General features: G+C 47.8%; 1 protein-coding gene across 2 annotated transcripts; it reads right to left on the minus strand.

Annotated features, from left to right (window-relative positions):
* Nucleotides 1–24,438: 24,438 nt before the first annotated feature.
* LOC140410481 (glutathione S-transferase A4-like) lies at nucleotides 24,439–64,154 on the minus strand. 2 transcript variants are annotated; one of them, XM_072498610.1, is made up of 7 exons: nucleotides 64,077–64,154; nucleotides 60,922–61,019; nucleotides 50,793–50,844; nucleotides 49,330–49,462; nucleotides 40,679–40,820; nucleotides 28,372–28,500; nucleotides 24,439–25,124 (listed from the first exon to the last, which is right to left on the minus strand). In XM_072498610.1, the coding sequence occupies exons 2-7, from the start codon at nucleotides 61,003–61,005 to the stop codon at nucleotides 25,002–25,004; spliced, it is 663 nt and encodes a 220-aa protein (XP_072354711.1). In that variant the 5' UTR covers nucleotides 61,006–61,019; nucleotides 64,077–64,154; the 3' UTR covers nucleotides 24,439–25,001. The 2 variants fall into 2 exon arrangements, with proteins under 2 accessions (XP_072354711.1, XP_072354712.1); XM_072498611.1 differs by lacking the exon at nucleotides 64,077–64,154 and adding an exon at nucleotides 61,642–61,761.
* Between the last annotated feature and the right edge of the window lie 80,025 nt (nucleotides 64,155–144,179).

Here is a 144,179-nt window from a genome sequence, read left to right on the forward strand (position 1 = left end):
TGGGTTTCACCCCCACAACCCAAAGATGTGCAGGTTAGGTGGATTGGCCACACAAAATTGCCCCTTAATTGTAAAAAATAAATAAATGGGTGCTCTACTTTATAGAAAAAAAGATTACTGTTCTTTTCTGCAGACTGTAATGGATGGATGATGCATCAGAAAAGCCATCAGATCTTCTTGCATGCATGCTAATTCTGTGCTCAAAAAGATGAGTTGGTGTGTTACAGTTCACTCAGGGAGTCCGTGTTGCTGTGGTAACATGAACTTTTTTTTCGCTGCTTATTGTATGGATAGTGATGGGCAAGGTTCCAACTTTTGTTCTTCTAAGTAATGTCACAGTGTGTGCTTCTTTAGATTTAGATTTATTGCCATGTGTACGAGGTACAGTGAAAAGTATTGTTCTACGTACAGTCCAGGCAGATCGTACCATGAAAAACGCAGAACATGTAATAAATATATAATGTAAATCCATAGGCTGATGGTGAAGCATACAGTGTATAGTTCTTCACAGTGGAGAGATCAGTTCAGTGTACAAGAGGGTCGTTCAACTGTCAGGTAACGGTGGGGAAGAAGCTGTTTTTGAATCTGTTCGTGCTTGTTCTCAGACTTTTGTATCTTCTGCCGGATGGAAGAGGTTGGATGAGAGAATAACCCGGGTGGGAGGGGCCTTTGATTATGCTGTCCGCTTTCCCAAGACAGCGGGAGGAGTAGACAGAGTCAATGGATGGGAGGCAGGTTTGTGTGATGGGCAGGCTGTGTTCACGACTCTCTGTAGTTTCTTATGGTCTTGGGTCGAGCAGTTGCCATACCAAGCTGTGATGCAGCCAGATAGGATGCTTTCTCTGGTGTATCTGTAAAAATTGGTAAGAGTGAATGTGGACATGCCAAATTTCCTTAGTTTCCTGAGGAAGTATAGGCGCTGTTGTGGTTTCTTGCTCGTAGCGTCGACGTGGGTGGACCAGGATAGATTATTGGTGATGTGCATACCCAGCAATTCAAAGCTGTCAACCATCTCCACCTCTGCACCAGTGATGCAGACAGGGGTGTGTACGGCACTTCGCTTCCTGAAGTCAATGACCAGCTCTTTAGTTTTGCTGACATTGAGGGAGAGATTGTTGTTATTACACATGCCACTAGGTTCTCTATCTCCCTCCTGTACTCTGACTCATTGTTGTTTGAGATCCGACCTACTACCAATGTGTCATCATCAAACTTGTAGATGGAGATGGAGCCAAACTTTGCCACACAGTCGTGTGCATATAAGGAGTATAGAAGGGGGCTGAGTATGCAGCCTTGAGTGGCCCCGGTATTGAGGACTATCGTGGAGGAGGTGTTGTTGTTTATCCTTACTGATTGTGGTCTATGGGTCAGGAAGTTCAGGATCCAGTTGCAGAGGCAGGAGCCAAGTCCTAAGTTTTGGAGCTTTGATATGAACTTGGATTGGATTTGTTTATTGTCACGTGTACCGAGGTACAGTGGAAAGTATTTTTCTGCGAGCAGCTCAACAGATCATTAAGTACATGGGAAGAAAAGGAAATAAAAGAAAATACATAACAGGGCAACACAAGATATACAATGTAACTACATAAGCACTGGCATTGGATGAAACATACAGGGTGTAGTGTTAATGAGGTCAGTCCATAAGAGGGTCATTTAGGAGTCCGGTGACAGTGGGGAAGAAGCTGTTTTTGAGTCTGTTCGTGCGTGTTCTCAGACTTTTGTATCTCCTGCCCGATGGAAGAAGTTGGAAGAGTGAGTAAGCCGGGTGGGAGGGATCTTTGATTATGCTGCCCGCTTTCCCCAGGCAGCGGGAGGTGTAGATGGAGTCAATGGATGGGAGGCAGGTTTGTGTGATGCACTGGGCAGTGTTCACGACTCTCTGAAGTTTCTTGCGGTCCTGGGCCGAGCAGTTGCCACACCAGGCTGTGATGCAACCCGATAGGATGCTTTCTATGGTGCATCTGTAAAAGTTGGTAAGGGTTAATGTGGACATGCCGAATTTCCTTAGTTTCCTGAGGAAGTATAGGTGCTGTTGTGCTTTCTTGGTGGTAGCGTCGACGTGGATGGACCAGGTCAGATTTTTGGAGATGTGCACCCCTAGGAATTTGAAACTACTAACCATCTCCACCTCGGCCCCGTTGATGCTGACAGGGGTGTGTACAGTACTTTGCTTCCTGAAGTCAATGACCAGCTCTTTAGTTTTGCTGGCATTGAGGGAGAGGTTGGCTGGGATTGTGGTGTTGAAGGCAGAGCTGGAGTCAATAAATACGAGTCTGACATAGGAGTCCTTGTTGTTGAGATGCTCCATGGATGAGTGTAGGGCCAGGGAGATAGCGTCTGCTGTGGACCGGTAGTGAAATGAAACGAAAAATGAAATGAAAATCGCTTATTGTCACAAGTAGGCTTCAATGAAGTTACTGTGAAAAGCCCCTAGTCACCACATTCCGGCACCAGTTCAGGGAGGCTGGTACGGGAATTGAACCGTGCTGCTGGCCTGCCTTGGTCTGCTTTAAAAGCCAGCGATTTAGCCCAGTGAGCTAAACCAGCCCCTTTGACATGTGACCAGTGACGTGATGTGTCTCATGACCAGCCTCTCAAAGCACTTCATAATGATAGATGTCAATGCCACTGGAGGGTAATCGATGAGGCATGTTGCCTGGCACCGATATGCTAGTGATCTTCTTGAAGCTGGTGAGAACCTCGGAATGGAGCAGGGAGAGGGTGAAGATGTCCGCGAACACACTCATGAGTTCGTCCGTGCAGGATCTGAGTGCTCTCTGTCAGGACCCGTTGCTTTCTGCAGGTTCACTTTCAAGAAGGCCGATCTGACTTTGGAGGCTGTGACGGTAGGCATGGGTGTGTCTGAGGGTGGTAGGCAGTTGGGGCTTCTCGATGCATAGCAGCTGAAATTAGGGAATGCAAGGTACAAATTTGAGTTAAAGCTGTGTTGTGTACCTGCGATGCTCATTGGAACTGTTGGCTTATGGAGAATTAAAAATGAACATTGTTGCTATTAATAATTTGTCTGTGCAGCATTCAATATTTATGTAGCTGGCACAACTTTTGAGCCCCTTTAGGTTATCATCATCAGGAAGTTATTTATAGTTACCAACATTTAAGACTGTTCTTCCAGTGAAACCATTTTTCTTGAACTTGTTAAATACCCCATTCATCTCAATAAATTGGCCAACTGAAAATTGAGTTGTTTAATGCTGAATAAAATATATTTTTTGTAAAAAGCGATTTAGTTTTTTCAGGTTAATGCATACCATGCCCAAGATAGCTAGATACCCAACAGTCTGCCTCAGCCCTAGCCTCAGATCATTACTTCCTACAGCACCAGCATGATAATTTCAATTCCCCATACTGGCATCCAGCAACCTCACTTGATGAAATTTTCAATTAGGGCTACATTAGGGGCAGTTTTGTGCCAATAGAAACTATACTGAGACTGCCAAAACTCATTTTGTGTCTGATCGCTTACAGACAAAAGAGTCTTTTGTATCATCAGTCTGGTCTAGAACTGAATTGAATTCCATTGTTATTTGTTACCATGTTATTTTGTTACTCACAGGTTCATCCAAGGCATTCCAGAGGGAATTAGATTCTTCATGTAAAAGGAAGAATATACAGGCTACAGGCAGAAGGTGGGGGAGGAGCACTAGACAAATTTGTCCTTCACAGAGCCAGCGCCATCAAGGTGGACCAAATGGCCTTTTCCATGCCATCGCCATTCTGTGATTCCTTTTGAAGATAAAGCTGATAAATGAATAATTTATTTACTTGTGCTGTTTGCCTAAATACTCTTTTTCCTTCAATAACAGGAACTGTTCAAATTGTGATTGCAGTAATGGGAATGCAATATCAGAAAGTTAACAGCCGCTCCTGTCACAAGGTATCAGATAATGCTTGTAACCCTGCTTAAGACGTTGATTAATGTGCAACACTTCAAGCGAAAATATAATTAGTTCTACCATACTAAAGTAGCAAATGGCAAGGCAGTGCTTAACATAATACAAACTGGAGGATAACTTGGACAGGTTAGCGAATGGGTGGGCAGTTGACAGATGGAAGTTAAATGTGGAGAAGAGTGAGGTAAATTCACTTTTGAGGATGGGGGCAGCATGGTGACGCAGTGGGTTAGCCCTGATGCCTCACGGCGCCGAGGTCCCAGGTTTCATCCCGGCTGTGGTCACTGTCCGTGTGGAGTTTGCACGTTATCCCCGTGTTTGCGTGGGTTTCGCCCCCACAACCCAAAGATGTGCAGGCTAGGTGGATTGGTCACGCTAAATGCTCTTAAAAAGAGCAACTTGTAAACTCACTCCCAGTGAGTGCTCCCAGTGAGCCAGAGAAGACAGAGCCAGGAGTGAGACACAGCTAAGAGTGAGTTTGGGAATTTGAATCTAGGTGGGAATTGAATTAAATCAGTAAGGCAGCTCCTTTTAAATTTCAGGAGTTTAAATTAATTTAAATTAAGCTAGTGTTGTGCAGTGTGGGTTAACAAGGGCTGCCCCACCCACTCACATAACTGGTTGGCAGTTAAGTGTCAGTCACTTAAATCTACCTTGATCTAAAAGCAGGTGGGGGAGGGGAGTCAATTCAGGACAGTTTAAAAAGAGCAACTTGTAAACTCACTCCCAGTGAGTTCTCCCAGTGAGCCAGAGAAGACAGAGCCAGGAGTGAGACACAGCTCAGAGTGAGTTTGGGAATTTGAATCTAGGTGGGAATTCGAAGCTGGGTTGGGAGGAGGTGCTTTTTATCCCTGGTAAGTGACTGGTAAGTAGTGTTTCTGTTTTTTTGTTTCTTTTCATTGGTATATTTATTTATTTTGTTCTTCGTTGTTTATTTATTTATTTAAATTTTGGGGGGGTAAATTGTAATTGTTGAAGTTAACCGAAGGTTTAAGACATGGCAGGAGATCTCAGACCCATGTCATGCTCCTCGTGTGCGATGTGTCCTCAGGGACACGTCCACTGTCCCTGGCTCCTTCACGTGCAAGAAGTGTGTCCAGTTGCAGCTCCTGTTAGACCGCTTGACGGCTCTGGAGCTGCGGATGGACTCACATTGGAGCATCCGCGATGCTGAGTACGTTGTGGATAGCACGTTTAGCGAGTTGGTCACACCGCAGGTGAAAGGTACTGAGGGAGATAGAAAATAGGTGACCAAAAGACAGAGCAAGAGTAGGAAGGCAGTGCAGGTGTCCTCTGCGGTCATCTCCCTGCAAAACAGATATACCGCTTTGGATACTGTTGAGGGAGATGGCTCACCAGGGGAAGGCAGCAGCAGCCAGGTTCCTGGCACCGTGGCTGGCTCTGCTGCGCAGCTGGGCAGGAAGAAGAATGGCAGGGCTATAGTGATAGGGGACTCAATTGTAAGGGGAATAGACAGGCGGTTCTGCGGACGCAATCGAGACTCCAGGATGGTATGTTGCCTCCCTGGTGCAAGGGTCAAGGATGTCTCGGAGCGGCTGCAGGACATTCTGGGGGGGGGGAGGGTGAACAGCCAGCTGTCGTGGTGTACATAGGCACCAACGATATAGGTAAAAACTGGACGAGGTCCAACAAGCTAAATTTAGGGAGCTAGGAGTTAAACTAAAAAGTAGGACCTCAAAGGTAGTAATCTCAGGATTGCTACCAGTGCCACGAGCTAGTCAGAGTAGGAATGTCAGGATAGAGAGGATGAATGTGTGGCTCGAGAGATGGTGCAAGAGGGAGGGATTCAAATTCCTGGGACATTGGAACCGGTTCTGGGGGAGGTGGGGCCAGTACAAACCAGACGGTCTGCACCTAGGCAGGACTGGAACCAATGTCCTAGGGGGGGTATTTGCTAGAGCTGTTGGGGAGAGTTTAAACTAATGTGGCAGGGGGATGGGAACCGATGCAGGAAGTTGGAAGGTAGTAAAACAGGGACAGAAATAAAAGGCAGTAAGGGGGAAAGTGTAAGGCAGAGAAGCCATAGTCAAAAATCAAAAAGGGCGACAGTACAAGGTACAGTGACTGAGGGGAGCTCAGTGAATAGGACCAGGAATACTAAAAGAAATAAAACGGGAAGTGAAAACATTAATGGTAAGCGACGCGGCAGGTTGTTACATGAAGATATGGGTTCAACGACAAGGAAAATTAGGAGAAAGGTTAAGAGGAAATATAACTTAGGAGAGGTTACTGATTGAGGTGTTAAGATTCAGAACAGAGGTAAAAAAGCCAACAGAAGTGTACTTTACCTGAATGCTCGTAGTATTCGGAATAAGGTAAATGAGTTGATGGCGCAAATCATCGTGAATGACTATGATTTAGTGGCCGTTACTGAAACATGGTTAAAGGATGGTCACGACTGGGAGTTAAATATCTGAGGGTATCAAACTTTTCGGAAGGACAGAGTGGATGGTAAGGGAGGTGGTGTAGCTCTGTTATTTAAGGATGACATCCGGGCAACAGTAAGGGATGACATTGGTGCTATGGAGGATAAGGTTGAATCCATTTGGGTGGAAATCAGGAATAGTAAGGCGAAAAAGTCACTGATAGGAGTAATCTATAGGCCACCAAATAGTAACATTATGGTGGGGCAGGCAATAAACAAAGAAATAACAGATGCATGTAGAAATGGTACAGCAGTTATCATGGGGGATTTAAATCTACATGTTGATTGGTTTAACCAGGTCAGTCAAGGCAGCCTTGAGGAGGGGTTTATAGAATGTATCCGCGATAGTTTCCTAGAACAGTATGTAATGGAACCTACGAGGGAACAAGCGGTCCTAGATCTGGTCCTGTGTAATGAGACAGGATTGATTAATGATCTCATAGTTAGGGATCCTCTCGGAAGGAGCGATCACAATATGGTGGAATTTAAAATACAGATGAAGGGTGAGAAGGTAAAATCAAGCACTAGTGTTTTGTGCTTAAAATAAGGAGATTACAATGGGATGAGAGAAGAACTAGCTAAGGTAGACTGGGAGCAAAGACTTTATAGTGAAACAGTTGAGGAACAGTGGAGAACCTTCCAAGTGATTTTTCACAGTGCTCAGCAAAGGTTTATACCAACAAAAAGGAAGGGCGGTAAAAAGAGGGAAAGTCGACCGTGGATATCTAAGGATATAAGGGAGAGTATCAACTTGAAGGAAAAAACATACAAAGTAGCAAAGATCAGTGGGACTGGGAAATCTTTAAAGGGCAACAGAAAGCTACTAAAAAAGCTATAAAGAAGAGTAAGATAGATTATATGAGAGTAAACTTGCTCAGAATATAAAAACAGATAGTAAAGGTTTCTACAAATACATAAAACATAAAAGAGTGGCTAAGGTAAATATTGGTCCTTTAGAGGATGAGAAGGGAGATTTAATAATGGGAGATGAGGAAATGGCTGAGGAACTGAACAGGTTTTTTGGGTCGGTCTTCACAGTGGAAGACACAAATAACATGCCAGTGACTGATGGAAATGAGGCTATGACAGGTGAGGACCTTGAGAGGATTGTTATCACCAAGGAGGTAGTGATGGGCAAGTTAATGGGGCTAAAGGTAGACACGTCTCCTGGACCTGATGGAATGCATCCCAGAGTGCTAAAAGAGATGGCTAGGGAAATTGCAAATGCACTAGTGATAATTTACCAAAATTCACTAGACTCTGGGGTGGTCCCGGCGGATTGGAAATTAGCAAACGTGACACCACTGTTTAAAAAAGGAGGTAGGCAGAAAGCAGGTAATTATAGGCCAGTGAGCTTAACTTCGGTAGTAGGGAAGATGCTGGAATCTATCATCAAGGAAGAAATAGCGAGGCATCTGGATGGAAATTGTCCCATTGGGCAGATGCAGCATGGGTTCATAAAGGGCAGGTCGTGCCTAACTAATTTAGTGGAATTTTTTGAGGGCATTAACAGTGCGGTAGATAACGTGGAGCCAATGGATGTGGTATATCTGGATTTCCAGAAAGCCTTTGAAAAGGTGACACACAAAAGGTTGTTGCATAAGATAAAGATGCATGGCATTAAGGGGAAAGTAGTAGCATGGATAGAGGATTGGTTAATTAATAGAAAGCAAAGAGTGGGGATTAATGGGTGTTTCTCTGGTTGGCAATCGGTAGCTAGTGGTGTCCCTCAGGGATCAGTGTTGGGCCCACAACTGTTCACAATTTACATAGATGATTTGGAGTTGGGGACCAAGGGCAATGTGTCCAAGTTTGCAGACGACACTAAGATAAGTGGTAAAGCAAAAAGTGCAGAGGATACTGGAAGTCTGCAGAGGGATTTGGATAGGCTACGTGAATGGGCTAGGGTCTGGCAGATGGAATACAATGCTGACAAATGTGAGGTTATCCATTTTGGCAGGAATAACAGCAAAAGGGATTATTATTTAAATGATAAAATATTAAAACATGCTGCTGTGCAGAGAGACCTGGGTGTGCTAGTGCATGAGTTGCAAAATGTTGGTTTACAGGTGCAACAGGTGATTAAAAAGGCAAATGGAATTTTGTCCTTCATTGCTAGAGGGATGGAGTTTAAGACTAGGGAGGTTCTGCTGCAATTGTATAAGGTGTTAGTGAGGCCACACCTGGAGTATTGTGTTCAGTTTTGGTCTCCTTACTTGAGAAAGGACGTACTGGCACTGGAGGGTGTGCAGAGGAGATTCACTAGGTTAATCCCAGAGCTGAAGGGGTTGGATTACGAGGAGAGGTTGAGTAGACTGGGACTGTACTCGTTGGAATTTAGAAGGATGAGGGGGGATCTTATAGAAACATATAAGATTATGAAGGGAATAGATAGGATAGATGCGGGCAGGTTGTTTCCACTGGTGGGTGAAAGCAGAACTAGGGAGCATAGCCTCAAAATAAGGGGAAGTAGATTTAGGACTGAGTTTAGGAGGAACTTCTTCACCCAAAGGGTTGTGAATCTATGGAATTCCTTGCCCAGTGAAGCAGTAGAGGCTCCTTCATTAAATGTTTTTAAGATAAAGATAGATAGTTTTTTGAAGAATAAAGGGATTAAGGGTTATGGTGTTGGGGCCGGAAAGTGGAGCTGAGTCCACAAAAGATCAGCCATGATCTCATTGAATGGTGGAGCAGGCTCGATGGGCCAGATGGCCTACTCCTGCTCCTAGTTCTTATGTTCTAAATTGCCCCTTAATTGGAAAAAATGAATCGGGTACTCTAAATTTATTTTTAAAAACTTTTGAGGGGAGGGGGGGGGATGGGCAAGAAAACAATGGGATTCCAACTCCCATTGGGCGGCAGGATGGCACAATGGTTGGCACTGCTGTCTCATAGTGCCAGGGTTCAATTCCAACCTTGGGGTCTGTATGATGTTTGAACTTTCTCCCTGTGTCTGTGTGGGTTTCCTCCTGGTGCTCCGGTTTCCTCCCACAGTCTAAAGATGTGCTGGTTAGGCCAATTAGTCATGCAAAAATTACACCTTAGTATCAAAAATGTTAGTTGGGGTTATGGGGATAGGGAGGGTTTGGGCCTGAGGGCAGACGTGATGGGCCAAATGGCCTCTTTTTGCACTGTAACTCAAAAAGCAAGGTGCTGGCAGTTATGAAAGAATTGAGACGCTGGGATACAAATTGTTAATTCCATGAACATGCGAGTGCAACCACTAAAAACTAATGAAAAAAAGTTGAGCAGAACTTGGAATTATAATGATACAATTAGAGTATCATGCGCAGTTTTGTACATTCCTTCCAGAAAGGGGTAAAGTAATAAAAATCCAATAGCATATATCAGTGGTGGGCAGCCTGCGGCTGGGGACCACATGTGGCCTATCTGGGTTTTGAGTGCGGCCCACAAGACATTGTGTTGACTGTTGCCCATGTGAACAGTTGCCACGTTCCACTGATTTCCATTATGACTGAAGTGATACGCACGTAAAGCAAGGGCAGGTGAAGTGAGCTAATTGCTGACTGCACACAGCACTGATTGTGAGAGTTGTGCGCTCCCTCATGCATCCACAGCATAAATATTTATTTTGCTTTTACCAATAGAAACTGCTGATAGTTCTGTTAGTATATAAATGGTCAAGAATCTTCAGTAACTCATTAGGAAATATTTGAGGTGTATTAAATGTATTTAATCTTATTCCTGGGGTCATGGTTAGTGAACAAGCCTGATTTCAATCTTGCAGTTCACTGAGATGAAGGGGGGCCACTCATGTGGCCCACCCAGCAGCCTAGGTTGCCCATCACTGGCATATGTTCTACAGGCTAATGTCAGGGATGGGAAAGTATAGTTGTGAGGGTAGTTATGAGATATGCGACGATGTTAATTGGAGCCAAGCAGGTTAAGAGTAGGTTCTATGGAGATTTTAAAAATTATAATGAGCTTTGGTTAAATAAGCAAAGGCGGGCTGCTAGGTGGCGCAGTGGTTAGCACTGCTATCGTACGGCGCCAAGATCCCAGGTTCAATCCCGGCCCTGGGTCACTGTCCGTGTGGAGTTTGCACAGTCTCCCTGTGTCTGTGTGGGTTTCGCCCCCACAACCCAAAAGTGTACAGGATAGGTGGATTGGCCACACTAAACTGCCCCTTAATTGGAAAAAAATAATTGGGTACTCTAAATTTTTTTAAAAATAAGCAAAGACCATCCCGTCTGATTAGGATGTCTGTGATAGGAAATCACAATTTAGATGGGGTGTTCTTGCCAAGGGCCAGTGTGGACTCGATGGGCCGAAGAGCCTCCTTCTGCACTGTACATTCTACGATCTTTGGATTGTGGGGGTGAGACCCACGTGGACATAGAACATAGAACATACAGTGCAGAAGGAGTCCATTCGGCCCTTCAAGTCTGCACCGACCCACGTAAGCCCTCACTTCCACCCTATCCCCGTAACCCAATAAGCCCTCCTAACCATTTTGGTCTCCAAGGGCAATTTATCATGGCCAATCCACCCAACCTGCACGTCTTTGGGCTGTGGGAGGAAACCCTCGCAGACACGGGGACAACGTGCAGACTCCGCACAGACAGTGACCCAGCGGGGAATCGAACCTAGGACCCTGGTGCTGTGAAGCCACAGTGCTATCCACTTGTGCTACCGTGCTCCCTGACACGGGGAGAATGTGCAAACTCCACAACGGACAGTGACCCGGGGCAGTGCTAACCACTCCACCACCGTGCCTCCCGGAATTTAGATTCTTGAGACGTTTTATGCATACACCTAATTTATCAGTAGTTTTGGGCGGGAATCCCCCCCCCCCCCCCCCCCCCCCCCAGCCTCGAGGTCAATAAACCTTTCCATTGTCCGTGGCGATCTTGCGGCAGGAGGGGAAGAAGAATCCAGCATTTTGTTTTTAGTAGTGTTTTGTCACTTGTTGGCTATGATATATTGGGCAATAAATGCTGGCCTAGCCTTTGATGCACCCGTCCTGTGAATAAATGGAAAAACATCCTTTGGCTCTTGAAAGTCCACGGTCAAAACGTGCTCTCATTGTCCTTTAATGATCATTGCATGTTGCCAATTTACATTCATCATTGTGAGGAAAACCCCAAATCTATTCTGAATCCAAATTGTAGATCTGTTTAATGAACCAACATTTTGTTCGGATTGTTCCTTTTTTGTAAAAAAAAACGTATGTTGATGGAAAATGTAATCTGTTGAAAAATAAAATATTGGAAAAATTAACTTTCAGACATTGAGCACTGTCAGGGAACAAAAAACCTGGTTCAGGCAACTGCATCAAATTTGACCTTTGAGACTTGTTCGGCCTGTTCCCCGTAGGGCTGCCACACCCACAGTACTCTCAGCTCCCGGATTACACACTGCAGGAGTTCACGTGTCCATTTACCTTTAGTTTAGTGGTTGCTGTGCTGGTTGTAGCAATTATACTGGCGTTGGATCATATTTCCATGCATCCAAGATGTGGCGATTTATGATTTAGTGACGAAAGTGTATGGATTTCGTACCAGCCTTATGTTGTTATAATTTCCCAGGTTCATTTAAGCCACTAAATGTAACCAAGAAAATATTTACTTCCAATGCAAGTGGCTTTCTGCTTCTGGAAAGCCAGAGGCCGATAATTGTGCTTCCGAGATTACCATTGCACTTGTGAAAAATAAACTTGTTATCTGTTTGATGATAAACCACCTCCTGTTCTTCCCTTTCTGTGCTGTATTAATCGGCTCAATAGATCAGCTGGAATAAACACACTCAAGTTTATACTGTATCTTCTTCAAACAAAACTGACACCCAAAGGAGTTACCTGCCTTTGCTCTTTATCTTTCCTTGAGTCAGGAAGACAGATGTTGCTGGGGAACACCACTGAGCCTATATATTTTAGTCAAGCCATGTTGCCAGCATAGTAAGTTAACAATACTCGCGTCCTTTTCCAGAACGTATCAAAATCAATTTCAGTCGACCAGAAAAACTGCTGAATTGTTATTGAGAATCCAGCAGGCTTACGAATGTTCTTCAGGGGAATGAACCGTCCACCTTTACTGGCCTAGTCTTCAGTCCAAGAGTATGCTGCTGACTCAATGTCCGAATGCCAACTAGCAATGGGTAATAAAAGCCACCTTCCGAGTGTCACCCACATCTGAAGAATATTCATTTAAAGCACCAGATTGGAGCACAGTATTAGTGCTAGCCATTTCTCTGTCCTTTATATAGATAAAATACTTGGATCTGGAATGATTTATATTGCTGTTACATTAACAATTTGAGACCAGATTAATACCAGTTTTAAAATTAATTTCTTCTTCACAAGTGAATATGCCTAGTTTTCCTTTTAGCCTCCAAAGATGACGATTTGAGTGCACTTTTCACTCTGCAAGCTTGCTGAAGACAGTCGCTAAATGAGGTTTTCCTGTCTGGTATCAGGGAAAAGCAAACTGTGATGAAGCAACATCAACCAGAAATATTAACTTTGTGTTTCTCTTCACAGATGCTGTCGGACCTGCTGAGTACATAGAACATAGAACATAGAACAATACAGCGCAGTACAGGCCCTTCGGCCCACGATGTTGCACCGAAACAAAAGCCATCTAACCTACACTATGCCATTATCATCCATATGTTTATCCAATAAACTTTTAAATGCCCTCAATGTTGGCGAGTTCACTACTGTAGCAGGTAGGGCATTCCACGGCCTCACTACTCTTTGCGTAAAGAACCTACCTCTGACCTCTGTCCTATATCTATTACCCCTCAGTTTAAAGTTATGTCCCCTCGTGCCAGCCATATCCATCCGCGGGAGAAGGCTCTCACTGTCCACCCTATCCAACCCCCTGATCATTTTGTATGCCTCTATTAAGTCTCCCCTTAACCTTCTTCTCTCCAACGAAAACAACCTCAAGTCCATCAGCCTTTCCTCATAAGATTTTCCCTCCATACCAGGCAACATCCTGGTAAATCTCCTCTGCACCCGCTCCAAAGCCTCCACGTCCTTCCTATAATGCGGTGACCAGAACTGTACGCAATACTCCAAATGCGGCCGTACCAGAGTTCTGTACAGCTGCAACATGACCTCCCGACTCCGGAACTCAATCCCTCTACCAATAAAGGCCAACACTCCATAGGCCTTCTTCACAACCCTATCAACCTGGGTGGCAACTTTCAGGGATCTATGTACATGGACACCTAGATCCCTCTGCTCATCCACACTTTCAAGAACTTTACCATTAGCCAAATATTCCGCATTCCTGTTATTCCTTCCAAAGTGAATCACCTCACACTTCTCTACATTAAACTCCATTTGCCACCTCTCAGCCCAGCTCTGCAGCTTATCTATATCCCTCTGTAACCTGCTACATCCTCCCACACTATCGACAACACCACCGACTTTAGTATCGTCTGCAAATTTACTCACCCACCCTTCTGCGCCTTCCTCTAGGTCATTGATAAAAATGACAAACAGCAACGGCCCTAAAACAGATCCTTGTGGTACTCCACTTGTGACTGTACTCCATTCTGAACATTTCCCATCAACCACCACCCTCTGTCTTCTTTCAGCTAGCCAATTTCTGATCCACATCTCTAAATCACCCTCAATCCCCAGCCTCCGTATTTTTTGCAATAGCCTACCGTGGGGAACCTTATCAAACGCTTTGCTGAAATCCATATACACCACATCAACTGCTCTACCCTCGTCTACCTGTTCAGTCACCTTCTCAAAGAACTCAATAAGGTTTGTGAGGCATGACCTACCCCCCAAGTCACGTCTAATGGCATCATAATTGCCCTTCCCCCAGCTATAACTCTTGCCCTGCGGTGTATACTTATCCCTTTCCATCATTAACGTAAACGTCACCGAATTGTGGTCACTGTCCCCAAAGTGCTCTCCTACCTCCAAATCCAACACCTGGCCTGGTTCATTACCCAAAACCAAATCCAACGTGGCCTCGCCTCTTGTTGGCCTGTCAACATATTGTTTCAGGAAACCCTCCTGCACACACTGTACAAAAAACGACCCATCTATTGTACTCGAACTACATCTTTTCCAGTCAATATTTGGAAAGTTAAAGTCTCCCATAATAACTACCCTGTTACTTTCGCTCATATCCAGAATCATCTTTGCCATCCTTTCCTCTACATCCCTAGAACTATTAGGAGGCCTATAAAAAACTCCCAACAGGGTGACCTCTCCTTTCCTGTTTCTAACTTCAGCCCATACTACCTCGGAAGAAGAGTCCCCATCTAGCATCCTCTCCGCCACCGTAATACTGCTCTTGACTAGCAGCGCCACACCTCCCCCTCTTTTGCCTCCTTCTCTGAGCTTACTAAAACACCTAAACCCCGGAACCTGCAACATCCATTCCTGTCCCTGCTCTATCCATGTCTCCGAAATGGCCACAACATCGAAGTCCCAGGTACCAACCCATGCTGCCAGTTCCCCTACCTTGTTTCGTATACTCCTGGCATTGAAGTAGACACACTTCAAACCATCTACCTGAACACTGGCCCCCTCCTGCGACGTCAAATCTGTGCTCCTGACCTCTATACTCTCATTCTCCCTTACCCTAAAACTACAATCCAGGTTCCCATGCCCCTGCTGCATTAGTTTAAACCCCCCCAAAGAGCACTAACAAATCTCCCCCCCAGGATATTTGTGCCCCTCAGGTTCAGATGTAGACCATCCTGTCTGTAGAGGTCCCACCTTCCCCAGAAAGAGCCCCAGTTATCCAAAAATCTGAATCCCTCCCGCCTGCACCATCCCTGTAGCCACGTGTTTAAATGCTCTCTCTCCCTATTCCTCATCTCACTATCACGTGGCACGGGCAACAACCCAGAGATAACAACTCTGTTTGTTCTAGTTCTGAGCTTCCATCCTAGCTCCCTGAAAGCCTGCCTGACATCCTTGTCCCCTTTCCTACCTATGTCGTTAGTGCCAATGTGGACCACGACTTGGGGCTGCTCCCCCTCCCCTCTAAGGACCCGGAAAACACGATCCGAGACATCACGTACCCTTGCACCTGGGAGGCAACATACCAAACGTGAGTCTCTCACGCTCCCACAAAATCTCCTATCTGTGCCCCTGACTATCGAGTCCCCAATTACTAATGCTCTGCTCCTCTCCCCCCTTCCCTTCTGAGCAACAGGGACAGACTCCGTGCCAGAGGCCCGTACCCCATGGCTTACCCCTGGTAAGTCGTCCCCCCCACAAGTATCCAAAGCGGTATACTTGTTTCTCAGGGGAACGACCGCAGGGGATCCCTGCACTGACTGCTTCTTCCCAGTCCCTCTTACAGTTACCCACCTATCTCCAATCTTTGGTGTAACTAATTCCCTGAAGCTGCTATCTATGACCCCCTCTGCCTCCCGAATGATCCGAAGTTCTTCCAACTCCAGCTCCAGTTCCCTAACTCGGTCTTGGAGGAGCTGGAGATGGCAGCACTTCCTGCAGGTAAAATCAGCAGGGACACTAACTGCATCCCTCACCTCAAACATCCTGCAGGAGGAACATTGCACTCCCTTCCCTGCCATTCCTCTAACTTTCTACCAAGATCTGGCTAACAACTAAATTACATTTTTATAAAAAATAATATAATAAAATATGGTGAGGGTCTTCCCAGACGTCCGCGGGTGGACTTCCTGTTCCCGCCTAAAAAACTAATTAAAAAAAAAAAATTCTCAGCTCCTGCTGAAATTGACTAACCAGCCAGCTCCACTCCCGCCGAAATCGACTGGCCTGCCCCTGCAAAGACAAGTGCTTTTAAAGGTTGACTTACCTCTCAGCAACCTCCTTCCGCAATGCTCCCGCTGAAACTGACTCACCAGCTGTTCTCACGCCGAAATCGACTGGCCTGCCCCTGCAAAGACAAGTGCTTTTAAAGGTTGACTTACCTCTCAGCAACCTCCTTCCGCAATGCTCCCGCTGAAACTGACTCACCAGCTGTTCTCACGCCGAAATCGACTGGCCTGCCCCTGCAAAGACAAGTGCTTTTAAAGGTTGACTTACCTCCCAGGAACCTCCTTCCGCAATGCTCCCGCTGAAACTGACTCACCAGCTGTTCTCACGCTGAAATCGACTGGCCTGCCCCTGCAAAGACAAGTGCTTTTAAAGGTTGACTTACCTCCCAGCAACCTCCTTCCGCAATGCTCCCGCTGAAACTGACTCACCAGCTGTTCTCCGGCCGAAATCGACTCAATTCCAACATTTTGTGATTTTATATATAAGTGAGTCGTGCACCATTTATACTGGACTATGATACTGAGTACGAATGGTCGCTCTGTTAGAGGACAATTCAGAATTGTGTTGCAGTGTAACACTAACCATTTTGCATCTATTCAGCACCAGCCTGGGCATCCTAACTCAAACCTTGGCACACCCATATTTCAGCTGCAGCTTTGCAATGTGCCACGTGTGAATAAAGTGATGATGTTTGTGTATTGCACCACTTACCTTTGTTTTCGGATTACGGCTTTGTTCTCGTGGTATTACAGCAGTGAGAGGGGCAGCACGATGGCACAGTGGTTAGCACAGCTGCCTCACAGCACCGAGGATCCCGGCTCTGGGTCACTGTCCATGTGGAGTTTGCACATTCTCCCTGTGTTTGCATGGGTTTCGCCCCACAACCCAAAGATGTGCGGGTTAGGTGGATTGGTCAAGCTAAATTGCCCCTTAATTGGAAAAAATGAATTTGGTACTCTAAATTCATTTTAAAAAAATTACAGCAGTGAGGGACCTGAGGTAAAGTTTACATAATTCCGAACCGTCTCATGGAAAACAGGAACTCTGAATACAGCTACCATGCAATGTTTGTGAGCCGCTCCTTGAGTTGCATGACCTTCTCAGTATTTTAATGCACAAAGTATATTTCAGCAGTTGTTTGATATGGAGCTGAAGTATTTGCACTGCTGGTGAAAAGCACTTTTGGTGCTTGCTCTTAAGATGACAGCTGTTCTTGTAATAACTCTGTTGGGTGTTTATCTCGGTTTATGTCTGGGAAATGCATTTAAATCACATTGTCAGTAGTGCCTTGCATGTGGAATGTGCAGCACAAAGGATGTTCCCAAGGTGAGATATAATACTACGTCAGACACTAATTATAAGAACTGGGGTGTGGCTTTTCTTTTCCCCAACACAGTAATCTTTTTCTTTCAGGGTAATTGTATTGTCAAGTACAAATTTGTGCCATGTTAATTCATGAGATTATAGAAGTGGATTGGGGAGTAGCATTTGTATCACTCCCACTAAAGTTAAAAATGAGATACAAATTACATATTTCATTTTTATTTTGACAAGTAAAATTGTAAGTAGATTATTTACAAAGTACTTCTTAGCAACTTCTTAAAATTTAGAGGAGTTTAAAGAATTAGGATGCTTTCTAGTTACATAATTAGGTGATGAAAACTAAGTGATGGAGGTTATGGACCTTAGGTTTTCAGTTCTGCTCCAGGCACCTTTGTGAATTGTGCATCATGAATAGGTGCAAAATGAGGAAGGCAGTAAGTTTGGAGAAATTGATGGCCAAGCTGTAACCAGTATGCATATTTAAACTGGGAACTACCGAGGAAAGAAGTGTTCTAATAAAAATGGATATGCCATTCATTTTATAATAGTGTGTTGTTAAATAATTGTGGAAATTATAATTTAGAATCATAAAATTGTAGTGTTGAAGGAAGCCATTCGGCCCTTTGAGTCTGCACTGACCCTCTGAAAGAGCACCCTACCTAGGCCTACTCCCCCACCCTATCTCCAGAACCCCACCTATTCTGCACATCTTTGGACACTAAGGGGCAATTTAGCATATCCAACCCACCTAAGCTACACATCTTTGGATGGGGAGCAGGAACTGTAGGAATTCTATGGTTCTATCATGTCCCTGTGACGTTTCCGGCACCGGAATCGCGCCACGCCGGTTGGCGGGCCACCCCCTGCGATTCTCCAGCCCGGATGGGCCGAAGTCCCGCTGCTAAAATGCCTATCCCGCCGGCGTAGATTAAACCACCTACCTTACCAGCGGGACAAGGCGGCGCGGGCGGGCTCCGGGGTCCTGGAGGGGGCGCGTGGGGCGATCTGGCCCCAGAGGGTGCTGTGGGGGCACTCTTTTCCTTCCGCCTTCGCCACGGTCTCCACCATAGCGGAGGCGGAAGAGACTCCCTCCACTGCGCATGCGTGGGAATGCCGTCAGCGGCCGCTAACGCTCCCGCGCATGCGCCGCCCGGAGATGTCATTTACGCGCCAGCTGGCGGGGCACCAAAGGCCTTTTCCGCCTTTGGGGAAGGAAATTAGTCCGGCGCGGGCCTAGCCCTTTAAGGTTGGGGCTCGGCCCCCCAAGATGCGGAGCATTCCGCACCTTTGGGGCGGCGCGATGCCCGACTGATTTGTGCCATTTTGGGCGCCAGTCAGCGGACATCGCGCCGATACCGGAGAATTTCGCCCCAGGATACCGGGACTGGGATTCTCCTCGGCATTCTGGCTGCGGGAGCCGTCCTGGTGGGGGGGTGAGGGGAGCCGACTCCGGGGGGGGCCTCCACGGTGGCCAGGCCCGCGATCAGGGGCAACTGGTCGGCGGGCGCACTAATTCCGGGCTGGTGCCTATATTCCTCTGCTCCGGCCCTTTGTAGGGCTCTACCATGTTGCCCGCAGGCCGGTGCGGAGACGGCTGTGGCGCGCATGCGCAGACCCGCCCCGGTCAGGGCGGGCCAGCTTTCGGTGCCGGAGCAGCGCACAGCACTCTGGCACCGTTCTAGTCCCCGAGGACGGGGAGAATGACTGGGCCTGCAGGCCCGTTGACGTCGGCGTCACTAGCGCCGGTTTTGACGCTGGCCTCAACACTTGGTTGGGAATTCGGAGAATCCCGGCCCATATGTTTTATTATCTGTTTTGTGAATGTGTCCTCAGCCCTTCAAACATAGAGGGCAATTCTCTACAATCTAGTCTGAAACTGGGACCATGTGAAGAATGAGGGAAAATTCAGATGGTGAGGCTTACACTGAGTTGACTGGGATTTCCCTCTATATTCTCCCCCACCAGGCTTCCTGCTGCCTGATTCTTTCCTTCTCCTCACCACATGAAAGGGCCTCTGTTCCTCACCATTTTGTAGTGTTATCTTGCTCTGTACGACTGATTTCTTCCTATCGTGACTTTGTTTTTCCTCCCCTTTCCCAGTCTTTTTGCACCGACATCTGTGATGCTTCCGGTGCCCTCTGTCACTTTAAATATTCAGTTTCACCATCCTAGAATCATAGAATCATAGAAGTTTACAGCATGGAAACAGGCCCTTCGGCCCAACCTGTCCATGCCGCCCAGTTTTTACCATTAAGCTAGTCCCAGTTGCCCGCACTTGGCCCATAACCCTCTATACCCATCTTACCCATGTAACTATCTAAATGTTTTTTAAAAGACACAATTGTACCCGCCTCTACTACTACCTCTGGCAGCCCATTCCAGACACTCACTACCCTCTGAGTGAAGAAATTGCCCCTCTGGGCCCTTCTGAATCTCTCCCCTCTCACCTTAAACCTATGCCCTCTAGTTTTAGACTCCCCTACCTTTGGGAAATAATCCTAACTCTCTCCTTTCCATCATGGGCGTACAATCTCTCTCTACATATCCATCTTCTTTCAGGATTGTCTGAGGGTTCGTCACTTCCATGAATGGATGCCCAACCTGTCCACATCCACCACCTTGTTTGACTGAACTTGTTCTTACATTGAACGACTTCTCTTTTAATGCCATTCACTTCCACCAAATTATGATGTTTCTATAGGATACCGTGAGGATCCTAGCTATGCCCTCCTATTTGTGAAGGAGAAATATTCTTTGTTCCAGTCCTTTCCTTCACCTCACTGTATTGGTGCAGTTTCCTAACGTGGAAAATGTAATCAACTTTGCTTCCAATTCCATCCTTCCTTCACATTCACCTGGTCCATTTCTGACTCTTCCCTACCTTTGGGTCTCAAATTGTGAGGATAGACTATCATCCAATATTTACTACAAACCCACTGACTCCAACAACCACCTTGACTACACTTCCTCACATCCTGCTTCCGAGCGACTCTAAGCCATTCTCCTTGTTTGTCCATCATTGCCACATCTGTTCTTACAATGGAACCTCATCTGTTCTTACAATGGAGCCTTCCATACTAGCTCCTTTTCATTTTCCACACTTCCGCTCTCACACCTTCAATGCCCTCCCAGAACAATAAGCTTCACCTCCTCCACCCCTCCAGCCTCTGCCTCCAACGGATCATTCTTTGACATCACTATTACAATATTGCCACCAAACACATCTTCCCTGCCTCTCCCCTTTCAGCAAGAAGTCTTACAACACCAGGTTAAAGTCCAACAGGTTTGTTTCAAATCACGAGCTTTCGGAGCATTGCTCCTTCCTCAGGTGAATTGAGAGGTAGGTTCCAAGTCAAAGATGCAAGACGATACTTTGAATGCGAGCATTTGCAGGTAATTAAGTCTTTACGGAGCCAGAGGGGTAACCCCAGGTTAAAGAGGTGTGAATTGTCTCAAGCCAGGACAGTTGGTAGGATTTCGTAAGCCCAGGCTAGATGGTGGGGGGTGAATGTAATGCAACATGAATCCAAGGTCCCGGTTGAGACCGTACTCATGTGTGCGAAACTTGGCTATAAGTTTCTGCTCTGCAATTCTGTGTTGTCGCACGTCCTAAAGGTCGCCTTGGAAAACGCTTACCCGAAGATCAGAGGCTGAATGCCCTCGACTGCTGAAGTGTTCCCCAACTGGAAGGGAACATTCCTGCCTGGCGATTGTAGCGTGATGTCCGTTCATCCATTTGCATGGTCTCACCAATGTACCAAGCTTTGGGACATCATTTCCTGCAGCGTATGAGGTAGACAATGTTGGCCGAGTCGCACGAGTATGTACTGCGTACCTGGTGGGTGGTGTTTTCACGTGTAATGGTGGTACCCATGTCGATGATCTGGCACGTCTTGCAGAGATTGCCATGGCAGTGTTGTGTGGTGTTGTGGTCGCTGTTCTGAAGGCTGGGTAGTTTGCTGCAAACAATGGTTTGTTTGAGGTTGTTTGAGTAGTGGGGGTGTGGGGATGACCTTGGCAAGATGTTAGTCTTCATCAATGACCTGTTGAAGGCTGTGAAGAAGATGTCGTAGTTTCTCTGCTCCGGGGAAGTACTGGGCGACGAAGGGTACTCTGTCGGTTGTGTCCCGTGTTTGTCTTCTGAGGCGGTCGGTGCATTTTTTTGCTGTGGCGCATTGGAACTGTCGATCGATGAGTCGAGCACCATAACCCGTTCGTACGAGGGCATCTTTCAGCGTCTGTAGATGTCTGTTACGCTCCTCCTCGTCTAAGCAGATCCTGTGTATATGGAGCGCTTGTCCATAGGGGATGGCTTCTTTAATGTGTTTAGGGTGGAAGCTAGAGAAGTGGAGCATCGTGAGGTTATCCGTGGGCTTGCGGTAAAGCAAAGTGCTCAGGTGACCGTCTTTGATGGAGATGAGTGTGTCCAAGGATGCAACTGATTTTGGAGAGTAGTCCATGGTGAGTCTGATGGTTGGATGGAACTTATTGATGTCATCGTCTATTCGTTTCAGTGATTCTTCGCCATGGGTCCAACGGAAAAAAATGTCATTGATGTGACTGGTGTATAACGTCGGTTGAAGGTCCCATATGGTGAGGAGGTCTTGTTCAAACTTATGGCTGAAAATGTTGGCATATTGAGGTGCGAATTTGGTCCCCATGGCTGTTCAGTGTGTCTAGATGAAAAACTTGTTGTCGAAGGTGAAGATGTTGTGATCCAGAATGAAGCGGATGAGTTGCAGAATTGCGTCTGGAGATTGGCAGTTGTCAGTGTTGAGTACCCTTACAGCATTCGAAAAAAACTGCTCTCTCTGTAAGAAATGATAGCTTTAAGAATATCATAGGATCAGCCAGCATAGAATTGTGATTGCCTAACAGAAGGCAGAATTCTCTTTCTGTCTCCAAACATGGTCTCTTTGCAGCCAAGGACTGGACTGAAACGGGGATAACAGCCAAGGAGTATGGTGTACTCAAGGATCCTATGTTGAGGTTTCCCAGTACATGCTCAATGCTGCCATTCTGGAGATGATGGGATGTAGGCTTGTACTGAGAGAAGGGTCAGGGACAAATGGCATGAGATAAGCTGAAAAATAACTTTCAGCTAATTCTCAGATGGGAATAAAACAAACTATTGACACGGCGTAAACCACCAGCCCCATGACTGGGAGAACGTTCAATCTTTAACAAATGGAGGACAGCACGTCTTAGCATTTCAGTTAGCTCGGGAAGACAGGGAACATTAAAAAAAAAGGTTGTAAACAGAAAAGAGCTCCAGCTGCAGAAATCGGCTTCAACTGTCTGTTTGTCCTCTGGGACCAGTAAACCGGTCATGGTTCATGTGTTTCCTGGCTATTTAAGCTTATATCTCGTACTTAAATTGTTGCTTCTCAAAAACTATTCAACAAACTAATTGAAAATCATCTGAGCTGACGAGCTGGACTTTTTTGGATAATGTGAGACTCTGGACCTCAAATCTTACAATTGGTGGCAAGATGTGGGATATCACAATCATCATGACTACAACCGATGGGAATTATGACTGCATTGTGTGTAGACTTCCTGCGGAGGCCCAGGAATGCAAGCTTAAGCTAAGGAAGGTTCAAGATGAGTTAGCATACAGGGAGCGCAGCTAAGACGGATAAGAAAAAGAAACTTGAAGTTGAACCTGGCATGGAAGCTGGCTATCAGCTTTAGTGTCAAGGAAAATTCAACGAGAAAATTTGAATGAAAGCAAATGGAGTAAAAGTATAGCTACTGTTTATTTTGTCTGAGGACTGCCTTTGAAGGTGTGCATGATTGATTATAGCGCTGCTCATGGTCTGTGTCTCTTCTTTAATCTCAGTAGTATACTGGCATGTTCTGGTTTAAGTTCATTACTTCCATGGCTTTGTTTCTGTAAGAAGCTCCAGTCCTGTTTTAGTTTTGAAGCAGTACTTTTAAATCATGTTAAAGTATGAAAGTGTGAATGTGAGTTTGTCCATTTCCAATTTAAGGCTGTCACCAAGATTTTGAAACATATAAAATTGAATTACATTTTAAGTTAAGGATGTTAGTGTGGATTTATTTTTACCAAAGTTTACTTCTGCAACTTTGGAAGGTATCAAAGAAGTTGTTTCGCAAAAGATAAGCTCCTGCCTTGGGTTTATGTTTGCTGGAATGTCTGACAGAAATCTAATTTGAACTTCTCAAAACTTCTCTGCTTCAACTGAACTTGAGATTTAAAATAAAATTATTGCTTTGTACAGTGCAAATTAAAGATCTATGATCTTACTGACAGTGTTTCCAAATGAGGTTAAGTAGAGTGCAGCATGATGGCACAGTGGTCAGCACTGCTGCCTCATGGTGCTGAGGTCCCAGGTTCAATCCCAGCCCTGGGCCACTGTCCGTGTGGAGTTTGCACATTCTCCCCATGTTTGCGTGGGTTTCACCCCCACAACCCAAAGATGTGCAGGCTAGGTGGATTGGCCACGCTATAATTGCCCCTTAATTGGAAAAAATGAATTGGGTACTCTAAATTTATATTTAAAAAAAATAGTGAGCATCACATGCAGTGGTTAGCACTGCTGCCTGCCTCATGGCGCCGACGATCCAGGTTTGATCCTGGTCTCGGGTCACTGTCCGTGTGAAGTTTGCACATTCTCCCCACAATTCAAAACGATGTGCAGGGTAGGTGAATTGGCCATGCTAAATTGCCCCTTAATTGGAAAAAAAAAAGAATTGGGTACTCTATTTATAAAAAATATTTGAAAAACAATAAACATCACCGGCACCGCTTACCTGCCCTGCAATGATCACTAGCATAGGTAGGCACAGTGACGGAAAATGTAAGGTTCGGACCCAAAATGATTCCAATCTGCAATTACTTTTTAAGGGCATAAAATTCTGCATGAATGTGCCATTGAGTCCTGACCTACAATCAAAAATTGAATGGCGCTCATAAGAGTCAGACCCCTGAAAATACGATCCTGGAATAAATACAAAGGCATAAGCGACTCGCAGGACTGAACATGATCTTGTATTGATGAGCTTTGTAAGTTTATTCTAGACAATGGATTCCCCCCACAAAAACATAAGAGAAAATGCAATTTTCCAGAATACACCTAGAGATACTGTACTTTCTTCAGTAATTTTCCAAACAAAAAGGGAAGTAGAGAATTAGCAAAGCATCCAAAATAATTTGCATTAGTGTCAGAAAATGATATTGAACATTGCTAAACAATAGAAATTACAATGAAACATCAAGCATTCAAATTACAATGAAACATCAAGCATTCAAACAGTTTCAGAATCATTTTTCCATACAACCTGCAGTTAACGTTTTCTAGGACATGTATTTCTAAATTACTATCATTAATGAATTAAACATAACATTTTTATTCAGGTAATCAAAAATATTTATCATCTGGTCATATAGATTGACACTTGGAAAGTTAAAATTATGACGGTTCCACCTATATTTAGTTATGCATTATTATGAAGTGCATTCGACAGCTAGGAACCTCTTTTAATATAACACCATTTTTAAGTCTACTTTTGACAACATTTGAGATTTGCAACTCCTTTCATGACATCCCGCTCAAAACTTGAGAACTTCTCTTACAATCTGAACGTATTGATCATCCGGTGGAGGCTTTCTGGGACTACCAGGTTGCAGGAACGTCTGAATTCTTGGGATAGTGCTGATCTTTAGCTTGAATTTCTGGAATGAATTGTTGGAACACGCTCCATTAGGCAAGATTATTAGCACAAACGGATCAGGGCACATTGTTGGCACAGCCCAAATAAGCATTTCAATTAGAATGCCACTGCTTTGTCAACAAGCGAAAGGGTTGAAGCCAAAAGTAAAATCACATGGAGAGCAGTTGAATCTTGCAAAGAGAATATTGTTTCAATGCGCACAATGTTATCTCAGTTATATCGGTCAAAGATATTCTATCAAATGATAAAACAATTCTAATGTCCTTTCCTCCAACATTCAAATTTTAAACTTCATCACTGAATTCTCTCCAGTATTAAAAAAACTCTTATTGGCGACCATGGCAAATAAGCAATCAGTTATGCATGTGTGGGTACTGACTGGCCAAGATCCTGCAAATGTCTCTGGTAGAGCCCTGGAAGGAGCCGGAGGCCAAGAATTTGAAGGTGGTGATGACTTTGACAACCCGCAGGTCGCATATGGCCACCAAGTCCAGCTAGCAACAGAGCTTCTTCCAACAGTCTGGAAACGTCTGCCCTCAGCTCAGATGACACCCTCGAGCTTCTTGATAGAATGTTTTTAAACATCTCCAGGAAGCTTAACTACCAGGTATGGCCTCCTGCGAGCCTCGCCTCTCTGCTGCTTCCTTCTCTTATAAAAGGAGCAACAGGTCTGTTGCTGCTGCCGGTCAATTTGATTCTCATCTGAAGTCCAGAGCTCCAAATTGTAGTTAAGACCATCAAACTTTCAAAGTGGAGTTGAGACCACAAGTATTGTGAACAAATCCTTTCCCACAATCTCAGATAAGATGTGAGTACTCAGTACATATTGACACATTTCCCAGATATGGTTTCACCCCACTGAAGTCACTGAGTTCCCTTTGCAAGTTCCAGGAAACTGGGAAATAAGTGGACCAAGTTCAAGTTGACAACCAATGTCAACGTCACACTGATTATCATAGAATTTACGGAGGTGGCACAGTGGTGCAGTGGTTAGCACTGCTGCCTCACGCACCGAGGATCCCAGTTAGCCCCTGGTCATTGTCCATGTGGAGTTTGCACATTCTCCCCAGTGTTTGTGTGGATCTCACTGCCACAACCCAAAGATGTGCAGTCTCGGTGGATTGGCCGTGCTAAATTGCCCCTTAATTGGAAAAGAATTACAAAGAACAAAGAAAAGTACAGCACAGGAACAGGCCCTTCGGCCCTCCAAGCCCGTGCCGACCATGCTGCCCGACATCTTCTACACTTCCTGGGTCCGTATCCCTCTATTCCCATCCTATTCATGTATTTGTCAAGATGCCCCTTAAATGTCACTATTGTCCCTGCTTCCACCACCTCCTCCGGCAGCGAGTTCCAGGCACCCACTACCCTCTGTGTAAAAAAAACTTGCCTCGTACATCTACTCTAAACCTTACCCCTCGCACCTTAAACCTATGCCCCCTAGTAATTGATCCCTCTACCCTAGGGAAAAGCCTCTGACTATCCACTCAGTCTATGCCCCTCATAATTTTGTAGACCTCTATCAGGTCGCCCCTCAACCTCCGTTGTTCCAGTAAGAACAAACCGCATTTATTCAACCCCTCCTCATAGCTAATGCCCTCCATACCAGGCAACATTCTGGTAAATCTCTTCTGGTAAATCACTACCACATCCTTCTGGTAGTGTGGTGACCAGAATTGAACACTATACTCCAAGTGTGGCCTAACTAAGGTTCTAATTGGGTATTCTAAATTTGTAAAAAGAAAATCATAGTATCTACGGCATGGAGACAGGCCCTATGGCCCAAACTGGTCCATGCCAAACAAAAAGCCCATCTAAGCTAACCCTATTTGTCTACATTTGGCCCATATCCCTCTAAATCGTTCCTATCCATGTATCTGTCCAAATGTCTTTTTAAATATTGTCAATGTCCCTGCCTCAACCACTTCCACTGGCAGCTCATTCTACAAAAGTACTACTTTTGTAGAATGAGCTGCCAGGGGAAGTGGTTGAGGCAGGGACATTGCTCCTCAGATTCCCATTAATTCTTTCCCCTCTCAACCTAAACCCATGCCCTCCTGGGTGCATTCACCCTATCCATCCCTCATGATCTTATACATCTCTATAAGATCACCCCTCAGTCTCCTACGCTATTTCACTTTTAAAAGCTTTCCACTTGCCGGTGGTCCCTTTGCCCTCAAACAAGCGTCTCAAAACAACCCTTGCAAGCTCCTGTCTAATTCCATCAAAATTCGCCTTGCCCCAATTTCGAACTTGCACCTGTGGACCCTTTCCATAACCATTTAAAAATAAATAGAACTATGGTCACTGGTCCCAAAGTGGTCCCCCACTGTCACCTCAGTCACTTGCCCTGCCCTATTTCCCAAGGGTAGGTCAAGTCTTGCCCTTTCCCGAGTAGGACCCTCCACATACTGCCTGAGGAAACTTTCCTGAACACTCAAAAAATTCCACCCCATCTAAATCCTGAACACTATGTCAGTCCCAGTCTATGTTAGGAAAATTAAAACCCCTACTATGACAACCCTGTTACTCCTGAAAGTCTCCCCAATCTCCCTGCATATTGTTCTTCGAATTTCCATTGACTATTTGGAGGCCTATAGTACAACCCCAATAAGGTCACCATCCCCTTCTTATTTCTTAGTTCCACCTCCCCTTCTCATTTCTTTGTTCCACGATTAATTGAATGATTAATATCCACTGCAAAGAAATGCGCAAGTTGGCAGGTTGGAGCTGGGTTCCCCACTGCTGCCAATTTGGTCAGTTTAACCCTTTCACCCATTCCCAAACCTGTGCTCTCCTGCAGCTTAAAATCCAGTCCTTTGTATCTAAATGAGGCAGGAGCTGACCTCCCAGTCTCAAATCTCATTCTTACTTTGCTCAGATAGATCCCTACCAAAGGTGTGCCAAACGCAAGGATGTGTCTTCAAACCCCTCCTAATGAGAGGTTCAGTGACGCTTCCAGAAACAGTACAGAATTCCAAGAGATACATGCTCACTCATCCCGTTCTGACCAAAGAGGCCATTTCATAACATAAGCAATCTCAGGAAATCAAGACATCATTTCAAAAATATTAATTCTATGGAACAACCATATGAATCTGAAATAATTTTATATTAGTCTAAATATCACAAAAGGTTTTACAGTCCTGTCTGTATCTTAACCTTTTTCATGCATTCATTTTTTTCTTTCATGTCCTTTCAGCTTCGTCACACAATATAAACTTTCTGATTTAATATACAAACCCTACCTGCAGCTGAGGGAACTCAGACAGAATGAGGGGTACATTTTCTTCAATCATCAAGATAACCTCTAGCAAGTGAAGATCAGCAACACTGAGCTGGTTACCAACCAAATATCCACTTTGTTGACTTAGGACCTGCAAGAGAAAAAAATCTCGCATTAGAGGTGCAAATAACACAGATGTCAAGAGGACAATTATTTAATGCCATTAAAAATTAAAATGTGAGACAGCCGAGCAGCCTGCTCAGTTCAATTAATTTGTGGCTTTTGGCTGCAGAACAGAATTTGGAATGACAGTGGCAGAAAGCGAAGACACTTTCCCAAACATTCCATCAGTTTTTATTGCAAAATGGAATGTTATACACACATTCCCGGGATGCTTGAAGAGACTGTGAAACATATATTCCTCCCATGATGCTGAAGTAGAGAGCAAGGCTGCCAGCATATGCACCTTAAGAGACCCAGGAAGGTTGAACGACTGGTTTAACTGCCACATCAGGCAACCCCTTCTGCACAATTCCAAATGTCTGACAGGGTCAAGATAACATTTGGCTGTGATCTCTGGTGTAATCTCTGGAACAATGATTATGTTGCTGGATGAGGAATCCATAAGACATAGAAGCAGAAACAGGCCACTCGGCCCATTGAGTCTGCTCTGCCATTCAATTAAATCATGACTGATCTGGTATGATAATCCTCAACTACATTCTCCCGTTTTACCCCCCCCCCCCCCCCCATAACCCTGGATTCCCTTTTACTGATTAAAAATCTGTCTATCTCAGCTTTGAACATTTTTTTTTTTTAAAATAAATATTTTATTGAAAATTTTTGGTCAACCAACACAGTACATTGTGCATCCTTTACACAACATTATAACAATACAGATAATAATGACCTTTTTTATTTAAACAAGAAAAAAAAAAACAACAAATAAATAAATATTAAATAACAAAAATAAAAACTAGCCCTAATTGGCAACTGCCTTGTCTCAGGCCACCCCCCCCCACCTCCCCCCCCCCCCCCCCATCCAAGTCCTGGGCTGCTGCTGCTGCCTTCTTTTTCCCCCATCTATCTTTCCGCAAGATATTCGACGAACGGTTGCCACCGCCTGGTGAACCCTTGAGCCGACCCCCTTAGGACGAACTTAATCCGCTCTAACTTTATGAACCCCGCCATATCATTTATCCAGGTCTCCACCCCCGGGGGCTTGGCTTCTTTCCACATTAGCAATATCCTGCGCCGGGCTACTAGGGACGCAAAGGCCAAAACATCGGCCTCTCTCGCCTCCTGCACTCCCGACTCTTGTGCAACCCCAAATATAGCCAACCCCCAGCTTGGTTCGACCCGGACTCCTACTACTTTCGAAAGCACCTTTGTCACCCCCATCCAAAACCCCTGTAGTGCCGGGCATGACCAAAACATATGGGTATGATTCGCTGGGCTTCTCGAGCACCCCGCACACCTATCCTCCACCCCAAAAAATTTACTGAGCCGTGTTCCAGTCATATGTGCCCTGTGTAATACCTTAAACTGAATCAGGCTTAGCCTGGCGCACGAGGACGACGAGTTTACCCTGTTTAGGGCATCTGCCCACAGCCCCTCCTCGATCTCCTCCCCTAGCTCTTCTTCCCATTTCCCTTTTAGTTCGTCCACCATAGTCTCCCCTTCGTCCCTCATTTCCCTATATATATCCGACACCTTACCATCCCCCACCCATTTCTTTGAGATGACTCTGTCCTGCACCTCTTGTGTCGGGAGCTGCGGGAATTCCCTCACCTGTTGCCTCGCAAAAGCCCTCAATTGCATGTACCTGAATGCATTCCCTTGGGGCAACCCATATTTCTCGGTCAGCGCTCCCAGACTCGCGAACTTCCCATCCACAAATAGATCTTTCAATTGCGTTATTCCTGCTCTTTGCCACATTCCATATCCCCCATCCATTCCCCCCGGGGCAAACCTATGGTTGTTTCTTATCGGGGACCCCCCCCAATGCTCCGGTCTTTCCCCTATGTCGTCTCCACTGTCCCCAAATCTTCAGTGTAGCTACCACCACCGGACTCGTGGTATAGTTCCTTGGTGAGAACGGCAATGGGGCTGTCACCATAGCCTGCAGGCTGGTCCCCCTACAGGACGCCCTCTCTAATCTCTTCCACGCCGCTCCTTCCTCCTCTCCCATCCACTTACTCACCATTGAAATATTAGCGGCCCAATAATACTCACTTAGGCTCGGTAGTGCCAGCCCCCCCCTATCCCTACTACGCTGTAAGAATCCCTTCCTCACTCTCGGAGTCTTCCCGGCCCAAACAAAACCCATGATACTCTTTTCTATCCTTTTGAAAAAAGCCTTCGTGATCACCACCGGGAGGCACTGAAACACAAAGAGGAATCTCGGGAGGACCACCATCTTAACCGCCTGCACCCTCCCTGCCATTGACAATGCTACCATATCCCATCTCTTGAAATCTTCCTCCATCTGTTCCACCAACCGCGTCAAATTTAGCCTGTGCAATGTGCCCCAATTCTTAGCTATCTGGATCCCCAGGTAACGAAAGTCTCTTGTTACCTTCCTCAACGGTAGGTCTTCTATTTCTCTACTCTGCTCCCCTGGATGCACCACAAACAGCTCACTCTTCCCCATGTTCAATTTATACCCTGAAAAATCCCCAAACTCCCCAAGTATCCGCATTATTTCTGGCATCCCCTCTGCTGGATCCGCCACATATAGTAGCAGATCATCCGCATATAAAGATACCCGGTGTTCTTCTCCTCCCCTAAGTATTCCCCTCCATCTCTTGGAACCTCTCAGCGCTATCGCCAGAGGCTCAATCGCCAGTGCAAACAGTAATGGGGACAGAGGACATCCCTGCCTTGTCCCTCTATGGAGCCGAAAATATGCCGATCCCCGTCCATTCGTGACCACACTCGCCACTGGGGCCCTATACAACAGCTGCACCCATCTAACATACCCCTCTCCAAAACCAAATCTCCTCAACACCTCCCACAGATAATCCCATTCCACTCTATCAAATGCTTTCTCGGCATCCATCGCCACTACTATCTCCGTTTCACCCTCTGGTGGGGCCATCATCATTACCCCTAACAGCCTCCGTATATTCGTGTTCAGCTGTCTCCCCTTCACAAACCCAGTTTGATCCTCATGAACCAGCCCCGGGACACATTCCTCTATTCTCATTGCCATTACCTTGGCCAGGACCTTGGCATCCACATTTAGGAGGGAAATTGGTCTGTAGGACCCGCATTGTAGCGGATCCTTTTCCTTCTTTAAGAGAAGCGATATCGTTGCTTCTGACATAGTCGGGGGCAGTTGTCCCCTTTCCTTTGCCTCGTTAAAGGTCCTCGTCAGTAGCGGGGCGAGCAAGTCAAAATATTTTCTGTAAAATTCAACTGGGAATCCGTCTGGTCCCGGGGCCTTTCCCGTCTGCATGTTCCTAATTCCTTTCACCACTTCTTCTACCGTGATCTGTGCTCCCAGTTCCACCCTTTCCTGCTCTTCCACCTTGGGAATTTCCAGCCGATCCAAAAAATCCATCATTCTCTCCCTCCCATCCGGGGGTTGAGCTTCATACAATTTTTTATAAAATGTCTTGAACACTTCATTCACTCTCTCCGCTCCCCGCTCCGTCTCTCCTTCCTCGTCCCTCACCCCCCCTATTTCCCTCGCTGCTCCCCTTTTCCTCAATTGGTGTGCCAGCAATCTGCTCGCCTTCTCTCCATATTCATACTGTACACCCTGCGCCTTCCTCCATTGTGCCTCTGCAGTGCCTGTAGTCAGCAAGTCAAATTCCACATGCAGCCTTTGCCTTTCCCTGTACAGTCCCTCCTCCGGTGCTTCCGCATATTGTCTGTCCACCCTCAAAAGTTCTTGCAGCAACCGCTCCCGTTCCTTACTCTCCTGCTTCCCTTTATGTGTCCTTATTGATATCAGCTCCCCCCTCACCACCGCCTTCAACGCCTCCCAGACCACTCCCACCTGAACCTCCCCATTGTCATTGAGTTCCAAGTACTTTTCAATGCATCCCCTCACCCTTAGGCACACCCCCTCATCTGCCATTAGTCCCATGTCCATTCTCCAGGGTGGGCGCCCTCTTGTTTCCTCCCCTATCTCCAAGTCAACCCAGTGTGGGGCATGATCCGAAATGGCTATAGCCGTATATTCCGTTCCCCTTACCCTCGGGATCAATGCCCTACCCAACACAAAAAAGTCTATGCGTGAATAGACTTTATGGACATAGGAGAAAAACGAGAACTCCTTACTCCTAGGTCTACTGAATCTCCATGGGTCCACCCCTCCCATCTGCTCCATAAAATCCTTAAGCACCTTGGCTGCTGCCGGCCTCCTACCAGTCCTGGACTTCGACCTATCCAGCCTTGGTTCCAACACCGTGTTAAAGTCTCCCCCCATTATCAGCTTTCCCGTCTCTAGGTCCGGGATGCGTCCTAGCATTCGCCTCATAAAGTTGGCATCGTCCCAGTTCGGGGCATACACGTTTACCAAAACCACCATCTCTCCCTGTAATTTGCCACTCACCATCACGTATCTGCCCCCGTTATCCGCCACTATAGTCTTTGCCTCGAACATTACCCGCTTCCCCACTAATATAGCCACCCCCCTGTTTTTCGCATCCAGCCCCGAATGGAACACCTGCCCCACCCATCCTTTGCGCAGCCTAACCTGGTCTATCAGTTTCAGGTGCGTTTCCTGTAACATAACCACATCTGCTTTAAGTTTCTTAAGGTGTGCGAGTACTCGTGCCCTCTTTATCGGCCCGTTAAGCCCTCTCACGTTCCACGTGATCAGCCGAGTTGGGGGGCTTCCCACCCCCCCCCCCCTTGCCGGTTAGCCATCATCTTTTTCCAGCTTCTCACCCAGTTCCCACGCAGCTGTATCTCTCCCAGGCGGTGCCCCCCCCGCCCATCCTTTCCCGTACCCACTCCCCCCTTTCCCCAGCAGCAGCAACCCAGTAATTCCCCCCTCCCACCCCCCCCGCTAGACCCCCCGCTAGCGTAATTACTCCCCCCATGTTGCTCCCAGAAGTCAGCAAACTCTGGCTGACCTCGGCTTCCCCCCGTGATCACGGCTCGCACCGTGCGACGCCCCCTCCTTCCTGCTTCTCTATTCCCGCCATAATTATCATAGCGCGGGAACCAAGCCCGCGCCTCTCCCTCGGCCCCGCCTCCCATGGCCAACGCCCCATCTCCTCTCCCTCCCCACCTCCCCCCATCACCACCTGTGGGAGAAAGAAAAGTTACAGTTACCATACCGCAGGATTAAAACATAAAACCCCTCTTCGCCCCCCCCGCCATTCGCCCCACCACTTTGTCCAAACGTTCATTTTCATAATCCACTCATTCCAATTTTTCTTCTACAATAAAAGTCCACGCTTCATCCGCCGTCTCAAAGTAGTGGTGCCTCCCTTGATATGTGACCCACAGTCTTGCCGGTTGCAGCATTCCAAATTTTATCTTCCTTTTGTGAAGTACCGCTTTGGCCCGATTAAAGCTCGCCCTCCTTCTCGCCACCTCCGCACTCCAATCTTGATAAACGCGGATCACCGCGTTCTCCCATTTACTGCACCGAGTTTTCTTCGCCCATCTAAGGACCATTTCTCTATCCTTAAAACGGAGGAATCTCACCACTATGGCTCTGGGAGTTTCTCCTGCTCTCGATCCTCGCACCATAACTCGGTATGCTCCCTCCACCTCCAACGGACCCGTCGGGGCCTCCGCTCCCATTAACGAGTGCAGCATCGTGCTCACATATGCCCCGACGTCCGCCCCCTCCACACCTTCAGGAAGGCCAAGAATCCTCAAGTTGTTCCTCCTTGCGTTGTTTTCCAGTGCCTCCAACCTCTCCACACATCGTTTCTGGTGTGCCTCCTGTATCTCCGACTTCACCACCAGGCCCTGTATATCGTTCTCATTCTCTGCTGCTTTCGCCTTCACGACCCGAAGCTCCTGCTCCTGGGTCTTTTGTTCCTCTTTCAGCCCTTCAATCGCCTGTAATATCGGGGCCAACAACTCTTTCTTCATTTCCTTTTTTATCTCCTCCACGCAGCGTTTCAAGAACTCTTGTTGTTCAGGGCCCCATATGAAACTGCCACCTTCCGACGCCATCTTGGTTTCTGCTTGCCTTCCTTGCCGTTGTTCCAAAGGATCCGCTGCAATCCGGCCACTTTCCTCTCCTTTTTCCATCCGTGTCCAGGGGGAACACCCTTCTGGTTTACCGCACGGTGTTTTTAGCCGTTAAAATTGCCGTTGGGGCTCCTATCAAGAGCCCAAAAGTCCGTTCCACCGGGAGCTGCCGAAACGTGCGACTTAGCTGGTCATCGCCGCACCCGGAAGTCCGCTTTGAACATTTTTAATGACCCAGCCACTACAGCCCTCTGCGGTAAAAATATTCCACAGATGCACTACGCTCGGAGAGAAGAAATTCCTCCTCACCTCGATCTTAAATAGGCAACGCCTCACTCTGATATTATGCCTGCTGGTATTAAGACTCTCCAACAAGGGGAAACAACCTCTCAGCATCTACCCTGTCAACGCCCTGAGAATCTTGTATGTCTCAATAAGGTCCCCTCCCATTCATTTAAACTCCAATGAAGACAGGCCCAACCTACTCAAACTACCCTCATAAGAAAATCCTGCCATACCCAGGATCAACCTAGTGCACATTCACTAGACTGCCTCCAATGCCAGTATATCTTCCCTCAGATAAGGGGGCCATAACTGTTCACAGTATCCCAGGTGTGATCTAACAAGGTGTGCCTTGTATAGTTTTAGCAGGACTTCCCTATTTTTATACTCCACTCCTTTTGAAATAAAGTCAGAGGACTGGCCTAATAATCTGGAGAGGAGTTCAGGTTCCACTATGACAGTTGGGGATTTAAATTCAGTTACTTAAATAAATCTTGAAGAAAAAAATGGCATCAGTAGTAGCCAAACTACCAGACTGTCATAAAAATGCAACGGGCTAATTTATTGCACCAAAGGGAAGGAAATCTGCTATCCTTCCCAGTCTGTCCGAGACTGAACTTCAGTAATGTGATTCTTAGTTGCTTTCTCAAATGACCTAGTAAGCCACTAAGTTGGCCAATTGTTAGGACTAGGACCACTGCTTTTCCTGATATATATGTTAATAACTTAGATTTGCAAGTTGTTAAAGCGCCCTGGGCTAGTGTGCGGTTAATTCCAGCCCCACTTGACCCGGAGGCACAACACAATTGAATTAACCAATAATTCGGAGAAAAATATCCAAAGTCTTTGGCTCTTGGCTGCCCAGTAATTACAGTCACCAAGTTTGTAAATTTAAACACAATTACTTTTTATTTATAACAAGAATTATAATAAAATATGCAGCAAATACAACTGGTTAACTATTATCTAATTCCTAAACCCCCACTTTATCTTGTCCCCACCCTTTATGCACACACAAAACAGACAAACGCAGAGGGTACGAGAGGGGTGTAAAAAAACAAGTAAAAGGAAAAAGAGTCTTTGTTTCAGATGGTTGACTTTAAGCCTTTCTTTAAAGTAAGCTTTCAGATCCAGGTCTCTATTTGCAGCCTGTAATGGTTACCCTGTGGATACATTCATTCAGATTCCCTATAGGTTCAGGGCTACTTCAGAGGCTGGTCTAGCACAGTGGGCTAAACAGCTGGCTTGTAATGCAGAACGAGGCAGCAGCGCGGGTTCAATTCCCGTACTGGCCTCCCGGACAGGCTCCGGAATGTGGCGACTAGGGGCTTTTCACATTAACTTGATTGAAGCCTACGTATGACAATAAGCGATTATTATTAAGAGAGAGAGAGAGAGAGAGAGAGACTAGTGATAGACTTCAAGAGGACATCGGCTGGGTTGCATTGTTCCCGTTGGCTTTGGGACAACAATGTCAGGGTCAAATGAAGGTCAGAAGTCCACAATATGGGGGGAAACAGTCAATCAATAGCGATTTTCCACAAATTGGTGTTTTGTGCCAGAGTGTGGGCTCATTGTCCAACTTCTGCTTTGTTCACCATTTTGTTTTATGGCCTTATTAAATTGTATCGTCTTTTGTGCATCCTTACCCCATGATCTCTTTGCACCTATACCCTATTAGACTAATTCCCAAGCAGTCCAATCATCCTTATTCTTCCTACCAAAATGCATCAATTCGCACTTAACCACCTCAAAATTCATTTGACAATTAAACGCCCATTCTGTAAGCTTAAGAGTCTTCCTGTATTCTGTTGCATTTTTACTTTGTATTGACTACACCGCCCTATTTGATGTTATGTTCAAATTTTTTAATTGTATTTCCAATTCCCAGAATGCGTTATAATCTCTCAGAGTTCTAAATGCATATAATAATTAACATATGCCAATGAATTCTACCAGAATAAGTGCTTTATTCTCCTCTGAAGGATTCCTTCCGAAACGCAAATCTATTTTCCCTCAGTCAGGTGTTAAGTGGCCTGCATTGTAGTTACAGTATTTTCTGTTCTGGTCTCCTGACTATTCATTATTTTTGACATGAACCAATATACTTCTAGAATTGTGAATGGTATATAGCATATCTGAATTTACTCAAGATCCAAATCCTCATGGGTTCTTATGTTGTCTGAATGCCAACTAAGTTACCAAAAATGTACGATTGGCCATTTAACCCCGCAAACCTGTTCTGTCATCCAATGAAATCATGTCTGATCTGTGGCCTAACTCCATATACTCTCCTTTTCCCCATATCTCTAAATATGACAGACATAAATTTGCCAATTTCAGATTTAATAATCAACAGTTGATCCCGCATCTACCAATTGCAGAAGCGGGTTCTACCATCCTATCCTTACAATGGCGATCCTAACTTCACTTCTGAAAGATCTATTTTCCCTAGTCCTTAACTCCCAAACTGGAAGGAATAGGTTCTCTTTCTCTAGCTTATAAGCTCTCCTTGATATCTTGAAAACTTAAATCAAATCACCTCTTATCATTCTCAATTTTAGAAAGTAAATCTAATTTGCACAATCACTCCTCGTAATGTAATCCTTGGAGTCCAGGTATTATTCTGGAAAATCTGCAGTGCACTCAGTCCAGAACCAGTAAGTCTTTCCCAAGGTGTCAGTACTGCACGTGAGGTCAAACAAGGACTTTGTATAGCTGTAGAATAACGTCTGTGCTCTTGCATTCTAATCCTCTAGATTCAAGACCTGATATTGCATTAGCCGTTTAATTATTTTGTGTAACTATCCAGGATATTTTAATGATCTATGTAGATAGACTTCAAAGTCTCTTTGGGTCTTGACTGTTTCTAGCTTTTCAGCATTTAAAAAGTACTCTAATCGATCTGTTCTATAGACCAAATGTGGGTGACCTCACAATATATTGGCATCTATTTGCCGCAGTTTTGTCCATTCGCTAAATCAATTAATCTCTCTCTGTATTTCTTTGCTTCCATCGACACTGCCACCTTTCTTGGTGTCATCAGTAAATTTGGATGTCTTTCTATCCTATTATATAAATTGATAATAATTAGTTGAGGTCTCAAAGAACCGTATGGGTCACCGCTTTGACGGTTGAAGTACCTGCCTATTATCTCCACCCTGTTTCCTGACACAAGGCTAATTTCATTAGCAAGTTAATAATTTGCCTCTGGATCCATAAACTTCAACCCTACTTAGCAGTCTCTTCTGAGGGATTTTACCAAGCACCTCCTGCAAGTTCATATAAATAACATCCACAGATATTGCCCTGTCCACTATTTTTAGTCACCTCTTCAAAATAAATAAATCAGGTCCGTGCTGGCTTCCTCTGATCAACTGAAAATTTTGAAGGCGTTCAGTCACTGTCCTTAATTATCAATTTGAGTAATTTCCTGACAACACATATTAAGCTAGCTGGTCTGAAATTCCCTTTTTTCTCATGCCTCTCTCTCTATATATAGCATCTTTGGTTGTCTGAGAGTTGCTAATCATGACTATCCACAAATCATGATGTCTAGCACAGTGCTTCTGTGAAAACCAGGATATCACAATGTGGAAAGGTGAAAAGGCAAGAACTACTGCAGCCAGTACGGAGGTTGAACTCACACTGTTGGCTTTATTAAGCACTACACTCTTAATCAACTAAGAATTAATCAGCCCTACAGTTTTCCCTCTCACCTTTCGAAAATAGTGGAACAGCACGTGTGATTTTCCAAACTAAAGGAATGGTTCCTGAATTCAGAGAACTTGGAAAGATCACAAGCTCCCATCTACTTCCTTTAAAAGCTTACGATGGAAACCAACTGGTCCAAGACTTTTTACTCTTTACTCTCATTATTTTCTTTATTCTGGTCATTTTATATCCTATAATTTTGGTGAATCCCTTTCCCTGATTCTTCATTAGTTTTGTGAGCGGTTTAGGTATTCCGGATCCGAAGGAGCTATTTTACTAACCTATATCAGGTTAAGTCACCAAAAGAGGGAAATCTGTTTCTCTCCTAAGACTCAGAATAGCTCTCACAAGGGGAGGTTGTCTTTCGGTGTCTCAAACAGCTAAACAGGATTTCAATTACTTTCTCGTGGAAGACGTTCAGACACATCACTCATAACTAAAAACTTACTACCTCTGTCGGTCGTGGATCCTTGTCATTTGAGACTTCCTAAATAAGTGTCCGGGATCGAAAACTTATTGAGAGTAAGACTGCACAGTTTAATTTCTAATAATAGTATTTATATTATAAAATAATCTCAATTGATACACAATACAGAATTGCAGAGTTAAAAATATAAATTGGTTAACAGTCCTTTGTTATCTGCTAACAAACTAATTTCTCTAAGAGAAGGAAACATGGAAAATCCTAAAGTATCTCATACCAATTTCTAATACATTTCTCATAAGTTTAATAGAAACATACTTACAAAAACCGCAATGGTCTTTGTCTGACGAAGCAGGCTGAAGAACAGAACTTTGACACGCTCTGGCAGGAGAGTCAGTTCTGCGAAACTGCTCCTCTTTTTATACATAATTTTCCCTATTTAGTGAAGGGCTTTCCTATATCTTGTCTTTTGATACTGGCTAATTTCCTATAACCAAATGGTCAGGTTTGTTGTTTTATCAACAATAAGTAATTTAATGATCTTAGTGTCTGTTTGAATGTCAGGTGTCGAAGATATATGGTTGGCCAGGGAGTTGTTTGAGACACATTTCTACTTCTGTCTATTTTCAATATGTCAATTTTCTTACATACGTAGATGTTCAGATGGACACTATTCCGAATGGTGTTATCGTAAGTGTCAAAAATTATATAGCTGGAAAGAAATTTGTTCATTTATTTTTCTTGCCGTCTTGTAGTGTCCTTCCCGCTGTCTAGCTTTTGGTCATAATTGCAGGGAGGTAACTTAAAGAATTTACGGGCTGTCAATTCAAGGATATTCTTGACCCACATTTGTCTGGAATGGCTTAATGATTCTAGGAGTCAGCTAACGTTCTTTGCAGCAAATTTTCCGGCTGTTCACGCCAGTGGGATCTTCTGGTCCTGCTGATGGCACCCAGCCCCACTGCGGGTTTCCCGGTGGCAAGGCGTGCATTTAACGGGAAGCCCTGGGCGGGATTCTCTGGTTCCCCCCGCAGGTGTGTTTCGCGGCGGCGCGTCGTACGCTGGCGGCGGGATTCTAGTTTCTTGCCGCTTGTCAATGGGATTTCCCATTGAAGCCACCCCACGCTGCCAGGATATCCATGGACGGAAGTGATCTGTCAGTGGGAACAGAGAATTCCAATGGCTGGAGAATTCCGGCCCCTGTTGACAGCGGCCAGAATCCCGTCCAGAAGATCCCACTGCTGGTCAATGGTGGGCTGCCTCTGCGGTGTGGTGGATTGCACAGAAAATTCTGGCCTATGCCTTTGCTACATGCTTGTTTAATCTCTGCATTTCTAAATACTACTCATTAATCTCCAATGAGCCTCCTTATGTTTCTTATCACAAGGTAATTTCATCCTTATTCACTAAGGCTACTTCACTCCCCTCTATCAGTTTGCCAATCATTCCTCTACACTTTATAAGCTGTTAAGTTTCTAGCCCTGACCGTTCTCCCTATATCACCTGCTCTGGTGCCCCTATAATATTACATATTTCCTGGTGGTAGTGATAGTAGGCCATTTGCCAGTTGGGCTGTCCCTCGATTCGAGGATGATGCCTACCCAGGGTCGCGAGCTCTTGCCATCTCACCAAGCAGGTCCGATTCGCGACTCAAAACTCTTTTGTCATTTGTGCAGCACGGTCAAAATAAGATTGAAGTTAGTTTCTTTAACATTATTCTCCTGCTTTAACACTGCAGTACCTTCTCAAATGCTGGAAAATATCTACTCTTGGCCTTCTTGGTGATCAATGTACGATTACTTTCCTTTTCTTCAGAAGGAAGGAATGGATGCCTCATCACAAGAGTCATCAGATCTCTGGCCCCCTCGGCATACATGTCAATTCTGTGATGAAAGAGAGAAAAGTAAATAAGTCCAAAAGGCTTCCATGTAACATTAGTTACTGAAGTTTTAAAATGTTGCTATTTTTTTTTGTTTGCCATGAAACAAGGGTAGATTATAACAGGGCACGTGCTCCTGTGTTAGTTTGTTTGAGTAGGGCCCAGGACCCCCAAACGTGTTTGAATGCATTCCAACTAAAATTTGCCATGGTAAACAAAACTGTTTTGATACACTCTCAATTATCAATGCTTTTACTATCAATATCCTTGAGATTTCTTGTAGATCATGGTGGCTGTGGGAGTCGGCTTCAATTAATTATCACCGTTTACTGATCTATTTGCTAGAAAAAGACCCAGAAACATCACCTACATCTTAGGACATAGGAAACTGAATCGGGTTCAGGGCATAGTAATCTAGGAATACAGATGAAAAAGTCATTAAAAACAAAATGAATTCAAAATGCTAACAACGTTCTGGGGTACAGAATTCAAAAGCAGGGAAATTATGTTACATTTGCACAGGACTCTGGTCAGGCCACAATGGAGTACTGTGCATAGTCCTGCTCTCCACTCAATAAAGAGATGTCGAGACACAGGAGAAAAAGCAAACAATATTTACAAGGATCATACCAGAGGCAAAAGATTACAACAGTCAAGAAAGGTTGAACAGGTTGGGGCTTTTCCACCCCTCAAATGAGGAGTGCATACCAGATACAGCATTAGGCATACCTAAAAATGAGGTGCCAGGTTACAACGCAGGGGTACATGCATGGCCAAAAAGCTGAAGCAGCGTTCAGATCAGATCAAAGCACATCCAGTCGTGAATGTTGGTGGACGGTTAAACAACTCAAAGGAGAAGGCTCCATCAACGTCGCCAGTCAGTGCAAAAGACAGGCCTGAAACATTTGCAACTATCTTCAGCCAGAAGTGCCTTGTAGATTCCCAGCACCACAGATGCCAGTCTTCAGCCAATTCGATTCAGTCCACAAGAATCAGCTGGAGGAGGGCAGCACGGTGGCATAGTGGGTTAGCCCTGTTGCCTCACGACACCAAGGTCCCAGATTAGATTCCAGCTCTGGGTCACTGTCTGTGTGGAGTTTGCACATTCTCCCGGTGTTTGCGTGGGTTTCGCTCCCACAACCTAAAGATGTGCAGGCTAGGTGGATTGGCCACGCAAAATTGCCCCTTAATTGGAAAAAAAATTTAATTGGGTACACTAAATTTTTTTTAAAAATCAGCTGGAGGCAATGGATACAGCAACAGCTATGTGCTTTGACAACACCCCAGTTGTACTGAAGACTTTTACCCCCCTAGCTGTGCCCCTAGCCAAGCTGTTCCAGTACAGCTACAGCACTGGAATCTACTTGACAACATGTCAAATTGTCCAGGTTTATCCTGCCCACAAAAAACAGGACAAAACAACAAAGAACAAAGAAATGTACAGCACAGGAACAGGCCCTTCGGCCCTCCAAGCCCGTGCCGACCATGCTGCCCGACTAAACTACAATCTTCTACACTTCCTGGGTCCGTATCCTTCTATTCCCATCCTATTCATATATTTGTCAAGATGCCCCTTAAATGTCCCTATCGTCCCTGCTTCCACTACCTCCTCCGGTAGCGAGTTCCAGGCACCCACTACCCTCGCGTAAAAAACTTGCCTCGTACATCTACTCTAAACCTTGCCCCTCTCACCTTAAACCTATGCCCCCTAGTAATTGACCCCTCTACCCTGGGGAAAAGCCTCTGACTATCCACTCTGTCTATGCCCCTCATAATTTTGTATACCTCTATCAGGTCTCCCCTCAACCTCCTTCGTTCCAGTGAGAACAAACCGAGTTTATTCAATCGCTCCTCATAGCTAATGCCCTCCATACCAGGCAACATTCTGGTAAATCTCTTCTGCACCCTCTCTAAAGCCTCCACATCCTTCTGGTAGTGTGGCGACCAGAATTGAACACTATACTCCAAGTGTGGCCTAACTAAGGTTCTATACAGCTGCAACATGACTTGCCAATTCTTATACTCAATGCCCCGGCCAATGAAGGCAAGCATGCCGTATGCCTTCTTGACTACCTTCTCCACCTGTGTTGCCCCTTTCAATGACCTGTGGACCTGTACTCCTAGATCTCTTTGACTTTCTACCAGACCAGTTCTAACCAACAGGTCAATTACCATCTCAGCCAATCAATACTGTAGATCAGCAGCAAAATGGTTGAGGTTGTCATCGTCAGCACTCACCTGCTACCTGATGATCAGTTTGGGTTCTGCCTGGGTCATTTGACTCCTGGCCGCATGACAGCCTTGATTCAAAAATGGAAAAAAAATTAGCCTCATTCCAGACGTTTGTTAACTGCCCTCAACATAAAAGCATTTGAGGGGTCCTATGAAAATGGGAATCAGGGGAAAAACTGTCCACAGTTTGGAGTCATACGTAACACAAAGGAAGATGTCTTGTGGGGGGGGGGGAAGGCAATCATCTCAGCTCCAGGTACTGATGCAGGAGTTTCACAGGCCCAGCTATTTTCACCTGCATCATCAATGGCCTTCCCTCCATCTTAAGGTGGGATGTTCGCTGATGATTGCGCAATGTTCAGCATCACTTGTGACTCCTCAGATACCAAAGCAGTCCACGTCCATATGCAGCAAGACATTCAGGTTTGTGTTGATAAATGGCAAGTAACATTTGCACCACACAAGTGACAGGTAACCGCCATCTCCAACAGGAGAGAATCCAACCATCTTCTCTTGACATTCGATGGCATTATGATTATCAACATCCGGAGGCTCTCCATTGACCAGAAACTGTAAGGACCAGCCATATAAATACCGTGGCTACAAGAGCAGGTTAGAGATGGGAAATTCTGCAGCAATTACTCACCTCCCGACTCCCCAATGCCTGTCCACCATTTACAAGGCTCAGGTCAGGAGTGTGATGGAACACTCTCCACTTGCCTGGATAGGCAGCTCCAATAACACTAAGAAGCTCTACACCATCCAGGATAAAGCAGCCACCACCACCTCCAACATTCACTCCCTCCACCACCAATGCACAGTGTTAGCAATGTGTACTATCTAAAAGAAGCATTGCAGACACTCAGCAAGACTCCTTTGAAAGCACCTTCCAAACTTGAAACCTCTACAACCTAGGAGAAGAGCAGCAGATGCTTATTACCACGCCATACATTTCCTCCTCCAAGTCACACCACCCTGACTTACCTAAATCCTGCAACTTCTTCCCAAACAATTCTGTAGGTGTACCTGCTTCACATGGACTGCAGCGGTTTAAGGAGATTTTTAAAAATATTCGCTCATGGGACGTGGGCATCGCAGGCTGTGCCAGCATTTATTGCCCATCCCTAATTGCCCTTGAGGGCTGTTGGTCTGGAGTTACATATAGGCCAGACCAGGTAAGGATGGCAGATTTCATCCCTAAAGGACATTGGTTTCGGGGCAGCACAGTGGCGCAGTGGTTAGCACTGCCGCCTCAAGACGCCGAGGTCCCAGGTTCGATCTCGGCTCTAGGTCACTATCCGTGTGGAGTTTGCAGTCTCCCAGTGTTTGCGTGGGTTTCACCCCCACAATCCAAACATGTGCAGGGTAGGTGGATTGGCCACGCTAAATTGTTCTTTAATTGGAAAAATTAATTGGGTATTCTAAATTTTAAAAAAGACAATGGTTTCATGGTCATCATTAGACTTTTAATTCAGTTTTATTGAATTCAAATTTTACCATCTGCAGTGGCGGTATTTGAACCTGGAACTCCAGAGTGCTCTACGTCATTGGATTACTAATCCAGTGACAAAACCACTATGCCACCGCCTCCCTGAATTGGCTCACTACCATATTCATAAGGACAATTAGGAATGGGCAATAAAAATGCTAGCCTAGACAGTGACTCCCAAATCCCATTAAAAGATAAAATAAAGAAACAGGAGTTAAGTTTTTGATCTTTCATTGGAATAATGATGACCTGAAGCAATGTTAACAATGTTTCTCTCTCCACAGATGCTGCCAGATCTGCTGAGCTTTTCCAGCACTTTATTTTTCCAGAATGATTCCTGAGATGAGGGATCACAGTTACTTGGATGAACTGGAGAATAGTAATAATAATCTTTATTAGTGTCACAAGTAGGCTTACATTAACACTGCAATGAAGTTACTGTGAAAAGCCCCTGGTCGCCACATTCCGGCGCCTGTTCGGGTACACAGAGGGAGAGTTCAGAATGTCCAATTCACCTAACAGCACGTCTTTCGGGACTTGTAAGAGGAAGCCGGAGCACCCGGAGGAAACCCATGCAGACACAGGGAGAACGTGCAGACTCCGCACAGACAGTGACCCAACTGGGAACCTGGGACCCTGGCGCTGTGAAGCCACAGTGCTAACCAATGTGCTACTGTGCCGCCATTGTCCACCTTAGAACAGAAAAGACTAGGATGACTTGAGAGAGACGTTCAAATTTGTGAGGTGTTTAGATGGATTAAATCAAAATAAACCTTTTCCAATGGCTGAAGCAACAATAACAAGAGGGCACAGATTTAAGAAGATTGGCACCACCAGTAATTTCACAACACAATTTTAAAATAGTGCCTGGGCCTGATGGACTCCCATCAGGCCTGCCCTTGTCTGTGAGGCAGGGAACAGGAAGAGAGAAATGCATACCGAATAGGCAGGCAGCAAAGTTCTGCAAGCAAGCTACAAATGAGACTGGAGGAAGGGGAGATTCTGTAAGAAATTGGATAGAATAAAGGGGAGTTCTGCCACTTCGATTATGGACACAATGACCTGTATTTTTGTATTATAAGCACAAATAACTTTTACAAAGTTCATGAGAAGCATCAAGAAGGAAATGTTGCTGGGAAGGTTTGATTATCGGCCAATTCTTTTCATTTTCCAACAGGGAAAACCTCCATGACATGGTGAATACCAAAAGGTGCCATGGGTATCACAAGACTTAAAGTCTGTCATCGAGGAGATCATGGGATAGAAATTCCTCTCAAAGCACGTAGTATCTGACTGGGTGCCATACCTCTCCATCTGATATTCAGTTCCACTGACCCAGAGATGGATACAGAATGGTATTGAGCAGCTCAAGAAACACCTTCCGTTTTGGGCGACTTATGAGGTTCCTCTTCCACATTTTCCAAGCGCCTAAAAGCACTTTGCATACAGTGGTTTACTTTGAAATGTAGTCACTGTTGTTATGTTATGAAATGGCAGTGAAATGAATGATCAGTTCATCTGTTTTTGGCAGTGTTGGGATTTGTTCTGCAGAGACAGAAGAATATTCTTCTCCTTGGAGACAAAGTAACTTGCCAAACCAAATCAGAATGAAGAATAAAACTGCAGCATTCCTATGACCGGCTCTTTAATGCTGCTCTCAGAGGCAAGTGTAAATTTATTTATTGTGAAATTCTGCCAAAGAAGCAATTGGCAGCACTTTTCAAAACTGAATGCCATTTCCAAATTGCTTAAGGATGGAAATTAAAGAAGGAAAAACGGAGAACATTATAGGAACGTGATACAGAAATCAAATGTAGATTTTTGTATTGCAACAATGATTTATTATTTAATTTTGTAATTAGACATCAAATCTGTCCTAATAGATTATGAATTGGCACTCTCTCTAATTTCATATAAAGAGGCTCACTGAGCTCTGAAGCAGAAGCTCTGCAATTTGGTCCTGGTACAAACAAAATTTTAAGATGTACAGACAAATAAGCAGAGCGCAAGTCTGATGCTGCCATGTTGAAGCTGCACAGTGCTCTAGTCTTATTGTACCATATCTACGTCTGATCACCAAGGCAAGAGAAAACTACAAGCAGCTGGAAGCAGCTAAGAGGATCAGGAACCTGATGCCAAATATCAGATAGAGCACTACGGTGGCACAGTGGTTAGCACTGCTATCTCACAGCGGTGGGCACTGCTGCCTCACAGCATCAGGGACCCAGATTCAATTCTAGATATGGATACTGTGTGTTGAGTTTGCACATTCTCTGTGCACCTGCGTGGGTTTCCTCCGGGGTGAACCGTTTTTTCCCCCCACAGTCCAAAAATGTGCAGGTTAGGTGGATTGGACAAGCTAAAAATTGTCCCCTAGCGTCCAGGGATGCGCACGTTAGGTTACGGGGTTACAGGTATAGCGGGAATGGATTGGTGCAGACTTGGTGGGCCGAATGGCCTCCCTCTGCACTGTAGGAATTTATGGAGATAGGCTGCAAAGGCTTGAACTCTGCAGCCTTGGAAAGAGGAAAATATGTGAGAATTTTAGAAAGATAAGTGGGGTAGAAAAGATTGACTTGGACCACGATTTCAAGTCAAAGCACAACTGCAGGACAAGGTCAGGGTTATAAATCGATGTGTAAGGGCAAGCTTAGGACTCATGTCTAAATGCACTTTCTACAAAGTGATTAATACTCTTTTGGGTAGCAAGTTGGAGGCACAAGTTCGAAGATCATTAATGAGCTGATTAGTTGTGATTGGGTGAGATTACAGATTTCTATATAAGGCTGGGCTAAATGAATGAAATGGCCTCCCTCATCTAAAGACGACCACTGTTCTGTTACATTTCACATTTGCCTCAAAAATAAATAAGAGTATAACCAACTTATCCATTTGATTTCTCCAACTTTAATATCCAACCGAACCATTGGGCTTTATTCTCCACCCCACGACGGCAGCAAGGCGGATCGCGACCGGGTGGATAATTCGGGGATCCAGACAAAATAGAAGTTCACGCCGGGGGCCGAACAGGCCCCACCGGCTCCCCCCGCCACCCTTGCAGCAGAATCGGGGATCATGTCCATGTGCCAGTGGGAGGATGTTAATGGGTCTTAATGACCTATTTACAACCACTTACTGGGCCCGGCACCATATTCTCTGGGCCCTCCCTATTCTCAAGTGATTGGAATGCATTTACCTATCTTTGCTGTGGTTGATGTTTGTAAACATTTGGGATTCAGGACTTAAGAGCCACTCACCCATGAAGGGAGATGAACGAATCAAGGCTGCAGATGTTTTAAACAAACTGTCAATCACAATCTACTGTTAGAAATGAATGAATTGCCTGCAGCTGATGGATCTGAGGGGTTTAAGCATAGGTCACAGCTATTCTTTTTCCAGGAACGGACACATGCTGCTTCCAGGGAAGTGTTGCAACTGTAATTTCTATCACTGCCCTGTCTGAACTGCTGTTTAGCTTCAGACAGGGGTCTTTTTTCTGGGGGAAGGGGGTGCGCGGGTTTTGTCGGGGGTTCCTCCATTTAGAGGGTCCTTGTAGTTCTGGGATCTCTGTGGGGCAGGGGGGGTCCCTTTAGTTGGGAGGGTGTCTAGTGGGTCTCCCTATTGAGGGGTACTTGGGGAAATGGGGAGCACCCATATAATCCAGGGGTGGGGGGTTGCTTTACAATGTGGGGGGACTGGGGAGTTGATTTACGGTGCCAGGGGAGGAAGGGGGGGGGCTGGAGGCATCCACAGGTACTTCGCTATCGGGCCTCCCACCCAAAGTTTATGATTGCCGAGGAATAGGAGGGAATCCCACTATCAGGCCGCAATTTTGATTGGGCGCCCAACAGCGGCATTCCCTCGAGAATCCCTCCAATTCCTCGCCAAGCATAAATTTGCATGGTGAGGTATACTTAATTGCTTCATGATTTGCACTTCCAGGGGAATGTAAATTGGTAGCAATTCTCATCCGTCGGAAAAACATAGGATGGGATTCTCCGTAGCCCGACGCCAAAACCTTGATCAGGCGGAGAATGGATTTCCATGTCGAAATTGGGGCCGGCGCTGGTTTGGTGCCAATCCGCCATGCTCCGCCCCTCCAAATTGCCATCATTGTGACACGCGCTGCGCGCCGAGTCAACGGCGTTGGCACATCATCAGCTGGCCCACCCGCGATGCTCTGGCCCCATGAGACGAGTACACGAAGCACTGGGCCACGTGTGGTCCCAACCTTGCGGGAACCCGGTGTGACGGCTGCGGACTGTGTCCTGCACCGCCACACTATGCCGGCATCTGTGCCCCTGGCCGGGGGGCTTCTGTTAGGGCTAGGGGGTGGATTGTGGTGTTGCGGTTGGCGGGTTTGGGGTCGCTCACGGCCGGTGCCATGTTGCACGGCATGACCGGTGCATGTTGTTAACCGTGCACATGCGTGGCCCGGGACCCGCCCATTCTTCAGCCTTTTTCAGCGCGGGCAGCGGAAGTTTGTCGCCGCTGATGCTAGCCCCGCACCAGTATCGGTGAGGGTTTCACGACGCTTTTTCGGTCGTGAAAGACCACACATGCTCCATTGGCGTCAGCACTTAGTCTCCCGAATGGGGAATCTCACCCATTGTTTTAATTTGAAGATTAATCTAAGGATAGTATCTCCAACAATGCAGCACTGCCTCAGTACTGCACAGCCTAAACTAGGTTCTCAAATTCGTAAGTGAGATTAATGGTGAAGTTCGGTTTTCACCTTTAACAATATGAACTTTTCAAATGAAAAAGGAAGAATTGAACTAGTTTGACATACAGTGCCCTTTCCTTGATATCCTTCCCGTAAAGGTTGTATTTTCCAGCTATGTAGTTTAAAATAGCATTGGTCTGGACCAACTTCATTCCATCAATTTCAACCATAGGCACCTGTTCATATAGGAGAGCTCCATCTGTTGAGAAGAACAAAGCAAAGTATATTCTCGGGACTATCTTTTTTTTGTTTCCCTAAAAGGCTATAAACGTTCAAAGGTACAGAAAATAAAAAAATACTTAATTTGGAAAAGAAATTACAGCAAAATATATTAATGCAAGTACCACATATGAAATGTGTAAAAGAAACTCTCCTGATATCGAGGTAATTTTCATCTTGGCCTAAAGACAGAGGCCAAGGATCACGAGAAATTGGCCCATCTTTGTAGAGACTGATCTTTCCAGGCCACCAGGCATGCCTGGAAGTAAAGGGCTCCACAAATTTAGCAACTGGAGAAACTACGGTCTGCATATATTGGATGCAAGCCATCATCCAACTACTAAATTGGTAGGCTTTGTGTGAATTTTTTCTTAAAGTATGTTTATTGAGATTTCAAATTTTATAAGCTAATGCAACAAAGTTACAAAATAATACATCAACATAAGCATGGAAGGGGAAAAAAACCCAGAAACAATTTCCTAACTGGCTTGATACAATTGTTAGGCAGAACCAGATGCTCATATCGCCCCACAAGACACTGAGAGGGAAACAGGATAAGATCATGAAAACATGACAAGTTGGCGCACACCCTCCCATGCCACACAACCCCGCAATCATCAAGGGAAATCAGAATAAACTTCCCACGCCATGCTCGAGTGCGCACCAATATGCATGCCCCTTAACTATAGCAGCACCAACGGTGCCAATGATCCATCACAGCCTTCTCTTTCTGGATTCCAGACCAGCTGGAGCCAAGAGCGGATTCATCATAACACCCTTGCAAAAACAAAAGAAAGTACACGGAAACCCCAGATCTAAGATGAGTTACATGCATGTTACACAGCACCACTAAACCCCAAAACAAAAAACAGGCCCAGGGCAGAACCAAAATCTTGACATGCAGTTATAAAGAGAGGAGAAGAAGAGAGTGCCGGCAGCAATGACAACATGGTCAGACCATGGTCAAGCCTTCCCATGGTCGAAAAGGAAGAGCGAGATAAGGAACCTACCAGAGCTATGCCACCAGATGACAACATCCATCAGTGAAGAGGGGAACAGGCCATTCAATTAACAAGAGGGTGACCCACCTCTCACAAAGTGGAATAACAGGATATCCATCAAGGCACAGCGCTTGACCCATCCCCAGCGAGAGACAAGGAAACAAAACATAGCCTCCCAGGACGGCCCTCGCAACACCCTCGGAGAGGGTCATCCTGAGCCCCTAGGGACAACAGGATAACAGCCACAGCATCAGTCCTGGCCTAGCCCAGCGTCACCCGACACACAAGAAATGAATAGAGGCTTCATACCTTTCAGTAGTTTTTCATACTGTTCCCTGGTCTCTAGGTATTCTTCCTCAAACTGAAATAAATAATTAGGACAAGATACTTGGTAAAAGGTCTCAAACATGCAGATTATCAGCAATGTCATTCATGTTTTCTTTCCAAAGCAGTATGGATGTAGAGGGAGTACTGTGAATTTTAATATCCAAACACCTAAAACTGACAGCTTGAACTGTCAAAAGATTATCCAATATTTTCTGTTATTCTGAAATCCTGAAACTGTAAAACGGACAGCATAATTAGGAGGTTCTTCAATTACTAACCATTTCACTGTGGCAGCTATGTGATATGCACCACGATCGATTTCCCTTGGAATGGAAGATCAGGACAGATGAATAATTGGCAGTCGATCTGAATAGATATCATGGTCGGAATCCTCCCTTTTGGGGACTAAGTCCCCATGCGACGGGAAAACCGGCACCAACGACTCCGGCGTCAATGGCCCCCCAAGGTGAGGAATTCTCACGTTTCTAGGGGGCTAGGTTGACGCCGGAGGGGTTGGCGCTGCTCCAGCCGGCGGGGAAGGGACGGCTCGGGTTCGCGCTGGAGTGGAACGGCCGGTGTGATTCCGCGCATGTGCGGACTGGCCGGCGTATTTTCGTGCATGCGCAGGGGGTTCTCTTCTCCACACCGACCCCCGGGCAATATGGCGGAGCCCTACAGGGACCTGGCACGGAAGGAAGAAGTGCCCCCACAGAACAAGCCCGCCCGCAGTTCGGTGGGCCCCGATCATGGGCCAGGCCGCCATGGCCCCCCCCCCCCCCCGAGGACCACCTCCGCATACTCACCTGCCAGGTCCCGCCATGCGTGAGTTGAGTAATTCACGGCAGGACTGGCCAAAAATGGATGGTTGCTCGGCCCATCAGGTCCCGGAGAATCGCCAGGGGGCCCGCTGTCAACGGAATCCCACCGCCGCCCGGAAAATGGCACCGGAGAATACGGCAGCCGGCGTCGGGGCGGGATTCGTGACTCTCACCGGGGATTCTCCGACCCAGTGTCGGAGAATCCCGCCCCATGTATTTAACCCTATTGCTAAAATTAGATCCACCCCCCATATCTCAGTTTGCTTTTTTTTTTAATAAACATTTTATGGAGGTATTTTTGGTATGCCAACAATAACAAAATAAACAATGTACATGAATCTATAAACATAGTGCAAAAGCCGTCTCCCTCCGTGACAGGTTCCACCTTTATTAACCCCCTACTCGAAACTATAATAAACCCTCCTCCCTTTCTGCTGATGATTAATTTTCCGCAAAGAAGTCGACAAATGGTTGCCACCTCCGGGTGAACCCTAACAGTGACCATCTCATGGCGAACTTGATTTTCTCCAAACAGAGAAAGCTAGCCATGTCCGATAACCAGGTCTCCGACTTTGGGGGCTTTGTGTCCCTCCAAGCTAATAGTATCCGTCTCCGGGCTACCGGGGAAGCAAAGGCCAGAACGTCTGCCTCTTTCTCCTCCTGGATACCCGGGTCTTCCGACACCCCGAAAGTCGCCACCTCTGGACTCGGTGCCACCCTTGTTTTTAACACCGTGGACATGACATCTGCAAACCTCTGCCAAAATCCCATAAGCTTCGGACCTGTCCAGAACATGTGGACATGGTTCGCCGGTCCTCCTGCACACTTTGCACACCTGTCTTCCACCCCAAAGAATCTGCTCATCCGGGCCGGTGTCATGAGAGCCCGATGAACGACCTTGAATTGTATCAGGCTGAGCCTGGCACATGTTGTGGACACATTGACTCTACTCAGCGTGTCCGCCCGTAGACCATCTCTATCTCTCCTCCCAGCTCCTCCTCCCACTTGCGCTTCAGCTCCTCGGTCGGCATCTCCTATGACCCCATAAGTTCCTTGTAAATGTCAGAAACACTCTCCTCTCCTACCCAGCCTCTGGAAACTACCCTGTCCTGAATCCCCCTTAGAGGTAGGAGCGGGAAGGTTGACACCTGTCTACGTAGGAAGTCCCGCACCTGCAGGTACCTAAATTTATTTCCCCTCGCCAACCCAAACGTCTCCTCCAGTGCCCTCATACTCGGAAAGCACCCCTCTGTAAACATATCTCCCATACTCTCAATCCCTGCTCTCCGCCATATCCGGAACCCCCCATCCATACTTCCCGGGGCAAACCGGTGATTATTACAGATTGGGGACCAGACCGATGCTCCATCTGCTCCCACATGTCTCCTCCATTGCCCCCAGACTCTCAGGGCCGCCACCACCACGGGTCTGGTGGAGAACCGAGCCTCAGTTTGCTTTTAAACAATATTGTACTGCCCCCCACATTCTCCTCACTACTCCTTCCTCAAAGTATTTCAGACACTTCTTGCGGGATGATTCACAAATAGCTGACATGAACATCCATATCCTTCCATCTACCCTTGATCTTTCACCACTGCAACAGTGGATGCTCTGCCTGGCATACTCTAGTCAAGGAGGGGGAAGAAGAAAGTAGGGAAAGAGCATGTTATTTTTCTTACTGTTGGTAATGCTGATGGCAAAATTAAACAAGCACACCGAGACCGACTGTGATCCTAAAGTTAGTGGAGCAAAAGCTTGCTGCAGGACCATTGATTGCTCTTTTCCAGAATTGTTTCACACTAAGCTACAAGAAAGAAATCTGCACCAAAATTAAGCTAAACATAACGAGCAATGATAAAAAAGAAAGCTCCTTGGAAACTGCAAGTCCTTTTCAGAGATAATTTTAGTTTATATTATTTTCCTGCAGTTGTAAAACTAAACACTCACAGGAGTTGATATGAAGTGCCTCTGCCTGGCGTAAGTGTTGTAAATATGGCCAGAAATGGCATTGGGTAAAATGCCACTCTGTCGAAGCTGCTATTCTGGGCACCGCCAGCTAGAGCAAGTTCAGGAGGTGTGCGACTGGAGCACATACTGAGTTCAGGCAGCAGGGTCACTTGTAATATAAAAGCGGTGGTCCTAAGATGTACAACTATGGTAGTACAAACTGAGTGAATTTGTAAGACCAATGCTCCCCACATGCATGCCTACATTAAGCTACCTAATCACCAGTCGTTAAAAGGGATACTGCCACTTAATTGAACAATGGAAGATAATTTTAGCTTTAAATTTTGCAGAGTGGTAGGGAGAGTGGGCACGAACAGCAGGAGGGGCTCACCTGGACCAACAAAGCTAATCCTGCCCATCTGTGTCCTCTCCCTCCCCCGGGATTGCCTCCACCTCCTGACTTGCAGAATTGGCCATTTTCCTGCTTCTGATAACCAACAGGTGGCCTCGGCGTGCCAATCTGCAGCTTGGAAACAATGCCCAGCTCGTCTCAACGCTGTAACTATGGGTGGGTAATGGATGCACTCATCTCATCAGCCACCTAATATACATCTAAAATTAAAATCAACCCCACATCACTTTGACCGATCACTGCGATATAGAACACAGATAAAGAAAAGTGAATCAAATATCCTCGGGTTACAGTTAAAGATACACAGTTGAACAGGATAGATTTTTAGAAAGAAGCCATTCATAACAGGCTGCTTATCTTAATTATTTCTTTCAACAGAGTATAATGGGAACTTCGGCAGCAGTTCCATTGTCTCACCTCACGTCTGAAACAAAAGTCTTTAGTGTCACATCGAGTCTTGGACGTTTATTTCTGATGATCTCCTGATAATCTATTACACTACAGATAGTATTTTAGAAGCTGGATCAAGTTGGTATCAGGCTGTGCCTAATCAGGCTGGCAGCTGGGCCTTTACAGGGGGCCCCGCCAGCTACCAGCGAGCTGTGGGCAGTAGAGGCCCCAGAGGCAGCATAGCCTGTGAGATGCTGGGGCAGGAGTATAGAATCATAGAATTTACAGTGCAGAAGGAGGCCATTCGGCCCATCGAGTCTGCACCGGCTCTTGGAAAGAGCACCCTACCAATGTCCACACCTCCACCCTATCCCCATAACCCAGCAACCCCACCCACCACTAAGGGCAATTTTGGACACTATGGGCAATTTATCATGGCCAATCCACCTAACCCGCACATCTTTGGACTGTGGGAGGAAACCGGAGCACCCGGAGGAAACCCACGCACACACGGGGAGAATGTGCAGACTCCGCACAGACAGTGACCCAAGCCGGGAATCGAGCCTGGGACCCTGGAGCTGTGAAACAATTGTGCTATCCACAATGCTACCGTGCTGCCCAAAGTAGCCAGCTGAGATGTTGGCTGAGGCCTCAGGAGTGTCAGGCAAGGCTAGGGCCATATTATTGTTGATAACTTTCAGCAGTACCTTTAAACAACATAAATTTGACCTTTGAGCACCTGAAGGAATGAACTGCTACGTGCATGGCAGGTGCTGCGGTCAATCACAGTTAAGCGTCACAAAGTGGGCCTGAACATAGGATTTAGGAGCTGGCGTAGGCCATTCAGCCCCTCAACCGGTTCTATCATTTGTTATGGGCGAGGCGTTTTCAGAACCCCAAAATGTATCATGGAGCTCAACCAACCTCTCCCTTTAATGGATTTGTTGCTTTTCCTAGCACACGGCTTTTTCCCTAGATGTGGGATTACAATTATGGACACGTGGTTTTTTTAAACACAAAAAACTGTTTATTCCATGAACTCAACTTAACATCTTAAATAAACATTGGATCTCTTAACACCCCTTACTTCAAAGATAACTCAGAAAATATTGCAACAGTAAATAATTCCTTAAAATGTTCCTTCAAACTTCCAAGAGACTTAACACCTTTAAACAAAATCACATCAGGTTAAAGGCTTTACTATTATGAGTTTAAAACACCCAAATGATCCAGAGATAGTCTTTCATGGCAGAGATCCAGCTCACTGCAAAACACAGACACACACCCAGCTCTTTTCCTCCAAACTGCAAAACTAAACTGCAAAATGGCTGACCTGACCTCAGCTCCACCCACTCTCTGACATCACTATTTTCTTAAATGTACATTGATTAAACATCCATGTCTTAAAGGTACTCTCACATGACACATTCAATAAGATCACGGCTGATTTGGTTGTGGTCTCAAATCCATTTTTTTGTATGCATTGTGGTACTGAAAGCAGGCCGAGAAGATGCACATAGGCCAGGAACAGAAACTGTTTCATGAGGCCCTGGCTGAAATTGATACTGGCCATCTGCAAGAGCACTCAAGTCAATGCATAAACATGTTATCATTATATGGCCTCTTGTGATTACCCACTCCAAAGAACAAGACCATGCTATGAATATGACAAACGTTCAGACACAGGTGATCAACAAAAAACAAGGGTCTCACAAATGTTTTTTTTCTCTCTCTCTGTACATTGTGCATTGTACTATTTGCTAATAAGAAGGGATAGGGTAAATTCTGAAAGTTTAGGATAAAACCTGGAGGGATCAAGACCGGAATATAGCAGTAAGCTGTACCCGCTGTCCAATTGACTCCCTACCCCCTTTCTTTCTGTGGAAAATGTCAGGAAAGAGCTCAAGAGGTAGAGAATTGTCCCATATGGGACGCAAACTTAAGGCAGAACATACAAAAGAGTGGCCCCTATGGACAGAATTTTGCAGCAGTAGTCAAACGGAACTGGGATCCCTAAAAATCACGAAAGAGGGAAAGAATATTTGAACCACCTTGTGGAAGGTGGCCAGTGACAAAAGGATCCTCGAGGGATCCTTTGTGTCAAAGGGGGAGGGGAATATGAGTTTTAGAAGAAGTCATTGTGGAAATATGAGTTTTAGAAGGCAGTGCGGAAATATGAGTATTAGAAGAATTTAGTGTGGAAATATGTGCTCCGGATACTCCGGGATTACCCTAAGGTTACAAGAGACAAGTGAGTCTTGGTATATGAAATTTTAGAAGTCAGTGTGGAAATCTGTACTCTGGGCACTTTAATATTAGAAGTTAGGAAAAGAGGTTAGCGTCTCCACTCTGGAGAGTTTCCAGTTTCCATCCAAAGGGGCATGATGTGTGCTTTTGGGGATTAAGCAATAGATAAAGATGACAGAGATATAGATTGGAGAGATATGTCTTTTGCATTTCAACAAAAAAGCTAAATTAACAATTTGGAAAGAGTTCGAATTATATTCTGAATGCATATCTGAAAGAAAATGGGAAGTGGTTGGTTTTATTCAATATAAGGTTCAAAGTTAGTCTGCAGACTTTAATCAACTCATTCCGAGCTGCTGGCAGCCAAAATAAAAAGAGAGAACTTGTGTTTGTTTAGTTGCTGCTTGTGTGTTGGTGTGTATGATTGTTCCTTGTCTGTGAGTTTGTCGAGTGTTTGTGTCACTGAGGTAACCCTCTGTGGTCTTTTTTTTTTTAAGTCATTTCAAAGTTGCTTGTTTAATGTATGTATGTAGTTGCATTTTGAATTAAATTGAAGAGCAGGACAAGCTGTAAAGCAATTGTTTGAGCGGGAGAGTGGTGATTCTGGGGCAATGGAGAAGCCACCGTGGCTGCAGAAGAATTTGAACTTACTATATATATATTCGCGAGGAAATTTATCTTTTCTTTGAGTTTTCATTACAATTTTGAAGAAAGAACACTACTGCTTAATCCGCTTCAGTTGTTTTCTTTGAAAATTCTAATTATTTTCCAGTTTGCTTAGAGTGAGTGAAAGTATAATGCTTTGACTTCCTTTTGTTTGAGTGGAGCTGTCCGTGGATGAATGAGTGTGTGTGTGTGTGTGTTTAATAAGAATTTGTGAATTTCCTTGTGGTGTTTCTAGCTTTTTTACATTGCATTTTGCAATTCTGAGTTTTGAATTAATTGTGAGTTATAAACTGGATTTAAAATAATTTAAAACGGGGTAGTTATTTGAAATTTCTTTAAAAAACAGTATGAATGATCAACATCGTGGAAGTTACTTAGAACACAATTCTCAGGAAGTAATGAAAAAAAAAAAATCACAGTATATTAATAGGGATTTGGAAATGATTAGTTTGAGCTTGGTATAATCTTGGGTGCTCTTAGCTCAAGGTGGGAAAAAAGCCCAAAGGAATCTAAATTGGAATGTGAAGCCTAGTCATCTTTGTTTAATTAGCCCATGTGCTTCTTTGTAACAGGCAGTCTTGATGTATCTACATTTAAAAACTTTGGTTTTTTTTCTTTGTACCCAAATTGGTAGAGATTTCATTATTTTCTCTGTAAACTCACTACACATCAAATTTACCGATCGGAAATTTTCATGAAGCAAAGACTATGGATTTTAATTATCTTTTAAATTGACAGATACATCTAAACCAAATTAATTCATTTGGCACCAGGCCAAGTGTATATTTGTGCTTTTGTTTTAAATACAGGTGAATCACGAATCACAGCCAACGATTCTAGCTGCTTCAAGAATTCCAAGATTGCTCTGTCACAACAGAGTGACAATGGGGCCATAAAAGCTTTTCCTTTTGTGGAAAGGGTTAACTCATCCATAATTCACTGTTGCCCATTGAATTAAAGTGTCTGTGAAGTGTTACACTTAACTTCCACACCAATTGCAATGTCTGATGATTTGACTTCCCTTAAAATTACCATGCCGGGATATAATTGCTCTTGAGATCTAATTGATCAAATAGCAATTAAGTGATAATAGTAACTAATATGGAAAGGATAATAAATCAATTCTAATTTTGACAAATAAAGGGCAATAGGAGTTAGTCTGTATGCGTTGCTGAGTTTAAAACCATTTCACTGTTTGAAATCCCCTACCACTATAACCCTAACATTCTTCCTCCTCCCCTCTTGTGCAGAAGCACCATCCATGCTGCCACGCAGTTGGCTGCCACTGCTTTTCTCTGCACAGTCATCTCCCCCAACAGTACATCTGTTAGAAAGGGGGATGGCCACAGAGGACTCCTGGACAACCTGCCTTCTTCTACTCTGCCTGGTGGTCACCCATGTTCTTTCTGCCTGTTCAATCCTCACTTATGGTGTGACCACCCCACTTAACGTGCTATCCACGACCTGCTCACTCATTCTAGAAACTGCTTATTTCTCCTTCTTTATGAACAGTTCCAGCCACTGTTAAGGCAGCACTGCACAGTGCTTTTGTCAAATATTTACACTCCAACTAGTTTAGTTCAAAGACTAGGACGAAAGGCTTTCACAATCTTCTGCTGAATTTATGGGGGCAACATTTTAAACTAATTCCAAGCAGGTCCACTGGCAGAAGATTACACAGATATACACAGAACATACAGTGCAGAAGGAGGCCATTCGGCCAATCGAGTCTGCACCGACCCACTTAAGCCCTCACTTCTACCCTATCCCCATAACCCACTCCTAACACTTTTGGACACCAAGGGCAATTTATCATGGCCAATCCACCTAACCTGCACATCTTTGGACTGTGGGAGGAAACCGGAGCACCCGGAGGAAACCCACGCAGACACGGGGAGAACGTGCAGACTCCGCACAGACAGTGACCCAGCGGGGAATCGAACCTGGGACCCTGGCGCGGTGAAGCCACAGTGCTAGCCATGTGTGCCATGACAAAGGCCCCGTTGCATCAAAAAAAGATCATGAGCTGCTTTAATTTGGAACTGAATGAAATTATGTGAGGCATTATTTATCCAGAGTAACATGGTTGGGTGTTCGTTATAAAAAAGAAAGAAGTTAATTTGAAATGAAACAATTGTTTTTGCAACCCAGCTGACTGGAGTGTGATTAGACGACAAGGACACGTGGCTGATATTTCTCCTTGCTTGCTCGGAAACATGGGAGAGCAGTGACTGCTTGTGCTGCTCTACTGGAGATCAAATGCCTCCGTATAGAATCCCACCGTACGTGTCAGTCCACACACCATTCACCACACCAGCAGAGAAGAATCCAGTCCCTCGTGAACAATAACAGCCATGATGAAGGATTGATAGTTGGGCCATAATCACTGAAAATGTACTTCAGTTCTAATCCACAGTAGATGACTGGAAATAACACCATGTCACATAGATACATAGAAGATAGAAGCAGGAGGCCTTTTGGCCCTTCGAGCCTGCTCCACCGTTCATCATGATCATGGCTGATCATCCAACTCAATAGCCTAATCCTGCTTTCTCCCCATAGCCTTTGATCCCATTCTCCCCAAGTGCTATATCCAGCCGCCTCTTGAATATATTCAATGTTTTAGCATCAACTACTTCCTGTGGTAATGAATCCCACAGGCTCACCACTCTTTGGGTGAAGAAATGTCTCCTCATCTCTGTCCGAAATGGTTTACCCTGACTCCTCAGACAGTGACCCCTAGTTCTGGATATACCCATCATTGGTAACATCTTCCCTGCATCTACCCTGTCTAATCCCGTTAAAATTTTGTTTCCATGAGGTCCCCCTCATTCTTCTGAAGCGAGAACAATCCCAACCAAGTCAATCTCTCCTCATATGACAGTCCCGCCATCCCTGGAATTAGTCTGGTAAATCTTCGCTGCACTCCCTCAAGAGCAAGAACATCCTTCCTCAGAGAAGGAGACCAAAACTGCACACAATACTCCAAGTGCGGCCTCACCAAGGCCCCGTACAATTGCAGCAACACATCCCTGCTTCTATACTCGAAACCTCTCGCAATGAAGGCCAACATACCATTAGCCTTCTTTACCGCCTGCTGCACCTGCATGCTTACCTTCAGCAACTGGTGCACAAGGACCCCAGGTCCCTCTGCACACTCCCCTCTCCCAATTTACAACCATCCAAATCAGTATTAAGATCTGCAACTCATTAGATCTCATTTGTGATAAACTTGAAACTGCACCCTAGGCTCTCCAAGTCATGGATTGTGTGTGTGAGGAGGTATGGTCTGTGTCAGCACATTATTGCTGTATACTGTTATAAAAGCTTTGTCCCAATGGTAACCTCACTTTCCATTGGGTAGCTAACATTTTTTGAAGAGAAGCACATGAAAATCTCAATATTTGCAGAGTGTTCAACACAGAAGCATTGTAATCATGTAAATTGTGGTTAATGTAATTGGTGTAAGTGCCTGTCCCCAGTCCCATACTCATAACATAGGTTTTGATAATCCTTGATCATTAATTTAATACATACCTCTAGCCTGATATACATCAATAACATATTCTTAGTTTCATCAATTAACTTTGATACAATGTATTAAAAAAAGTCAGTTCTTCTTATACACAACCTCAATTCCAGCAGCTGCCAAAAGCCAGCGAACAGACTCCATTCTCCCTCTTCCATTAAAATAATGCAGCTTGGGCTTGGACATATTGGTATATTTTTCTAGAATGAAGGAAATAAGAAGGAACAAGAAATCAGTTGTGCAATCCATCTCTGCCTCCCCCTCCCCCCCCCCCCATCACCTCAGCATCCTCAACACAATAAACTGGGTATAGTGGGGCACAGATCTACAGCTAGCAGCAGCCTTGAAGTACAAGCTTTGCATGCAAGTCTGGATTGAGTGGCAATAGATTACTTAACTTTTGGAACTATTGCAGCTAAAACTGATAACAATGTACACAATTTCCTGGTTACTACATTGCAAGTGCGGAAAGAACACGGGCAGGATTCTCCATCCAGTGATGCTGGAAGCACAAATCGTGATCGGGCTGAGAATCGGCCATCAGCTGAAAATTGAGGTCAGCGCCTGCCGCCCAACGGAGACGTGAACATGTTCCACATCTGGGGCGTCATTCTCCGCCGGCGGGAGTCTCCGTTTTGCCGGCACCGGGGGGTTTCCCGGCGGCGTGGGGCTGCCCCACAATGGGAAACCCCATTGACCGGCCGGTGTTACGGAGACTCCCGCAGGCCGGTCGGGGCAGAAATGTGGCGGGGCGGGTAGGAGAATTTCGCCCCTTGCCTCAGCATGGGCATGCAAAACATACAGCAGCATTCGTTAGCATACCATCAATGGCTCTTATCCGGTAGTCTCCGGCCTCCCGCGATGCTCCGCCTCCCCCAGGCAGAAGTGACGGAGGTGCGGTCACTTGTGGTATTTAAAAATGGGGACCAGGTGGATTTGCTGCTGGGGGAGGGAAGAGTAGAGATAAGAAAGATTTCAGAGGTGCAACAGTGGGCTGACAGTTGTGCCACTGGCTGGGGGCGGGGTGTTTGCCAGGGTTGGGGGCAACCAGGAGATAAGCCGTGTGTTTGGGTGTCCTCCCAGTGTCCAGCACTGACCGCCATTGCCGCTAGGCGACCATCTGGCTGCGCACTCCGCTGACCGCATATATATGGGTGCCCCCTCCCCCCACCTGGCTAGGAACGTAAAGACCCCAGTCAACAGGATGGGCGTGGTCCAGCGCAAACAGTGGCCCACCAGCTGTTGACAGTCCTCAGTGCACCCATCCATGGTGCTGCCCCATTGCGGGGCTGTAGGGGGAGAGCCGAGTCACCCGTACAGCAGGTTCCTGTACTCCATACCCCCACCCCAGTACCTCCAATCCTCTCCAAACTTTTCACCAGCATCACCACAAGATGTTGGCCCTGGGTTGGGATGGAGGATGATGGTGGATGAAGGGGGTACAGGGGAGGGGTTGGTTGACCATGGGGGAGGGGGTGGCGGGGTATGTGGGGGTGGGACGGGACGGCTGAGCTGATGGTAGCCAGGCCGCCTAGTCGGCAAACCCATAGGCAATTAGGTTGTCCCGTGCGTGGTAGCCCAGGGGGACATGTTGTGCGGCCTCCTGTGCCTGCCTGGTTCCCATGCCCTGCCCATCCTCCTCGTTGGACTGCATCGTTTGACAGAGTCTGACTCCTGCCCTGGGTCACATTCCAGTGTCCGCCCGGGTGATCCCTGGTTACGTGCTGGCCATTCCATCACACGGGCCCACACACCTTCAGGGAAGGTGGGTGCAGATGGGTCCGGGGTGGGGTTGGATCTGGGGGTGGTAATCGTTGATGGGTCACTCACCAAGTAGGCCCTACCACATGGCACCCCGACATCTCTGGCCTAGTCCCCTGCTGCCTCTGAGGGCAACCCGAGAGGGGTTCCTCCGACTGTCCTGGGGGCCCTGACCCGTGCCGTCCTCCAACATGCGCACCCCACATCACCAGCCTCCCACAGTACACCTCCCACCCCACCCGGCACACGTTCTGCATCCAGGCCAGCAAGCAGTACAATTTTTAACAGTTTTCAAACTTTGCTTACCTTCTCTCTCCCCCTCAACAGCCATGGCGCCCAGTGCCTGCTTATAAAGTACCTGTAGTAAACCGTGCAGCGTGAGTTCTGTGAGACAAGGTGGCTCATGGTACAAGAATCATCGGGAGGGATTTTGGGGAGAAATCTAGACATTCACTTGGGTTCAGGGCGGAGTGTGCCTTACTACATTCAACTTGTGTGTTTAAGAGGGACTTTTGTGTTAAAGAGACGTTTGTAGATTAAGATGTACTTTGAAATCAATGTTAATCCTGTGTATAATTGTTAAATTAAATAAAAAAATTATGTTTAACATCTTTTTTTCTTGTTCTTAAAACTATTAGTAATCTTGTGACTTGTTCCTCCACATTTTATTTAAAAAAAATTAAAGTTAATCTTTTGAGCCAGGGTTCCATTCTGGAATGTTCCCATCCCGGTAGAACATTAACTGGGACAGTAACAACTCAAAATGCAACCATCCCTTTGATGCCATGGCCTTTGATTTTGCTGACGAGACTGATTTCCCAATGCAAACATATTTCCAAAGTCCAGATCCTTATCTCCCAAGTACGAAGTCTTACAACACCAGGTTAAGGTCCAACAGGTTTGTTTCGATGTCACTAGCTTTCGGAGCGCTGCTCCTTCCTCAGGTGAATCCTGAATCCTTATCTCCCAACACATCATTAAACTGTGGGGTGGGCACATTTTAAAACACAGAGAATGTCAGAAAAGGGAAACTATCACAGTCCCAGTAAACTGTTATAACTTTGTTCGCTGGAGGGCTACACATTTGAACTGGAGCCCCCATTGGAGAGCAAGGTGTGTCCCTGCCAGGTACAGGTGTCAGCTTTCCCCACAGCTCACGTTCAAAGGAAGCACCTTTGAACACAGTTTGGAAGCAAAAAGAATCACTGCAGGTGTCGGATGTCGGAAGCAAAAACAGAAAATGCTGGAAGTACCGAGCAGGTCTGGGGACACTATTTATTTTAAACCCTTCTTCAATGATCCCTGCAAACTCACAAATAGTTCCGTCTGAGCACTTTCAGCAAACTAAAAAGGAAAGATATTAAAGTGCAACATTTACACAAGTAATCTGCAACTCAAGCAGCAAAAGAAAAACATATTTTACAAAGAGAAATTGAAGCCTGAGCTAACATTAAAGCTACAAATCCTACGCCTCTGTTCAGTATCGCAGCACTCACCAACTTCAACGACGAACTCGCCTGAGAACTTGGATACAAATGTATCATCGCAGCAACGCTGACTCCGCGTCGGCAGAGGAGCACCAATTGTAGCCTGCCTACTCTGCATATTCGCACGGGCTGATGGGAATCGGTGCCACCACCATCACTGAGAAGAGTATCGGACTGCAGTGGTTTATATAGCAATCTGCACACCATCGTTCTTTGGGTGTGAGGGCGATCTGGCTGCGACATCTGTCACCCCATTGATCGCTAGGGTTGATTCGGCTGATCTGGCTGGCTAGGCGGGTGTCCCCCTTCCCTCACAGCTCCATGTGCGTCCCTCCCGAAGCTCAGCGCTCGGTCGCAGAGGATGACCCCCTAGAAGAGGACCGCTGCGCCGGTCTAGGGTATATGACGTAGCTACACTCCCCTGCTAGGCTAAACCTCCAAGACTCATTTGTAGGATGACGTAGGGAAGTCAAGCTCCAAGACTTCAGACACATCCAAGTCAGGCACTGCACGTGGCAGTCTGCCGTTCTTTTTTTTTTGCAAATTTTAAAATTACTTTGTTCGAAGAAATTTGTCGTCTCTAATTTTCCACATCTCTTTCTTGCAGCAAAACGATTCGAAACTTCCTAAGAGGGGACCTTTGCAAAGAGTCAGAGGAGGGGGGATCAAGGACAAAATCAAAAGGCAGAAAGGGACCAAGAAAAGTGAAAGGCAGACAAACTATGGTCCCAGTTTCAAACAGGGGCCATAGTGAAATATATCGGCTTTTTGTCTTAATTCGCAATAAAGCAGATGAACTAATCGCACAGATACAATGTCGTGATGACAGAGATACGGCTACAGGGTGACCAGGGATGGGAATTGAACATCATAGGGATGTTCAGCATTTAGAATGGACAGACAAAAAGGTAACGGTGGTGGAGTTGCATTTCTGGTTAAACAGGAAATTAACGCGATAGTGTGAGGACGGACAATGTGGAATCTGCATGAGTTGAGCTGAGAAACATCAAGGGGCAAAAGCATTAGTGGGCGTTGTATATAGACCCCAAACTGTAGTGGTGATGTTGGGAATGGCAAACAGAAAGTTAGAGGTCATGTAATAAAGGAACATTGTAATTCTGGGTCATTTTGATCTGGTAATATAGATTAGGCAAATCAAATTACTCACTATACCGTACAGGAGGAATTCCTGGAGTGTATATGGGATGGTTTTCTAGAACAATACGTTGAGGAACCAACAAGAAAACAGGCCAAGAACACAGCTTCTTCCCTGCTGTTACCAGACTCCTGAATGACCTTCTTCTGGACTGGACTGACCTCTCCTCGCACCTTGTCTACTGTGTAGCACTACAATCCAATGCTTCACCCAATGTCTATGTCAATGTATTTACATTGTTGTATTTATCATATGTCCTATGTTCTCTTGAGAAAATATTTTATGAAAGCATTTATAATGTTAATAATTTTAACCATCCATTATCAACAGGAACAAAACAAGATAACCAACATGCCCCCCCCCCCCCCCCCCCCAGTAACAAACCCCAGCCAACATGGCTTACACAAACAGGACCTCTTTCCCCAACCCCCCTTTACACTGGTTTTCCTGACCTTACTCAATTTTGAATATGGGCAAGAATGATGGGCAACCCTAGCCTCCCTTTCCAACCCCCCTACCTTTAATACTTTTTAAAAAAATCTATAGTACCCAATTATCTTTCTTTCCAATTAAGGGGCAGTTTAGCATGGCTAATTGACCAAGCCTGCACATCTTTGGGTTGTGGGGTGAAATCCATGCGACATGGGGAAAATGTGCAAACTCCACATGGACAGTGATCCAGGGCTGGAATCGAACCCGGGTACTCAGTGCCATAGGCAACAGTGCTAACCACTGTGCCACGTGCCGCCCACCTTTAATACTTCTGACATAACGTCAGCAAAACCCTGCCAGGAACCCCTCTGCCTCAGACATGCCCAAAACATATGGACATGGATCGCAGGACCTTCGCACAGCGTACACACCTATCCTCCACCCCTTCAAAGAACCTGCTCATCCGGGCCACCATCATGTGCGCCCTGTGGACCACCTTAAATTGTATCAGGCTGAGTCTGGCACAGGACGAAGATGCATTGACACGCCTCAGGGCCTCCTCCCATAATCCGGCCACCAGCTTCCCACCCTGTTCTTCTTCCTACTTTCTCTTCACCTACCCTATCGGGGCTCCCTCCCGCTCCATCGGTTCCTTGTAGATCTCTGAAACCTTCTCCTCCCCTACTGCTCTCAACACCGCCTTATCCCGTGGCCCCTGGTGTGGCAGGAGTGGGAAAGTCGAAATCTGCCTCCATACAAAGTCCCTCATCTGCAGGTACTGGATTCCATTCCCACCTGGCAACTCAAACTCCTCCGCCAACTCTTCCAAGCTCGGGAGGCCCTCGTCAATAAAGAGATCTCCAAATCTCTCGATCCCCGTCTGCTGCCACCACCGGAACCCCCGTCCAGCCACCCCGGATCGGAACGGTGGTTACCACATATTGGTGCCCACACCGACGCCCCTTCCAGCCCCATGTGCTGCCGCCACTGTCCCCACAGCCTCAGGGCTGCCACTACTACCGAGCTTCTGGAGTGCCTGGTCGTTAACAGTGCCACCAAACCCATGTCTTTATTTGAGGCTGCCTTCAACCGCTCCCAAACCGACCGCTCCTCCACTACCCACTTCCACTACCCACTACCCACTCCGCTCCTCCACTACCCACTTCCTGACCGTCGCTATATTCGCCGCCCAATAATAATTTATAAAATTCAGAAGGGCCAGCCACCGCCCCCCCCCCCCCACCCCACCCCCCACCCCCTCACCCCGGCTCCAGCTGCACTTTCTTCACCCGCGGGATTTTACCCGCCCACACAAATCCCAAGATCACGGCATTTACTTCTTTAAAGAACACCTTGGGGATAAAAATTGGAAGGCTCTGAAAGATGAACAGGAACCTTGGGAGGATCGTAATCTTCACTGTCTGCACCCTCCCCGCCAATGACAGTGGGAGCGCATCTCACCTCCGAAAGTCCCCCCTCATCTGTTCTGCAAACCGACCCACATTCAGCTTGTGCAGCTGCTCCCACTCCCGTGCCATCTGGATGCCCAAATACCGAAAGCTCCCTCCTACCATTTTGAACGGCATCTCCCCCAATCTTTTCTCCTGTCCCTTCGCCTGAATCGCAAAGACATCATTCTTGCCCATATTCAAAGTCGGGGGGAGCACTCCCCATTCCTTTGCCTCGTTAAAAGCCCTTACCAGCAGTGGTCCCAATAACCCCGAGAACATTTTGTACAATTCCACCGGGTTCCCGTCCGGACCCAGGGCCTTGCCCGATTGCATCACCTCCATCTCCTCCACCACTTCTACCAGCCCAATTGGGGCTGCCAGGCCCTCCACCAACTCCTCAACCATCTTCGGAAACTCTAACCCCTCTAAAAAACGCCTTATCCCTTCCACCCCGGCTGGGGGTTCCAAATCGTACAACTTGCTATAATAGTCCCCGAACACCCGGGCCCAAGATCGTATTCTCTCCCGCGTCCTTCATTTCCTGATCTCCCTCACCGCCTCCTGATCCACTTGTGCGCTAGCATCCTGCTCGTCGTCTCCCTATACTCATACAACGCCCCTCGCACCCTTCTCAACTGCCCCACCACCTTTCCAGTAGATAGTAGCCCAAACTCCACCTGCAGCCTCTGACACTCCTTTAGCAGCCCCACCATCGGAGCATTCACATATCTTCTATCCACCTGCAGGATTTCCTCCACTAGCCTTTCTATCTCCACCCGCTCCTCCTTCTCCCTATGTGCCTGAATCAGAAAAATCCCCCCCCTGACCACTGCCTTTAATGCCGAGACCCCCCCCCCCCCCCGCCCCCCCCCCTCCCCCCCAATAACATTAATCTCCACATATCCCCGGATGGCCTTCCTCACCTGCTCACACACATCTTCCTCTGCCAACAGCCCAATGTCCAGCCTCCATTGCGGGCGCTGGACCCCCACTTTGCTCACCCGCAGGTCCACCTAACGCAGGGCACGATCCGACACCAATATTGCCGACTACCCAACATACACCACCCCCACCAGCAATGTCTTATCAAACTCAAAAAAGTCTATTCGGGAGCAGACCTTGTGCACATGGGAGATGAATGAAAATTCTTCCGCCCTCGGTCACCAAAATCTCCACGGATCCAACTCCCCCATGTACTCCATGAACCCCCTTAGCTCCTTTGCTGTCGCTGACACCCTCTCCGACCTCGAGCTCGACCGGTCCAGTCTCGGATCTAGAACCGCATTAAAGTCCCCTCCACAACTGATGTGAGCCCAGGCCGGGGAATCTCCCCAGCACCTCATAAATTCGACGTCGTTCCAGTCCAGGGCACAGCTGTACACTAATACCACCGGCATCCCCTCCAATTTCACACTGAGCATAACATGAATCCGACATTATTCTTCCCACTTCAAACGCCACCCGCTTGTTAATCACAATCGCCACCCCCTCCATTTTAGAATCCAATCCTGAGTGAAATACTTGCCCTACCCATCCGTTCCTCAGTCTAGTCTGGATCCCACCTTCAGGTGAGTCTCCTGTAGCATAGCCACATCCACTTTCAATCTTTTTAAATGTGCAAACTCTCTTGACCGGCCCATTCAGCCCTCGCACGTTCCACGTGATCAGCCTGGTTGGGGGGGGGGGGGGTGGCACCCTTCCCCCCTCTCTCACCCCCACCCCCATTCCCCACCCCCCCCCTGCCAATCAACCATAGCCCCTCTTGGGCCAGCCCCCAGCCCGTGTCCCGCACTATGCCAGGCGCGCCCTTGGGCGCCTATCGTCACCGATCCTCCTCCTCTTACTTTTTAGAAGCCCTTTCCCTGTCAGCAGTATGCCCCCCCCCCCCACTAAGTCCCCAAAACAACAATCCCTAGCCCCATCCCCCCACTAACCATCTGCTCACCCCCCACTGTGCTTCCATGAACTAGCCCACCCTGCTTGCAGGCTTCGATCTCCCTCATTTTGAAGCGTGAAAAGACCCGACACATTGTGGGTCATATAGGCCGATTTCCCTGCTAAATATAGATGACAAACTATTGGCTAAAATCTTGGCATTGAGAATAGAGGATTGTGTGCCAGGGGTGATAGGGGAGGACCAGGCGGGATTCATGACGGGGAGGCATGAAGGGGAAGGAGCCTAGCATCCTTCCCCCCACTGATTCCCCTCCCCCCGTCCAACCAACCTGCTAGTGCAAACAAAAACAACCCCACCCCAAGCCCAATCGAATAGAACAACCCCTGCATCTTCCAACAAAGAACAGAAACAAACCTGAAGCAAACCAATGGCCACAAACATGGTTTAAACACAGCGCCAAAGCATCGCCACCAAAGTTTAATGTCCTTCTTGTCCTGCCAGTCCATTTTCTCTGATAAACTCAATCGCCTCCTCCGACGTCCCAAAGTATAGTTCCTGGCCTCCATAGGTCACCCACAAGCATGCGGGGTACAGCATCCTGAAATTCACCCCCTTCTTGAAGAGGGCCGCCTTAGCCTTATTGAAGCTCATTCTCCTCTTGGCCAAATCTGCACCTAGTTCCTGGTACAGGAGGATTTCACTTCCCTCCCAGGTGCTGCACCTAGTCTGCCTGGCCCACCTCAAGATCTGATCCTTGTCCAGGAATCGATGCACTCGCACCAGCATCGCCCTCGGTGGCTCGTTGCTCTGGGGCTTCCTCATTAGCGCCCTTTGCGTGCGACTCACTTCCAGAGGGCGTGCAAATGCTCCCTCTCCCAGCACTTTCTCCAGCATTCTCCCCACTCCCGCACCGGCATCTGCTCCCTCACTAGGTCCATGATCCGTAGGTTCTGCCTGCGTGACCGGTTCTCCAGGTCCTCAAATTTGTCTTGCAGCCATTTCCGCTGATCCTGCATCAGCCCCTTCTCCGCTGCCATTGAGGTGAGATGCTCCTCATGTTCCCCTGCCACCTCCTCCATCTTCTGGATCGCCAGACTCTGGGCCTCCAGCCTCATCCCCATGCGGTCGATCACCGCCTTAGTCGAGTCCACTCCCCAGGCCAAGTCCTCCAGATTCTCCTTACGTTGCTGGGTGAACTTCCTGTTCAGGAAGCCCACCAGCTGCTCTGTTGACCACTGAGCCAGCAGGGCTGCTCCTTGCCCCTCTGCCTTCTCCACGTGTGTCTCAGGCGCCGCACCAGCATTTGCAGTCTCTTCCCCTCTTTTGCGACCGCTTCAGGTCTTCGACTCCATACACCGGTGGGTCACTCTCTCCTACCAGCACTCCTGCACCCTTTTTCCTCCACACATCCACCTGTTTGATGCGACCATCAATTCACTCGAGACACTTTCTGGGTGCGGCGATGACCAGCTGAGTCGCACGTTTCGGCAGCTCCCGGTGAAACGGACTTTTGGGCTCTTGATAGGAGCCCCAACGGCAATTTTGACGGCTAAAAACACTGTGCGGTAAACCAGAAGGGAATCCCCCCTGGATACGGATGAAAAAAGGAGGAGAAAGTGGCCGGATTGCAGTGGATCCTTTAGAACAGCGGCAAGGAAGGCAAGCAAAAACCAAGATGGCGTCGGAAGGTGGCAGTTTAACATGGGACCCTGAACAACAAGAGTTCTTGAAATGCTGTGTGGAGGAGCTCAGGGGGGAGGTGGGGAGGGAGCTGTTGGCCCCGATGCTGCGGGCGGTCGGGGGGGGGGAGCGGGGGACCCGGGGGCGGGAGCTTCGGGTCGTGGGGGCGGAGGCGGCCGGGGGTGAGGGCGGTGTGCGGGGTCTGGTGGTGGGGACGGAGACGCATGGGGCACATCGGAAACGATGTGTGGAGGGGTTGGAGGCGCTGGAGAGCAACGCGAGGAGGAACAACCTGAGGATTCTTGGTCTTCCTGGGGGTGCGGAGGGAGCGGACGTCGGGGCATGTGTGAGCACGGTGCTGCGCTCGTTGATGGGAGCGGGGGCCCATGCGGGTCCGTTGGAGGTGGAGGGAGTGTACCGGGTGGTGGCGCGGGGACCGAGAGCGGGAGAGATTCCCGGAGCCATGGTGGTGAGATTCCTCCGTTTTAAGGATGGAGAGGTGGTCCTTGCATGGGCGGGGGGGACTCGGGGCAGTGGGTGGGAGAGCGCGGTGATCCGCGTTTATCAAGACTGGAGTGCGGAGGTGGCGAGAAGGAGGGCGAGCTTTAATCGGGCCAAGGCGGTGCTTCATAAAAAGAAGATAAAATTTGGAATGCTGCAACCGGCAAGACTGTGGGTCACATATCGAGGGAGGCACCACTACTTTGAGACGGCAGATGAGGCGTGGACTTTTATTGTGGAAGAAAAACTGGAATGAGCGGGTTATTAAAAAGAACGTTTGAACAAAGTGGTGGGGCGAATGTGGGGGGCGAAGAGGGGGGTTAAAAAGGGGGGAAAGAGGAGTTTTATATACTAATCCTGCGATGTGGTAACTTTTCTCTCTTCCACAGGTGGTGATGGGGGGAGGAGGGGAGGTGGAGGAGATGGGGCGTTGGCCATTGGGGGCGGGGCCAAGGGAGAAGCACGGGCTTGGTTCCCGCGCTATGATAATCATGGCGGGAATAGAGAAGCAGGAAGGAGGGGGCGTCGCACGGTGCGAGCCGAGGTCACGGGGGGAAGCCGAGGTCGGCCAGAGTTTGCTGACTTCTGGGAGCAACATGGGGGGAGTAATTACGCTAGCGGGGGATCTAGCGGGGGGGGGGGGTGGGAGGGGGGAATTACTGGGTTGCTGCTGCTGGGGAGAGGGGGGAGCTGGTATGGGAGGGGATGGGCGGGGGGGGCACCGCCTGGGGGAGATACAGCTGCGTGGGAACCGGGTGAGGAGCTGGAAAAAGGGGATGGCTAATCGACAAGGGGGGGTAGGAAGCCCCCCAACCCGGCTGATCACGTGGAACGTGAGAGGGCTGAACGGGCCGATAAAGAGGGCACGGGTATTCGCACACCTTAAGAAACTTAAGGCAGATGTGGTTATGTTACAGGAAACGCACCTGAAACTGATAGACCAGGTTAGGCTACGCAAAGGATGGGTGGGGCAGGTGTTCCATTCGGGGCTAGATGCGAAAAACAGGGGAGTGGCTATATTAGTGGGGAAGCGGGTAATGTTCGAGGCAAAGACTATAGTGGCGGATAACGGGGGCAGATACGTGATGGTGAGTGACAAACTACAGGGGGAGACGGTGGTTTTGGTAAACGTATATGCCCCGAACTGGGATGATGCCAATTTTATGAGGCGGATGCTAGGACGCATTCCGGACCTAGAGATGGGAAAGCTGATAATGGGGGGAGATTTTAATACGGTGTTGGAACCAGGGCTGGATAGGTCGAAGTCCAGGACTGGAAGGAGGCCGGCAGCAGCCAAGGTACTTAAAGATTTTATGGAGCAGATGGGAGGTGTAGACCCGTGGAGATCTAGCAGACCTAGGAGTAAGGAGTTCTCGTTTTTCTCCTATGTCCATAAAGTCTACTCGCGAATAGACTTTTTTGTGCTGGGAAGGGGGTTGATCCCGAAGGTGAGGGGAACGGAGTATACGGCTATAGCCATTTGGGATCACGCTCCACACTGGGTAGACTTGGAGATAGGGGAGGAAACAGGAGGGCGCCCACCCTGGAGAATGGACATGGGACTAATGGCAGATGAGGGTGTGTGTCTAAGGGTGAGGGGGTGCATTGAAAAGTACTTGGAACTCAATGATAATGGGGAGGTCCAGGTGGGAGTGGTCTGGGAGGCGTTGAAGGCGGTGGTTAGAGGGGAGCTGATATCAATAAGGGCACATAAAGGGAAGCAGGAGAGTAAGGAACGGGAGCGGTTGCTGCAAGAACTTTTGAGGGTGGACAGACAATATGCGGAAGCACCGGAGGAGGGACTGTACAGGGAAAGTCAAAGGCTACATGTAGAATTTGACTTGCTGACTACGGGCACTGCAGAGGCACAATGGAGGAAGGCACAGGGTGTACAGTACGAATATGGGGAGAAGGCGAGCAGGTTGCTGGCACACCAATTGAGGAAAAGGGGAGCAGCGAGGGAAATAGGGGGAGTGAGGGATGAGGAAGGAGAGATGGAACGGGGAGCGGAGAGAGTGAATGGAGTGTTCAAGACATTTTATAAAAAATTATATGAAGCTCAATCCCCGGATGGGAGGGAGAGAATGATGGGCTTCTTGGATCGGCTGGAATTTCCCAAGGTGGAAGAGCAGGAAAGGGTGGGACTGGGAGCACAGATCGAGGTAGAGGAAGTGGTGAAAGGAATTAGGAGCATGCAGGCGGGAAAGGCCCCGGGACCGGATGGATTCCCAGTCGAATTCTATAGAAAATATGTGGACTTGCTCGCCCCGGTATTGGCGAGGACCTTTAATGAGGCAAAGGAAAGGGGACAACTGCCCCCGACTATGTCTGAAGCAACGATATCGCTTCTCTTAAAGAAGGAAAAGGACCCACTACAATGCGGGTCCTATAGACCTATTTCCCTCCTAAATGTAGATGCCAAGATCCTGGCCAAGGTAATGGCAATGAGAATAGAGGAATGTGTCCCGGGGGTGGTCCACGAGGACCAAACTGGGTTTGTGAAGGGGAGACAGCTGAACACGAATATACGGAGGCTGTTAGGGGTAATGATGATGGCCCCACCAGAGGAGGAAACGGAGATAGTAGTGGCGATGGATGCCGAGAAAGCATTTGATAGAGTGGAGTGGGATTATTTGTGGGAGGTGTTGAGGAGATTTGTTTTGGAGAGGGGTATGTTAGATGGGTGCAGCTGTTGTATAGGGCCCCGATGGCGAGCGTGGGCACGAATGGACAGGGATCTGCATATTTTCGGCTCCATAGAGGGACAAGGCAGGGATGCCCTCTGTCCCCATTATTGTTTGCACTGGCGATTGAGCCCCTGGCGATAGCGTTGAGGGGTTCCAAGAAGTGGAGGGGAGTACTTAGAGGAGGAGAAGAACACCGGGTATCTTTGTATGCGGACGATTTGCTACTATACGTGGCAGACCCGGCGGAGGGGATGCCAGAAATAATGCGGATACTTGGGGAGTTTGGGGATTTTTCAGGGTATAAATTGAACATGGGGAAAAGTGAGTTGTTTGTGGTGCATCCAGGGGAGCAGAGTAGAGAAATAGAGGACCTACCGTTGAGGAAGGTAACAAGGGACTTTCGTTACCTGGGGATCCAGATAGCCAAGAATTGGGGCACATTGCATAGGTTAAATTTAACGCGGTTGGTGGAACAAATGGAGGAGGATTTCAAGAGATGGGATATGGTATCCCTGTCACTGGCAGGGAGGGTGCAGGCGGTTAAGATGGTGGTCCTCCCGAGATTCCTCTTTGTGTTTCAGTGCCTCCCGGTGGTGATCACGAAGGCTTTTTTTAAAAGGATTGAAAAGAGCATCATGGGTTTTGTGTGGGCCGGGAAGACCCCGAGAGTGAGGAAGGGATTCTTACAGCGTATCAGGGATAGGGGGGGGGCTGGCACTACCGAGCCTAAGTGAGTATTATTGGGCCGCTAATATTTCAATGGTGAGTAAGTGGATGGGAGAGGAGGAGGGAGCGGCGTGGAAGAGATTGGAGAGGGCGTCCTGTAGGGGGACTAGCCTACAGGCTATGGTGACAGCCCCATTGCCGTTCTCACCGAGGAACTACACCACAAGCTTGGTGGTGGTGGCTACACTGAAGATTTGGGGACAGTGGAGACGGCATAGGGGAAAGACTGGAGCCTTGGGGGGGTCCCCGATAAGAAACAACCATAGGTTTGCCCCGGGGGGAATGGATGGGGGATATGGAATGTGGCAAAGAGCAGGAATAACGCAACTGAAAGATCTGTTTGTGGATGGGAAGTTCGCGAGTCTGGGAGCGCTGACCGAGAAATATGGGTTGCCCCAAGGGAATGCATTCAGGTATATGCAACTGAGGGCTTTTGCGAGGCAACAGGTGAGGGAATTCCCGCAGCTCCCGACATAAGAGGTGCAGGACAGAGTGATCTCAAAGACATGGGTGGGGGATGGTAAGGTGTCAGATATATATAGGGAAATGAGGGACGAAGGGGAGACTATGGTAGATGAACTAAAAGGGAAATGGGAAGAAGAGCTGGGGGAGGAGATCGAGGAGGGGCTGTGGGCAGATGCCCTAAGCAGGGTAAACTCGTCGTCCTCGTGTGCCAGGCTAAGCCTGATTCAGTTTAAGGTATTACACAGGGCGCATATGACTGGAGCACGGCTCAGTAAATTTTTTGGGGTGGAGGATAGGTGTGCGAGGTGCTCGAGAAGCCCAGCGAATCATACCCATATGTTTTGGTCATGCCCGGCACTACAGGGGTTTTGGATGGGGGTGACAAAGGTGCTTTCAAAAGTAGTGGGGGTCCGGGTCGAACCAAGCTGGGGGTTGGCTATATTTGGGGTTGCACAAGAGCCGGGAGTGCTGGAGGCGAGAGAGGCCGATGTTTTGGCCTTTGCGTCCCTAGTAGCCCGGCGCAGGATATTGTTAATGTGGAAAGAAGCCAAGCCCCCGGGGGTGGAGACCTGGATATATGACATGGCGGGGTTTATAAAGCTAGAGCGGATTAAGTTCGTTCTAAGGGGGTCGGCTCAAGGGTTCACCAGGCGGTGGCAACCGTTCGTCGAATACCTCGCAGAAAGATAGATGGAATGGAAAAAAGAAAGCAGCAGCAGCAGCCCAGGATCGGGGGGGGGGGGGGGGGGGGGGGAGGGGGGAGGGCGGGGGGAGGAGGAACCAGAAGGACTCTCAGGGTTGTTAATATACACTGTATAATATGTATAGGTCGTTGCTACAGATAATTATATATTGGACTGTTAAATTATATTTTTGGAGAGTGTTACTTGTGATAAGGCAGTTGCCAATTAGGGTTAGTTTTCATTTTTGTTATTTATTATTTATTCATTTTTTGTTTTTGTTTTGTTTGTTTATAAAATAGGTCATTGTTATTTGTGCTGTTATAATATTGTGTAAAGGATGCACAATGTACTGTGTTGGTTGACCCAAAATTTTCAATAAAATATTTATAAAAAAAAAAAAATTCACTCGAGACAAGAGTAAAAGTAAACCGTGGCTTTAATCAACTTAGAACAGTGCCTGCCTACAACTGATACAGTACTGTGCGCCGCCTACAGGTCGACTGCTCTTTATACCCACCTCAAGGGGTGGAGCCATGGGCGGAGCCCATACGTGTCCCAACATGTTCTCCTATGGATGATGCCAGACAATGGCCCATAGGTGGAGCCCACAAGGGCAACAGCATAGCATAGATGCAAATACAATGGCAAAGCATGGTACTGATACAGTGGTGGATTATTGGTTTAATACATTCATCACATTCACCCCCTGTTAAAAAAATGAAGTCCGGCGGGGGTGACGGGTTCATAAGTTCAGCCGGTCCGGCGCACGGATTATTCGGTGTGACCACCGAAGATCTGGCGTTGGTGCTGGCCCGGGTGTTGAGCTCATCCGTGCTGGCATCGGTAGTGGGGGCGCCGGTGCGGGTACAGACATGGACTCCGGGAGCGTCTCTTCTGGAGCTTCATTCCTGTGGTGAAGGGGGAATGCCGGGCAGAGCCATGAAGGGGCGGGGGTTGCTGATCATGGTAGGTTGGACGGGATATAGTAGAGGGGCGGTGGTGGTGGTGGTGGTGGAACCGGCGGGTGCCAGGTCCCGGAGGGAGACCGTATCCTGTTGGCCATCGGGGTGTTCGATATAAGCGTACTGGGGGTTGGAGTGTAGGAGCTGGACCCTCCCTACCAGAGGATCGGCCTTATGGCTCCTGACGTGTTTTCTGAGTAGGACTGGCCGCGGTGTCTTCAGCCAGGACGGAAGCGAGGCCCCTGAGGTGGATCCCCTCGGGAAAACAAATAGGCGGTCATGAGGGATCTCGTTTGTGGCCGTGCAAAGTAGGAACCTAATAGAGTGGAGCGCATCAGGGAGGACCTCCTGCCAGTGAGAAACTGGGAGATTCCTGGACCGCAGGGTCAGTAGGGCAGTCTTCCAGACCGTCGCGCTCTCCCTCTCCACCTGCCCATTTCCCTTGGGGTTATAACTGGTAGTCCTGCTCGAGGTGATGCCCTTATTGAGCAGGTACTGACGCAGTTCGTCTCTCATGAACGATGAGTCCCGGTCACTGTGGGCATAATTGGGGAAACCAAACAGGGTGAAGACACTATGTAGGGCTTTAATGATGGCGGACGTGGTCATATCGGGGCAAGGGATTGCAAAGGGGAAGCGGGAGAACTCATCAATAATATTGAGGAAATATGTATTGCGGTTATTGGAGGGGAGGGGCCCTTTGAAATCGATACTGAGGAGCTCAAAGGGTCGGGATGCCTTTACCAGGTGGGCCGTATCTGGTCAATAAAAGTGCGGCTTACACTCCGCGCAGATTTGGCAGTCCCTGGTCATGGCTCTGACCTTCTCGGTGGAGTAGGGCAGGTTGTGGACCTTGATATAGTGGATAAGCTGGGTGACCCCCAGGTGGCAGAGGTCATCTTGCGTGCTGGTGCATGTGCCGTGGGACAGGGCATCTGGGGGCTCGTTGAACTTCCCAGGATGATATACTATATCGTAATTATAGGTGGAGAGTTCGATCCTCCACTTCAAGATCTGATCATTCTTGATTTTGCCCCGCTGCGTATTGTCGAACATGAAGGCTACTGATCGTTGGTCGGTGATGAGGGTAACCTCCTACCAGCGAGGTAGTACCTCCAGTGCCATACGGCTTCCACGATGGCTTGGGCTTCTTTTTCGTCCGAGGAGTGTCGAATTTCAGAGGTGGTGAGGGTGCGCGGAAAAAACGCCACCGGTCTGCCTGCTTGATTGAGGGTAGCGACGAGAGCGACCTCTGATGCGTCGCTCTCCATCTGGAAGGGGACGGACTCGTCCACCGCGCGCATCGCGGCTTTGGCGATGTCCCCCTTGATGCAGCTGAAGGCCTGGCGGGCCTCAGTCGCCAGTGGAAAGATGGTGGCCTTGATTAGTGGGCGGGCTTTGTCCGCATAGTTGGGGACCCACTGGGCATAATATGAAAAGAACCCGGGGCACTTCTTCAGGGCCATGGGGCAGTGAGGGAGAGGGAGTTGCAGGAGGGGGCGCATACGGTCAGGGTCCGACCCTAGGGCCCCGTTCTCCACGACGTAGCCGAGGATGGCTAATCTGGTCGTGCGGAAAACGCATTTCTCCTTGTTGCAGATGAGACTGAGGGTTTGGGCGGTTTGGAGAAATCGGTGGAGGTTGGCGTCGTGGTCCTGCTGATCATGGCCGCAGATGGTGACATTGTCCAAGTACGGAAACGTGGCCCGCAGCCCGTACTGGTCCACCATTCGGTCCATTGTTCTTTGAAACACCGAAACCCAGTTCGTGACGCCAAAGGGGACCCGGAGGAAGTGGAAAAGGCGGCCGTCTGCCTCAAAAACCATGTAGTGGCGGTCCTCCGGGCGGATTGGGAGCTGGTGGTATGCAGACTTCAGATCCATCATGGAGAATACCCGGTAGTGTGCGATCTGGTTTACCATGTCTGCAATCCGGGGAAGGGGGTACGCATCGAGTTGCGTGTACCAGTTTATGGTTTGGCTGTAATCTACAACCATCCGGTTCTTTACCCCGGTCTTTACGACCACCACCTGAGCTCTCCAGGGGCTATTGCTGGCCTCGATGACTCCCTCCCGCAAGAGACGCTGGACCTCGGACCTGATAAAAGTCCTGTCCTGTATGCTATACCGCCTGCTTCTGGTGGCGGCTGGTTTGCAGTCGGCGGTGAGGTTTGCGAAGAGTGGGGTAGGGTCGACCTTTGGGGTCGCGAGGCTGCATAAGGTGAGTGGGGGTAGGGACCCCCTGAACTTCAGAGTTAGGCTCCTGAGGTTGCATTGGAAATCTAGTCCCAATAGGAGAGGAGCGCAGAGGTCTGGGAGCACATATAATTTAAAGTTTGCGTATTTGGTGCCCTGTATTGCTAGGGTTGCGGTAGTGCACCCTTGGATTTGCACCAAGTGCGACCCAGAAGCGAGGGAGATGGTTTGGTGGTCCGGGAAAATTGGGAGCGACCAGCGTCTTACCATGTCCGGGTGAATGAAGCTCTCTGTGCTCCCGGAGTTGAAGAGGCAAGGCGTCTCGTGCCTGTTAACCAGGACAGTCACCATGGAGCTCCGGATGTGCTTGGGTCGCGACTGGTTCAGGGTGACCGCGCTGAGTTGCGGGTAGCCGGCGTGGTCGGAGGTGCTGGGGCGGCTCCGCGATGGCTGCCCATGTTGATCGTACGTGTCGAGCAGCGTAGCAGGTGGCGGCTAAGATGCCGGCCCCCGTTGGTCGAGCTTGGCAGGCGGCGAGGAAGATGGCATCCAAGATGGCGGCCCCCATAAGTCGCACGTGGCCGGCCGCGTGGGGGAGGATGGCCAAGATGGCGGCCCCCGTGAGTCGCACGTGCTGTGAGGACTGGAAGATGGCTGCTCCCACTGATAGCACGAGGCTGATGAGGGGGGCGGAGTCGGCAGACACGCTGCCACGATGCGGGGTCTGCGGGCCTGTGAGTCTGAGGATCGGGCCTGTGAGTTAGAGTTCTTAGGCCTGGCCAGGCAGACTTTGGCGAAATGTCCTTTTCTCCCACAGCTGCTGCAGTTCGTGTTGCGGGCCGGGCAGTGCTACCGGGGGTGTTGGGACTGGCTGCAGAAATAGCAGGGTAGCCCCCCATGATAGGCGGGCGGCCGCGCGGCACAGGCCTGGGGTAGTCTGTGGTCGGGGGTCCACGAGGGGGTTGCGTGGTCAGCCGGGAATGCGGTAAGGTTCTGGAACGCCACTTCCAGAGAAGAGGCTAACTTTACCGTCTGATCCAGGTCCAGGGCCCCCTTTTCGAGTAGGTGCTATCTCACGTAATTAGACCGGACTCCCGCCACGTAGACGTCTCAGATGGCGAGTTCCATATGCTGAGTGGCTTTAACAGCCTGGTAATTGCAGTTGCGTGCAAGGGCTTTGAGGTCGCGTAGGTAGTCATCTAGCAACTCCCCGGGATGCTGGCGGCGAGTGGTGAAGATGTGTCGTGCGTAGACCTCGTTCACGGGCCGTACATGGAGGCGTTCGAGCATCGTGAGGGCATCTGCGTTGGAGGAGGCCCCGTCGAGTTGAACAGAGATTCAATGGCTCACCCGTGCGTGGAGGAGGCTCAGCTTCTATTCGTCGGTGATGGAAGGCGTGGAGGCGGCTGCGAGATAGGCCTTGAAGCCTCAAAGTCAGTGCGAAAACATTTCTTTCACCGCCGCGGCCTGCGGATCGAGTTCCAGTCGGTCAGGTTTGAGGGCCGATTCCATAGTTGCGTTTAAGTTGATTAAATTGATGCGACCATCAATTCACTCGAGACAAGAGTAAAAGTAAACCGTGGCTTTAATCAACTTAGAACAGTGCCTGCCTGCGACTGATACATTACTGTGTGCTGCCTAGAGATCGACTGCTCTTTATACCCACCTCAAGGGGAGGAGCCATGGGCAGAGCCCATACGTGTCCCAACATGTTCCCCTATGATGATGCCATACAATGGCCCGTAGGTGGAGCCCACAAGGGCTGTTGCATAGATGCAAATACAAAGGCAAAGCACGATACTGATACAATGGTGGATTATTGGTATAATACATTCACCACACAGTTAACCGGGGAAAAGGTCCGAAAAGACCACCACGAGTGAGAGCCACCAAATGTGCGACTACTCACACCATGGCTGCCACCAGAAGTCATGACCCTTGTTTCTCATGTATGGAACTAAATGTCTGGGCTGTACACAGAACAATACTTTTAACTGGACCTCGGTACATGTGACAATAAATCCAAATCCAATCCAAATTAACATGTTTTTTTCCAGATGGCAGGCAGTGACTAGTGGGGCATCACAGGGATCGGTGCTGGGGCCCCAGCTATTCTCAATATATATTAATGATTCCACCCAGTATTGGTCCCCAGCTTCACCCAGCTCTCACCTGTGGTTCCCAGCAGTTGTTAGCAGGCATCAGCAGCAATATCCTGGTAAACCACTTTGACAGATTGGTCCAAAACAGGTGAGGCTAGCCGTCAGGTCTCCTACCCTCAGTGACTTAGGGATTTGTCTACCCAGGTATGCGATGACTCATTCCTGTGGTCTGAGTGGATGTGACCTATATAGGGTCAGATGGCGGATCAGCATGGATGACATCTTGGTTGGCTACTGCCTCCGGATCTAGCTCCAGCCATATAGACTTGTCTGGCCAGTAGATTACGATAGATCAAGGTAAGAAAGTGAGATTGACGATGTACAAATTCACTATAATCCAAAGCACCAGAAGTCATGTTGATTGATTGGTTGATTGATTGATTGATTGTCACGTGTACCGAAGTACAATGAAAAGTATTTTTCTGCAGCCAAGGGAACGTACACAGTACGTACATAGTAGACAAAAAGAACAATCGACCAAGTACATCGACAAATAGTACATCGCAAAATAGTGATTGGTTACAGTGTGGAACAAGGAGCCAAACAAAGCAAATACATGAGCAAGAGCAGCATTGGCCATCATGAATAGTGTTCTTACAGGGAACAGATCAGTCCGAGGGGGAGTTGTTGAGGAGTCTAGTAGCTGTGGGGAAGAAGCTGTTCCTGTCTGGATGTGCGGGTCTTCAGATTTCTGTACCTTCTGCCTGATGGAACAGTCTGGAAGAAGGCAATGTCTGGGTGTCAGGGGTCTCTGATAATGCTGCCTGCCTTCCTGAGGCAGTGGGAGATGTATACAGAATCAATGTGGGGGTGGCAAGTTTGTGTGATGCGCTGGGCTGAGTTCACCACACTCTGCAGTTTCTTGTGATCTTGGACCGAGCAGTTGCCATATAAGGCTGTGATGCAGCTGGATAGGATGCTCTCTATCGCACATCTGTAGAAGTTTGTGAGAGTCGATGCAGACATGCCAAATTTCTTTAGCTTCCGTAGGAATTAGAGACGTTGTTGGGCTTTCTTAATTGTTTCATCAACATGAGTGGACCAGGACAGACTGTTGGTGATGGTGCCCCCCAGGAACTGAAAGCTATCTTGCTATCATCCGTCATCCATCATCTATCCGTAAGAAGACCTGTGGAAATGTGAGTGACATAGCAGCAGGTATGGGTTCACTGGGGGCTGTTAGCTGCCAACTGCCACAGGGAACTCAACAGGAAAAAGGAAAAAAAAACGAACAGTGCAAGTGTCATTGGACAAATTCCTTAAAAGCTCCTCTGAAAAGTACCCTGCAAAGATGCTGCAAAACGTCCTACGAACATACGAATTAGGAGCAGAAGTAAGCCATTCAGCCCCTCAAGCTTGCTCTGCATTTAGTAAGATCGTGGTTCACCTGTTTGTGTTTTGAGTTCTATGTGACTTCCTTCAGTCCTACTACACTCGAAGGTAACTCTACACCTCGGATTCTAGCCTTTCCAGCATCCCTGATCTTAATCTCTCCACCAATATTAGCCAAGATTGCTCAGCTAAAACCCTAATCCCTGCAATTCCTCCCTTAAACTACTCTCCCTCTGCACCTCGCTTACCGCCTTTAAGACACTTGGTAAAACTTACCTCTTTGACCACGTTTTTGATCATCTGCTCTTTTCTCTCTTTACGCAGTGTGATGTCAGATTTTTCTTTATAACACTTTTCGCAACATCGTTGCAAGAATCCCGGGCGGGATTCTCTGTCCAATGACGCCGGAATCGCGAAACACGATTGGGTGGAAAATCGTACGAGGCGAAAATCGTGGCTGGCGCCAGGCGCCCAACAAAATAGCACGCCGGTGCCTCGACATTGGCGTCAATGCATTCTACTCCACATGTACAGGAAACGCATTGGCATATCATTTTGTTTTTCAACTTAGAGTACCCAATTCATTTTTTCCAATTAAGGGGCAATTTAGCATGGCCAATCCACCTAGCCTGCACATCTTTGGGTTGTGGGGGCGAAACCCACGCAAACACGGGGAGAATGTGCAAACTCCACACAGATAGTGACCCTGAGCCAGATTGTTGCTAACTTTGCCTTAGTTCAATTGCTCTGTTTTATCACCTTTGCTCTTGAGTCGCCAGGTATCTTTATGATACCGCCACGTGGTTCAAGTCCGAGTAATGATCAATAATCCAATACACCGATTAGTAAGGTTAAAATCAAAGCACATTTATTATACACAGTAATTGCTACTCATGCACAAATTCTACGTCTAAGCTACTTCTATAACTAACAGGCCTATACTTAACTTGGAACTGGCCCACCAGGTCAGGGAAACAAATAGCCTTTCGTTCGGGTTCTGAGTCTGCGGGATTCGAAGTTGGTACAGATTGGTAGCTAGGAGCGCCTATCTCGTAGCGAGCTTTGAATCAAGACTTACAGGTTCGATCTTCACTGCTCCGGTCACGGTCAATGTTGGTTTGTTGTTGCTGGGTGACCCGGGCAGGAAGAAGAGCTGAAGAGGAGCTGCTGAAGAGTGAAGAGAGCGATTTGAACTTGGGGCTCAATTCTTATAGTCCCCAGGGGCTTCCTGCCTTTCGGGGTGGACCCTGTACCTGGTCCCAAGTGATTGGACTTTGTCCCAATCGCTTGGTTCGATTTTCTCCAGCGGTTCCCTGATCGATGGGCGGTCTTGAGGTGCTCGTTCACCTCCTTTTGTGGAGGCTCCTGCTGGCGCCGAATAGTCTGGTTTTGCTTTGTGTGTCTAAATGTTGCTTATTGTTCCCGGGGATTGCTCATTCGTATGCAGATGGCTGTTGTTTTGTTATGCTAATGGTTGCTGGTATCGATAGTGTCTGGCCTTTCCAGAGGTAAATACACAGCCAACCTGCAGCTGCTTGTTTTTGTCCTGTTGGCTGACTTTCCCATCAGCCTTTGCCGTTCGCCATTTTGAATCGGGTGTTGGCCATTTTAAGTGGCTACATACCCTCCTTGCGATACTAACACGAAGCGTGAAGGATCACATAACTGTGTTGCTTTCCATTCCCTGACCTGGGGGGGCACTTCCTTCATGGCCTCTGCACTGACCATAGCTATGCAAAAAATTTTAACTGACAATTCTAAGGGCGCTATGTCAAACAGGGACATGCATTCCAAGACAACAAACTGGGGACCTCTAACTATTCTTAATACACTACACTCACTTAAACATTTCATTATCCTAACTTCCTCAACCATACAACAAAATCATAGCAGTTTATACAGTTTCCTGGCTTGGCAGTCAAGCTCAGGATCGTACAATTTTCTCATGAACATTTCTTTACATTTCTTTATTTACAATAAAACGCAAGTGAATGCTCTTTATTATAGATCGCGGGGGTCGGGGGTCTGGTCGTATCCGGAAATAGGGAATCTGATCCTATATACCGGGGTTCGAGCGCGGTAGGCTCTCCTTCTCCATTTCCTTAGACGCATAGTCTGCACGATGCAGCAGAGTATCGCCAATACCAGTAAGGTTTCCATTACATATGACAGAGAGTACCAGGTTATAAACCTGGCACACCAAGATGATGTGTTGTCGCTGGTGATTCGGCTCTGGGTACTGTGGGGAAGTGAAACATTAACGGCTGGGGGGCTTGAAGTCATGAGGTTCGCATTCACTCGCAACCAAATGTCCATTAGTATGATGCTGATCCATGTGAAGGAAGTCCTCATGGCTCTTCTCTTTCCTTTTCTTTTCTTTTCTTCTCTGGTCCTGGAGCTTCTGGAGTTCTGTGGAAACAAGCATAGCGTCTGTAACTATCTTTGTTTAATATCTCGTACGGTAGTGTGTCTGTCCTGTAGTGCCAATTACTCCCTTTATAATTGGTCACTATGTGTGACTCCCTCATTTTTTTTTTCAAAAACCGAAATTTAGGACAAGACACACTTCCCAATAATGAACCAGTGCGAGCCGTCTCACAGACTGTGCAATTTACCATCCAAATGTTTCAGGATGTAAATAGCATATGGTCGACAACCTAAGGGTTACCTGAAACAAAACAAAACTTTATGAACTAAAATTTCCAAAATGAGGTGCGTATGGGCCGCGACAGTTAAGAGTTGGATGGAGTCCCCGGGTAGGACGGCTACCAATGCCGTGTCTCTCCTACCCGAGCGTAGTTGACCAGAGGGGGGGGTTCCCAGGCAAAGCGGGTCCCAAGCCGTTTCTCCACTGCCTGAGCAACCGACAAGAACAGGCAAGAAATGTAGTCATCGTGGTGGGGCTTGCCATAGTGGTTCTACCTTCGAACCAGAAGGGCAGTTACAAACGGGCGTCTGGTACCTTAACCAGTCTCTGCAGAGAAGCTAGTTCCTCTGAACTAGTGTCTGGCAATAGTGAGTCTCTGTGGGCAAATCCTCAGAGGTTTCTGCTGAAAAGGTGTGGGGCCGTGAAATTTTTTTTCCTGTCTGACAAACAACATTTAACAAACTTACAAACAACATAAAACATGCGGCAGGTTCCATCAGAAAGGACACCACTTCTCCCAAGCGGTTCCTTTTAAAACATCATCTGGACACCTCAATTCTCGGTTGCGAGCAGGGTCGCAAAGGGGTTCTCGGTTTGGGAGTCAGACCCAAGGTCGTCATCTTCTCCTGGGTGCCAAACTCTTGAGTGTATCAGGGCTGAAAAGGCAGCATGGTGTGAGGTGGGGCCGCTCTCGTCGTTGCGGACGAGTCGGAACGAGTTATCTCGGTGCCAATAGTTGGTGTCTAGCTGTGTGGGGACACAATCGGGGTTGTCAGTGTAGTTCGGTGGTCAGTGGTGGGGTTTGTTCAGGAAAGTGATCATGAAGGGATCACTTGGATCGTAGTCGGAATCGCTGGGTGTGGGTCCTGTTGCATGGGGATAGTATGGAGGCGTGCTGTGGCTATCGTCCGAGTCACAGTCGCTGTCTCTGCTGCTGCAGTCTGTGAGCGTTCCGGGGTGGAGTGTATATTTAGGGGGTGGAGTCGCGGTCGAGTCCGTGGCTGGGCTGGACGTGTTGGGGGATGGTAGGGTTACGTTGGCTGTGGGCGGGGTGTGGTGTGCTGCGTCGAGCATGACGTGGTGAGCGTGGTTCGACTGTGTTCCATATGCCTTCAGCTGGTTGATATGGAACCATGCAGTCTTCCCAAGTACCAAGTACGGACCCAAGTATTTTGAGGACAGGAATGTGCTGGGGTTATATACAGAGAGCATAACTTGCTGTCCTATACCGTACTCAGTCGCATGCACTGTCTTGTCGAAACAAGCCTTGCTCTGTTTCTTTCTGGTGCCCAATTTTACTGCGGCTGCTAGCTGAGCCGTTTTATCATTTTCAACTAATTGCTGTACTGCTTTCTCGTGTGTGAGGGCCGTCACTTCGGGGCGGTCAAGTCTAAACCTAATAAATATTCTGTGTCTTTCATGGGGCGTCCGGTCATGAGGGTGTGTGGGGTGTAACCTGTGGAAGTTGAAATTGTATTACGCAAAAACATCAGCGCAAAAGGGAGGACTGAGTCCCAAATGGTGTTGTTTTGCTGGACCATTTTTCTGAGGGTGGATTGTAGGGTCCGATTCATGCGCTCCACGATACCACTCGACTGTGGGTGGTATGCAATGTGGAATTTTTGTGTGATGCCAAATATCGTGAGGACGTTCTGCATGACACGTCCCGTAAAATGGGAACCTTGGTCGGATTCAATGCTGCGGGGGAGTCCCCATCTTGTAAAGATGTGGTGGGTCAAAATCTTGACTGTGGTTTTTGCCGTGTTTGTGCGGGCTGGGAATGCTTCCACCCATTTCGTAAATGTGTCAATTACCACAAGTACATATTTATAGCCATTCCGGCAAAGGGGCAATGGTCCTATAAAATAAATCTGGAGGTTAGTCCAGGGGCCATTAATGGGTCGGGTGTGGCTGAGTTGAGCCTTTTTGGCATATCTGTCCGGATTATTCTGGGTGCAGATAAGACAATTCTCGATGTAGTGGTTTACATCTTCCTTTAAATTCGGCCACCAACAAAGCTGCTTGAGATGGGCTGTAGTGGGATTGATTCCCTGATATCCATGACCGTCATGGAACAAACCAATCAGTTGATTCCTGTCCTGTTCAGGAACCACATAAAGGGTGTCTTTTAACACCACACCGTCATGTGTGGTCAGTGCATTTTTGAACCTCTCATAGGGAGCTGGATATTTTCCTTTTACAATCTCCTTGAGATTGCTGTCCTGCTTCTGGGCCTCCACTAGATCCTCGATCTTTGTCTGCGAGACCTGAACTGCACTCACTGGGGCGCTTTCGGGGGGTGTCCAAAGGTATCCATGCCTGGAACCTGCTTTAGCCAGTGCGTCGGCTTTCACATTTCCAGGGGGGGGAGGAACGATGGTGACTGCGGACTTTGACTATCCCAAAAGTCCTGTTTTGGGCTCTCTGTAAAATATGACGGAGCGATGGGGCTGAGGGGAGGGGTTTCCCATCTGCGGAAACAAATCCTCTTGCTTTCCACATGGGCAGGAATTCCATGAGGCTGTTGCAGACATAGAGGCTGTCCGAGCATATGTCTGCTGCGCTGGGGAAGGAATCTGGGTGTTCCACTATATATGCGATGGCCGCAAGCTCTGCTGCCTGTGCGCCTAAGTGGCCTGGAAGTTTTAATGATATCTCCTCAAGGGCGCGCCCCTGCGCGTCCTCAACATATATACCGCAACCTGTTATGCGCTTCCCATCCAAGACTGTGGAAGATCCATCCACATATATCTTTATGGGCTCACACATGTCTGTGTGCTGGGGGCTCTGGGTTGAACTACCTATCTTTCTGGGGGGTGTTTTAGCAATAAAGGGGCCTGTGTTGTGGCGTGGAGAGATAATTTCACATTCATGGGGGGGGTTCCGGGATACTGTAAGTTGTCTGCTAAAAAGGTGCGCGTCTTTGTCCTTTTAACAGTGATGTCCCGTCCCTGCAAGAGAAGGGCCCATCTCGCTGCTCTAATCTGACTAACTACCGTCTTTGAGTCGTCTGTCCAGTAAAAGTTGGGTGGGGGTGTGTTCGGTGAGAATTGTGATGGGGTTCAGTCCGTCAATATATGAAAAATACTGCACTGCCCAAAATACTGCGAGCAGGTGCCTCTCACAGGCTGAAAATCCATGCTCCACAGCATCTAAGAGTCTGGAGGCGTAAGCTACGGGCCTTAACTGGTCGTGCCGTTCCTGGAGGAGCACGGCCGAAAGGGTATGATCTGTGGTCACTACCTCTATGGCGTAAGGGGAAAGTGGGTCTGGAACTTGTAGTGCGGGGGCTGCTATGAGTGCCTGTTTTAAAGAGTCCACAGCATCTGTATGCTGCGGAAGCCATTCCCAATGGGCTCCTTTCTTTAGGAGGTCTGAGAGTGGCGCTGCCTTGCTGGCGAAACCGTCAATGTGGTTTCAGCAGTAGCCAACCAGTCCTAAAAACGACCGGAAGGCTGAAACGTTCTGGGGAAGGGGCAATTTAGCAATCGAGTCAATCCTTTTATGCTCGATCTCGCGTTTACCATGTGTGATAATTGTTCCCAAATATATCACTTTATCTTCTAAAATCTGGGCCTTTTTGGGGTTGACTTCACAACCAATTGAGTGTAAGAGTTCCAGGAGTTCGGAAAGAAGCTCATTGTGCTCTTCCTTGGTGTCTGTCTGCAGTAGTAGGTCGTCTACATACTGTACCAGACATTCGGGGCGAGAGAATTTGGCTCAACCATTTGCCAGCTGTCGGTGGAAAATGGAGGGGGAGTTGTGGAATCCTCGAGGCAGGCATGTCCACGTGTACTGTTGGTTTTTAAAGGTGAAGGCAAATTTATACTGGCCCGCCTTTGCCAATGGAATGGACCAGAATCCATTACTGACATCCAAAAAAGTAAAGAATCGGGAATTGAGTCCCTGCTTGAGCATGGTCTCGGGACTTGTTGCTACTGTGGGGGCTGCTGCGGGAGTGATTTTGTTGAGTTCCCGGTAATCGATGGTCAGTCGCCATGATCCATCAGGCTTTCTCACTGGCCAAATCGGGGCATTATTAGTGGAGGCTACCGATCTAAGTACGCCCTGCTCTAATAACTATGGGCAGCACGGTAGCATTGTGGATAGCACAATTGCTTAACAGCTCCGCGGTCCCAGGTTCGATTCCGGCTTGGGTCACTGTCTGTGCGGAGTCTGCACATCCTCCCCGTGTATGCGTGGGTTTCCTCCGGGTGCTCCGGTTTCCTCCCACAGTCCAAAGATGTGCAGGTTTAGGTGGATTGGCCATGATAAATTGTCCCTTAGTGTCCGAATATGCCCTTAGTGTTGGGTGGGGCTACTGGGTTATGGGGATAGGGTGGAGGTGTTGACTTTGGGTAAGGTGCTCTTTCCAAGAGCCGGTGCAGACTCGATGGGCCGAATAGCCTCCTTCTGCACTGTAAATTTTATGATAAATAAGCTTTCTATTACCTTTGAGATTTCTCCCTCTGCCTCTTGGGGAAATCCGTACTGTTTTGGGGGTCTAGGGTCAGGTCCTGTTATTTGTACGGAGCCAGTCATCCGTCCACAGTCGTGTTTGTGGGTCGCGAATGCTGCCCTGTTCTTTTGCAGAACTGCCCTAACCTGTTTGTCCATACTAAGCGTGGTCGGGTTGAACCAAAATTCGTTACTGCGCTAACTTTGTTCGTGTACTCTCCTATGTTGAGCGTTGCGGGGGCTCTTACGGATTTTGCCATCTTCCAGCCACACTGGTTGACTGGATCAAATGAAAGATTATGGGAATTCATGAAATCGATTCCCAGAATGTGTTCTGCTGTGTGGGGCAGGTCAACTAAAACTACGGGGTGCTTGGGGGTGATGTTACCGATTTGAATGGGTACAGGGGCTGTGATGTGTCCCTGCTGTGAGTGGCCTGTAAAGCCGCTGAGGGTGATAGTGGCTGTAGTGGGCCACGTGTCTTTTTGAAACAGGGTGGAGGAATTTATCATGGTGCGGGACCCTCCTGTGTCCCATAGAAATTCGGTGGGCTGTCCCCGAATTTTCACTGCAACTACCGGTCGTCCGGGCCTATCCCAAAGGGTGTCGCAGACCCAACTGGGGGAGCCGGTACACCGTCAGTCCATTCCGGTCAAGTCCGTCTGATCTGCACGGGCGCTAACGCTATGAATGGGCTCTGTCTTTTTCTTACTCAGAGTGCCCGTCTGCTGGGCTCTCTGTGGCTTTTAAGGGGCATTGCACTCTCTTGCGAAGTGTCCCAACTGTCCGCAGTTGTAACACTCTAGTGACTTGGGTGGGGGGCTGTCCTTTCCCTCATTCACCCATGCGGGGTTCTGGTGGGTCTATACTGCCTGCATATCTGCTCCGGCCTGCTTTTCCTCGGGATGCTTGACTGCGGGTTTGCTTTGTACAGATTGCTCCCAAGTGCGGGACAATCTTTTCACTACCCACTTCTCGTCATGGGCCTCCTCTGAGGGATCATAACTCGCGCAAGCTTTCTGTCCTGTTTCTGTGGCATGGGAGATAAGGGTGCGGGTCCATTTGGCCATGTTGTCTGGGGACAAACGCGCATGGTCTCAGTCTCCAAAGACTGCTGCAAAGTGGATCCACAGGCGTCCAGCAAACGCCATGGGGTGCTCGGATTTCTTTTGCCTACATTTGTTGAGGCCATCTACGGGGTCACCACGGTTATACCCGATCGTATCCAGGATCGCGGTATGCATTTCTGCAAGGGTGCCTCCTCCTACATTCTGTGGGTCGGGAAGGGCTGCTGCTACTGAAGGGTCTAAACTTAAAACTGTGAGCTTGACATGCTCTTGCTCATCCAGGCCTCATACATGGTCGCCTGATGCTTAACTGTGGCAAAGAAATGGTGGGGGTCTGAGGTGGGGAGGAACGGTGTGATCTTATCGCACGCGTCCCGTAATTGGGTCACTGTTAAGGGGGTGAAGTATAGAAATTCCGCATCGTCCGATGTGGCTGTGCGGTGGGTGGCTACTGGGTTCATTGGAGCTTGAACTATCTGCTCTGTGGGGGGTTGGGGCGCTTTCCTATTTTGTGGCTTTCCCTGCGCACATGTTCCCTGAACATATCTCTGCGCTGTTTCATTCAATTCTTCCCAATCAGGGCCGTCTTCCTGATCTAATTTGTCTCCAAAGGTTTCCTGGAAACCTTTCTGAACTGAAAGCAGCGATTGCAGCTCTGCAATCTACTTCCGGAACTTTGCGTGATCTAGCGGGCTTTGTCTTTGTTCTGTGGTGGCAGCTTGGAGTGCTCTTAATGCTGCCTTGAGGTCACTACACTGTTTCCGTAATGCCTCTACCTGCTTTTCTGTTTCTTCACGTACCAGGACTGCACGTTGCGTGTCCTGAAAGGCCTTTTCATATTGAGACTGGAAGCTGCTTAAGTGCGCCAGACAAGACTGGTGTGCCCTTTTGGCATCGTCCACCTCTCCATCCTTTGCTGCCAACTTCCTTCTCAATTCTAAATTCTCCTTTTCTACCTCGCTTACATCGACCTTACTCATTCGATGTATGCCCTCAACTTCTTTCCGGAGCGTCCTAACAACGTCCTCTGTGCCTCGCAATTGTGCCAAGCAGGACACGATTGCCATCGGCTTGCGAGCTTTCCCTAAGCTCTTTTTGTGGATCTCGCTCAGGTTCTCCCACCAAGTATGTCCTATACTCCCGGGGCCTGATTCCTCGTTGTCACAGAATTCATTCCAAAGGGGCCATCCTTTCCCTTTGACATATTTCCTGATTTCTTCCTCCCAATTGGGACATTGTCCCACTCTCCTGCTGCTGGTCGCTGCGACTGCAAATTCCTCTGGGTTCATTAGGCGCTGCATTGCCATCTTTCCTAATTGAATGCTGCTCTTCAAATTTGGGACAGGGGTATCAAGGCGGTGCTGTAAATACGGGTACGGCTTTCGCTACTTTCCGATATACAAACTTCTGACAGTTTTGTCGCAACAATAAAACTATCAGTTTTACCATATCGCCCTGTTAGTTACGCATGCATACACACACTTCCGAATTATGAGTATTGATCAGAACTGCTTGAACACTTGTGGTTTTCTGTTTCCAATTGGATCTCTAATTCAAATTCTGGGTTCTCCCGGAGTGGTTTTCCACTTCTAGATCGGGTCCCGTCAGGATGTCGCCAAATAATATTGCTAACTTTGCCTTAGTTTAATTGCTCTGTTTTATCACCTTTGCTCTTGAGTTGCCAGCTATCTTTATGATACCGCCACGTGGTTCAAGTCCGAGTAATGATCAATAATCCAATACACCACTTAGTAAGATTTAAATCAAAGCACATTTATTATACACAGCAATCACTACTCATGCATAAATTCTACGTCTAAGCTACTTCTATAACTAACAGGCCTGTACTTAGCTTCGGACTGGCCCACCAGGTCAGGGAAACAAATGGCCTTTCATTCGGGTTCTGAGCCTGCGGGATTCGAAGTTGGTACAGATTGGTAGCTAGGAGCACCTATCTCGTAGCGAGCGTTGAATCAAGACTTACAGGTTCGATCTTCACTGCTCCGGTCACGGTCAATGTTGGTTCGTTGTTGCTGGGTGACCCGGGCAGGAAGAAGAGCTGAAGAGGAGCTGCTGAAGAGTGAAGAGAGCGATTTGAACTTGGGGCTCAATTCTTATAGTCCCCAGGGGCTTCCTGCCTTTCGGGGCGGACCCTGTACCTGGTCCCAAGTGATTGGACTTTGTCCCAATCGCTTGGTTCGATTTTCTCCAATGCTGGTGTGGTTCACTGATCAATGGGCGGTCTTGAGGTGCTCGTTCACCTCCTTTTGTGCAGGCTCCTGCTGGCGCCGAAGAGTCTGGTTTTGCTTTGTGTGTCTCAATGTTGATTATTTTTCCCGGGGATTGCTCATTAGTATGCAGATGGCTGTTGTTTTGTTATGCTGATGGTTGCTGGTATCAATAGTGTCTGGCCTTTCCAGAGGTAAATACACAGCAAACCTGCAGCTACTTGTTTTTGTCTTGTTGGCTGACTTTCCCATCAGCCTTTGCCGTTCGCCATTTTGAATCGGGAGTTGGCCATTTTAAGTGGCTACAGGATCGAACCTGGGACCTCGGCGCCGTGAGGCAGCAGTGCTAACCCACTGCACCACTGTGCTGCCCAAATTGGCATGCCATTAACGGGCCTGATGCGGTATTCTCCGGGCACGGCGATGCTCCGCCTCTGCCAGGAGGAATTACCGACAGCGAGCTTCACTTGTGGTTTTAAAAAGTCGGGAATCAGGCTCCGTAGATGCTGGCAGGGCTGGCTGCAGGGAGGGGCGGGGTGGGGTGGGGGTGGGTGGTGGGTGGTGTCCAGGCATTGACCGCCATTGCCGCGGTCTGCAGGGCAGCCATCTTGCTGCACACCCCACTGACTGCTAACCGTGGTCCGTGGTTGCGCAGAGTGACACCGGCCATTTGGGTGTCCTCAGCCCACCACACCATCCCCCCACATCCTCCAACAATCAGGCCATCAAGCGGCCCACCCAAGGGAACGCTCACTGCAGCCCCGACAAGGTGCTGGTTAGGGGCTGCAGAGTGTTCTGCTGACATGGGTAGGGCCAGCAGTACCCCTGCCGGCAGGGATGGGTGCCGGGGTCAAAGGCCCCCGCAGTGCTGTGCACCGACGGGGCAAGGGGTGCGGTGCGGAGTGCTGGGGAAACGGCCACAGGTGAGTGTGGGGATGAGAGAGAAGGGAGGGGGCAGATGGTCATGTGAGGGGATGGACCCAGATATTGCTCTGGTGTCCCAGGTGGCAAGTTGCTATTCTGCCCATTGGATGCGCCAGGGACAGGTGGGGGGGAGACTGAGGTGCTGTGGTGTTCCACCACCTCCCATGCAGGGGTCACTGGCACGGTTCCCATGATCCCCTCCTCCCTCGGGGTGCCCGATTGAGCCCAGGCTACTCCTTGGGACAAGGATATGTGGGAAGTGAACTCCAGAGCTCCACCGCCTCCTGGCATCGCCAGTTCTGGAGGCTCACTTTCGTGTTGACCAGCGCCTCCATGCTCGCAGCCATGGAACACAGGGACAGTGCCACCTCCCTCTGGGACTGGCGCAGGTCAGCCAGCACCCGGGCATTGCCGACTACGCCATCAGCCATAACCCGTTGTGACTGGACCAAGCTCTGGACCAGGTGGCCCTGGTACATAGCTGACTGTGATAGGGCAGCCCTGCACTTTGCTTTGGACACTGCCTGCGCAGGGTGCCCCAGGCCTTGGACATCTTGACCGAGGGCCAATACCTTCGCCACAAGGCCTCCTCGGTGGACGCCAACTGTGCGGTGTTGGCCTGGGTGACGCGCATTATCGGCACTGCCTCCTGCCCCTGTACGCGGTTGGACTCCTCCGACTGTGCCTGCAGGCGCTGGATGATTGCCGACAACCTCTCATGTGGGCCCCGACTCTGAGTCTGCATCCCCAGTATCGATGGGACCGCCTCTTCCAGAAGCCCGAGGCCTGTCTGGACGGCAGCTAGTCCCTGGGTTGGGCCGCCCTCCGACCGCCCATCCCCTCAGTGGTTCCTACCCCCACCTGATGTACCGCTGCACGTGTGTGGTGTACACCAGTTAGTGTCCCAGGAGCCTCTTTGCTAAAGTGCCAAACCGAAGGGAATGTCTCTGAAATGGTGGAGGGTGTTGGAGACAGCTGTGATGGGAAGTCAGTGCTGTCTCCGGACTGGTGCTCCCCATTGCCTCAGGATGGCGTTTCAGGGCTCTCTTCAGTGTCCGCGTCCTCCGCATTGCTTGTATCCGCTTGTGGTTGAGGTCGCAGACGGGAGGACACCAGAAGGGCCTGCCTCATCGCCAGGGGATCCTTGCAAGACACAAGACATGACATACAATTGGACCATGGGTTGGGGTGTGGTGTGGGTTGGGGTGGGGTGGTGAGAGTCAGGTGGGGGTTGTGAAGGGGTGTGTGGGCGTGGTGAGGGGATGGTGAATAGGTGGTGAAGGGGTTGTGAGGGGGTGGTGAGGGGGATGGTGAGGGTGATGTGGGTTGGTGGTGGTGAGGGGGTTGTGAGAGGGTTGTGAGGGGTGGTAAGGGGGTTGTGAGGGGGTGGTGAGGGGGGTGAGGGGGGTGAGGGGGTGGTGAGAAGATGGTGAAGGGGTTGTGAGGGGGTGGTGAGGGGGTTGTGAGGGGGTGGTGAGGGGGTGAATGGGTGGTGAGTGGGTGGTAAGGGGGTTGTGAGGGAGTGGTGAGGGTGATGTGTGTTGGTGGTGGTGAGGGGGTTGTGAGGGGGTTGTGAGGGAGTGGTGAGGGGTGGTAAGGGGGTTGTGAGGGGGTGGTGAGGGGTGGTGAGGGGGGTGAATGGGTGGTGAGTGGGTGGTGAGGGGGTTGTGAGGGGGTGATGAGAGGATGGTGAGGGAGTGGTGAGGGGGTTGTGAGGGGGTGATGAGAGGATGGTTCCGCTGGCCAGGGAGGTTCAGGGAGAGCTGGTGGGGACTGGCCAGCGGAACGGCTCCACGACTGTGGCGGCGCTGGACACAGTCCGCAACTGCCATGCGAGGTTCCCAAAACCTGAGAGCACTTGCGCCCCACGCCGCCGGGAAGTCGGCCCATCGTGGGCGGAGCGTCGGGGGAGAAGGCCCCTTCAGGTGACGTCCTGAGGCCGTCCCAACAGCGTGAAGTGTACTCAACAATGAGGCTGTTTTTGTGGGGGCGGAGCATCCGAAAAACAGTACCACCCTCGATTTCAGCGTCAAAACGGATCCAGCCCTAAGTTTCTGAAAGGGAGCATCCTGACCCCCGTTTTTAGGCTCTTAATCAATTCACCCAACATTGCGGGATCGGCGCCTGCCGCAATATGGCCGGATAATCCCACCCATAGTCGCTATTGTAGGTGAATATTGGAGTTGTTAGGAGAGGGCACTCAAGGGTAAGGCCTCACTAGGGAATAATTATCTCTCTTCTAATTAACATGGAATTATCAAAACCTAGATGGACTTCAGAATTCAGTGGTTGGTTACAGGCATGAAGAACAACACTTTAGAACATAGAAAAATACAGCACAGAACAGGCCCTTCGGCCCAACCTTACTTTGCACCCAGTGTCTCACCAATATAAAACCAGAACGTACTGTGAATGAAAATGCCTGCACCAGAGCTGTGCTCTAACCCCCTTCCTGCTCCCCAAAGCTGATTGACTTCTCTGGCCAGCACTTCACTCATCAATTGGCAGATAAACTGCTTGAGGGCAGGAATATGAGCGTTAATATAGGTAACTCCTGATTGGCGAGGACTCTATCAATCGTGCTATTGAATCGACTCACCCTTGTAGAAAACTGAAGTAAGTAACATTTCTAATAATTGCAAAGGAAAAAGAGAGATTAACATCTTGGTTTGTACTAATCGAAACTGCACGCTGTGGAGTTAATATTCCCATGATTGAGTTTGGCAAAATAAATGTCAGGCAATAAAGCAAGTACTGTTTAATGATCATTTGGGATCAATTAAATCAGACATTCTTGGAAGGGTTCACCATTCTACTAAATGGTGCATCTCTCCAGCATATGTGGAGCTGTAAGGGAAGGATGAACTGTACTCGTAGGTAAACTCTAAGGACAACCTTACTGTTTTTCTTTTATTTAATAAGCCTTCTGCCAGTTCCCTCATATGAAATAATGTTTTCCAGTGAGGATATATACATGCGGTTTGTTTTCATCTCGTGCCCAAGGCTGCACCTGAATCATCTGTGGGGAAATATTTAAAAGTGTGGTGGCTTATTGTAGCATCTGATTTCCATTCTATCTTTCAGAGGCCCTCCCTTAACTCCTGTCAGCTTTCTCCCCAGTGCCTGGTGGAGATCAAAAATTAATTCAGTGGGTAATTGCACAGAGGAACACTTGTCTCACAGCATCAGCGCACTTTGCCACTGAGCTGCCTCCACTACTCTTAAATCCATCAGGAAGGCCAGCGAGCAAATTGGATTTCAAGTGAACAGAGCTAGGAAGACGTCCCTTTAATCACTGGCTATTGTCACAGGGGAACTGCTGAACTCTGATGGAATTGGATAGGGTTAGGAGTAAACAAACATAGCACTGCTTTTAAGAAAGGGCAGCAATTCTGACTCAAAGTCTCTCTGGTCAAACATCAGTAACAGATAAACTAATGGCAATTATTGAAAGATTCCCTGGAGCTCCATGGCCACGACAAGAAAACAGCCTGCAAGAATTTCAAATGGGAAGGTTTCATCTGGGAAACCTCTTTAACTTCTTTGAGGGAATTACAGACATAATTGACCTTGATATCACTTCGCAGAATCACAGAATAATACAGCGCAGAAGAGGCCCTTTGGCCCATCCAATCTGCACCTTCGCATGAAATGCACCTGACCTGCCCACCTAAGCCCACTTGCCAGCACTTGGCCCAGAGCCTTGAATGTTATGGTGCCAAGTACTCATCCAGGTGCTTTTTAAAGGATGTGAGGCAACCAGCCTCTACCACCCTCCCAGGCAGGGCATTCCAGACCGTCACCACCCTCTGGGGGGATTTTCCTCAAATCCCCCCTGAACCTCCTCTCGAACTTGTTTATTTTTTATTTTTTTAAATAACTTTAAAGTATCCAATTATTTTTTTTTCCAATCAAGGGGTAATTTGGCATGGTCAATCCACTTACCCGACACATATTTTTGGGTTGCGGGGGTGAGACCCACGCAAACAAGGGTCCACATGGACAGTGACCCAGGGCCGGGATCAAACCTGGGACCTCGGCGCCGCGAGACAGCAGTGCTAACCACTGCACCATCGTGCCGCCTGTCCTCTTGAACTTGTGTCCCCTTGTAACCGACCCTCCAATTAAGGGGAACAACTGTTCCCTGTCCATCTCGTCCATGCTCATCATAATCTTGTACACCTCGATCAGGTCGCCTCCTCAGTCTTCCCTGCTGCAACGAAAACAACCCAAGTCTATCCAACCTCTCTTCATAATTTAAACGTTCCATCCCAGGCAAAATCCTGGTGAATCCCCTCTGCACCCCCTCCAGTGCAATCATATCCTCCCTATAACGTGGCGGCCAGAATTGCACACTAGACTCCAGCTGTGGCCTCAACAAAGTTCTATACAGCTCCAACATGACCTCCCTGCTTTTTTAATCTATGCCTTGATTGATAAAGACAACTGACCCATTAGCCACTTGTTCGAAGTTTCAAAAACATTATGGGATATGTTCCATGTGAAATGTTGTTCAGTAAGCTAAAAGTCACTGATATCGTGCCTGGACTGTGGATTGGATAAGAAGTTTGTCAGAAATAAGAAAATGCACCCCAGAAAGAAGCAGTTCATAAGGATTAAAATATCAGGCAACATATGACAGGAAATAAATAAATCTGAACATTCATCAATGTAACGTTGATGTTTGCATTTAAAATACTTTATTCAATGGTGTAAGGTAGAAGAAAGTTTAAGTTACCTATCTAAATTTAACACAAATGGTGCAAAGCTAATAGACACTGTGTTGAGCTTTGGAAGGAGTTGATGATATAAATTGCACCACGTTCAGAGATGTAGAGTAATAACTTCACATCAGACCAATACCTGACATCAGTACATCCATGCCAATAAGAGCACAATTCCAATAATATGTTGATATTTTCCAAGAATACTTTTTAAAAAACATTTTGTGTACCCAATTCATTTTTTCCTATTAAGGGGCAATTTAGCATGGCCAATCCACCTACCCTGCACATCTTTGGGTTGTGGGGTGAAACCCACGCAAACACGGGGAGAATGTGCAAACTCCACGTTGACAGTGACCCAGAGCCGGGATCGAACCTGGGACCTCGGCGCTGTGAGGCAGCAATACTAACCGTTGCGCCACCAAGAATACTTTATTGCTTTTGGTTATAGGCAATGGCACATTTACTGATGTTTGGGAGCAGTCTAACCTGGTGTGGAACAAGTGCAGAGCGCTAATGCAGCTGGACTGAATCGCAATGCCATGGCAATGCCCACTGATTGGTTGATTGGCTTATATTCCTGCTCTGTGAAAACGGTTAAATCAGGTAACAAAGTGGCTGATCATTGGCGGCAATTCTAATTTTTCTGTTTCCGTTGGACATTTCTGTACTTCAGCAGCCTGATTACAAACATTGTTTCATCTGTCCTCTAGAAACTTGACCTCAATTTCCTTAAAAATAACCGTGCGAGAGAAGTGGGCCACTGACATTAGAGATTCAGCAGGGTTTTTGGAGTATGTTTCCACGTTGGATGAAACAGCAAACGTTTTCAGTGCTCCATACTCATTTCTAATTAGTTAATCAAATTTTCATCAGCAAATGTTTGGCATCATTCCGGTGGATTGGTTGTACACCCTTTTAACCTGACCATACCGTTCCTGATTGCGCATACGCAGAACTGAAATTGGAGTCATCAGTCTCATCAACAAAATTGAAAAGTTACGCACTTAGCATCCTCCGCTGTATCGCTTGTGAATTACGAACAGCCTGGGACCATGATCAGCTCTTCGTGGACCTCCCCTCCTCAGGAGCATTTATTATCATGCTTTATTTTACATTGCTGGTCACTTTTCCAATCCGGTTGACTGGCTTACTATTAATTCTGCGATTGATTATTCTTTCATTGATTATTGTGGTTCATATTGGAAAGAAAATTTGAATGGAAACATGATGATATCAAGCAACCGGTTAAGAAATTGCAATATGACAGGGCAGCATGGTAGCGCAGTGGTTAGCACTGCAGTCTCACGGCACTGAGGTCCCAGGTTCGATTCCGGCTCTGGGTTACTGTCCGTGGGGAGTTTGCACATTCTCCCCGTGTCTGCGTGGGTTTCGCCCCCACAACCCAAAGATGTGCAGGTTAGGTGGATTGGCCACGCTAAATTGCCCCTTAATTGGAAAAAATGAATTGGGTACTCTAAATTTATTTAAAAAAAAGAAATTCCAATATCCCATTGCATCTAAATCATGCTGGCAATGGGCTGAATTCTCCTCCTCGCGCTGTGACGTTACGTTGAGGTGGAGAATCCAGCGTCGGAGAGAAAACGCGATTGGCACCGGGCACCGGTCCATTTCCGATGCTCCACAGAGAACCCCTAAATAAAGAGACCCCCCCCACCCCCCCACAAATTCTCTTGAATGTTGATGGAGCTACACTCATCCAGGAAGGTAGAGGTGAGTCACTCACTTCAGAATTCCCAATGTCTGACTGCTCTTGTAGTTGCAGTATTATATATTTATATCTTGTTTTTTCTCAGGTGAAATAACTGGACACATCTACACTGGTGTTCGTTAGTGAAGTCCGATGTGAAAAAATATATTTTCATCTATATAAGCTGTTTTCCAGCTCTGTATTATTTCCTGCTGAAGATTTGAATGAAATTGACTGCGTGCCCCTTAATTTTTTAATACTTTTCGAAAATTTAGAGTACTCAATTCATTTTTGTTTCCAATAAAGGGGCAATTTAGCGTGGCCAATCCACCCACCCTGCACATCTTTTGGGTTGTGGGTGCAAAACCTACGCAAACACGGGGAGAATGTGCAAACTCCACACGGACAGTGACCCAGAGCCGGGATCGAATCTGGGACCTCGGCACCGTGAGGCCGCAGGGCTAACCCACTGCGCCACCGTGCTGCCCTGTCGTGCCCCTTGATTAACAATTCTCCATTCACCACCACCTTCTCAAGGGATGGGCAACATGGGCCTAGCCAGCGAACCCCAATCCCGTAAATAAATTGAAGAAAAATAAATTCCGATCGCATCTTATATAATTCAATAAATACAGGGGTTACTGAGGTGTGAATTTATTGAAGAGTCCATAAGGGTAGTGGATGGTGGCGGTCCCAGTTGCCATTTTGTGAGTTCCTCCAGGCCCAGGTAAGGCTTCCAAGCTCAGGGTGTTGGGTATCAGCGAATGGCAGAACCAGTGAATTTTCAGTGGTGAAGGCGGAAGAGCCATAACCTCGAGAAACGATGGCTGCTTCCAGGCGGAGGATCCTTTGGGAAGAGAACTTGTGTTTTCTTCGAGAAAACATGAGGAGGGCAATGGGAAACCACCTCAAGTATTCTTTTTCCTAGTTATATCGCTCACTGAATTTGACAATGGGAGACTCCCACAAGTAACTGAGGAGAATGTGGAGCACTGTGTGGTGTGGAACAATGAACAGAGGATTAGCCCTTTGGCAGAACAATACCACGACCATTGAACTGCCCAAAATAAGCAATGTCATTCATATTGGCTCCAAGTGCACTGACAAATGATTCGCATGATAGCCCAGTAGAGGTGACACCTCATAAAATGTGTCAGGACCATTCAGTTAGCAGACATTTACCGGCTCTGGTTGGATGTATTGGAGGTTTCACATGAACCCCTGCCACCATCCGCTCCCCCTCTGTCAAAAAAACACATTTTTCCACACCGGTAATTAAAAAAAATATAACTAATAAAGAAAGATGGACATAATTTTTTGTTTTAAATGTCCCTTAATCCCCCCCCCCCGTAAAAAGAACAGATTTAAAGTGATTTGCAAAAGAATCAAATGTGATGCGAGTGGCTTGGGTCTGGAGTGCACTGCCTGGAGGCGGGTTCAATCGAGGAATCCAATAAGGCATTAGATAATTATTTGTACAGAAACAATTTTCAGGGGTATGGGGAAAAGGCAGGGGGATGAAATCAAGCCAAGATGATTCTTTGGAGAGCCAGTGCTGATGTGATGGGCCAAATGGCCTCCTTCTGCGCCATAACAATTTTGTGATTCTGTGTTTGGGCTTCAGGTAGTAAGATCATGGGATATGTTAGTGGATCTGGTGCTCTCTCTATGGAAGAGTGACGGTATACCCAGAGTCCAGGCTGTAGTTGACAGGGAGTGTGGGAGTTGGGGGGCAGGATGTTGTTTGAGAAATAATGCAATTTGAAATGTTTTTGTTGGGAAGAAATGTTTGATTGGCAAGATAATAATTGGAAAAAGGAACCAATTAGAGAGCTATAAAACATTGACCGTACTTAGGTAAATGATCAAAACAGAACTTACCTAACTATATCAACCAATCAGACAACAGAGAATAAGGACTCATCAAATGAGGCAGAATGAAATGAGTATATCAGAAAATATGGACACAATATTCACAACTGTCACCACGTACAAGATACTTTATTATCGAGATAAATAAAAAGCTATCAGTTTTAATAATTACAGAAATCACAGATGACATGAAAATTGGTGGTGTGGTAAATAGTGATGTGGAAAGCAATAGATTAGGTGTGCGAGGTGATGCATTTTGGGAGGACTAACAAAGCAAGGGAATATTCAATGAATAGTAGGACAGTCGGCAGTGCAGAGAGTCAGAGGGACCTTGGGGTGCATGTTCACAGGCCCCTGAAGACAACCGGACAGGTAGTTAAGAAGGCATGTGGGATACCTGCACAGAATATAAGAGCAGGGAGGTTATGATGGAGCTGTATAAAACACTTGTGTGGTGAATGTATTCACCGAATGCATGTATGATACTGTAACCTATGACCTATGACCTGGAAGTGGTGATACGAGCTGCTTCCAGGTACTGCACTGTAACCCCGGTGGGCTCCGCCTCTGGCTCCGCCCTCACCGGGGCCATTTATAGACCGGCCGCCTGTGGGCGGCATTCATCTGTACAACCGACTCTGGCTAGGCAAGTTCATGATTAATAAAGCCTAATGTTCACTCGCTCTCTCTGCCTCTCGGTGAATTGAAGGTATATCAACTTGTTATGCCACAGCGAGAGTTGTGTGCAGTTCTGATCACCACACTATAGGAAGGAAATGATTTCATTGGAAAGGTGCAGAGGAGAGTCACCAGGATGTTGCCTGGGCTGGAGTGTTTCAGCTATGAAGAGGGGCTGGTTAGGCTGGGATTGTTTTCCTTAGAGCAGAGAAGGCTGGGGTGGGACCTGATTGAGGTATCAAAAAAATGTGAGGGATATAGGTAGGGTAGATAAGAAGGAAGGGGGTCAATAACCAGCGGGCATAGATTTAAGGTAAGGGGTAGGAGATTTCGGGGATTTGAGGAAAAGCTTTTTTACTCAGTGGGTGGTGGGAATCTGGAACTCACTGCCTCGTAGCAGGAACCCTCACAACATTTTAGAATCATTTAAATGAGCACTTGATACGCCATAACATACAAGGCTAGGGGCCAAGTGCTGGAAAGTCGATTAGAATGGATAGGTGCTTGATGGGTTATACAGACATGCTGGGCCCAGGGGCCTCGCTCTGCGCTGGGAAAGTCGATAACCCTATGACTCTATCACTGTGATGTTCAAATTCTGGAAGGTGCCCATTCAAATTGCAGAGGTACCTTTGAGAAAGATTAAAATATACAAGCAATATGGTTCATTATTGGATCATGACGGCAGCACGGTAGCACAGTGGTTAGCACGGTTGTCTCACGGTTGCTCCAAGGTCCCAGATTCGATTCCCCGCTGGGTCACTGTATGTGCGGATTCTGCACATTCTCCCCATGTCTGCGCAGGTTTCCTCCGGGTGCTCCGGTTTCCTCCCACAGTCCAAAGATGTGCAGGTTAGGTGGATTGACGAAGCTAAATTGCCCTGAGTGTCCAAAAAAGGTTGTGTGGGGTTACGGGGATAGGGTGGAGTTGTGGGGCTTAAGTGGGGTGCTCTTTCCAAGGGCCGGTGAAGATTCGATGGGCCAAATGGCCTCCTTCTGCACTGTAAATTTTATGATTCTATGATTATCATGTTTGAGGATTCCTCTTACCCGCTGAACCAACCACTGATTAAAGGGGAAAAAAAGTCAGCAAATGTTTCCAAATGGCAGGCAGCATGCATTCAGATCTCTGCTAGACGACACCCATGGGTGAGGCTAACTGCAGGTACTGCGTACTTGGCAACATAAGACTGACATAGATTACAAATTTAAGATCAAACAGATTTGCTTGCTTTTCCATGCGATTTCGGCTGGCTTTCAATTTCTTCAAAAAGTAGTCAATGAGCGCCATCTGCTGGAGTTCATTAAAAGTACAAGAAAGAGAAGCACGATGTTCATTCACTGCACCTTTTAACTTTATGAAACTATGCTGCATATAGTTAATGGCAGGGTATCGCTCTTGAAGTTCTAAAGCTCAGTTCCCTTCAGCCACATCCTCGGAAAATTTGTGTAGTAGGCAATAAATGACTTGGGACGACACAGTGGCACAGTGGTTAGCACTCACAGCGCCAGGGACCCGGATTCAATTCCAGCCGTGGGTGTGAAGTTTACACATTCTTCCCTTGTCTGCGTGGGTTTCCTTCCACAGTCCAAAGATGTGCAGGTTAGGTGGTTTGGCCATGGTAAATTGCCCCTTAGTGTTCAAATATGTGTGGGTTAGATGGGGTTATGGGTATGGAATGGGCCATTCGCAGGGTTGATGCAGACTCTGATGGGCTGAATGGCTTCCTTCTGCACTGTAGGGATTCCATCGACTCTTAAACTGACCCATTGGAAAACTGCCCTTTCATCTGTAAGTGACTCACTTTTCTTTTATTCATCTCTTAACTCCTTACAGCAGTTTGAAAGTATGCTTTGTAGTATATTTGTGCTATACCCTAAAGTATAAAAGGAAAATATGTAGGAGAACATTGGATGACAGGTTTCTTGTTGGCTCAGTGAACAAGGTCAGAAAAGTACCTGGTGGGTCATTGGATTTTCACAGTAACTTCATTGCAGTGTTAATGTGCCTACTTGTGACACACATAAAGATTATTATTATTGCCATCTGCCCATAAATCTGTGCAATTCAGTAGATTACTGCCAACAGAACCAGTTACTCACAGTGCATTCACAGGACTTTCTCATACGTGTAAAAGCTGCTCGCATTCTATGGGGTCGAAAGCCCTTGGATTTTTACAAGGTGAATTCCCATGCTGAACAGATAATGGCTGCTTCAGTAGATTCCCAGTACAATCTAACAGAAAACTGCATTCAAAAGGACAGCAAGTTGCCAGGGATAAAATGGACCACTGGCTTGCTATTGCCTATTTGCACACCCAATAAATATAACACCATCATAAACTTCTGAAAGAGGGTTTCAAGGCTCCTTGTAACCTGTGCTAATCGTCAGATGGACCAATTCTATTCCTTGGACCTCATTACAATTTTCTATCCACTTGTCTTTCAAATACCCTGATGGATTTTTCCTCCGCCGCTCTTCTCTTCACAGCATTTTGTGTTCTAACTGCTCCCTGCAGAATAAAAGAGGACCTAATCTCTCGGTTCCTTCGGGATGAACTCCCAAAATGAATGGTTACAACAGGCCCGTTGAATGAAGGTCACACATCCGACCAGCATCGGAGGAAAATTACAGGCACAACAAATTTCACAGCAAAATCCCACTCTATACAAGGACCATGGTTTGTTCTAAGGAGAGACCCAATTAAGGCAAAACAATGGCAGCAAGAGAGCTAAGTTAGCTTGTGTGCGAGTCAATGTGGAAAAATGCGCTGCGGGTGACACAAAGAATCGACAGAGGGATAGAGGCAGGTTAAGTGAGTGGTCAAAAACTTGACAGATTGAACATAATGTAGGAAAATGTGGACTTATGCACTTTGGTAGGAGGAATAAAGGAGCTGGATATTATTTAAATGGAAAAAGACTGCAGAAAACCGCAGCACAGAGGAATTTGGGGATCCTCGTGCATAAATCACAAAATACCAGCATGCAAGTTCAGCAGGTATTTGGGATATAACTGATCAAATGCTCGGAGGGATGTTGAAATCAGAAGTTTCTGTTGAATGCTGCTAGTCACAGTTGAATAACCCAGGAATTTTACTCAATTGCTTTCTAAAATCAGTGAAGAATTTTGCCTGAGTGAAACTGGTAAATCATATTAAAGGTTTAACGGATAACTTTTTATTACCCTCAAGTAGTCAGAGAAAGACTACATATTATTATTACAGTACAGGACTTGGAAGTTGGAACATTGTTACAAAAGTAGACCGTTCAACCATTTAAGCCTATTATGCCTTTCATCGACTTCCGGTGGTGGCCATGGTGTGAGTGATCACACACAGGGCAGTTCCTGTTTGAAGGCACAGTAAAGAGTTCTTTTTAACCGACACTGGGTGGAATTTTCTTGAAAAGGCTGATGCGCTATCAATTACGACGAGACGAGAGTAGAGAGTAATCGAGGCTTTATTACACAGAGATGTCTGGCCTCCTACAGCTGCTGCTGAAATGGCTGCAGTTCGGAGAGCACACACATTTATACTCCGCCTACTGGGCAGAGCCAGCAGGCAGGGATCTTCCCCCGTACTTGTAGTACAGGGGCCTTACCGTAATACCCATATATACAATATAATACAACAGTGGTCACTACCACATTCACCCCCTGTTAAAATGAGTCCAGCGGGGGTGGTGGAAAACTATTTACATACAGGTTGTCATTGAAATTTCAGAGAAGGTTACAAATTTAGACGGTCGGGCGCCTTGATCCGTCGGTGAGAGCGCCGCAGTGCTGGTGGCGAGTCAGGCATCGGCTCAGTCGTCGGTGACTCCAGGAGCATGTCGACATCCTCTTCATCCCCGGGTGGGACCAAGGGGAGGATGGATTGTCCTGGAGGGGGGGGGGGGGGTGCTGTGGTGGGGTGCGCTGGGGGAAGGGAGGGTGGCGCCAGGGCAGAGGTGTGGGGGGGGGGGGTGTGGGGACCCAGCTGATGCCAGGTCCCTGAGGGAGACTGTGTCTTGGCGGCCATTGGGTTACGCTACGTAGGCGTACTGCGGATTTTCAGCAGCAGCTGTAGGAAGACACACATCTCTGTGTAATAAATTGATGCGCTATCAATTTCGACGAGATGAGAGTCGAGAGTAATCTAGGCTTTATTACACAGAGATGTGTGGCCTCTTACAGCTGCTGCCAAAATGGCTGCAGTTCGGAGGGCACTCACATTTATACTCCACCTACTGGGCGGAGCCAGCAGGCAGGGATCTACCCCCGTACCTGTAGTACAGGGGCCTTAACCTAATAACCTCATATGCAGTGTAGTATATACAATATAATACAACAGTGGTAACTACCACAAAGGCGTAGGTGAATGTTGAAGGAGTAGTTTCCCCCCGAAGTGGTTTGTCTGCTAGTTATCAGACCCGACAGAAAACAATGAGAGAACAGGCTAAAGAGTTGGAGCAGGCCCGTACTGCAGCAGCAGCCATTGTAAGCATGCAGGCGGGGAAGGGCTGATGCAAGCTGGAAGGCCCCAGGTGGAGCAGCTGATGGCTTTTATTAAAGAGGAACTCTGCCAGCAGAGGAAGGAAATGCGGGAGGATCGCTGGAAGGCCATTGAAGGAGCTGTGGCACCCAGGAAGTGTTCTTTGGAACAGGTGGAGGAGAGGTGCAGGGGTCACAGATTCGGGAGATTGAAGGAGTGATCTCGGATGACAGTGGTCGTGTGATGACTCTGGAGACGGAGGTGGGGCTCCTAGGAAACCTCTGTAAAATTTTGAGGGCAAATGTGGAGGAGCAGGAGAATACCTCGAGAAGGCAGAACCTGCGAATAGTGGGCCTGCCTGAAGGAGTGGAAGGTGTGAGTGCCACGAGGTACGTCTCGAAGATGCTGGCGGGGCTGGCGGCGGAAGGGGTGCCAGATAAGGCCCCTGAAGTGGACCAAGCGTGTAGGTCCCTGAGGCAGAAGCCTAGAGCTGGGGAGTGATCATGAGACTCCACATGGTTGTTGAGACGTGGCAGGGGATAAGAGTTAACATGGTCGGGGCGGAGAAAGGGGCCATCTGGTGGAATTAAGGGGGCGGGAGTTAAGTGGGGATGATGACGGACGGTAGAGGGGATTGGAGGAGTAAGCCTCCGGTAAGGCTGGTAATGTGGACTGAATGTGCCGGTTAAAAGTTCGCGTGTGTTCGCGTACCTCAGGAGTTTGAAAGCGGGGGTGGTCTCTCTGCAGGAGACACACCTCTGTGTGAAGGACCAGGTTGGGTTAAGGAAGGGGTGGGCTGGGCCTGTTTTTCACTCAGGGTTTAATTCGAAATTGAGGAGAATGGCGATTTTAATGAGCAAAAAATTGGGATTTGTGAGTGCGAAAGAGGTGAGGGATCCGGTGGGAGATATGTGATTGTGAGTGGGGTATTGGAGGGGACACCAGTGGTGTTGGTAAATGTGTATGTCCCAAATTGAGATGATATGGGTTTTAAGAGGGGGTTGCTGGCAGCGATCCTGAATTTGGGCATGCACCAGTTGCTCATGGGAGGAAATTTTAACTTTGTCCGAGAGCCGAGGGTGGTTAGGTTGAGCCCCAGGTCGATGGGTAGGGTACGAATGGCAAGGGAGCTAGGGGGGTTTATTGAGAGGATGGGTATGAATCCATGGTGCTTTCAGAACCCAGGGGGAAGGGAGTATTCCTTCTTTTCACACGTCTATAAGGTGTATTCGAGAATTGACTACTTTGTAGTGAGTTGGCAGATTTTGGTTGGGGTGGAGAGGGTAGAGTTTGCGGGGATAGTTATCTCGGACCATGCGCCCCACTGGCTGGAGTTTGGGTTTAAATCGGGATGTGAACAGTGGCTGGGGTGGAGGTTTGACTCGTGGTTGTTGGCGGATGGAGGTTTTTGTGATAAGGTGCGGGCAGCGATTAAGATCTATGTGGAGTTGAATCAGAATGGGGAGGTGTCGGCGGGCATTTTTTGGGAAGCACTGAAGGCAGTGGGCTGAGGGAAATTATTTTGTTTAAGGCTCATGTGGATAGGGAAAGGAGGGGAGGAACACGACAACATGACCGTCTAGTGAGCGAGATAGCGGAGGTGGACAGGGAATATTCGAGGGTGCCAACCGTGGAGAGATTGGTGAGGAAGAAAAGGTTGTAGGGGCAGTTTGACAGGTTGACAACGGGCAGGGCAGGAGGGGTGCAATATGAGTTATGGTGAAAAGGCGAGCCGCATGCTGGCGCACCAGCTGTGGAAGCAGGCTGCGTCCAGGGAAGTACTGAAGATACGGACTGGGGCTGGAGATGTGGTGTTGGGGAACATAAAGCCTGCGTGGAATATAAGGAAAGTAGGAAGGAACTTAAGCAAGGAGTCAGGAGTGCTAGAAGGGGTCACGAAAAGTCATTGGCAAATAGGGTTAAGGAAAATCCCAAAGCTTTTTACACGTACATAAAAAGCAAAAGGGTAGCCAGGGAAAGGGTTGGCCCACTGAAGGAAAGGCAAGGGAATCTATGTGTGGAGCCAGAGGAAATGGGAGAGGTACTAAATGAATACATTGCATCAGTATTCACCAAAGAGAAGAAATTGGTAGATGTTGAGTCTGGAGAAGGGTGTGTAGATAGCCTGGGTCACATTGAGATCCAAAAAGAAGAGGTGTTGGGTGTCTTAAAAAATATTAAGGTAGATAAGTCCCCAGGGCCTGATGGGATAGAACATAGAACATAGAACATAGAACAATACAGCGCAGTACAGGCCCTTCGGCCCACGATGTTGCACCGAAACAAAAGCCATCTAACCTACACTATGCCATTATCATCCATATGTTTATCCAATAAACTTTTAAATGCCCTCAATGTTGGCGAGTTCACTACTGTAGCAGGTAGGGCATTCCACGGCCTCACTACTCTTTGCGTAAAGAACCTACCTCTGACCTCTGTCCTATATCTATTACCCCTCAGTTTAAAGTTATGTCCCCTCGTGCCAGCCATATCCATCCGCGGGAGAAGGCTCTCACTGTCCACCCTATCCAACCCCCTGATCATTTTGTATGCCTCTATTAAGTCTCCTCTTAACCTTCTTCTTTCCAACGAAAACAACCTCAAGTCCGTCAGCCTTTCCTCATAAGATTTTCCCTCCATACCAGGCAACATCCTGGTAAATCTCCTCTGCACCCGCTCCAAAGCCTCCACGTCCTTCCTATAATGCGGTGACCAGAACTGTACGCAATACTCCAAATGCGGCCGGACCAGAGTTCTGTACAGCTGCAACATGACCTCCCGACTCTGGAACTCAATCCCTCTACCAATAAAGGCCAACACTCCATAGGCCTTCTTCACAACCCTATCAACCTGGGTGGCAACTTTCAGGGATCTATGTACATGGACACCTAGATCCCTCTGCTCAGCCACACTTTCAAGAACTTTACCATTAGCCAAATATTCCGCATTCCTGTTATTCCTTCCAAAGTGAATCACCTCACACTTCTCTACATTAAACTCCATTTGCCACCTCTCAGCCCAGCTCTGCAGCTTATCTATATCCCTCTGTAACCTGCTACATCCTTCCACACTATCGACAACACCACCGACTTTAGTATCATCTGCAAATTTACTCACCCACCCTTCTGTGCCTTCCTCTAGGTCATTGATAAAAATGACAAACAGCAACGGCCCCAGAACAGATCCTTGTGGTACTCCACTTGTGACTGTACTCCATTCTGAACATTTCCCATCAACCACCACCCTCTGTCTTCTTTCAGCTAGCCAATTTCTGATCCACATCTCTAAATCACCCTTAATCCCCAGCCTCCGTATTTTTTGCAATAGCCTACCGTGGGGAACCTTATCAAACGCTTTGCTGAAATCCATATACACCACATCAACTGCTCTACCCTCGTCTACCTGTTCAGTCACCTTCTCAAAGAACTCAATAAGGTTTGTGAGGCATGACCTACCCTTCACAAAGCCATGCTGACTATCCCTGATCATATCATTCCTATCTAGATGATTATAAATCTTGTCCCTTATAATCCCCTCCAAGACTTTACCCACTACAGACGTGAGGCTCACCGGTCTATAGTTGCCGGGGTTGTCTCTGCTCCCCTTTTTGAACAAAGGGACCACATTTGCTGTCCTCCAGTCCTCTGGCACTATTCCTGTAGCCAATGATGACATAAAAATCAAAGCCAAAGGTCCAGCAATCTCTTCCCTGGCCTCCCATAGAATCCTAGGATAAATCCCATCAGGTCCCGGGGACTTATCTATTTTCAGCCTGTCCAGAATTGCCAACACCTCTTCCCTACGTACCTCAATGCCATCTATTCTATTAGCCTGGGGCTCAGCATTCTCCTCCACAACATTATCTTTTTCCTGAGTGAATACGGACGAAAAATATTCATTTAGTATCTCGCCTATCTCTTCAGACTCCACACACAATTTCCCATCCCTGTCCTTGACTGGTCCTACTCTTTCCCTAGTCATTCGCTTATTCCTGACATACCTATAGAAAGCTTTTGGGTTTTCCTTGATCCTTCCTGCCAAATACTTCTCATGTCCCCTCCTTGCTCGTCTTAGCTCTCTCTTTAGATCCTTCCTCGCTACCTTGTAACTATCCATCGCCCCAACCGAAATTTCACACTTCATCTTCACATAGGCCTCCTTCTTCCTCTTAACAAGAGATTCCACTTCCCTGGTAAACCACGGTTCCCTCACTCGACGCCTTCCTCCCTGTCTGACCGGTACATACTTATCAAGAACACGCAGTAGCTGATCCTTGAACAAGCCCCACTTATCCAGTGTGCCCAACACTTGCAGCCTACTTCTCCACCTTATCCCCCCCAAGTCACGTCTAATGGCATCATAATTGCCCTTCCCCAGCTATAACTCTTGCCCTGCGGTGTATACTTATCCCTTTCCATCATTAACGTAAACGTCACCGAATTGTGGTCACTGTCCCCAAAGTGCTCTCCTACCTCCAAATCCAACACCTGGCCTGGTTCATTACCCAAAACCAAATCCAACGTGGCCTCGCCTCTTGTTGGCCTGTCAACATATTGTTTCAGGAAACCCTCCTGCACACACTGTACAAAAAACGACCCATCTATTGTACTCGAACTATATCTTTTCCAGTCAATATTTGGAAAGTTAAAGTCTCCCATAATAACTACCCTGTTACTTTCGCTCATATCCAGAATCATCTTCGCCATCCTTTCCTCTACATCCCTAGAACTATTAGGAGGCCTATAAAAAACTCCCAACAGGGTGACCTCTCCTTTCCTGTTTCTAACTTCAGCCAATACTACCTCGGAAGAAGAGTCCCCATCTAGCATCCTCTCCGCCACCGTAATACTGCTCTTGACTAGCAGCGCCACACCTCCCCCTCTTTTGCCTCCTTCTCTGAGCTTACTAAAACACCTAAACCCCGGAACCTGCAACATCCATTCCTGTCCCTGCTCTATCCATGTCTCCGAAATGGCCACAACATCGAAGTCCCAGGTACCAACCCACGCTGCCAGTTCCCCTACCTTGTTTCGTATACTCCTGGCATTGAAGTAGACACACTTCAAACCACCTACCTGAACGCTGGCCCCCTCCTGCGACGTCAAATCTGTGCTCCTGACCTCTATACTCTCATTCTCCCTTACCCTAAAACTACAATCCAGGTTCCCATGCCCCTGCTGCATTAGTTTAAACCCCCCCAAAGAGCACTAACAAATCTCCCCCCCAGGATATTTGTGCCCCTCAGGTTCAGATGTAGACCATCCTGTCTGTAGAGGTCCCACCTTCCCCAGAAAGAGCCCCAGTTATCCAAAAATCTGAAACCCTCCCGCCTGCACCATCCCTGTAGCCACGTGTTTAAATGCTCTCTCTCCCTATTCCTCATCTCACTATCACGTGGCACGGGCAACAACCCAGAGATAACAACTCTGTTTGTTCTAGTTCTGAGCTTCCATCCTAGCTCCCTGAAAGACTGCCTGACATCCTTGTCCCCTTTCCTACCTATGTCGTTGGTGCCAATGTGGACCACGACTTGGGGCTGCTCCCCCTCCCCCCTAAGGACCCGGAAAACACGATCCGAGACATCACGTACCCTTGCACCTGGGAGGCAACATACCAAACGTGAGTCTCTCACGCTCCCACAAAATCTCCTATCTGTGCCCCTGACTATAGAGTCCCCAATTACTAATGCTCTGCTCCTCTCCCCCTTCCCTTCTGAGCAACAGGGACAGACTCCGTGCCAGAGGCCCGTACCCCATGGCTTACCCCTGGTAAGTCGTCCCCCCCACAAGTATCCAAAGCGGTATACTTGTTTCTCAGGGGAACGACCGCAGGGGATCCCTGCACTGACTGTTTTTTCCCAGTCCCTCTTACAGTTACCCACCTATCTCCAATCTTTGGTGTAACTAATTCCCTGAAGCTGCTATCTATGACCCCTTCTGCCTCCCGAATGATCCGAAGTTCTTCCAACTCCAGCTCCAGTTCCCTAACTCGGTCTTGGAGGAGCTGGAGATGGCAGCACTTCCTGCAGGTAAAATCAGCAGGGACACTAACTGCATCCCTCACCTCAAACATCCTGCAGGAGGAACATTGTACTCCCTTCCCTGCCATTCCTCTAACTTTCTACCAAGATCTAGCTAACAACTAAATTAAATTTTTATAAAAAATAATAATAATATAATAAAAATATGGTACTTACCTCAGACCAATGGGTTTTATTATTAGGTTAGAGGAGGAGGGCGGGTGGGAGACACTACACGTGTAGTGTCTCGGGTTTCCTCTCCACCAGAATTTATTGATGAGGGTCTTCCCAGACGTCCGCGGGTCGACTTCCTGATCCCGCCTAAAAAACTAATTTAAAGAAAAGAGAAAAAGTCTCAGCTCCTGCTGAAACTGACTCACCACTCACCAGCTGCTCTCACGCCACCGAAATCGACTGGCCTGCCCCTGCAAAGAGAAGTGCTTTTAAAGGTTGACTTACCTCCCAGCACCCTCCTTCCGCAATGCTCCCGCTGAAACTGACTAACCAGCTGCTCTCACGCCACCGAAATCGACTGGCCTGCCCCTGCAAAGAGAAGTGCTTTTAAAGGTTGACTTACCTCCCAGCACCCTCCTTCCGCAATGCTCCCGCTGAAACTGACTAACCAGCTGCTCTCACGCCGCCGAAATCGACTGGCCTGCCCCTGCAAAGAGAAGTGCTTTTAAAGGTTGACTTACCTCCCAGCACCCTCCTTCCGCAATGCTCCCGCTGAAACTGACTAACCAGCTGCTCTCACGCCGCCGAAATCGACTGGCCTGCCCCTGCAAAGAGAAGTGCTTTTAAAGGTTGACTTACCTCCCAGCACCCTCCTTCCGCAATGCTCCCGCTGAAACTGACTAACCAGCTGCTCTCACGCCACCGAAATCGACTGGCCTGCCCCTGCAAAGAGAAGTGCTTTTAAAGGTTGACTTACCTCCCAGCACCCTCCTTCCGCAATGCTCCCGCTGAAACTGACTAACCAGCTGCTCTCACGCCGCCGAAATCGACTGGCCTGCCCCTGCAAAGAGAAGTGCTTTTAAAGGTTGACTTACCTCCCAGCACCCTCCTTCCGCAATGCTCCCGCTGAAACTGACTAACCAGCTGCTCTCACGCCGCCGAAATCGACTGGCCTGCCCCTGCAAAGAGAAGTGCTTTTAAAGGTTGACTTACCTCCCAGCACCCTCCTTCCGCAATGCTCCCGCTGAAACTGACTAACCAGCTGCTCTCACGCCACCGAAATCGACTGGCCTGCCCCTGCAAAGAGAAGTGCTTTTAAAGGTTGACTTACCTCCCAGCACCCTCCTTCCGCAATGCTCCCGCTGAAACTGACTAACCAGCTGCTCTCACGCCACCGAAATCGACTGGCCTGCCCCTGCAAAGAGAAGTGCTTTTAAAGGTTGACTTACCTCCCAGCACCCTCCTTCCGCAATGCTCCCGCTGAAACTGACTAACCAGCTGCTCTCACGTCGCCGAAATCGACTGGCCTGCCCCTGCAAAGAGAAGTGCTTTTAAAGGTTGACTTACCTCCCAGCACCCTCCTTCCGCAATGCTCCCGCTGAAACTGACTAACCAGCTGCTCTCACGCCACCGAAATCGACTGGCCTGCCCCTGCAAAGAGAAGTGCTTTTAAAGGTTGACTTACCTCCCAGCACCCTCCTTCCGCAATGCTCCCGCTGAAACTGACTAACCAGCTGCTCTCACGGATCTACCCCAGAATACTGAAGGAGGCTGGAGAGGAAATTGCTGAGGCCTTGACAGAAATCTTTGGATCCTCGCTGTCTTCAGGGGATGTCCCGGAGGACTGGAGAATAGCCAATGTTGTTCCTCTGTTTAAGGAGGGTAGCAAGGATAATCCCGGGAACTACAGGCCGGTGAGCCTTACTTCAGTGGCAGGGAAATTACTGGAGAGAATTCTTCGAGACAGGATCTACTCCCATTTGGAAGCAAATGGACGTATTAGTGAGAGACAGCGCGGTTTTGTGAAGGGGAGGTCGTGTCTCACTAACTTGATAGAGTTTTTCGAGGAGGTCACTAAGATGATCGATGCAGGTAGGGCAGTGGATGTTGTCTATATGGACTTCAGTAAGGCCTTTGACAAGGTCCCTCATGGTAGACTAGTACAAAAGGTGAAGTCACACGGGATCAGGGGTGAGCTGGCAAGGTGGATACAGAACTGGCTAGGCCATAGAAGGCAGAGAGTAGCAATGGAAGGATGCTTTTCTAATTGGAGGGCTGTGACCAGTGGTGTTCCACAGGGATCAGTGCTGGGACCTTTGCTCTTTGTAGTATATATAAATGATTTGGAGGAAAATGTAACTGGTCTGATTAGTAAGTTTGCAGACGACACAAAGGTTGGTGGAATTGCGGATAGCGATGAGGACTGTCGGAGTATACAGCAGGATTTAGATTGTTTGGAGACTTGGGCGGAGAGATGGCAGCTGGAGTTTAATCCGGACAAATGTGAGGTAATGCATTTTGGAAGGTCTAATGCAGGTAGGGAATATACAGTGAATGGTAGAACCCTCAAGAGTATTGAAAGTCAAAGAGATCTAGGAGTACAGGTCCACAGGTCATTGAAAGGGGCAACACAGGTGGAGAAGGTAGTCAAGAAGGCATACGGCATGCTTGCCTTCATTGGCCGGGGCATTGAGTATAAGAATTGGCAAGTCATGTTGCAGCTGTATAGAACCTTAGTTAGGCCACACTTGGAGTATACTGTTCAATTCTGGTCGCCACACTACCAGAAGGATGTGGAGGCTTTAGAGAGGGTGCAGAAGAGATTTACCAGAATGTTGCCTGGTATGGAGGGCATTAGCTATGAGGAGCGGTTGAATAAACTCGGTTTGTTCTCACTGGAACGAAGGAGGTTGAGGGGAGACCTGATAGAGGTATACAAAATTATGAGGGGCATAGACAGAGTGGATAGTCAGAGGCTTTTCCCCAGGGTAGAGGGGTCAATTACTAGGGGGCATAGGTTTAAGGTGAGAGGGGCAAGGTTTAGAGTAGATGTACGAGGCAAGTTTTTTACGCAGAGGGTAGTGGGTGCCTGGAACTCGCTACCGGAGGAGGTGGTGGAAGCAGGGACGATAGTGACATTTAAGGGGCATCTTGACAAATACATGAATAGGAGGGAATAGAGGGATACGGACCCAGGAAGTGTAGAAGATTGTAGTTTAGTCGGGCAGCATGGTCGGCACGGGCTTGGAGGGCCGAAGGGCCTGTTCCTGTGCTGTACATTTCTTTGTTCTTTGTTTTGTTATAAACGAGGTGCTTAGGGAGTACTACCAGGGACTTTACGAGGTGGACCTGGGGGGAGAGGAAGGGGACATGGGGCAGTTTCTGAACGAGTTGTAATTTCCCCAGGTGGAGAAAGCAAAGAGGCTGGCGTTGGAGGAACCCCTGGGGCTGAGGGAGGTGCTGGATAGTATCAGGAGTCTGAAGTAGCGGAAGGCCCCTTGGCCGGATGGGTACCCGGCAGAATTTTAGATGGAATTTGCGACGGACCTGGCGCCACATCTGTTGGGGGTTTAATAAAGCACTGGAGAAGGGGGAGTTGCCGGAGACGATGACGCAGGCAGTAATCACACTAATCCCGAAAAAGGGGAAGGACCCGGTGGAATGTGGGTCGTTTACGCCCATATCACTATTGAACACGGATGTGAAAGTATTGGCTAAATTGTTGGCAGGGAGGATGGAGGATTGTGTCCCGTGGGTGGTTGCAGAAGATCAAACAGGCTTCATGAAGGGCAGACAGCTCGCGAGTAATATAAGACAGTTGTTGAATGTGGTGATGAATCCGTTGGGGACTCTGGTACCGGAGATGGAGGCGGAGAAGGAATTTGATCGGTGGAGTGGCGGGACTTGATTTGATTTGATTTGATTTATTGGCACATGTACGAGGTTTTGGGAAGGTTTGGGCAGCACGGTAGCATTGTGGATAGCACAATTGCTTCACATCTCCAGGGTCCCAGGTTCGATTCCGGCTTGGGTCACTGACTGTGCGGAGTCTGCACATCCTCCCCGTGTGTGCGTGGGTTTCCTCCGGGTGCTCCGGTTTCCTCCCACAGTCCAAAGATGTGCAGGTTATGTGGATTGGCCATGATAAATTGCCCTTAGTGTCCAAAATTGCCCTTAGTGTTGGGTGGGGTTACTGGGTTATGGGGATAGGGTGTAGGTGTTGACCTTGGGTAGGGTGCTCTTTCCAAGAGGCGGTGCAGACTCGATGGGCCAAATGGCCTCCTTCTGCACTGTAAATTCTATGATATCTATGATATTTGTGGCATGGATTTGTGTGCAGGGTGAGGACAAATGATATGAGCTCACAAAGCTTTGACTTACACAGGGGTACGAGGCAGGGTTGCCCAATGTCACCGTTGCTGTTTGCATCCGGCCATAGAGCCATTGACAGTGGTCCTTAGGGGGTTGGCGGAGTGGTGGGTGATTATGAGGGGACAGAGAGAGCTTTGGTCTATGCCGATGATCACTGGCTTTGTTTTTCGAATCTGGTGGAGACTATGGGAAGGATTATGGACCTGCTGGGGAGGTTTGGAAGTTTCTCGGGGTACAAGCTGAATGTAGGGAATAGCAAGGTTTTCCCGGTGAATGAGCTGGCACAGCGGGCTACTTTAGGGGGGATGCCATTTATGGTAGCGAGGAATAGGGTTAGGTATTTGGGGATTCAAGTAGCGAAGGAATGGACGGGGCTCCATAAGTGGAACTTAACGAAGCTGGTTGAACAGGCCCGGGAGGACCTTAAGAGGTGGGATACATTGCCATTAACGTTGACGGGGAGGGTCCAAGTGGTGAAAATGAATATTCTGCCGTGTTCTTGTTTATCTATCAGGCTCTCCCGATTTTTATACCAAAGACAATTTTTCAGAAAGTGGACACAATCATATTGGACTTTGTTTGGGTGGGGAAGGCGCCGTGGGTCGGGAGGACCTTGCGACAGAGGCGGGGGGGGGGGGGGGGGGGGGGGGGGGGGTGTTGGTTGGCATTGCCGAACTTGCTTCATTACTATTGGGCGGCGAATGTAGACAAGGTGCGGTGAGAGTGGGAAGGAGAAGGGATAGAGTGGGTTAGGATGGAGCAAGAATCTTGTAAGGGGTCTAGTTTGAGGGCTATGGTGATGGCAGCATTGTCAATGGCTCAGAGTGGGTATTCAGGGAGCCTAGTGGTGCAGTCCACGGTGAAGATATGGAATCCGTTGAGGTGGCATTTTAGGGCAGAAGGGATGTCGGTGTTAACCCCGCTGTGCAAGAATGATGGGTTTGAGCCGGAAGGGATGGATAGTGTATACAGGAGGTGGAAGGAAGTTGGGCTGGTCAAGGTCTGGGATCTGTATTTGGAGGATGGGTTCGCCAGTCTGGAGGAGCAAAGGGGGACGGTAGAGCTGCCGAGGGGGAGTGAGTTCAGGTATCTGCAGGCTAGGGACTTTGCGTGAAAGGTCTGGAAGGGGTTCCCTAGGTTGCCGGGATACACCCTGATGGAGCGACTGCTGCTTCCGGATGTGGAAGGGGAGGGAAAAATTGGGGATATATATAAGTGTCTGGGGCAGCAGGGAGGTGAGCGGGTGCTGAAGATCAAGGAGAAATGGGAAGCGGAGATGGGAGTGGAGATCAATTGGCGAGTATGGAGTGAGGCACTGCGTAGGGTAAACGGGACCTCCTCCTGCGTAAGGATGAGCAATACAGTTTAAGGTGATTCACAGTGTGGTATTATCAGGTATTACGGTACCTGAGAGGCTGAAGTGCCATTGGTTAAACCTAGGGGTTTTACCATTGGCTGTAGAGTATGGTAGCTCCGCCCCGATAGGCAGGGGAGAAGAACCCGTGCCGTCCCAGCAGCCCTCACTCTGTACCTGAGCTGCTGGGGAATACTTCTAGCTTATTGAAGCCTTCAGTTGCACTACAACCTCGTTTTAGTAGTTATTGATCGTGCATCACACAGGGTGCATATGACTCAGGCGAGAATGAGTGGGTTCTTTTATGGGGTAGCAGATGAGTGTGAGAGTTGTGGGTGGGGGCCAGCGGATCATGCGCACATGTTTTGGGGTTGCAAAAAATTGGGAAGATTCTGGGCAGGAGTGTTCGCAATCTTAGCCAGGATAGTGGAGGAGGAGGTGGACCCGGACCCTTTGTGGCGATATTTGGGGTCTCAGAGAAGCCGGAGCTCATGGAGAGGAGGAAGGCCGATGTCTTGGCCTTCGCCTCTCTGATTGCACAATGGCGAATTTTACTGGAGTGGCGGTCGGCATCGCCACTGGGGGTAGCGGCTTGGTTGGGTGACCTGTACGACTTCCTGTGGTTGGAGAAGATAAAGCATTTAAAAAAAAAATTTAACATTTTGTTACCCAATTCATTTTTTTCCAATTAAGGGGCAATTTAGCGTATTCAATTCACCAAGCCTGCAGAGAGAATGGGGAGAATGTGCGAACTCCACACGGACAGTGACCCAGAGCTGGGACCGAACCTGGGACCTTGGCCTGAGGCAGCAGGGCTAACCCACTGTGCCTCCGTGCTGCCCCGGAGAAGATAAAGTATGAGTTAAGGGGCTCTGCAGGTGGGTTTGAGAAAAGGTGGGGGATGTTTGTGACAGTGTATGAGGAGCTGTTCATCGCGGGGTGCCGGGGTTGGGGAGGGGGGTGGGGTGGTGGGGGGAGGGAGGCAGCGGTGGGGGGGAGTGGGGGGTGAAAAAGGGAAAACATTTGCACAGACTGTATGGTTGATTGTCTGGAAGTATGCTTCCCGGGATGTTTATTTGCTGTAACCTGTTTTGATACATGTTTGTAATAAAATACATTTAAAAAAAAATTATGCCATTCATCAAATAATGCTAGCTCATCATTCCGCCGTTGTTCCTTAACTCAGAGACAACAGAGGCAGATTAATACCCCTTACACAACAAACACCTATCAAGCCTAATATTGACATTTTCAATTGAGCTATCCTCAATAGCATTTTGGGAGAGAATAAGTTTCAGATTTCCACTAATCTTCGTGTGAAAAAGTGTTTTCTGACATTGTTGTGTTTGATGATAGGGAGTACCAATCGCTCATGAGGGATTGTGTAAACATGTTGCACGTTCACTTATTGAGGCTTGGCACATGGGAACAGTTATACCGAGTCAGAAAGCCTGGAGACAGGCCTTCTGCTGGGCTTGAAAGCAAAAGTGAAACTAAAACTGGATTGCATGACACACTTCCTTTCTCGCCATGCCACGCTCCAGTCCATTAAAGGCATGTTGCAATAGATAGCACTCGGAATGGTCTAGCTCTAATTTTTAGGTTGTGCCCGCTTGCCCTGGACACCCCAACCAGAGGAAATAATTTCTCTCCATCTGCCCTACCAAATATTTAAATCATCGTAACAACTCAGTTAGACCATCCCTAAATCTTCTATATTCTGTAGCCTGTATAACCAGTTCTCATAACTTAGTCATTTTGCCCTGTTACCATTCTCGTGAACCTTCACTGCACCTCCTCCAAGTCCAATATATCTTCTTGAAATGCGGATCAGGCCAGGGACATCGGAGGATGTATGAAGAGGGTCACCAAAATTCGTAACTTTTCAGGCAGTGTGCCGACTAGAGGTCACGTTACCTCAACCTCATGGAGGCGTAACACACAAGGACACTACCAAGGATGGCAAGCTGAATTGAGCGGTCTCTCGAAGCCAGGCCTGCAGACAACAGTACTACACTGTCAGCAACAGTCAAAGTGAGGACAGCGTGCAACTTATGCTTTTGCTTGATACAAATCATGGCAAGAAATTTGGCAAGAATCAATCAGTTGCTATTCAGGATGACATTACTGTGGTCAGAATTGGAGGAGTGCTGGCAACTCGGAAGTCTGGAGGGCTGGAGCAATTTACAGGAGCTAGGAATGGTTGAAAGCACAGAGGGATTTGAAGACAAGGGTGATACTTTTAAAATCAAGATGTTGCTGTGCTGACAGACAATGTAAATTAGTGAGCAGAGGTGTGTTGTGCGAACAGCACCCAGTGTGGCTTAGTAGACAGGCAGCAGACATTGGCATGAACTGAGATTTATGGTGGGTGCAATGTGACAGGGCAGTGGGAGTGCAGTGGAATAATTGAACAGAGAGATAACAAAGGCATGGTTGGGGGTACCAGCAACAGTTGAGCTGAGGCAGGGACAGAGACATCAGTTATTGTGAAAATTGGAAAGCAAGTACATCCACAGAATTTTTATATCATCCTTGATGGAAACTTGGAGCGGAATAGAGAATGATAAATGTGGCAGAAAATATCAAAATGAGTAAGTAATGAGGGAAGAGGCAGCTTTCCGTCAGGTGTTGTACCCAATTTAACCAATAAAGTCACTTGTGAAACCGATGGGGTTGTGTGTTGGGGTAAGAATTAAGAGGCACCAACTTAAGTCTCGGGTGCATACTCTAGATTAAATCCATTCTTTCCTTCCCCCTTCCATATTGCTTCTATAAAAATGTTTATTTTTAGGAAGTCTCCTAAAATAATTGATTGACCTGTACCAAAAATCCAATAAACACAAATCAATGCCTAAATGATAAAATGCAGCACAGGCGTTGTACATGTGCTCTGCATAATACTGTGGAGACAAATTTGTTTCCTGAAGGACGGCAAGAAAAATGGTAAGGATTTATTTTCTCCTAATTAGATCATCAATTCCCCTCAGCATTCAAGGGGATTTCTCCAATACGAGTAATTTAAATGTTGAGCTGAATTGCTTGCTCCCTAGCAGATATTTGGCTGCATGCCAGATCTCCACTTTATCACCAGACTATCTCCAGGAGATTGTGCCCTGGCGTCTTCAATATGTTCAAAATGCCGATATGGACTTCATTATGTGAGGAAATTACCACCTTTGCATGCCCTGACCTCAACCCCTTTTCGTGTAATGCCTCATGTTGAATTGCCACCTTACTCAAAGTCACCACTCATCTCAGTCATACCTGCTGTTTCTGGAAGAATTTCATCCTTCGGTTGTTTAATTTAGAGAACCAATCCCTCTTTTAATCATCAGTCAGGCAGCTTGGATTACCTCAACTCCATCTGACCTACAGCAGAAACTCAGACATCTGTGCCTGATTGCCGAAGAGATCCTTTGCACACGTGACATTTTTAACTATCTGATTGCATCTTGGTTATGCTTAGCCAAATTTTGTCTCTTCCTCTCCTGAAGGGATGCAGATCTATTGGCAATGGCGGTAGCCTCCATTTCCTAGGCCAGGTGTTGACTATTTCATGTGACCGTTACCTTGCAGCCTGTCTCAGCAGTGAAACACAGGAATCGCAGGGTTCAGTGCAATGCACCCTGCCCTCCTGTCTAGAAGGCTCTGCATTGGCAGTAGCTCCCTGTGAGTTCCCCACTCAAATAGCAGAAAGTTGTTCAAATCCATCAGGGCCATCCCAACAACATTTGATTCTCCTCGCAATGTTGGCACATACATCAATGATCTGGTTGTGAAAGTAGGAGGTACGGTCAGTAAGTTCACGCATGACATGAAAATTGTTGGTGTGGCAAATAGCGACAAGGAAAGCCTGAGATTACAGAAGGATACAGATGAGCTAGTCAGATGGGCAGAACCATGGCAAATGGAAATTAACCCTGAAAAGTGTGGGGTGATGCATTTTGGAAGGACTAACAAGGCAAGGGAATACGCAATGAGCAATCGGAACCTTGGGGTGCATGTTCAAAGATCCCTGAGAGCAGCAGGAGAAATAGATAAAGTGGATAAGAAGATATATGGATACATGCCATTATTAGCCGAGGCATGGAATGTAAGAGCAGGGAGCCGGATAAAATGCTTGTTAGGTCACAACTAGAATACTGTGTGCAGTTCTGGTCACCAAGCTAACGGAAGGATGTTATTGCACTGGAAAGGGTGCATAGGAGATTGACCAGGATATTGCGTGGTGCTGGAGCGTTTTAGCTTTGATGAGAAGCTGGTTAAACCGGGGATGATTTCCTTAGAGCAGGAAAGGCCGAGGGGGACCTGAGATGTAAATATTATAAAGGACGTAGATAGAGTAGATAGGAAGGTACATTCTGTTTAGTAGAAGGGTCGATAACCAGGGAGGTAAGAGGCAGGAGATTTAGAGGGAATTTGATGAAAACCTTTACATCTGGAGGATGGTGGGAATCTGGAATTCACTGCCTGAAAGTGCATTAGAGTTTGGAACCCTGAGAACATTTAAGAAGCATTTAGATGAGTATATGAAATGCCGTTGCATACAAGGCCGCATACCAATTGCTGGAAAATGGGATTAGGATAAATAGGTGCTTGATGGCTGATGCAGACACGATGGGCCAAAAGGCCTCCTTTGTGCTGTAAAACTCCAGGACTCTATTCAGTAGGACGTTGGACAGCTACTGACCAATTTTACTTTCTCGAAACCGGCAGTGCTGAGACCAACAAAGGCATTCTAACCCCATTGGTGTTGAGCTTAGCTAACTCAGCGCAAAGGTGGAGTCCAGAACCTTCCAGCCTGTAGGTCTCACCGAGGAAGCTACTTGTCCTTGCTGCACCTTCTCGTCCTTCTCTTGTTGGCATTTTGTTTTGAAGTTTACTTCATCGATATTCAAAATTGAAGTTGTTTATTTGGTACAATAGATGTGAGGTAGTTTTAGTTAGTAATAAATTAATAATTGATTATTTATTCACATTAAAACCTACCTCTTTAACCACTCTTTTGACCAACAACTCCTTCCTCAACTTACTGGCCCAACAACTCCTTCCTCAAAGGCCACTTTGTGCTGACTTAGCACTTGTCAATAACAGATGTACTCGTACTGATCCCCAGGTTTGCAAGACAATGGGCAAGTTCCTCCAGCTGGTCACTCCAGCAGGATCTTCTGGTCCTGCCGAGGCCGTACTGTGGCATTTCCTGGCGGCGTGGGGTGGATTCAATGGGAACTCTCATTGGCGATGGGGGAATGTCTTACCACCGGCGGGCCGCCTCCCGCCAACAAGAGACACGTCACAGAGAGGCCAGAGAATCTCACCCCCTATCTTTTTAAGCCAATTTCTTCCCATCAGGAAGCCTTTTCTCCACCCCACTACTATCAGTGAGCTGTAATAGAGTGCATTATCATACTCCACTCTAACGTCACCTAACATAGTGATGTGTTGGGTGCTCTGCTACACAGACGAACCAACACGGTTGCGGATGGTACAACTCCGTTTTATTACTAACATTTATTTACAGTGGTAAACTGGTTACTGTGGTTCGATCATAACCCTTGAATCTGTGGACCTATTCCTAACACTATCTTGGAGTGGCACTCAGCACATGGTGGATGTCTAAGTGGCTTGCTGTGAGCTCTGTGCCCTGAGCTGTCTCCTGCTGGAATCAGCGGGAAGTGTCGTGTTCCCCATTTTATAGTGTGTATGCTCTTGCCTGTGATTGGCTGTGGTGTTGTGTGTGTATTGATTTGTCCGTTGATCTGTCCATCAGTATGTATGTATGTTTGCACCATGATGTTGACCTGAATATCATGACATCCCCCCTTTTTTTACAAGAACATGTGCCTATGTGGTTATAAATAGAGATGTGTACTGAGCGCAGCTGAATGTGTGTGTGTGCAATATCTACAGCATGTACATGAGGCTAAACTATATACAAGGGGTGATGTCAGGTGCGACATAGCAACAAGGTTGTACCATAAACAAAAGATGGGGAAATGTTGAACATCAAAACAAACTCCTGTAACGACAAGGAAAAATAGAAATATATTAACACAGTGGTATTATGCATCAGTGAGTTCAATGTTCAAACAGGCTCATAAGTCCAGTCTAGTAGGTGGGCGACGAATTCGGGTTGACCGCCTCAAGGGTGGGTCAGGATCCACCGGCTGAGGAATGGGCCTGGCCACGGGCGACGATGGAATGGGCATGGTGGCAGGAAGCTCCACAAAGTCGACATCAGGAACAACAGGAGGGCGTGGTACCGGCGTAAGTTCCCGTAGCGAGCGTGAAAGCAGGTGAAGAGCTCGGCGATTTCGCCTGCGAATGGAGCCATCAGGCATGCGAACCAGGAACGAGCGGGGAGCCACGTATCGGAGAACTTCGGCAGGTGCTGACCAGCCACCTTCTGATAGGTGGATGCGGGCGTCGTCTCCAGCCGCCAGGGCGGGAAGATCAGTTGCCCATGTGTCATATGCCATCTTCTGGCGAACGCGCTGCTGTTGCATCCTGTGCAAGACCGGAGCATGGTTGGTTGTGGGTACCAGAATGGATGGCACAGTGTTCCTGAGGGCGCGACCCATTAACAGCTGGGCTGGTGAGAGGCCAGTGGCTAGTGGGGCCGAGCGATAGGCTAGCAGGGCTAGGCAGAAATCCAATCCGGCAGCAGCAGCCTTGCAGAGGAGCTGCTTGACGATGTGAACGTCCTTCTCCGCCTTTCCATTTGACTGGGGGTGCAGAGGGCTGGACGTCACGTGTGTGAAGCCATACGAAGCAGCAAAGGACGACCATTCCTGGCTGGCAAAACAGGGCCCATTGTCCGACATGACAGTAATCGGAATGCCGTGGCGAGCAAAGGTGTCTTTGCAGACACTTATGACAGCGGACGGTGTGAAATCGTGCAGGCGTATGACCTCTGGATAGTTTGAAAAGTAATCAATGACGATTACGTAGTCCCTGCCGAGCACGTGAAAAAGGTCCACACCCACCTTCGCCCAGGGGGACGTCACCAGCTCATGGGGCTGAAGCGTCTCAGGAGGTTGCACCGGCTGAAACCTTTGGCAGGTGGGGCAATTGAGCACCATATTGGCAATGTCATCACTGATGCCCGGCCAGTATACTGCCTCTCGGGCCCTCCATCTGCACTTCTCGACCCCCAGATGGCCTTTGTGTAGTTGGTCGAGGACCAGTTTGTGCATGCTGTGCGGAATCACAATCCGGTCCAGCTTTAGGAGGACACTATCAATGACGGCCAAGTCGTCCTGGATATTGTAGAACTGCGGGCACTGTCCTTTGAGCCACCCTCCCGTCATGTGGCGCATCACACATTGTAGAAGGGGGTCAGCCGCAGTCTCCCGGCGAATACGGGCCAGACTGGAGTCATCGGCTGGCAGATTTGCCGATATGAAGGCCACCTGCGCTTCGACCTGACAGACGAACCCCTCCGAATCGGGTGGTGTGCTCACTTCTCTAGATAGGGCATCCGCAATGATGAGGTCCTTTCCCGGAGTGTAGACCAGTTGGAAGTCGTACCTCCTGAGTTTGAGTAGGATGTGCTGGAGGCGAGGGGTCATTTCGTTCAGGTCCTTATGTATGATGCTGACCAGGCGGCGATGGTCAGTCTCAACGGTAAACTGGGGGAGACCATACACGTAGTCATGGAACTTGTCTATTCCGGTTAGCCAACCCAGGCACTCCTTTTCGATCTGCACGTAGCGCTGGTCTGTGGGGGTCATGGCTCGCGAGGCATAGGCGACCGTGGCCCATGACGCAGTGTCATCCCGCTGTAGGAGTACCGCCCCAATGCAGAACTGGCTGGCAGCAGTCAAAATTTTAGTGTCACGAGATGTGTTGAAAAACACCAATACCGGGGCTGTGGTGAGCTTAATTTTGAGCTCCTCCCATTCCTTCTGGTGTGCGGGCAGCCACTGGAACTCCGTGGACTTCTTGACTAGGTGGCGAAGAGCCATCGTGTGGGAGGGAAGGTTGGGAATGAACTTCCCCAGGAAGTTGACCATGCCTAGGAAGCGTAGCACTACTTTCTCGTCTGCCGGCTGCGGCATGGCTGTAATGGCGCTCACCTTGTCTGCATCCAGACGGACCCCTGACCGGGATATGTAGTCCCCCATAAACTTCAGCTCGGTTTGGCCGAAAGAACACTTGGCTCGGTTGAGGCACAGGCCGTTTTCCCGTATCCGCGCAAAGACGCGCTGGAGATGATTGATGTGCTCCTGTGGTGTGGTGGACCAGATGATGACGTCGTCAACGTAGACGCGCGCCCCTTCGATGCCCTCCATCATCTGTTCCATGATCCTGTGAAAGACCTCGGATGTCGAGATGATGCCAAATGGCATTCTGTTATAGCAGAACCTCCCGAAAGGTGTGTTGAAGGTGCACAATCTTCAGGTCCAGTTGGATCTGCCAAAAACCCTTCGAGGCATCCAGTTTTGTAAAGATTTTAGCCCGGGCCATTTCGCTCGTGATCTCTTCCCGTTTGGGTATGGGGTAGTGTTCCCTCATGATTTTGTTGTTCAGGTCTTTCAGGTCAATGCAGATCCGGAGTTCGCCAGAGGGCTTCTTAACGCACACCATGGAGCTGACCCATGGCGTGGGCTCCGTGACACAGGATAGCACCCCTGGATCCTAGAGATCCTGCAGCTGTTGCTTGAGGCGGTCTTTGAGTGGCGCTGGGACCCTGCGAGGTGTGTGAATGACCGTGGTGGCGTCCGGTTTGAGTCGTATTCTGTAGGTATAGGGCAGTGTGCCCATGCCCTCGAATGCCTCCTGGTTGTGGGCGAGGGGTGATTGAAGCTGTGCCCTAACTTCTGCACCCGGGTAGTCTGATGTGCCTTCTGGAGACAGAGCGTGGACCCGCTGCACGAGGTGGAGAACCTTGCATGCCTGTGCGCCAAGCAGGGAGTCTTTTGATGATCTGACTATTTTGAATGACAGTGTGGCCGTGTAGTGTTGTGTGTCACCTGGAGCTGGCAGGATCCCATGGCCGGGATAACGTTTCCATTGTAGTCGACCATCTTGCAATGGGATGGCTGAATTGGTGGTCTGACCTTCATGGCGTAGAAGGCTGACCATGCTACCAGTGTCCAGACGGAATGTTATCGGTAATCGGTTGACCGTTCGGGTGGCACACCATTCATCACCCGATTGACAGTGTTCACTTGCAACGGCTGGTGGGTCCTGCCTGGAGACATCCGGTTCCTATCAATGACCGCAACACGGAAGGCGTCCCGGTCGTCTGTGCCACTGGTCTGGATATCGTCTGGGCACGACTCGTAGTAAGGAGGCTGAATGGTCCGCACGTCCCTGCGAGGTTGTCGGAATCGGGGAGTATTGGCAGGTTGAGCTGCTCGACAGCAGGCAGCGTAGTGGCCCATCTTGCCACAGCGGAGGAATTGTCGGTTTTTTGCCGGACATTACAGCTTTAAATGTGTGGCTCCGCAGTTGCCGCACGTCGTGACGTCATGGCGTTCATTGCGCCACCGCGCATGCGCAGTTCGGTCTTGCGTCGAGCGCGCCTGCGCATCACGTCCCTCTGCATCGACGTTGTTTTTGGCGCGCACAAACGCGGGAGGCCGCGGAAAGTGGGCGAAATGGCCGCCCTAGTCCGGGCCGGGAGGAACTCGATCGCCTGGATTCGTTCGGCCTCGTAGGACGCCTGCCTTGCCGATCCGGCCGCGTAGGACCCTTGCCGCGCCGATTCGGCCGCTTGAAATTGGGAGTAGCGGCTGGTCGCGTTTTCATGAAGGACACAGGCTTCGATTGCGGAGGCTAGGGTGAGGCCTTTAATTTTGAGGAGCTGCTGGCGTAGGGTGCCCAAGGTGACCCCAAAAACAATCTGCTCCCGAATCATTGAATCAGAGGTGGTGTCGTAACTGCAGGACTGCGTGAGGATACGGAGATGTGTCAGGAAAGATTGAAAGGGCTCATCCTTACCCTGCAGGCGTTGCTGGAAGAGATACCTCTCGAAGCTCTTGTTTACCTTGACGCTGAAGTGTTGCTCGAGTTTGAGAAGGACCGTCTTGTACTTGGTCTTGTCCTCACCTTCCGCGAACACCAGGGAGTTGTCGGCATGGATGGTCTTGTGTTGACCTGCCGTGGAGAGGAGGATAGCGATTTTTCTGGTGTCCGAAGCGCTCTCCCTTTCGTTGGCTTCCAGGAAGAGCTGGAAGCGCTGTTTGAACAGCTTCCAATTGACGCCGAGGTATCCAGCGATTTGTAGCGGCTGCGGTGTGCTTACGGTCCATGGCGCGGGATGGCAGATTCCTGAGGATTCGTTTTTTAAAAAAAAGTTTATTAAGAATTTTTAAACAAAATTTTCAACCATACAAACAAACCCCCGGCCCCCCCTCGTAACAAAAAGAAAAGAAAGCTCCTATAGCAAGACATAAACATGGCAAGTCAATATGATACAGAACTTTGTATATTGGATTCCTCCCGTACATATCAGTTTTCCGGATCATTCATGTATTTTCTTGCTCAGATGCCCCCCAGAAAAAAAACCCTTCTCCATCCCTCTCTCTTCCCCCCCACCAAGAAAGATATCACCACCCCCCGCCGCCCCCCCCCCCCACCCTTCCCCCCCTAGGTTGCTGCTGCTGCTGACTGAACTTCCTCTAACGCTCCGCGAGATAGTCTAGGAATGGTTGCCACCGCCTGTAGAACCCCTGCGCAGACCTTCTCAAGGCAAACTTTATCCTCTCCAACTTGATAAACCCTGCCATGTCATTTATCCAGGCTTCCACACTGGGGGGCTTCGCCTTTTTCCAGATTAACAAGATCCTTCGCCGGGCTACAAGGGACGCAAAGGCCAGAATGCCGGCCCATTTTGCCTCCTGCACTCCCGGCTCGTCCGCGCCTCAAAATAATGCTAGCCCCCAACTTGGCTTGACCTGGACTTTCACCACCTTAGATATAGTTCTCGCATCAAGTGCCGGGCACGACCAAAACATATGGGCATGGTTCGCTGGGCTTCCTGAGCACCTCCCACATCTGTCCTCTACCCCAAAGAACCTACTCAGCCTCGCCCCCGTCATTTGCGCTCTGTGAACAACCTTAAATTGTATCAGGCTAAGCCTGGCACACGAGGAAGAGGAATTAACCCTACTTAGGGCATCAGCCCACAGACCCTCCTCAATCTCCTCCCCCAGCTCCTCTTCCCATTTACCCTTCAGATCCTCTACCAAAGCCTCCCCCTCTTCTTTCATCTCCTAGTATATCGCCGACACCTTGCCCTCTCCGACCCATGCGCCTGAAATCACCCTGTCTTGACTCCCCTGTGCCGGGAGCAGCGGGTATTCCCTCACCTGCCGCCTCACAAACGCCCTCACTTGCATGTACCTGAAAGCGTTTCCCGGGGGTAGCCCAAACATCTCCTCTAGCGCCCCTAAGCTCGCAAACGTCCCATCGATGAACAGGTCCCCCATTCTTCTAATCCCTGCCCGGTGCCAGCTCTGAAACCCCCCCCCCCGTCCATCCTTCCTGGGACAAACCAATGGTTATCTCCGATCGGGGACCACACCGAGGCTTCCATCGCACCCCTGTGCCATCTCCACTGCCCCCAGATCTTTAGCGTTGCCGCCACCACCGGACTCGTGGTGTACCTTGTCGGCGAGAGCGGCAGCGGTGCCGTCACCAGCGCCCCCAGGCTCGCTCCTTTGCAGGACGCCATCTCCAACCTCTTCCATGCCGCCCCCTCTCCCTCCATCACCCACTTACGGATCATCACCACGTTGGCTGCCCAGTAGTAGCCACCCAGATTTGGCAACGCCAGCCCTCCTCTGTCTCTACTACGCTCCAGGAACCTTCTCCTTACCCTCGGGGTCTTACTCGCCCACACAAAACCCATAATGCTCCTGCCTACCCTCTTAAAAAAGGCCTTGGTGATCACAATTGGAAGGCACTGGAATACAAAAAGAAACCTCTATGGGGTAACACGGTAGCACAAGTGGATAGCACTGTGGCTTCACAGCGCCAGGGTCCCAGGTTCGATTCCCCGTTGGGTCACTGTCTGTGTGGAGTCTGCACGTTCTCCCCGTGTCTGCGTGGGTTTCCTCCGGGTGCTCCGGTTTCCTCCCACAGTCCAAAGACGTGCAGGTTAGGTGGATTGGCCATGATAAATTGCCCTTAGTGACCAGAAAAAAGGTTAGGAGGGGTTATTGGGTTACGGGGATAGGGTGGAAGTGAGGGCTTAAGTGGGTCGGTGCAGAAACGATGGGCTGAATGGCCTCCTTCTGTACTGTATGTTCTATGTTCTATGTAACCTCGGGAGGACCACCATTTTAATCGACTGTACCCTGCCCGCTAGCGAGAGTGGCAACATGTCCCACCGTTTAAAGTCCTCCTCCATCTGCTCCGCCAGCCGTGTCAAATTAAGTTTGTGCAGGGCCCCCCAGCTCCTAGCTACCTGGATCCCCAAGTATCGAAAGCTCCTTTCCACCCTCCTCAATGGTAGGTCGTCTATCCCTCTTCCCTAATCCCCCGGATGCACCGCAAAGAGCTCACTCTTCCCTACATTGAGCTTGTAGCCCGAGAAGTCCCCAAACTCCCTTATGATCTGCATGACCTCCATCATCCCCTCCACTGGGTCCGCCACATACAGCAACATGTCGTCTGCATACAGCGACACTCGATGTTCCTCTCCCCCTCGAACCACCCCCCTCCATTTCCTGGACTCCCTTAATGCCATGGCCAAAGGTTCAATTGCTAATGCAAACAGGGGGGACACCCCTGCCTCGTCCCTCGATACAGCCGGAAATACTCCGACCTTCGCCGATTCGTAACCACACTCGCCACCGGGGCTCTATATAGGAGCTTAACCCAACTGATAAGATTCCTGAGGATTCGTAAGTAGGTCTCACAGTTACCGGGTTCCACTCCTGGTACTATGATGTGTTGGGTGCTCTGCTACACAGGCGAACCAACACGGTTGCGGATGGTACAACTCAGTTTTATTACTAACATATATTTACAGTGGTAAACTGGTTACTGTGGTTCGATCATAACCCTTGAATCTGTGGACCTATTCCTAACGCTATCTTGGAGTGGCACTCAGCACATGGTGAATGTCTAAGTGGCTTGCTGTGAGCTCGTTGCCCTGAGCTGTCTCCTGCTGGAATCAGCGGGAAGTGTCGTGTTCCCCGTTTTATAGTGTGTATGCTCTTGCCTGTGATTGGCTGTGATGTTGTGTGTGTATTGATTGGTCCGTTGATCTGTCTATCAGTATGTATGTATGTTTGCACCATGATGTTTACCTGAATATCATGACACATAGGACAGCTAATAATGAGTCAGTTTCACATTTGTTTTGTGTAAGGCAGTGTGACTGACGAATGTGATATAAAATAGTTACTTTAGAGATACTAGTTAATGTAATGTAGAAATAAGCCACTTTGATTCTGGCAGTTAGGGACAAAGGGGTTTGAGACCGCATGGAAAAAGCAGGAAGAGGTGTGTCTATGAGAGTGATGCTGCATTGATAGGGGCCAGAGAAAGGGATTGGAAGTGAGCCAATCAGAATAGATCGAACAGGTCAGGAGGGACATAGGCTGACCTATGTCCGTCGAGTATGTGAAACTTGATACCATTTGAATTGATTTTGCAGAGATCCCTTTGTCTTTTAGTTCAGTCGTTTTCTGGGGTGTAAGAGGCTGGATGTCTCTTACGTTTCTGTAAGATGATTTAAGCTTGCAAGCTAAATAAATAACTTCTTTTTACGTGCAAATCCATCTCAACTTTTATTGAGGCCAGACTGACAGAGAAAGAAATTTGGGGATCAACATTTGGTGCCGAAAACCGGGATTTCTTAGGGCGATCCTGATCCAACTGCGAAATCAGAATTAGACTGATTATGAACAGGAGGATGGGGAACAAAGGGCCCTCAATGTAGAACTGGAAAACGACCGCGCATTGATTGTTCCCCTCTTCTTATCGTCTGATTAGTCTGGTCACTCGCGGTTGGCACAGAAAGACCGCCTCGACGAAATCACAGGTCAGTCTGGGGATTAGCACTTTAATTGATGGGATTTCATATTGTTGTTTCGGCTTGGGTTAGGGTTTTGGGCTGATGGGACTTTAGTAATGAAGGTTCAGTCTATTATAAGGGTTCAGAGGCTGATGTGACTTCATTAATGAAGGTTCAGTCTATTATATGGGTTCAGAGGCTGATGTGACTTCATTAATGAAGGTTCAGTCTATTATATGGGTTCAGAGGCTGATGTGACTTCATTAATGAAGGTTCAGTCTATTATATGGGTTCAGAGGCTGATGTGACTTCATTAATGAAGGTTCAGTCTATTATATGGGTTCAGGGGCTGATGGGACTTCAATAGATGAAGGTTCAGTCCAGTATAACTGTTTTTAAATCTGAAGATGGTTCAACTCTATGTGTGAGTGTTTTAAATATATAGTTGATTAAGCTAAAATTGTCTCCTTGGACTGTAAAGTTCCAAGGTCTAGTTGAGATTGTGAGGAATGCTGCATATTGGTTGAAGCAGAAGTCTCTCAAAGGGTTAACAGCAGCAGGCGGAGTTGAAAACAGACAGTGCTTCTCACTCAGGCTTTGAGATAACAGCAGCAGCCGTAGTGTAATTGGATACCTTTCCTTTGAGTCAGTGAACACCAGCAAAGTTACGTTTTGAATTAATTAAAGGAAACCAGTGGGTTTCTCCACCTCTTTGATAAAAGTTATTATTTTCGAAAGCAATTGATTGAAATTGCCAGAATCTTAAGTTTTACTTACTTGAAATAAGGTTTATCTCATTTTATCTGGAGATTAATAGAAACTTAAAGAAGATCATGGACACCATTTTAAAAAGTGTCAATCTGGAGATGATAGTTGATTTTGCTAATACTTATGTGTATGTAAAAGAAAAAAAAAACTTGTTAAAAGAAAAATTGTTAAGATAATGAAATAATTAAGTTGTAAATGTTATACAAGTTTGTGTTAAGCAAATTGTAAATTTAGTTCTGAGTTGAGATCAGAGCTAAGCTTGCAAGTTGCAGTAATTCAATTTGAATTTTCAAACATTTTTAAGTTTAAAAAAAAAGAGAGCAAATAGAGAAAAGAAGGACACAGATCTTGAATGCGTTGAATAGCACATTTCAAAGGCCCATAAATCTTTCTGTTATCTTAGACCTAAAACCTAGGAAGATTGAAGAGCCAGAGGAATTTCTGGAGCGTTTTAATGAAATCCACCGGGGGCAGTCAGGCGATTTGCTGTATCAAAATGGTCAGAATTCCCCTCAATACTGTGCTATGTTAATGCATTGCCTACCACCTTCTGTGGTTACTGCTGTGAAATGTAATAACATGAATTGGACAGAGAACGACCCTTCCCAGATGGCAAGGGCAGTCAGATTTTACTGGAAGGAGGGTGTAGGCCAAGAAGGAGGCTCAGTTACAAAGGTTAAGACTGAGTATGTAATGAAAAAGGATGATCTGCGACCCCAACAAGTGGCAGAAATGGTAGTTTACCAGCAGGAGCTCCAATATAGTGACTTTGGGTGGGTGGATCAGCGAAGAGGAGGATGAGACAACAGTGCTATATTTCTATCACCCCCAGTGGTGGACGTTAGACGTTGAACAGTCACTGCATCACGTTACCCTGGCCTATGACAGAACTGGACGAAACAGGGAGTTGGAGGACAAATACCGGCCATTACTTGAGACCGAATGGCCAGTCAAGGTTAAAGCCACAGTAACGGGAAAAGAAGGTACAGCCGATTTTGTTACAATATCACCACATTTATGGCCACAGACAGCTTCGGTAAGCCCTCATATTACACGTCAGGTCCATGACTAGTACCATGCCAGGGATATGGGGCGAATGGTCAGCATCTTACCGCAGCTCGTCAGAATAGGTATGAGATATACCTTTTGAACAATCCACGTCTGACATTTAAATACTGTACCACTATCAATCCAGCCTGTTTTCTTAGTGGTCCCCCTGTCCATGAAGACGCACCTGGCCACGACTGTTTAGCCTTGATTCAGGAAACTACCACAATAAGGGGCGATTTGAGTGACATTTCGTCAGAACAACCTGACATGATTATGTGTGGTCAAATATCCCACCGGGGTTTAGTTAATGACCTACTGCAGGCCCTCCTTATGCCCGCGCAGATTTCCGTTATTAAATGCGCTGCCCACACGAATGGTACAACCCCAGTTGACGTTGGTAATGAACGAGCAGATCGTGCAGCGCGCACAGCCGCACAAATTCAGCAAGTGATGGTGCCTAAAATGTTAAGTCAGACTAAACGATCTACTATGAATATGTCTGCTTCTGACAAGCCAATGCCAACCATCCAAGATGTCATAAGGTTACAGGAGGACGCTCCTGAGAGTGATAAACAAATGTGGAAACGGTTAGGTTGTACATATGATTCTGTTTCCTCTTTATGGACCACGCCTGCACATCAGACTTGTATGTCTGATGTGCTGGCTTTATGGGTCATCGAATGTGTACACTTTGCAACTCATTGTGGGGCTCGAGGGACTAGTGATTTGTTGCTGGACACTTGGTGGCACCCTAAAATGCAGGGGTTGGCCCAAAGTATCAGTAATCGGTGTTTGATTTGTCAGCAATATAACACCGGAAAAGGTATCCCCTGTGGGAAGGGGCAAACCCCGTTGCCCAGTGGTCCCTTTGAGACGCTCCAAATGGATTACATTGAGTTGGAAAGGTGTCAATGTTACAAATATGTTTTGGTCATTGTGGATGTGTTCAGCAGATGGGTCGAGGCGTATCCGACTATCTATAGTAAAGCTGCTACTGTGGTTAAAGTCTTGATGAGGGAAATCATTCCCCGGTACGGTATACCAGCTCAGTTAAGTTCTGATAATGGGCCTCATTTTATTGGACAAATTAACAAGGAGTTTTGCTCCCAGTTGGGCATACGCCAGCAGTTACACTGTGCTTACAGACCGCAGGCGGCCGGGTTGGTTGAGAGACACAATCAGACCCTCAAAACTAAATTGGCTAAATTAAGAGCAGACACGGGACTGACATGGCTTAAGTTGCTCCCCGTTGCCCTCTTCCAGCTGCGGGTTACACCTGCGGGACCAGCCCGGCTCTCTCCCACCGAGATTCTTTATGGCAGGCCTCTTAGAACTCCTTGGAGCCTGCAGGTTCCCAGACGGGTTCAGTTTCATCAGATGACTGAAGAAATGACCACCTATGTTCTAGCCCTTACGCAAGTGCTCAAGGAACTCCATGGCCAAGTCCGCGCGGCTCACCAGCCACTGCCCCCAGTACCTAGCTCACTTTCAGTCCAGCCCGGTAGTTATGTCATGGTCAAAAATTGGACTAGGAAGGGGTCGGAGCCGCGATGGGACGGGCCCTTCCAAGTTCTCCTTACCACCCCCACAGCAGTTATAGTGGAGGGGCGAAGTGCTTGGTTCCACCTACATCACTGTAAATTGAGTCCATCTCCACTACTGTAAAAGGTCGGATACTAACCTGCCTCCCTTCTCCAGTGCTATTTTACAGGTGTGGAGCATGATGGAGTGGCTACGCATCGTCTGTCTGATATTTGGCCTCACTTCGCTTGGCGTGTTATTGGCGATGGACATGGAAAAGGGGAATATTATGTATCTGTGTAGCCCCAACCAATCTACAAGGATACATCACCTATGCAAAGGTGATGTTCTTCGCTGCCCCCATATACGAGGACATGGTATCGACTCATGGAAGGTCATCAAAGTTAAGGAGAATGCAGGAGTCATGAAGCAGCTGCACCGGTCCCGGCGATGGGAAGGGAACATTATATGGACATTGCCTTGTTTTTGGAATACATGTAAATTTGATTTTGGATGTGTTAAGAGTGGTACAATAAAGGTAAAATCAGGCTGTCAGAAGAGTGTAGGAAGAGACCATGAGAAAGAGAAAGGGACTAGAGAGAAGACGGGGCGTGTGAGAAGGGAAGTACAGCTAGAACGTAGGTTACCGGGAGATACACTTAAGTTAGTTAAAGGCCAAACTGAGGAAAACCCGGGTAGTAAACCTTGGGAGCCCTCGGGGCAATAACTAAGGAGTTGTCTCAGCTACGGTTGTTTGCAATGCAGAACCGGTATGCTCTTGACTATCTTCTGGCCCGTGAGGGTGGGGTATGCGCCATAGTACAGGGCAAGTGTATCATGGGTGTTCAGGACTTGACCGCTAACATTACTAAATTTATGGATCGCATACGGGATCACTTGGACGGGATGCAGGATCCTGGCTCTTGGGGTAACTGGGGATTGGGAGGATGGAAGGACTGGTTGATAAATATGGCCATGTATCTAGTGGTAGCTATCGGCTGCATCTTTGTGGGCCTGGCCATCCTTAAATGTGTGATGGGTAGAATGCGGGGTGCACTAGATCAGATCACCGCCCCAATCACCGGAAAAAAAAATTTAACTGTTAAAATCCATGAGGGTGAGGCAGATGAAGGGGGGCTAAGACAGGAATTGGAAATGCAGCGACAGATCTTTTTAGATGAGGAACCGTAGCTATGGATTGGATAGTTCGGTTATCATGGAATGATAAAAGGAGGGAATGACGAATGTGATATAAAATAGTTACTTTAGAGATACTAGTTAATGTAATGTAGAAATAAGCCACTTTGATTCTGGCAGTTAGGGACAAAGGGGTTTGAGACCGCATGGAAAAAGCAGGAAGAGGTGTGTCTATGAGAGTGATGCTGCATTGATAGGGGCCAGAGAAAGGGATTGGAAGTGAGCCAATCAGAATAGATCGAACAGGTCAGGAGGGACATAGGCTGACCTATGTCCGTCGAGTATGTGAAACTTGATACCATTTGAATTGATTTTGCAGAGATCCCTTTGTCTTTTAGTTCAGTCGTTTTCTGGGGTGTAAGAGGCTGGATGTCTCTTACGTTTCTGTAAGATGATTTAAGCTTGCAAGCTAAATAAATAACTTCTTTTTACGTGCGAATCCATCTCAACTTTTATTGAGGCCAGACTGACAGAGAAAGAAATTTGGGGATCAACATGACTTAAAGACCCATAACTTCCATTCCCTTTTCGGGGTTATGGAGATTCTCCGCAACACATGTGTGTTAGGAAGACGCTGAAGTCCCGACGCAGGGACATGTGTGCTGAAAATCCGCCACACTGCAACTACTGACCCAGTTTTGTTTATCTTCCACCGCTGCGCTGGGCCAGCTGAATGAAAGTTAAAGGGACAGCACTAACTTGGCCGGCTTGCCCCGATGTTCGGTAAGTTTTTAAGCTTTTTCATTTGCACTTCTTTTCAGTCTCGAATCACCGAACAGAGGCAGGAGACGTCGGACACCGTTGTTTTGGTGGGTTAATGTTTTATAATATTAGGGCTTAGTGTTAAATAAATAATGTTTAAAATGCACATAAAGTGAAAGAAAGATGCATTTTTATTTATTTTTTAACTTTGATTTGAGGATGTTAATTCCATTGGAGGAACTAGAATGGATAGAGTGAGTTTTAGTATATGTAATCTTCGGCGATCACTCTCTAAAGAGTATGATTGTCCAGCTCAGAAACTCTGTGTTAATGGTCACAGGTTCTGTGGGTCCTTGCACGGCTGATAATCCCGATCCGAGAGCCACGTCTTCGACTGCACATTTGGCAGGTGTTTCCGTGAGGTGGGATCTGTCCTTGGACTCCAGATTGCTGATATTTCTTTCTCAGGCTCCTTTTCCGGACTTCCTCTTGCTGTCGGGTGTCCTCAAAGAATTGTGTCCCTTCAATCAGGAGGTTCCTCCAAGTCTGTCTTTTCTGAGCAAGGATCTCCCAGGCATTGACGTCTATGTTACATTTCTTGAGGTAAGCATTCAGGGCTTTGAAGCGCTTCCTTTGTCCTCCTCTTGTTCGGGATCGTTCCTTGAGCTGGGTGAAGAAGGTTTGCTTTGGCAGTCGGGTATCTGACTTCCTAAGCACACGGCCGGCCCAGCAGAGTTGATTTCGAATGATCATTCCCTCGCCACCTTCAAGGACACTAATGTTAGCGCGCCTGTCCTCCCAGCTGATTCAGAGCTAAAGTACATTTGAATTTTGCAATATATTTTAAGCTGTATTATTTAAGAGTCTCCCTGATGTAATGTTGATCCTTTCAAGCCTCAGTGACTACATTGAATGTTTTAGCAAAGTTTAATTCCTTAGTTGACATATACAAGCCTTGGGCGGTATGGTGGGGCAATGGTTAGCACTGCAGCCTATGGCGCTGAGGACCCAGGTTCGATCCCGGTGTGGGAAAGAGGGATTCCATTTCATGGGGCATTGGCATCAGTACTGGGGCAGGAGGGACCTGTACCGTTGGGACGGTCTTCACCTGAACCATTCTGGGACAGTGTTCTAGCGAATAAGATAAATAGGTTGGTCACAAGGACTTTAAACTAGCAAGTTGGGGGGAAGGGAAGGGTAAAGCTATGGACAGTATAATGGTTAATGGAGAGCAAGGCAGCAGGTTACGTGACAGGTTATTATGTAGAGATATGGGTTCAAAGACAAGGAAAATTAGGAGAAAGGATAAGAGGAAAAATAAATTGCGAAAAGTTACTGATCAAGGTGTTAGGATTCATAACAAAGACATAAAAAACAGCATAAGTGTATGTTACCTGAATGCTCGTAGTATACGGAATAAGGTGAATGAGTTGATGGCGCAAATCATCGTTTGATTTAGTGGCCATTACTGAAACATGGTTAAAAGATGGTCACGACTGGGAGTTAAATATCCAAGGGTATCAGACTATACGAAAGGATAGAATGGACGATAAGGGCGGTGGTGTAGCTTTGTTGTTTAAGGATGGCATCCGGGCAATAGTAAGGGATGATATTGGTGCTATGGAGGACAAGGTTGAATCAATTTGGGTGGAAATCAGGAATAGTAAGGCGAAAAGGTCACTGATAGGGGTAGTCTATAGGCCACTAAATAGTAACAGGATGGTAGGGCAGGCAATAAGCAAAGAAATAACGGATGCATGTAGAAATGGTACAGCGGTTATCATGGGAGATTTTAATCTGCATGTCGATTGGTTTAACCAGGTTGGTAAAGGCAGCCTTGAGGAGGAGTTTATAGAATGTGTCCGGGATAATTTCCTGGAACAGTATGTAATGGAACCTACAAGGGAACAAGCGGTCCTAGATCTGGTCCTGTGTAATGAGGCAGGATTGATTATGATCTCATAGTTCGGGATCCTCTTGGAAGGAGCGACCACAATATGGTGGAATTTAAAATACAATTGGAGGATGACAAGGTAAAATCAAACACTAGTGTTTTGTGCTTAAACAAAGGTGATTACAATGGGATGAGAGAAGAACTAGCTAAGGTAGACTGGGAGCAAAGACTTCATGGTGAAGCAGTTGAGGAACAGTGGAGAACCTTCCGAGCGATCTTTCACAGTGTTCAGGAAAGGTTCATACCGACAAAAAAGAAAGACGGTAGAAAGGGGATAAATCGACCGTGGATATCTAAGGAGGTGAGGGAGAGTATCAAATTGAAGGAAAAAACATACAGAGTGGCAAAAATTAGTGGGAGACTAGAGGACTGGGAAGTCTTTCGGGGACAACAGAAAGCTACTAAAAAATCTATAAAGAAGAGTAAGGTAGACTATGAAAGCAAACTGGCTCAGAACACAAAAACCGATAGTAAAAGCTTCTACAAATATATAAGACAAAAAAGAGTGGCTAAGGTAAATATTGGTCCTTTGGAAGATGAGAAGGGAGATTTAATAATAGGAGACGGGGAAATGGCTGAGGAGCTGAACAGGTTTTTTGGGTCAGTCTTCACAGTGGAAGACACAAATAACATGCCAGTGACTGATGGAAATAAAGATATGATAGGTGAGGACCTTGAGATGATTGTAATCACTGAGGAGGCAGTATTGGGCAAGCTAATGGGGCTAAAGGTAGACAAGTCTCCAGGCCCTGATGGGATGCATCCCAGAGTGTTAAAAGAGATGGCTAGGGGAATTGTAAACGCACTAGTGATAATTTATCAAAATTCACTAGACTCTGGGGTGCTCCCAGAGGATTGGAAAGTAGCAAACGTGACACCACTGTTTAAAAAAAGAGGCCGGCAGAAAGTGGGTAATTATAGGCTGGTAAGCTTAACTTTGGTTGTAGGGAAAATGCTGGAATCTATCATTAAGGAGGAAATAGCGAGGCATCTGGAGGGAAATTGTCCCATTGGGCAGAGGCAGCATGGGTTCATAAAGGGTAGGTCGTGTCTGACTAATTTGGTAGAATGTTTTTGAGGACGTTACCAGTGCAGTAGATAACGGGGAGCCAATGGATGTGGTATATCTGGATTTCCAGAATGCTTTTGACAAGGTGCCACACAAAAGGTTGCTGCATAAACTAAAGATGCATGGCATTGAGGGTAAAGTGGTAGCATGGGTAGAGGATTGGTTAACTAACAGAAAGCAGAGAGTGGGGATAAATGGGTGTTTCTCTGGTTGGCAACCTGTAACTAGTGGGATCCCTCAAGGATCAGTGTTGGGCCCGCAGTTGTTCACAATTTACATAGATGATTTGGAGTTGGGGGACCAAGTGCAATGTGGCAAAGTTTGCAGATGACACTAAGATGAGTGGTGAAGCAAAAAGTGCAGAGGATACCGGAAGTCTGCAGAAGGATTTGGATAGGTTAGGTGAATGGGCTAGGGTCTGGCAGATGGAATTCAATGTTGCCAAGTGTGAGGCTATCCATTTTGGGAGGAATAACAGCAGAATGGATTACTATTTAAACGGTAAGATGTTAAAACATGCTGCTGTGCAGAAGGACCTGGGTGTGTTGGTGCACGAGTCGCAAAAAGTTGGTGTGCAGGTGCAACAGGTGATTAAGAAGGCTAATCGAGTTTTGTCTTTCGTTGCTAGAGGGATGGAGTTCAAGACTAGGGAGGTTATGCTGCAATTGTATAAGGTGTTGGTGAGGCCGCATCTGGAGTATTGTGTTCAGTTTTGGTCTCCTTACCTGAGAAAGGACATATTGGCACTGGAGGGAGTGCAGAGGAGATTCACTAGGTTGATCCCAGAGTTGAGGGGATTAGATTATGACGAGAGGTTGAGTAGACTGGGACTGTACTCATTGGAGTTCAGAAGGATGCAGGGGGATCTTATTGAAACATATAAAATTATGAAGGGAATAGATAGGATAGATGTGGGCAGGTTGTTTCCACTGGTCGGGGAAAGCAGAACTAGGGGGCATAGCCTCAAAATAAGGGTAAGTAGATTTAGGACTGAGTTTAGGAGGAACTTCTTCACCCAAAGGGTTGTGAATCTCTGGAATTCCTTGCCCAGTGAAGCAGTTGAGGCTCCTTCTTTAAACTTTTTTAAGAAAAAGATAGATATCTTTCTAAAGAATAAAGGGATTCGGGGATATGGTGTAAGGGCCGGAGAGTGGAGCTGAGTCCACAAAGATCAGCTATGATCTCATTGAATGGCGGAGCAGGCTCAAGGGGCCAGATGGCCTACTCCTGTTCCTAGTTCTTATGTTCTTAAAAGCAAAAATCCCTGGGGGACACTTCTTAAATCCTATGACCAGGTCAGAACCATCTTGAAACAACATTTTATGACCCCTTGTGCATGTCTTTAAGGAGACGGTATTATTTACATTTTGTCCTGCTTCAAGAATCTCCATTGTTCATTGTCCAAGAAGTTCTGACTTCTCTTCTTAACAACTACATTTTTAGTTGCCATAATTCAAATTAAAACATATAAACACGTTTAAGCATGCTACACGTAAAGTTATATAATAATATAGTGCCGATTTAAATAGCTTCACAGATTTAACACATATAAAAAAACCTTTGTTCACTTATAAATATTAAATAATAAAATCACCTTTAATCATAAAATTAACAATTGCTTTCATGTAATAATAGCATTGCTTGTATAAAAGGAGCAAAAAAACCACTTTAAAATTTCAACATAACTTTACAGCAGCTGTAAAACCTGTTGCCTGTTGTCTTCAATATAAACCTGCAGTTTAAATGCCCAACCTCAATGGGCATTCCCATTCTTCAAAGCGGCGTGGCTACACTCAAATTGTGCCACTCTGGAGCCTTGTCTGAGTGTCCCGCCGAGGGCCCGAGGCTGCGTGCCGATACTCGGAAGTTACGGGATGACTTCTTGAACCCTCCTTCTGGGATAACAGACAGTTCAGCAGTTGTATCAACGATGAAAGTAAGTTGTGAATCTCCAATTTCCATTTTTACTGTGGGCACTGGAATTCTTTCTTCAGGTCTTTTACTCTCACCTTCTATGTGCTCTGTTTCTTGCTCTTTGAGCACAATCTTCATCTTCCGGCTCGATAACATCAACTTCTGCTTCCACACTCTAATACATGCGTTTGTGGATTTCCAGATTCCTAACCTAACTTCAGGGGCCGGATTCTCTGCCGCCCACCGCCGGTAGCTGAGTTCCCAATGCAGCGGAGAAAATCCAACATTGGGGAAAAAGCAGGATCGGCGCCTGGTGCTCCGTTCATCCGCTGGCAGTGACATTGAGGCTCACGTGCCATGACAGCGGGAGGATGTGAATGGGTCAGATTAACCAGATTAAGGGTCTGGACACCGGATTCTCCATGCCTCCATGAATCTGGGTTGTGATTCAAGCGGGTGTGGATTGATACAAGTATTTGCCAGCGTGACCCTGACATGGTGGATATTGCGGTGGGACAAGGGGGTGATTATATACGGTAGGTGTCCCAAAAGTTCATCAGAGCGTCCCCCCCCCCCGGCTCCCCCCACAATGCAAATCCTGCGATTTGTTTCACAGCAGGCTACTTAAGGTGTATTTAAGCGTGATGGGAAATGAATATAATCAATCCAGCCATCTGGTTGTCTGGAAGCTGTTAATTACAGGTTACTAAAAGCTATTTCTCTTTGAACTGAATGGAGACCTTGCAGATTAAAGGATCTGAGGGGGTTTTAAATCTTCTGATGTGGTTTTGGCTTTCAATTAAATTACACCTGCTACTTTCTAGGCATCTGTAGGTGTAAGACAGGTGAGTAAAAAAGCAGTTATTTATTCACTGTTTCTGCCTGGAGTGCTATTCAATTCCCATGTAGGGGTGAATGATTTGCGGGCGAGGGTGCGTTTCTTTGCAATGTGTGTGTGGTAGTTCTTTGCTATGGGCGTTCCCTATTATGAGGTGTTCTCTGTTATGGGGGTGGATTCTCTACTATGGGAGAGGGGCTTCCTGGTATGAGGGTTTCCCTGTTATGGGCTTTCCCAGTTATGGGAGTTCTCAGCTATGGGGATTCTTCACTATCGGGGTTTCCTGTAGTGGGGGGCTGGGTCTCCTGC

This window comes from Scyliorhinus torazame, chromosome 4 (genome assembly GCF_047496885.1).
Source record: "Scyliorhinus torazame isolate Kashiwa2021f chromosome 4, sScyTor2.1, whole genome shotgun sequence".
NCBI lineage: Eukaryota > Metazoa > Chordata > Chondrichthyes > Carcharhiniformes > Scyliorhinidae > Scyliorhinus > Scyliorhinus torazame.

Excerpts from the sequence above, each read along its gene's own strand:
- LOC140410481 (XM_072498610.1), bottom strand. The coding sequence starts at position 61,005 with ATGTCCAAGCCCAAGCTGCATTATTTTAATGGAAGAGGGAGAATGGAG. Across the intron at positions 40,821-49,329 it reads GATATCAAGGAAAGGGCACT|AATTGACATGTATGCCGAGG; the intron begins GTATGTCAAACT and ends CTTTCATCACAG. Across the intron at positions 25,125-28,371 it reads CTGAGTTCCCTCAGCTGCAG|AAATTCAAGCTAAAGATCAG; the intron begins GTAGGGTTTGTA and ends AATTCATTCCAG.